Genomic DNA, 137,649 nt, shown 5'->3' on the forward strand with positions numbered 1-137,649 from the left:
TACGACTCTAGGTTTCTATTGATTAAGACTAATAAGGATTCATGCTTCATACTAGTGAAGGGAAATCTTCACAGTGGGCAGAAATTTGGGCAGTACATATGGTCATACAGTTTGTTTGGAAGGAGAAATGACCAAATGTGCAATTACCTACTGATTAATCAGCTGTAGCCAATGGTCAGGAACTTGGAAAGGTCATGATTGGAAAATTGGTGGGACAGACATCTGGTAAAGAAGTATGTGGATAGATCTCTGCAAATGGGCAAAAGGTATAAAGATACTTATATCCCGTGTAAATGTTCACCAAAACATGACTTCAGCTGAGGAGTTCAGTTATCAAGTAGATAAGATGACTCTGTGACTGTCAGTCTCTTTTCTCAGTCATTCATGTCATTGCCCAGTGGGCCCATGAACAAAGGGGCTGTGGTGGCAGAGATGGTGTCTATGCATGGGCTCAACAACGTGGACTTCTGCTCACCACAGCTGAACTGGATGCTGCTGCTGCTGCTGCTGCTGCTGAGTGCCAAGCCAGCCAACAACATGGAGCCACATACATGGCACCATTCCCTGGGGTGACCAGACATCAAACTTGTGGCAGGTTGACTATATTGGACTACATTGGACCAGTTCCTCCATGGAAAGGATATAAAACAGGTCAACCAAAAATTAGACCCCAAAAGGTGCAAATTAGAAGAGACCGATTGCTGACTCTTAATGACTTTCAAAGACTGCTAGGAGACATTTCCTACCTAAGGCCCACCATTGAAATAGAAAACAAATGAATGGAATAATTTGTTCAAAACCTTAAATGGTGACAAGGACTTATATAGTCTAAGAGAATTATCAGCTGAAGCTGAAAGAGAATAAGCTTTGGAAAAGAAATTAGAGAATGCACATGTGGATTGTGAAGATCTGAAGTTTGACTGCCTTCTGGTAATATTACCCTCTAAGCATTCCCCTACAGGAATTTTAATGCAGAGCGAGGATAGAATCTGAGACTGGATCTTTTTAACACATAAACAGAGCAAAAAAATTAAAAATTATGTGGAAATTGTCTGTGAGTTAATATAAAAGGAAAATTGAGACTTCATCAATTAGCAGAAATAGACAAAGTAAAAATTGTAGTATTTTTATAATCATGAAATTTACAAATTATGGGCAGAACGTGAACCCTGGCAAAGAGCTTGTAGCAACTTTTTGGGAGAGATTAACAACAAATATCCCAAAAACAAGAGAATTCAACTTACAAAGAGAACTAACTGCATCCTTCCTCACATTGTAAGGGACACACCACCTACATTCTATACTGATGCAAATAAATCAAGAAGATTACAAATCAGAAAATTAAAGTAGTATATCAAAGCCCTTATGATTTTGTCCAAAAGTCAGAATGTATGCCTTTCCCATGGTATTAATGGAATTTACAGAACCTCTCAACAACGTAACTAATTTTCAGTATGCAGGAGTTGTTTTTCATATTGAAACTGCTGGGTTTATACCATATGATACAGAATTGACTTTATCATTTATTCATTTACAAGAAATAATCAGGAATAGGAATCTTCCCATACACACAACACACATCTGATCCTATATGGGTCTGCCAGGTCCTCAAGCACAAGGTAATACAGAAATCGACCAATTATTGATTGGAAATGTGCTAATGTGCTGGAAGCCTCAGAATTCTTTTTTCGTTTATATAATTTTATTTGGAAAGGGTTACAACAGAACAGCGACACTAAACTGCAGACGACGATGTCATCGGTGCAGGCATCATCAGTTTATTATAAAAGGAGGCACGGAAATTATTTACATGATGAAGAGCTCAGAATGTCGGTGGCATGGGCAGCTTCACGTGACACCATTTCAACAGTGATCAGTCCACGTACTTTCCAAGAATGTCACCGTCTCTAAATAAGAAATAATCCTTGTCGTCTAGAACGACTTTGGTGCCTCCGTACTCTGGGAGAAGAACTTTGTCTCCAACTTTCACGCTGACTGGTTGAATCTCTCTGCCCTTTTCTTTCGCGCCTGATCCCACAGCCACTACCGTTGCTTGCAGTACTTTCCCTTGCACCTTTTCTGGAAGCATGATGCCACCTTTGGTCACCGTTTCGGCGGCACTCCTTTCAACCAATACTCTATCAAAGAGCGGGAGAAACTTTCGGAATGCCTGTCCAGCCATGACTCACGCCGCCGCCTCCGCTGCTCGGACTCTGCGCTCAGGCCCCCGCTGCAAGGAGAATCACAAGAATATAAAAACAAAAACAAAAACAAAAAAATATATATATCAATAGCAGCAGTTTAAAAAAAAAACAAAAACATGTCAATAGCAGCAGTTTAAAAAAAAAAAAGCTTTTCCATCATGTGGCAATAAGTCAAGGAAATTAGAAGGCAATGCCCTATTTGTTCTTTACACAACAAACACCACTACCTGCAGGAAGTAACCCAAAGGATACTCAAAGGAATGAAATCTGGCAGATGGGTGTGTTCCATTCTGTAGCATTTGGAAAACTGAAATATGTACCTATTCAGGTTTTCAATGGTCACCTGCTTTGAGTTTGGAAAAGGCTGATTTGGCAATCATACATTTGCTTGAAGTTATGGCCATCGTGGATATACCTATACAAATAAAGACAGACAATGCTCCAGCATATGTATCTAAAAGGAAGAGTTTTTTGCTTTTTATAATATAAAGCATATTACAGGTATACCACACAATTCTAAAGGGCAGGTAGTTATAGAAGGATCAAACTGAACTTTAAAGTTTATGCTAAATAAACAGAAAGGGGTAATAAGGACTCCCAGAAATAGATTGCATAATGCTTTATTAACTTTGAATTTTCTAAATGCTAATGAGAAAGGAACAACAACTGCAGAGAGACATGGATAATAGTAAAAACTACAGAATTAAGTCAGCTGGTATACTTTAAAGATGTATTGACCACATAATAAAAACCAGGATATGCATTAAGTTGGGGAAGGTGTTTTGCTTTTGTTTCCATGGGAGAAGAAAATCTGTGACTACCATCAAAGTTGATAAAGACTAGATTTGAACAAGAGACAGCCCTTCAGAGGAAGAGGTAATAGTTGATCAAACAGCATGGCCATTCGATGTAAACTGGAAAATGCTTTTCATTTGACCAAATATAACTTGCCATAAATTAGGCCCAAAATTAGGGCTGGGGAAGGGTTTTTATTTTTTGTTTTGTTTTGTTTGTCTTTCCAAGAATAAGAGTCTAATCCAAAAAACAAACAAACCATAACCCATAACTCCTAATCACTAACCACAACCCTAAACTTAACTCCTAACTCTAGACTTTAAAACCTAACCCTAACACTGCAACAGAACTCCTTTGGCCCTAACCTCCTAAACCTAACACTAAACCTAACACTATAACATTAAACCCTCCATCACCAAACCTTCTATTCCTATTCTGGACCCAAAAACCCTAACACTAGCCCCAAACCCCTTAATCCTAATGCTATCCCTAAACCCTAACCCTAAATCCTAACCTGAGTACCCTACACATAAGTACCCTAACCCAAAACCTGAGAACCTTAATCCTAAGCACAAGAACCCTAACCCTGACTCAAACCCAGAGTACCCTAACATTAAATGAGATTATGTTTCTCTAACCCTGAGTACTCTAACCCTAATACCCTTACCCAATAACCCTTTAATCTTTACCCTAACTCTCCAACCCTAACCCTATAACCCTAACACAAAAAAACCACTAATCCTAACCCCCACACTCTAACTATACCTCTAACCCTCTAACAATCTAAACTTATAACAATCTCACCCTCTAACCCTTACACCTAACCCCCTAAAACTAACTCTAACCATAACCCTAATGCCAGCATAACCCTAACACCTCCAACCCTAACAATAACCCTAACCCATCTGTTGGCCTGCTGATTTCCCAAAATTTAGTTAAGCTTGGGACAGCAGTATTTAAGAAAGTTGAGCCTTTGGTATCAGCCACTTCTCTTCCTCGCTTGTTCAATGTCAAAAAGCATAGACCCAGCCTTTCCAGGCTACTTTGTAATACTCTGTACTGCTTTGGTATCAGTCACTTTTCTTTTTTTCCTGTTCAATAGCACAAACCATAGACCCAGCCTTTCCAAGCTACTTTGTAATACTCTGCACTGTCGAGATGCTTGTTCCAGCCCCATCTCACCAGTAAATAGCACTTTTATTTTATTTTTTTTTTATATTTATTTATTTATTTGGTTTTTCGAGACAGGGTTTCTCTGTAGCTTTGGAGCCTGTCCTGGAACTCCCTTTGTAGACCAGGCTGGCCTTGAACTCACAGAGATCCGCCTGCCTCTGCCTCCCGAGTGCTGGGATTAAAGGCATGCGCCACCACCGCCCGGCTTGAATAGCACTTTTAGAAGACTACAAATGATGGAGAGAAAGACATAAAAACCTTTCAGGTACTTTAGCACACCAATTAAAATTAAAACCAGTCTTGGGTTGGAGAGATGGCTCAGTGATTAAGAGCACTGACTGTTGTTCCAGAGGTCCTGAGTTCAAGTCCCAGACTCACAACCACCTGTAATGAATCTGGTGCCCTCTGCTGGTCTGCAAGGACACATGCAGGCAGAACGCTGCATACTTAAAAAATAAATAAATCTTTAAAACCACAGTCTTAGGTCAGAGGCCCAATTCCAGAGCTTCTAACAGTCAGTTCTTGTCAGAACTAGCCACTCACCAATAAAACAAGAATAATATTGAAAACTTGGGAACAGATTTTAACCAACATAGCAATGCTGAAAGGTGTCTTAGGGTTTCTGTTTCTATGAAGGGATGCTATGACCATGGCAACTCTTGCAGAGGAAAAGCATTTAATTGGTGTGGCTTACATTTTCAGAGGAGTAGTCAGTTATCATCATGGTGTAACATGCTGGCAAGCTGGCAGACATGGTGCTGGAGAAGTAGCAGAGTCTTACATCTTGACTGGCAGGATGTGCTTTGACTCACTGGGCATGGCTTGAGCATATATGAGACTTCAAAACCCACCTCCACAGTGACACACTTCCTATTCCAACAAGGTCACACCTCCTGTTAGTGTCACTCCCTTTGAAGGTCATTTACTTTCAAATCTCCGTAAAAGGGTAAACATTTTAGCACATTTTCAAGAGGACAGGGGACAAAAGGTATGCATAATTAAGAATCTTTATTCATATATGATTTGGTTGGTCATTATGTCAGGTTCTGCTTTTGTAGAAGTCTAGAGGTCTTTATTTCATCGAGTGGTGATGGTGCACGTCTTTAGTCCCAGCACTCGGGAGGCAGAGGCAGGCGGATCTCTGTGAGTTTGAAGCCAGCCTGGTCTACAAGAGTTAGTTCCAGGACAGATTCCAAACCTACAGAGAGACCCTGTCTTGAAAAACAAAAAACAAAAAACAAACAAAAAAAATGGTCCTTATTTCTTTTTCTTTCTTTCTTTCTTTCTTTCTTTCTTTTTTCTTCTTTTTTGTTTTGTTTTGCTTTTAGGGTGTTTTTTGTGTTTGATGATGTTTTTGTTGTTTTGTTTTGTTTGGTTTTGCTTGGCTTTGCTTTTTCAGACAGGGTTTCTCTGTGTAGCCTGGGCTTTCCTGGAACTCATTCTGTAGACCATGATGACCTCAAACTCAGAAACCCACCTGCCCCTGCCCCCTGAGTACTGGAACTAAAGGTGTACCATCACCCAGCTAAAAGTCTTTTATTTCTTAAAAGAACAATAAAGTGAGAGGTGATTGTTCTTGTTTGGTAGTGTTCTTATCATGGGGTGATCTGTTATTTCTGGAAGTGAAGGTGACTCCATGTTTGAGACACGATTAAAATACTTTTCAGGTACCTTTTAGGAGTCATTGTAAAGGAGTGTATTGTGAAACCTGACAGGAAGATGTCTCAGTCTTATTTTTATGTCTACAGCCTTGAAAGGGAATGAGATTGATTACCACTGGTTTTTAGATAGACACTCCTGGAATGATTAACACGCCTCTGTACAGAGTCACATGGAAGTGGGATATAAATGAAAGGCAACAGACACAAGTCGAAGGCAAAGATGTTGGGTTTTTACCCTGCTCACCTTCACCTCATAGGCCACACGAAGGAGTCATGCTTTTCTGCAAAAGCAATGGCTTTTTTTGTAGGTATAGCTAGGGTGATTTAGAGTCTCATGTACTACAGACTAGCCTCAAATCAAATCAAAGATGGCCTCAATCTTTTTATCTTCCTACCTCTATCTCTGGACTTCTAGGATTACAAGCAAGCACCATGCCTGATTTTTATGCCATATTGGTGTTCAAACCCAGGACTTAGTTCATGTTAGGCAAACTTTCTACTAATACAAATGGGTATAATTAAAAAGGAAATTTTATTATGTTGATGAAAGTGTGGCGAAGTTGGAGCCTCATACTGGCACAAATGTAAAAATATTAAACACAGAATAATCGCCCAGCCCAGAAATACATACTGTGACTTTGGTTACTTTGCGTCACTCTGAACCATTAATAGGAAACCCCAGACAATTCAATCACACTGAAGGCTGTTTAGGGGAGCCTTTAAGGATCTTCATTCCCTACATCTAAAGCAAACTCTTAGCCCTAGAACATTCTTGTTTCTACACAGTGAGGCTAGGGATCAACTTTCCCAAACCCAGACTCTTTCTCTACTTTGGCTCCCTCACTTCTTGGTCAGGCCTCCAGGGCAGCAGTTATTAAGTGGATGGATCCTATGTCTTCTCTAGGAGTATATTCCATGAGCCTTCTGCATCAGTAGACCCCTCCTGAACAAAACACTCTTACTAGTTCTAGGAATGACCTGCAGCAGTATAGCCTGTCCCCAGTAATCTGACCTCTTTACAGACTTGGTATAAAGGTTGGATGATGACAGCAGTTGTTCTGCATAGTCTGTCCAGATTGAGTGCCAGTGAAGGTGTCAATCCCAAGGTCCAGAAGTTCTGGCAAAGACTTCAGGTACTGGCCTAGCTGTCCCAATAATATATCAGAGTATTGAGTGCTAACCTTCAGTTCCTGGCCTCAGAGCAAGTGCCTGGCCTTGACTGAGGGTTTGTCCTGATTTGGATTTAGGGCTATCTGCTCTACTTTTCAATTTGTGCTATCTCCTGTGGCAGAAGGCGGTTGTATTCAGCACAAATGTTTACTGTATTCAGAAGCCTATTTATCATCCTGTTCCTTTAGCTAAGAAAAACAGGGGTCCTTAGGTAACCAGATTCCTGCCCTTCAACTGAGATGGCCTCTGGGATTAGAGACAGTTGGGAACACACTGGAAATGTTACTAGCGCTCACCTTCATACCCCAACTCTCACCTAACTGCAATGCATGGAAGTGTGGAATGGTGTGCGGTTGTCTTACAGAGGGCAACAGTAAGACCACAAGAATCTATGCCCCAGTCTGCAGAAAATACCAGTGCCAAAATCTCTCACCAGTGTCAGACTGGAAACCATAGTCTGTCACACATGCTTCAGTCCCTGATACCTAGTCCCAAGTCTTGGAGAACCCTCACTGACACATCTTGTTTTCTCTATCCCTGGTGAAATCTACAACTTCAATACAGTATAATCTGTTTGTTTGTTTGCTTGCTTGTTTGAGACAGGGTTTCTCCATGTAGCCCTGGCTGTCGGAATACACTCTGTAAATCAGACTAGCCTTGAACTCAGTGATCTATCTGCCTGTCTCTGCCTCAGGAATGTTGGGATTAAAGATGCGTGCCACCACTGCCCAACTCATTATAATTTTTTTTTTGAGCTGTGTTTGGTGGTACATGACTTTAATCCCAGCACTTGAGACAAAGAGATTGGCAAATCTCTATAAGTTCAAAGCCAGCCTGCTCCATACAGAAGTTTCAAAATAAGCAAGAAATAATTCTAAGATGCAATTTAGGGCTGGAAAGATAGTTCAGTGGGTAGGGGTGCTTGCCACCAAGACTGTATACCTGAGTTTGATCTCTAAGACTCACATGATGGAAGGAGAGATAAGACTCCAAAAATTGTCCTCTGGCTTCTGTACTTATGCACACCCACCACACTCCCCTGAAACACACATAAATAAATGTAATAAATAAGTAGTATTTAGAATAACTTTTAAAAGTCTATAATTAGAATGCTGGTCTTGTTCTGGTGTGTTGGCACATGCCTTTGATCCCAGTACTCAGGAGGCAGAGGCAGGTGGATCTCTGTGTGTTTGAGGCCAGCCTGGTCTGCATAGGGAGTGCCAGGACAGTCAGGACTACATAGAGAGACCCTATCTCAAAAAATATTTAAAAATGGGGGATGCTGGGCCTGTGTAATAGTTGAGTCTGGCTTTGTAGTAGACAAGAGAAGTATAGCTTACTATGAGTCTCTCAAAGGTCAAGAAGAGGTGAGGGCTTTAGGACATTTCTCTGGAGTTTGTGTTTGGATTTGATTCTTCACCCATGGAATACATCATCTACATGCCCTCTTCTAGACCCTGGAAACCATGAGGTCAAGTTCCCCCACAGACCAAGTCACTTCCCAGTACAATTGGCTTGGGGGAAGAGGACATTTGGGGAAGGGGCATAAAACCTGTAGCAGGAGGCAAAATGTAACAAAAGCTATACCTAAGTCATGAGCTCTGAAGTTTCGGTATCCTGAGAGGGCAGTGGGCATTGGCTTCAGTATTTATGTGAGGACATCAGTGGGGTGTCCAGCTCATTAATAATTCAAGTGGAAACCAGGAGTTACCAGTTAATCACTGAATCCTTTTGTCACATAAGAAAGGGGAAGCTCTGGTTATAGGGGAGGAGTAGCAGTGTCCTTAGTGAAAAGGACCCATGTACCCACAGCTTCTTCAGGGGTCTCTAGCTGCAACTGTACATAGGGTATCTGCCTGATACCCACTCAAACAACCTCCCTGCAACCAGAGGTGAAGGGGTTAATCAGCCGTGGCAACGAGGGGGCCTCGGAGAGTAACCCACTGAGGCAGGCAAAGGGCAGCTGTAGGCAGGCAGTGGCCCAGACTTCCCAGATGCACCTGGCACCTCAGCTAAACCAGCAGCAGCCTCAGGGAAAGCTGCCCAGACGCCTAGGAACAGCTCTGCTCCTGCAACAGCATCCCCTTACACCACTGCCAGCCTTCTTTCTGAGGCTCATCAACCAAGATGACAGCACTGTTGGCTAACAGCTTCACCAGGCACTCACCAGACACACAAGACGCAGCAGAACTGCTCTTGCAGGACTGAATCTGTCTGACCCTGTGACTAGCCAAGGGATCAACGTCCTGGCTGTATGGAGCTGGCCTTAAGAAGCTTTACTTTGGTAGAAATGGGACTGGGGCTGGCGAACCACACCTGAGAAACTTTACTATGGGTAGACAAGATTGACTTAATCATCCAGACCCCAGGAAACTCACAGGCCAGAAACAGGTTAGAAGATTTCTCCTTTGTTACTATGTGACCTTGAGCCTGCTGAGTCCCTTGCTGTTCACTGTTGTTTGGGTCTTAGGGGAAGATGGACAAGCTAGCCCCCATGGCCATTGTCCATAGGCAGGTTCCCTAATCAGATAAATGGAAGAGGCTCCAGGAACCACACATATGCACATCCAAAGGTTAAACATATATGACTTTGGCTAGTATTGATGAGTTAGTGAAACAGACATTATCACACCAATTTGTGAAGAAGCTAAAGAAAAAGAGAAACACGTGAAAACGTCCTCATGTTTTTTCTATCTGGGCATAAAAGACACACCTGTCTGTCCCTCATCTTCTGCCTCTGGACCTCGGCCCTGGGCATATTTTTAAAATAGCCATGTCTGGTACCTAGTCAGAACCCTGACTCATGACATGCTCCTCTGGGATCCTATCAGGGAGGCCAGGTCTATGTCTTCTCTCTCCCCCACATCCAAAGCCTTGCCAACCACCATATTGAAACTCTTTCTCCTCATCCTCCCTCTCTTGTTTCATTGTCTTCCCTCTGTACAAGTCAGGAGGCCCCCTCTGAGCATCCCTCTTAAAGAGAGAGGTAGCCAGGCAATCATTGGCCCTGGCTCCCTCATCTATCACCCTGAAGTGTGTTTCATGATAAAATTACTCATACTCAGTCAGTGATAAATGAAATCAGTCTCAAGGCTACCACACAGTGTGAGTAGGAACTCCCCAATCAGGATCTCCAAGATAAGAGAGGGAAATCCAGGTGAACTGTTTTTGTGTTAATGCACAATCAGGGTCATATTAATGGATCTGTATATATGTGCTCTTTATGGTCTTCTGGGATGTGTGTATGTTTGTGAGGGCTGGGGGTTCAACCCTGGAAGAAAATCCATATAAGATGCTTGGGTATGGGGGCTGGAGAGATGGCTCAGCAGTTAAGAGCATTGACTGCTCTTCCAGAGGACACAGATTCAAATTCCCAGCACCCACATGGCAGTTCTGAAGTGTCTACAAATCCAGTTCCTGGGCAACCTGACACCTTCACACCATTGCACATAAAATAAGATTGAATAAATCATAAAGAGGGGCTGGAGAGGTGGCTCAGTGGTTAAGAGCACTGACTGCTCTTCCAGAGGTCCTGAGTTCAATTCCCAGCAACCACATGGTGGCTCACAGCCGTCTATAGTGAGACCTGACGCCCCCTTCTGGCTTGCGGGCACACATGGAAGGAATGCTGTACACATAATAAATAAATAAATATTAAAAAATAAATAAATAAATCATAAAGAAAGGCTTTTTAAAATCTTTTTAAATTAAGAAAAGATATATGGGTATGGTAGTCATGGAGGGGCTAGACAGGGTGAAAAGTGAAAAGGTTGAATGTGCAGAGAAGAGGCTGAGTCATCCAGAGAAGAGGGTCAAGCCACAAAGCAAGACTAGCCCTCTAAAAGCCCCAGCTGGTATCCAGGGAGAAAAGAAGGCCACTCTCAGACACCTAGATGGGTAGCAAAGACCCAAGTCTTTGGGTAAACAAGCAGACAGAGGAATCCTTAAAAGTTAAGAGGGCTCTGGCGTTCCATTTGGAGCCTGTGGACCTCGGAGTTCTGAGATCAGGAACCCTTGGTGCCCAATAAACCTTGTGTGTCACAGATCCCCTACTTATGCTTTCAGTCAAGGGGTCAGACGAAGTCCATTGGAGTGCCAACAAGCCTAGAACAAAACTAAGACTGTATTATGTCAGTGAGAAACAGCAGGGCCCGAGAAGGGCTGATCAATCAGTAAGTAGGGGAGATGGAACAGGAACTTTCTTTGATAAGCAGTGACATCTCAGAGGGGACTCCTGTATGCAGCACACTTCGAAGAGAATTACTGGAAGGCAAGGAACCCAAGGAGCCAACAAGGACTCCTGGTTACATTTAAGGATAGGACCCTGGTCCAGGGCCAACAGGAGTCTGCTGCTTTCATTATGAAGCAGTCTCAGCCCCAATCACGGTTAGTCTGCTTCAGCAAACATGCTCCTTCTGGTTCAGCAATAAACCCAAACCCTCATCAGGTCAGCCTGAATGTACCAAGATGAGGCACCACAAGTGCTGTCCCTGACAGCTGAGTCCGTCTGACCCACTCTTTGGGTGACACTTGGGTAAGATTTGCCTAACCAAGAGACAACTAGACAGCTGATGAGCTAGCGATCTGCTGCACTACACATTCTAGGAAGCATAGGAACTACCCACGTAGTACAAGCAGGTACATTCCAAGAAGCTCCTTTGTGTCAGGTTGTACTCTTGGTGTACAGTGACATTAGAAATAACAGTCAGGAAGAACAAGGAGCCCAAGAACGAATACTAATGTTGAGCCCTGACTCAAAAGTCTCTGGATTTGAGTACCAAAAGAAAGACCCAGAATAGTTTAGAAGGTCTCTCAAGGGGCAAGACACAGAACTGGGAGCCCCACTACCATCAACAAGTCAAGATTAGAGATGGCAACACAAAAGGCCCAGAGACAATCAAACATAAGAATAAAAAAGAGTCCTGTCAGGAACTACGCAGCTTCCACAGACAATCTGTAGAACTTTATCCCACAAAAAGGACAAAGCAGCCCCTTAACAAAGTGATGTGGGACTATCACTGTGAACTAGTGTTCATCCTAGATGAAATGCCCTTCTGATCTCCCAGCAAAACTTTAAAAGCAAAATGCAACAGGATCAAATGGTTTCCAAGTAACTTCTTAATCTCCAGAGCAAAGTAAAAATTTATTTTTTAAAAAATAGTACACACTAAACAAAATCCACAGTTCCTATTTCCCAATCAAAACTCACCAGTCAGATGAGGCAACAGGTAAACACAAATCAAAAGGAGAAGGAAAATCAGTCAATGGGAGATGAACCAGAAACAATAAAAATGGTAAGATTGTAGACACACAAGTTACAGGAGTCATTGGCACTGTATTCAAACAGCTAGGTACTTGGTGAGGGCTTGATAGAATGTGACAGGTAGGAACATTCTGAAGCTGAACTCACGTGGCCCAGAGGGTATTCCTGAGCTGTCTACACACCCCAGAATATCTGAGACCTGTACACCAAACACCAGGTTTGCCTCCTTTGATAGTCAGTCCCATTTTACAGATAGAACTCAGGGTTAGGCTTGAATGTCTTTCCAAAGCCACACAGAAAGTGTAAGACAAACAGCCCTGGGCATGTTAACTCCAGGCCTCTGTGCCATGCAACACTGGCCACCAGATATCACCATTCTTACCAATGCAAGGCAGTGCTTAGGTGACTCCCAGCACTGGTAATAAAAGGCTGAGACAGAGAGGGGTTTAGGTCTAACAACATTCCCCCATAGGAAGTTGAGGTTATCACCATCCTTCCTTCCTCCATAGCTACTTCTGGCTTTTCAACCTTGTTTCAGCCCCCTCCTTCCATAGTTTAAAGGTGGAAACAAAGATTAACTCCAAGCAAGCTGGGCTCCTGCCCACCACACTTTTGTCATGTCCTAAGGCTAGAGCTCTCTGATCTATAACATTTGAGTTCAACCTCACCCATCTCAGCCCCTGCAACTCAGAACACAAACAAAAAGCCTAGGAATAGAACTCTTGAAAGGTACCAGAACCACAAAAGGCTATTTGAACCTGCTCTTCATGGGTGACTAAGTCCCTCAAATAGGACCAGGAAGGCGGACAAACATTACCTGCATTAAGTACAGGTGCTCTGAGCCACCACCAAGTCGCCTGCCCCTCCCCTAGTGTGAAGTCACATAGCTGGACAACTTGGACAGAGGTGGTCTGTGAGCTTCTCTAATGAAAACATGGTGACAAAATCCTGTCTTTTGCAGAACAGGTGTGTACCTGGGTTTGGGGTTTTACAAATGAAAGGTTTGTTTTCACTTAGCAAAGGTTGGAGGTTTAGGGAACAAGCCCCACCCCATAGTAGCCACAGCCTCTAACTCTGGGGTCACAGCCTGGGGCACTAAGGTGTTGGCTGAAGCGACAAAGGACACTGTCCTGAGATTCCAGTACTAGCAGTTGCTCAGAGCAGATTCTGAGTAGGACCTCTCCCAACCCCCATCAGACCATGGCAGCATGAGCTATGGCAGCCCAAGCGATAAGAAACTAATAATTTATGTTTCCAGCTCCCACTGCTGGCGCCAAGGGACGGCTGAGCCACAGCCTCCCCCTCTCTGGAACAGCCTCAATCCTTTATTGCACAAATTATTAACGACCAGAAAATGAATGACTGTAATCAGATCAGGGCTGCCAGCACTCTTTATTTCATTTATTTGTATAAATCCTGCAGTCAGGGTCTGACAAAAGCTCAAAGCCCCAGCCTCCTAATGGCTAGGCACCCATGACAGGGCCATCTCTCCACAACCCTCACCTAGTGGCAGAGGGCATAAAAAGTCAAGGGAGCTAACCTGAACCCACAGCAATCTCATTTGAAAATGAATGCTGAGAATCTGAAAGATATTAAAGCCTGATCGCTAAGCTAGAGCTACCTGTAGGAGGGAGGTATGAGACCAAAAGGATGGGCTTCCCAGCCCAGAGTGATAGACCGCCTCAGCACCATTGTCATCTTCATCTTTAACATGAATGGTTTTCATTCTAAACATGGATGGTCTAGGTCAGCTCTCTTCCTTTTCATCCTTTTCTGTGCACACCTCTCCAACAGAACCTCACCTGTCCTCCCCAGTGTCTTCCAGCAGGGCCATAACTCCCTTTGAGCAGGAGTCAGGATCTGAAGATTTCTGTGCAGTATTACAGAGGAAGCCTTCAATGGTCCACTTTCAATCTCATTGACCTCTTGTTATACTATGGTGTGTAAATTTAGATTTGGAGATCTTATGTTCTATCATAAATTGGGCTGGCAGACTTCCGATCGACAAGATAAAGCTGTCTCCTTTGAGGTGAGTGTTTTATTAGTCTTAAACTCAGTGCTGCAGCAGGGGCTTAGGTGGGGAGTGGAATCTCTGCTCTGGAGTTCTCCTGCATTGTTAAGGGGCTAAATGGTGCTCAGAATAAAATGGGCATAGGTAGCTCCAGACTGGGCACTACTGTATTCGAGGTTAGGGTCACCCAAAAAACGTCACCTTGGCATCAGAGAAACTTTACTCCCAAAGAAAGTAGTCATGCCAGGCCTCAGGATGAGAACCCAAGGGAGCCCCATGGGAAATAGTCTTAATTTAAAACCCATGTACATGTAGACATCTGAGCATGTACTGTGAACATGTATGCCTTTCCACCCATAGTAAACTGGTGGAAACCAGACCACAGGCTTCTGTGTACATTTTGTGCAGGGTATTCATGCACTCATTTCTGGGGCTACTAACAAAAGTTACAGTGCATGACTCCAGAGTTACATAGCACAGACTTCCTTTCCATTCTTATCCAACAGTATCAAGGGATTGCCTATTGTGACCCCTTGGCACAACTCAGAAAAAGAGATGAAGCCCAGTGACTTGGTTCTGACACCCACATATTCCTCACAGAACACCAAGACATCAGTGCACTCCAAAAGCACCCATTGTCAGTGGGAGCCCACCAGTATCCCTAGATGCTCCCACCATCATTCCAGGTACAATATGTCATGCCATGTTACATATCCTGACTCCATTACTGTTCTGCAATACGTTTTTTCCACACACTGCTGATCTATATCATGTGACTAAATCTTGCCCCATGACATATGCCACACTGAGGCAAGGGCATGTGACACACAGGATGAACTTGGTTGTTCTGGAATCTGTCCCTGGGATATTGCACATTGATCATTATATCAGGCTCTCTGAGCTGGTATTGCCTTCCTGCAGGTAGCTATCAGTTTCTTCCTGCTCAGTGGACATTACTCAGCCAATGTTGTTACCAGGCAACTCTAGCTGGTTTTATGTCTTCAGGTTCCATTGCTTTCCCTTGTACCAAGGTCTGTTTCTGTTTTTTAGAGACCCAGAAAACAAAACTGCCACACAAACTTACGACACACAGGAAGCCTGAAGAGATGAAACTTTGTCAGCATCGAGAGACTTCAGTCAAGCACCTAGAACTTGAGATGCAGAATCTTAGGCCAACCCGATTTGTCCCTAGCCACATTCTTGCATGCCTAAGTACCATCTTGTCAAGACCCTCGATAAGAGCACCACACACCCCCGGACTACCAATCTAGGTAGTTTCTGATAATGGCAATAATGTTAACCCTGACTATGCTAGAATTTTCTCTCAGGTATATCTTTTTGATGAAAAGGGTACCTATAACCAAACTCTAATAATATTTTGGAGATAAGAAAATACCTAAAATCCCACCAGGACAAGTGGCAGAAGAAGGGAACAGGTAAGCAATGGAGCTACCACAACAATGGGAAAGCTGCCATAAGGCAGGGACCAACCCATCCCTGTGATGGCCAACTATCTCTGTGCTGCTCAAGGGCTTAGCATGCAGGCCAAATGGTAACAGAAAATCCCTGCCAATGATACCAGACCAGACTCTAGGAGTTGTGTTGGGATCACTGCCTGACAGTTTGGGACCTGCTAGAGTGCATCTAGTAAGGCAGTGCAGCACACACATCCATAGGAGTGGTACCAGTCTGAACTCAGGCTCATCTCCATTTCTTTAGTGAAAAGGGTTAGGATCAGTAGACAGCCCAGCCTCAGAAATGTCTTCCCTTTAATCCCAGCACTTGGGAGGCAGAGGCAGGTGGATCTCTGTGAGTTCGAGACCAGCCTGGTCTACAAGAGCTAATTCCAGGACAGGCTCCAAAACCACAGAGAAACCAAAAAAAAAAAAAAAAAAAAAAAAAAAAGAAATGTCTTTCTCCTGAGAGACTTAACATGGCCTATAGCCAGCTCATAGCAAGCCCCAAGCCAGGCATGTCCCAGCAGGGCAGCTCCTCTGTATCTGACCAGGACCAGAAACAGATACATTCCTGGAGGGTCTGACCCTTTGCAAAACTGTCTGAAGGAGCCCTAGATAATTTACCACTAACCTCTGACCCTGAAAGTTAACTCTACCGAGGAAGTCCAACAGCACTACCAACTAGACACTTGGACCAACTGTGCCGTCCTAGCGGAAGAACATGTGGAACAGTCTGTCTGGTACTAGTGACTGCAGGTCCAGTATTTTGTGTACAGGTTTTGGTCTATCTGTGGATTGTCTGCACTGTTTGTGGTGAAAGTGCCTGCTTTGTGTGGACACTTGAGGGCATTCCTATACGTTGTGCACCATCCTACATATTCAAGTTCAGGAACTTTAGAGTCAGTAATGTGGATGCAGATTGCAATCCACCTATGTCTACTTTGTGCTTTGAGCATGCATACATTTGCTGGTGTCCACTGAGGATTGCGCCTACAACTGTAAACCTATAGCTCTGTACTCTGGGAGGGAAGAGGATTCGTGGCATGCAGCCCATTACCATAAGCAGGCAGACAGCCTAAGGGATGGACTAAGACTTTGTTCAAAGTACCTCCTCTAATCACATCTGTGGTCTCACACATTTCTCTTCCAAGAGATTCTACCACATCTGGGCTTAGTAAACAGATTATTGATGGAGAAATGAATAAAGGGACTCTAAGAGGAGGCAATCTAAATTGACAGGCAAGCCTTCATGGGACAGAGGGGTCTGCGACCAGACCAAGCCCCTCCTATATATCTCAGGTCACAACCACTAGAGTTATTTATGACTCTCCTCCCCCTCCTGCAGTGGCACTCTAGTCTCAGCCTGAAGCAGAGGGCCCCCAAACAGGGGGCCCAGGAGCAGCGACCAGGCCATGCCAAAGCCAGAGGGTGGAGCCTCCTGGGTGGAGGAGGGGCTGAAGTATAGGTGTAGGCAGCCTGGATGATTCTAATGCAAAAACGATTTCCCTCTAGCCTTTGCTCCAGTCTAAGAAGTACAGAGAATGGTGTGGCCAAGGACTTTCAGCCTAGGATACAGGTATAGCAAGTATAATATCCCCAAAGAGGAACCCTGGTCTCTGGACAGTGATCTTCATCTCAGGAAAAGGAATAATTGTAATGAGACTTCCTTGCCAAGCCCTGGAATGGCACAATGGACAAAGGGAAGAGTCTTCCAGCCTTGGACCTAAACCAGGGTCTTTCTTTTCAGGAAGAGATCTTAGTACTTCAGGTATGACCAAACTGGCATGAAGTTAGGTTGGGTATTTTGGGCAGCCCTCTGCTCATCCTGATCTGAGGCCCTTGACTTCTTCTGAATGGTTTCTATGCATAAGTATGATAAGAGATGGTAAGCAGGGCTAGAAGCGACGCATGGGCAAATACACACACAGTAGTGGCCTTCTCAGATACAAGCCCGTGCTTCCCAATTCCACAGAAGGTCTTGAAGCCAAAGCTCTACACACAGATGCAGATTAACATAAGAAACCCTAGGTTGAGGGAACATCTTTGGAGACAAGATTGGGGCTATGCTCTGGCAGTAAACACATGAGGTCCAACCCTTGACCTTAATCAGAAGCCCCAGTGTTCTCTCCATGTGTGCCACAACTACTCACCAACATGATGGTCTCTTCAAGGTAAAGAATTACAGGCAGCACCTATATGCATTAGACATGGAGGCATCATACCTTAGACAAGACACAGGCCATAGAGAGAGAGAAAAGAAGAAGGACTATTGTCTATCAGGGACATACTAGTGTCCAGGATCTGGGTAAGGTAATGGAACCAATGTTGGTGAAGAAAGAAGTGGTCACCCACTTCCATATATCTCCTTGAGCACCAACAGACCATTATATGGAGAATAGTATTATTAAAGAGAGTGCAAAGGCTGGGTAGTGGTGGTGCATGCTTTCAATCACAGATCTCAGGAGGCAGAGGCAGGCAGATCTCTGTGAGTTTGAGGCCAGCCTGGTCTACAGAGCGAGTTCTAGGACAGCCAATGTTACACACAGAGAAACCCTGTCTTGAAAAAACAAAAGAAAAAGAAAGAAAAAACTAAAGAGTGCAAGGGCTGTCCAGACTCCTAGCACATTCCTCACGCAAGCAGAGCATGTGCAGAGCTCACTCTCCAAGTCAACCTGGGAAGGGATCATGGACGAAGCGGGCCATACCAGCTAGTGCTGGGTCACTAGGGGAGGTGGCAAGAGGCAGCTTCCTCACTCCTAGGCCCTACCTTGAAGAAGGAAGGTTATTTGTACAGAAAAACTTGTGACCCAGCTCAGCCCCCCCAGGACAAAGTCAGAGAATGCCAGGTGCATTTCAGAAGACTGGGGGACCGGGAACGGCCCACTTTCTAGTGTACCCAACATGTCACACAACAGATACGCCCCTCTCACAAGCTAATACCAAAGTCACAAGATATCTCAGTTTCTCTTCACTCTGATCTTGATTCCATACAAACATGAAGGAGGGGGTCGGAAACCAGACATGAAGCTAATCTGCTCCCTTCAAGGTATCAAGGTGAACAGAGATGTAACAGGTCCCTCTCTCCCAGACTTGCAGCTCTTGGGGATAGAAATGTGTTGGTGTGCACATTTGTTAAGCCAACTGTCACTGTCCCCTACTCCAACCCTGATTCTATGAATGCCTCCTTGTTCCATTCCGTGGCTCTGACTCTTCTTGCCCTGGGAGTAGGCATCATAGTAAAAACAGCTGTGTGTCATTCAAAAACTGCTTAACCTGTCTCAGGTTCTCATCTACAAAATGAGAATATGCAATAAGTGATCCAATGTACCAATTCGGTGAGAAATGGGTAGTGAGAGAAAACTGACAGAGAACTGCTATTCTTACTTACAAACAGAGCTCAAACACTCCACAATCCACAACCCAGCCCCTGCAGATACATAGAGGCCATCTGAGGGGAAGGAGAGCAGGCTCACACTCAAGGGGAAATGAGACCATACCAGCTCCATTTCAGCAGAAACCCACTCACCTATCCTGCAGATTACCCTACATTCCTTTAGACCACAGTTGGGGGTCTTGCACTCAGCACTCACACCCCAGGGTCTCCTTTCATTTTCCCCACTGTGAAGAAGCCAGGGGCTGTAGCCCTGTCCCGCGACCTCCGTGTCATCGGAGTCCAGTCGGCCTTCACGCACCCCCCGCCGGAGCCCGCGCCCGCCCGCCGCGCCAGGGCGGTTTAAATGGGCCAAGTTGTGGCGGCGGCTGCGGCGACGGCGGCGGCGACGGAGGCGGAGGCGGCGGCGGCGGCGGCGGCGGCGGCGGGTCTTCCAAGTCCTCCAGCGAACGCAGTGTGCGGCGGGGCAGCTGGGGGGCGGGGAAAGGCGGGGCTGAGGCTAAGAATCCCAGGCTGGACTACGAACAGGACAGGCGACTCTGCAACTTCTCACTGCCGGGATCAGTCCAGCTCTGGTTAGTGTTGAGGAAAGGACTGGCCTGGACACGAATGCAGTTAGACTTCTGCAGCTCTGCAGAGACCTAGGACCCAGGAGCTGCAGCCCAAGATCTTAGGCAGTTCCAGGAGCACCATGCCTCAGGCGATCGAGGCCCAGCTAACCATCCAGACAACTGTCCAGGGAGGCCCGGCGGTCAGCAAGAGGGCTGCATCTGCTGCGAACACTGAGGCACAGTAGCCCGCCGAGTGAGTGCGTAGTCAGGCTCTATTCAGGACTTCCCGGCCCAAGACCCAACTCCAACCAAAATAAATCGCGCAGGCAACAAAAAGCCTTCATCTGAGTGCCATGCCAGCAGTGAAAAAGGAGCTCCCGGGCCGCGAGGACCTGGCCCTGGCCCTGGCCACCTTCCACCCGACCCTGGCCACACTGCCGCTGCCACCACTGCCCGCCTACTTGGCGCCTCTGCCCGCTGCAGCAGCCCTGCCCCCGGCCGCCTCTCTGCCCGCCTCAGCTTCGGGCTACGAGGCGCTGCTGGCTCCTTCACTCCGCCCCCCGCGCGCTTACCTTAACCTGCACGAGGCCGCGCCTCATCTCTACTTGCCCCGAGATCCACTGGCCTTCGAGCGCTTCTCAGCTACTGCAGCCGCGGCACCGGATTTCCAGCCGCTGCTAGACAACGGCGAGCCGTGTATCGAGGTGGAGTGCGGCGCCAACCGCGCGCTGCTCTACGTACGCAAACTCTGCCAGGGCAGCAAGGGCCCGTCCATCCGACACCGGGGCGAGTGGCTCACACCCAACGAGTTCCAGTTCGTCAGCGGCCGCGAGACCGCCAAGGACTGGAAGCGCAGCATCCGCCACAAAGGTGCGGTCACGGTGGGGGCTCGAGCCGCCGCTTGTCCCTCTTCTTCTGTGCCCCAGGTTCCTCATTCTGCCACCTGGGACACCTAGCATTAGCCCAAAGGGGGCGCTGTGGCTCCAGGGCTGGTGCTGGGGATACCCTTCTCTTTCCACCACCACTCCTCTCCAGCCCCTCCTGTCCACCCACCCACGCACGAGCGACTTAGTGGACACAGCAAAGGTTTCTCAGCCTCCCTGATCTCTTCAGCCCAGGTCAAAGGGTTCTGGGTCTGCGAGCCGTGAAGGCAGGGGAAGTTTACCGGAACTCGGGAGAGGCCAATGGGAGGGGCGCCTCTTCCCCCACAGGCGCCCAGCCAGCGGTTCTTGACAGGAGTGGTGGTGTGCATGCACTTGCTGCAAGGGTAGGAGTGCGCGCTTAGTGGAGGCTGTGTCAGCAGGTGGGGGCAGCGGAACCTAACAACGTTGACGATACTGCCAGCCAAAGCCTGTTTGGATACGATATGGAGGCTCCTGAGCCGGGTTCAATAAGCGCTAGCGCTACGCCGGGAGTAAAAAAGTTAGAGACCTAAATGCGTTCGGTTTAGGGGGTCACGCCTCCCATTAGCTATCTCTTCCTGCGAGGAAGGGAATGCAGAAGCAGGCCTGATCCCCTTCTCACCTCTCACCTCATCAGCCTCTGTCATGAGTTCCCTTGGGACCAGTTTGGAGAGGGTGGAGCTCTAGAGAAGGGCAACTAGAATGGGGACGGGGCCGGGGGCAAGGGGGGGGGGAGTAATCCCTTGGTCAGGCGGGGGCACTCGCTCAAAATTTGAGTTTTAGAGACCCCGCATTTCCCAAGCAGCTGCCACAAAGGTGAGAGAGAATTTCAGATGAGAAGTTGGGCACGGTGGGCTTAAGAGATCATTGTGAATTTCGTGCACAATTTCATGAATTTTTGCGGGGAAGAGGAAAATCTGGCCTTGCAGCTATGCCCCTGAAAAGCATGCTAATGCTATATGCACCTGGCCTCTCCCTCACGTGTTCTGCTTGGTCTCCTGGCAGGGAAAAGCCTGAAGACGCTTATGTCCAAGGGGATCCTGCAAGTGCACCCCCCGATCTGCGATTGTCCAGGCTGTAGAATATCCTCGCCCGTGGTGAGATATGAGATAAGCTGGAGATTGTTGGGCAGAAGGTCTGGGTTTCAGCTTCGAAAGTGGTGGCTATGTTGTCTGGGAATGAACATCCTAACCTCAACCCTGCTGATGTGCTAGAGGAACCTGAGAAAAGTAAATAGGTCAGTAGGTTCCTTGGCACCCTCCCAGACTGTACCTGGGAAAGAAAAGGAATCCCGGGTTGGATACAGGGTGAGCTGTTGTTTAAGAATTATTTTTGTTGCTGGGCGGTGGTGGCGCACGCCTTTAATCCCAGCACTTGGGAGGCAGAGGCAGGTGGATCTCTGTGAGTTCAAGACCAGCCTGGTCTACAGAGCTAGTTCCAGGACAGGCTCCAAAACCACAGAGAAACCCTGTCTCGAAAAAACAAAAAACAAAAAAAAAAAAAAAAGAATTATTTTTGTTTTATGTGTGTGTCTGTTTCATGCATGCCTGGTGCCCATGAATCCAGAGAGACCCTGGAACTAGAATTGAGTATGGTATTAAGCCGCCATGTGAATACTTAGAACAAAACCCAGGTCCTTTGCAAGAGCAGCAATTGTTGTTGTGGTGTTGGTTTTGGTTCTGGTTTTGGTTTTTTGAGACAGGCTTTCTCTGTGTAACCATCTTGACTGTCCTGGAACTCACTCTATAGACCAGGCTGGCCTCAAACTCACAGCAAGTGAGTTACCTCTTTCCAATTCTTCCATCATTGGAACTGTTGCTACTCAAATCGTGGGAATGCATAGCCTTATTCCTGGATCATGTCATTCTTCTTGGCCTAGATCTGGAGGTCACCAAATCATCTGGCACACCTGGGAGTGATGCTGATTGTGGGATTGGGCTCATTCTGAGGCATGACAGTACTGACTTGCTTTGACTGTGATCTGGGATAGTCCCAGGCTTGAGGGTGAGCAACCTGTGTCTCTGGGGTGCTGAGTTGGAATCCTGCCCAGTATATGACTAAATGTCTGAGTGTCCTGATGGGATAGCCTAGTCAGAGCAGACTGTATAAGCATCTAGTGAGCTAAAGTTGGGGACTGGTTACAGAATCCCACCAAAGGTAGACAATGTATCGAGTACTTGAAGAACAAGAAAGATTAGGGATCAAGCATGCATCCCCTTATGCAAGAAGGGTTTGACGGATTCATTTGATAAAAGAGATTACCTCAGGAGAGGGAATAAGAGCACCTGGGGGAGAGCAATAAGGGTCTTATTGTTGAACTAGAGCTGTACCTGGCTTCACCCAGCATCCTGTCTGCCAGGGCAGAGTGAGGCAGAGAGATGCCACAATAGAACCCAATTGTCCACCTTAAATTTGTTTCATTTGGGCTCATGGTGGAGCATCCTTATTGGTTCCTTATGGGCCCTGAGGGGCATGCTGGGAAACCACAAACTCATGCATTTGGGGCAGATGAACGGAACCACATGCAGAGCCTGCCAGATCTAATGCAGGCCAACATACTAGGTTCACAAAACATGCAGGCGAATACAGGCATCATTCCACCACCTGCTGGAACCAGAGGTCAAAGTCTGCAGGTAGCTGGTGGGAGAGGGGTCCTCATTAGGTCTACAGAGTTCTATTTTCTGTTTGGATGGGAGGAGTCATGCTGCTTACAAACCAAAGCACGTTGAGCACCCCCACAAGCCTGGGGGACAAGTAGCCCCATGCCTCCCTCACTTCAAGTGGGAAATCTGCAGCTCAGAAAGGAATGGGCCTGCTGTTTATCTAGGCCTCCCAATTCCTACCATGGGTGGGAGACAACTCAGGGCTGAGGCCAACTTTCCTACTCCTGGTTCCTTTTTAGAAAGACTTCCCCACCTTTCGCACCGTACCCCACAATCAGGACCACAAGTATGAATCAGTGTCACAGATATTTCAGTACTTGAATGCAGTGTGCACATAAATCAGAGGCCCTGAGCGATGGCACCCCTCACACTGTATGAGCAGCCTAGCTCTTGGTTAGGTTTTCAGATGTTTTCAAATATGTTAAGCTGTAGGGCTGGCTGACATTTTCAGTACACAAAGGAAGCTATATTCTCAGTTCTTGGGTATTATCGGGACAGCCATCTGGGTCCTTTGTACCATTTCTCATGGGTCATCCCCCAGGTACCACCCAAGACCCAACTCCTGGTACTCTTAGGGTGTGGAAGGTGCAAGTAGGTCCCTGTGCCTGCTGTTTGTGTTGTGGGGTTGAGGCTGGCAATAGCCAACTGGCTCTGGCTCTTTCCAAGTGACAATCTCATGGTCCCTGTGTCCCTTTGTATGTAAGAAAGAAAAAAAAAACTTGTTTCTGTTATCGAGAGACAAGCAAGCGCTCATAGAAATGATTCCCCAAGCCTGTGGGATGACAGAGGCCTGGGACACAAGCCCTGTAGGTATAACATCTGTAGAATAAATCCCAAGTGTAAGAAAGGGCTTTACCCCTTCAGCCTAACCTTCACTCTACTGTCCCTAGAACAGTGAAGGACAAAAGTCAAGTAGATCTTAAAGGGGGCCATAGAAATAACCCTCTTGTCCTGGGGCCAGTCCTCAAACCATAGTGATTCACACCACTGACTTGGTACTACAGAGTCCTTATCACCTACTCTGGAAAGTAACCAAATGTAGGCCCCAAAAGACTCCTGATGGTTTATGCAGCAGAGACAGGGCTCCCAGAGCCCCGAGTGGACACTGTTCAGACTGCAGAGCACTTGCCTAGCATGCTTCAGTATCTCAGAAATGGGGGCTGGGGGTGGAGAGAAAGAAATTAAAAAAAAAAAAAAAAAGACAGTTCATTGATGTTTCTGTTTGACAATGGACAGCTAGAATGGGGCTAGAACTCTGCCCTGTTCCAGTCCATGAAATGAACTTGGGAGAGGCATTCTCTAGGATGTGGAAGGTGGGACTTACCATGTAAGATGAGCCATCACTGAGGCTGTGCCTACAGAGAAGAACTGGACTGGAGCCTGTGGGTCCCACACTATCATCCTTGTGCGCTGGTCTATAGCAATGGGGCTTCTGCACCTTGGTCTGGACTCTGGAGGCTGAAGGCCTGACCTAACCTAACCCTCCTCTTCCCACCTTCTCAGAACCGGGGACGTTTGGCCGACAAGAGAACAGTCACTCTGCCCCCTACACATGCCCTAAAGAAAGAAAGAACCCCCAGTTTCTCAGCGAGTGACGGTGACAGTGATGGAAGTGGCACAGCTTGTAGGCAGCAGCCAGGCCTGAAGCAGGAGGATGATCCACACATCCATATCATGAAGAGAAGGTACTGATTCCACAGCCATGCTAGGAGGCTACTGCGAGGGTGGGGGTAGGCCAGCACAGTCAAGGTCTGCAAACACTGTATCAGGCACAGGCAGGAACCTTTCTTTTTTTTTTTTTTTAAATATTTATTTATTAATTATGTATACAATATTCTGTCTGTGTGTATGCCTGCAGGCCAGAAGAGGGCACCAGACCTCATTACAGATGGTTGTGAGCCACCATGTGGTTGCTGGGAATTGAACTCAGGACCTTTGGAAGAGCAGGCAATGCTCTTAACCTCTGAGCCATCTCTCCAGCCCGGCAGGAACCTTTCTTGACATCTCATCCAGGCACTTTGATTCTCTGCAGGGGTCACTTTTAGGAAATGGGTTGGTAGCAGTGAGACCCAGAAGCCTATACCAACCTGGGCTCATGATCCAAGTCTCCTTCAAGTGGCTGCTATGAGGTTCTTCTTGTGTGATGTCACACTGGCTGAAACAGCCCTGGCAACTAGAAATTTGATTTCAGTAGAATAAGCACCATGTATAGGAAGCCTACGGACACTATGTTCTCTCACTGACTATGCAGCCATGCTACTTCAGGTGCCCAAAGAGAAGTGAGGTCAGGACTGTTGTAAAACCAGAAGCTGACTCTGACCTGGCGAGTGGGAGCTGAAGCACATTTAACTTGGCATGGGGCATTGCCTCTTAGCCACTGCCCTAACTACTGGTACAACAGGATGCCAGAATCAAATTCATGTATATCCTTCTGCCCAGGTATATTCCCGGAGCCATGCTGACCCTCTATTTTTCCCTTTTCAGAGTCCACACCCACTGGGATGTGAATATCTCCTTCAGAGAAACATCCTGCAGGTAAGAGTCCAAGTCTGTGAGACTACACACACATCACAGGCAGCAGGGAGTTTTATTGCTGTGCTTCCCCTTGGGCCCTGCTTATGCTATGCCGCCTGCCTCTTCTCCCTCTTCTGCCGATGGACCCGTCTTATTCATTTTCTGACCAATATAAACCAATGTGAGCTGAGTATCCATCAGGTTTTCTATGTCTTTTTGCACAACCCGGGTTATGGCAAACTGGGTGGCAGGATCCCACCTTAACCAAGCACATCCCACATGCCAAGTAGCACAGGCAGAGGTTCTGAGAAGAGAGGTTCTAGAGTCTGCGTATATGCTGTCCCTGATGGGACTGTCCATTTGTATCCATCTGCTCAGAGATGAGGCTGTAATATTCTTTGCTTAACCACCCAGAAATGGACCAGGAGATGAGAATGGTGATATATGAGTGATGTCTTGAAGGATGTATGAGAATTCACTGGGGTAAAGGGATTCTACAAAGTTATGTTAGAATGAGATACGAGAGGCCAGTTTGGCCAGGTGGAGGCTAAAGATCTGGGCCTTGAATGCTGGACCTATTGGGTTTTATCTTCAAGAAAGAAAGCACAGAAAGCTTTTCACCAAGTAAACATGTTTTGAAAGGATCCTTCTGGAGAAACCCTCGCCTATCAGGTCAGGGGTTTTCTTAGGAACACATAGATTCATAATATGGAAGCATAGTGGGGGCTGCAAATACAGATGTCACAAGAAGATGAAAATGAAGTCACTATATAAGGAAGCTGGAGTGTTGGGAAGATCCAGTCTCCCAGTTTCTGAGGAGCAAGGAATAGGTCTGTGAACATGCCCCACTGTAGCTTCTGGCTAGTGGGCTCCAGTCTTACCCCAGGACCTACAGGGTATACATCAGGAAAAGTCCAACAGTGGAATGTGGCCTCAGGAAGGGACTAGCCTTCTGTGGCCAGGCTCCAGGCCAGTCACATTTGAATGTCTGTCCTGGCTTCTTTCAGATGTGTTATTATTTGTGTGATTGACAAAGCCTGCATCCTGGGGTTGCATTGCAATAAAAAAATATCTTTAAACTTATTTCTACCTAATTTTGAAGTTGCCGGCTCCGTTGATCATTTGTTTGAACCATCAAGAACACTGATGACATTTCATGAGCTTTTTACTATACATGCTGCAGGATAGATTTATCAGCAAGACTGGTAGGGAAGCTGGTGCTTATGCCTCTCCTCCAGGAGCAGTTCTTACCTCCTCACATTCACAAGGCCTTAGTGAGCATGTGTCCATACAAGTTCGTCACAGTGTCAACAACTACAGCCTGGTGCCCCTCAAGAAGTTCCTTAGTTCCAAGAGTCAGGATTCTATCGGAAGGGGGAAGAAGGCCAGGAGTACTGACAGTCTTCAACTTACCTACTGGTAGATCCAGTGTCTAGACAGGAAGGGTCACAGGTGGCCAAGACCAGCTGCTTGTGCTACCCCCCACCTGGCCCTTTGTTTTGCCTTGTTGGCTTGCCTACTCGTTCTTCTGTCTCTAGTTTCCTGTCTATGAATCCATCTCTGTTGTCACTCTTCACTTGTCTGTTCACTTGTTTCCACTAATCCATCGTCCATCTGTCTTTGGTCCTCTGACAAACCATGTAGGGAACCACCTGTCTGCTTGGATCAAGCAAGAATCGTAACTCACCCAAATGCCTGTGAAGCCTTGAGCAGCATAGCCTCTGAACCCTCAGGGTCCCTAAACTGTCAGGGAGGAGAACAAGTCTGGATTTCATGATAAGACCAAAGGAACAGGATGGAGACCCCCAGAAGGTGTGCTAGGCCAATCTTTTTCTTTCTGGCCTCCTCATAATCCTCCCCCTGCAGCATTCTGGCTCTACCACGACCATCCATCTCTTCATCCATGCCTCAGCCTCCTGAGGTACTCTAGGGCTTGGTCCATAACATGTAGTAGAATGCATTGGGAAGCAGAGGGTGAGTTGTGGCTTCAAGAATCCCATACCATGCCTGGCAGTGGTGGCGCACACCTTTAATCCCAGCACTTGGGAGGCAGAGGCAGGCGGATCTCTGTGAGTTTGAGACCAGCCTGGTCTACAAGAGCTAGTTCCAGGACGGGCTCCAAAACCACAGAGAAACCCTGTCTCGAAAAAACCAAAAAAAAAAAAAAAAAAAAAAAAAAAAGAATCCCATACCATGACGCTAAGAGCATAATTAATGCATTTCGGCCATGTATGCATGGAATTTTTCAGATCTGTATAAAATCAGCATAATTTGTTCAGTGAATGACCAAGCTATAGGAACTGGTTTTCAGAACTGCATCATCTTTGAAGGCAGAATGGAAGGTGGATGCTAAATTCAAGTCCTGTTATGACCAGCTATCACTCCATGGAATCATGCTATCCAGTACCTAGTGACTCTAATATTGTCACCAGACTTTTCCAGATACAGGTCCAGGCAGGAGACCTCACTTTCTTTCTGTGGGCCAGGCTGTGTTCACAGAGAACAGACTTTCTGCCCACTCCCTGGAGCCCCTAGAAACTGGTTTACCTCCTAACTAGAAGGAAATCCCCTTGGGGACCAGTCTGTAGCTGTTCCAGCCTGTGCCTAGTCAGCCCGCAACACCCCCTCATGCTGAGATAGCAATTCTCTCTGACACCCCCACACTGATGAGGATGCAGGGGATGAGCCTCATGCCAATTAATCCTATAACGTACTTACACCCCCACCTGCCCTCTGGGCCTGCAGTGCTGAGATGGGAAGAACACATCTGGGCCTCTAGGCCGGGGCCCTCTTGGGTGTCTGCTGATGAAACTGATCTGCTTAGGTGCCAGCCCTGGATTAGCCCAGCTACAGTCACCATGGTCAGGGGCTGGGAGCTATTTAATGAGGTTCAGAGTTGATTCCTAGGTCACTTTGTAGAGGCACTGCCAGGATCTGAGGCTGCTCTGTCACAGGTGAGCCATGGAGGGCTGAGCACTGGGCACCACCGCTCCTGCCCTGACTTTGGCTTCCTGTGTCTTCCTTCTCTACTGATGCTTACAGAACTCCAGGGTAAGGAATTCCTACTTATATATCCTCTCCTCTATGGGGCTCTGTGGATGAGGACTCAGCTGACTCAGCAGGAAGGACAAACACAGTTAAATGATGTTATACTGAGTCAAAAGGTCCTGTGTAGAAGTTCCGGACCTACCCATGCCTGGTGGTGGCACTCTGCTAATGAGCATGAGTCTTGTCAACTATAGAGCTCTGGTCAGAACTTCAGTTTCCTTATTTAAAAGAACTGGGAACTAGGGAGTATGTTCCATGTTCTTGCTGCCAGAGCTGGCGGTATATATGGCAGCTTACTCTCTCTTCAAACTGCTCTCCAGGGCAAATCAGGACACACTTTTCTCTGCAAGAAGGAGAGCTGAAGGGGTATTCTTAGAACTGCAATTAGGTCTAAGTACCAGGTCCTGACTTCCCTTTGGTCTGCTTAGAGGGCATACACGTGTGCTGTCAGTGGTCTCACACAGAGGTGTGCAGCTGGCTTTGCATACTTAGTACATACTGTCCACAAATCATGTACCCTCATACCAACAATGCCAGATTTTCAACTAATGAAGCAGCTCATAGCTTGGTCTGTCTTGCTCTTCTGCAGCCAAGACAACGATCTCCCCACCCTTATATCCAGCGTACATCAAAGCCACCACCTTGTTATGCCCGAGCATCCAAGCCACTGTGACTTCCAGAGAGGCAACGTGGAGATTGGCCTTGGACCTGCAGGTGAGGAATCCAAGAGATCCCAATGGTAGAGTGGGGCTCTGGGGTCACAGCTATCCTGACTAGAGACTGTCCTCCCCAAGTCTCTAATCAGCAGCTCTAGGCCCTGAGCACTTTGGCTGGCAGCCAGAGTCCAGCAAGGGGGGTGGGTTGTGAGACTGGCTTTCCCCTGGGGCTACATGTGATGGTAATTGTGTTAATCCCAGACAGCCAGGCAGACATGGCTACAGCAAAGACTGCTCCATTATTGCTTTTGGTGGAGTGGGTTTCGAGTGGCCAAGACCCACCAACCCTTCCTCAAAGGGGCAGATACCATGTAAGCCTCTCCTAAGCTCAGAACTGCCCGCTGTAGAATGACTCGTGTGTCAGAAGAATGCTCACTTCTCCTACCCACAGAACTTGTACAACCCGAGTTCTGCCTTCCAGGGGTGCTGAACCTGAGCAAGGTGAGCAAAGAATGCTAGGGTTCCCAGAACCACCAAGAAAACTGACTACTGGAAGCCACAGGAGTTCAGAGAGGCAACTGGCAGAGATTGTGGCACTCCTCAGAAAAGCAGGCCATAAGGCTGCAGTGAGGGCACACCTGAGATTCAGGGGCTTTGAGGGACCTTCCTCTCCTGGGCTCCTAGGAAAGTGTCTGGTGTGACTGCAGTAATTGGAAAGACTGGGTGGGTGGGTGTGGTCCACCACAGTGGACATCTTTATCAAAGCCCCATGTGCTTGAATGGCTTTATGGACTGGTAGGGGGGTGCTTCTGGAACAGCTGGGGACCTGATGGAGGCCCAGCCGGGTGGAAACAGCTGAGCAAGCGCCTTATAAAATCTAATTGCCCCATTGATTGGGTAAAGTCAAAGAAGTCTATAATGATTGTGATGTTCTGAGCTCACAGGTCCTCCCCTGTTCCTGCACATGGAGAGAGACCTCCTTGGGTGTGTGTGGGTGTGTGTGTGCACATGCACACACTTCCTCCCAGCCAGGGCCATCATAATACTTGTTGTGGTGTCTGTGTATATATATATATATATATGATATTTACTCATCTGTCTGGCCACTCTTCCTTTTGCACTGCATGCAGGGATTCATAGTGGCACAACTATGTGAGAGTGTATGGCTTAACTTAGGCATTCTCTTAGGGTCTTGTCCCTATTTCCTAGGGGTTTTCTTTCAGTCTCTGTAGGGGTTCACTCTCCCACTGCCTCCTGGACAAGAGAGGACTATAGGGGTTGCAGGAAGTTATATGGCTTTGTGCATCTTCCCATAGTTATTCTGCCTGTGTTAGCAGCACCCTGGTGTGCTGGGAGTGGATGTGACTTCATTAAGTCTGCCACAGGACTGGGTCTTATTTGAGGTGCCTTTACTCCATGATCGTCTCCACCAGGTTATTTATTTATTTATTTATTTATTTATTTATTTATTTATTTTGGTTTTTTGAGACAGGGTTTCTCTGTGGTTTTGGAGCCTGTCCTGGAACTAGCTCTTGTAGACCAGGCTGGCCTCGAACTCACAGAGATCCGCCTGCCTCTGCCTCCCAAGTGCTGGGATTAAAGGCGTGCGCCACCACCGCCCGGTTTCCACCAGGTTATTATCCAAACTTCAGGAATAGAAAGACACACACACACACACACACACACACACACACTCCTCTCTCTCTGTCTCTCTGAGCTTTGCAGGTAGCCATTGTTAAAGTAGGGACAGACTGCTGTGAAAAGAGCCCTTGCCTGACCCTTAAGGGGATGTGTGGGTTGGGCATAAGAACAACATGTACAGAGTGAGTGAGACCAGGCCACACAGACCTAAGTGACCCTCCTCCCTGCCTAGATCAGCTGCTGCCCCTCCTGCCCACTGGTCTCTGATACATTATTGGTGGCCCCAAGTGCAGCCAAATACCCTTCATCTGCCTGCTGGATCCATCTGTCTTGAGAGATTATGGATGGAACTCTTGTCCAAACAATGGGTGCTGTCCCTCTCTTAGAGGAAGAGCCTGAGATGGCCAGCTAGACCAGTGGCAGTGAGGTAGTTGAGATCAATAAGTTATTAGCACCATTCTGTCAGCCATAATGTAATGATTGATTGGCCATTTTTGCTGCCACACTTCCCCAGTTTGATAAGAATGACAGACTTAGGAAATTTTTAAAAGTGGAATTCAGCTCTGGTGCTAATGGTTAGAGCTTTGGGGAAGGGTGGGCACACGTGGAAACAGCACTTGCTGGGCATCATGGAGATTTTTGGATTACCCAAGGAATTGTTCCTCCACACTCCTCTAGCTGGTGAGGATAAGGAGGGCAAAGACAGCAACATTTAATCTGGAACCAAGATGCCATGGGCTGTTCAGCAAATACCCTAGCCTTAGGGCAGGAACTCAGGAGGAACCTGGGCAGTAGTGTTTAGAATGGTCTGGAATTGGGTCAACTAATGCCTGAGGTTTGGCAAGTCGGGTATGTATGATCTCTGGATCCTACAGGGGATACTGGAAGCCAAGGCTGGGCCTAGCCTAGTGCAGACATAGCACATATAGGCTATGTACTATGGGGTGAGTTGTTCATGAGTCCCCTCAAGAGCCCAGAGCCTGGATGAGTAGGCGGGCACATACTGCCAAGGAGAGACAACGGCTTCCTTTCTGTGTCATAAGTGTAGTAGAGAGGTTACTAGAGGAAGAAACGAAGTTTCTGGTGGCAGGGCTGGGAAGACCCAGAATAAAGTAGGCTGAGATTTGAAGCATGACTTCTGTACTTGCCTCCCCCACACCTGCACAGTATCCAACCCTATCCAAGGCGGCAAAGGCAAGTCACTCAGTTCCCCCAAGGTGGGGCTGAGGAAGAACATGAACTTATAGGAGACTGCCTGGTGAAATATTGGTGTGAACTTCTCATTACTTCTATCTACATGCCCAGGGCAAGCATCAGAACTGCTTTGTGTCTTTGTTATGCTCCACATCCACCTGTCATGGTGTCCTCTGGCCTGCGATACCAGGTTGGGCAAGGTCTTAACTGCCAGGGAGAACGTGGTAGTGATTGGGGTTCCAAGCTGAGCTAAGGTACAGGTGGCTTTCCCTCCAAGTCATGAGGCACTGGGTGGGGCTCACTCCATCCTCTACAGGTGAACTGTTGGGCAAGAGACTGGGCTGCTCCTCCTACATTACTAGTGACTGTTCTTCAGAGAAGAAGGTGCGAAGCAAGTCCCCACAAGGTGAGTCTAACTCCGGAAAAGGAGGCAGGTCATAGAAAGGGGAGGGAGCAATGAGTTCTTGCGTCCTGAAGGGTTTGCCAGACCTTGGGTAGAAACCAAGAGAGGAGGCCTTGACTTGCACTCACCATGTGCTCCTTCCAATAGAGACTCTGCTGCTTCCAGAGCTGGAGTCTACAATGGCCCCTGAGGACCACTATCATCGGCTCATGTCAGCCCTGAGTGAGGCTGGCCCCTTTGAGGAAACTCAACGTCTCTACCACCTGGGTATCCCCAGCCATGGTATGTGCCACCACCACCCTCAGCATTCCCACCTCGACTATGCCAACCCTCCACTGTTCATCCCTAAGTGGGAGAGGAAGGCACAGGTGAGGGAGGGACATAGGAGAGATGTGGGTTCTGTGGCATATGCTAGGTTCTCCTCCACTCCAAGTAGTCAGTGCAATACCATGAATCTGTGGTCAAACTGTCTCAAGGTTGTTGTTGTTGTTGTGGGGCAGGCATGGCAGGAAGGAGGGAGTTGTCACAGGTAGGATATGGTCACTAGTGCTCAGGTTGCTTGAAAGAAGCCAAGCCTGAGGCACTACTCCTGCTACCTAGGAATAGTAAGACACCCTATTCAGCTGCAACACCGGAGAATCTTTTCTGGCAGAAGTGGCTGGGGGCTCAGGGAAGGGAGCAGAATTTCCGATTCTTACAGAAGGTACTGTCCCCCAGGGCAACTCAGGCACCAAGAACCTAAATAATTCACTAAATGTTAATAATTTAAAAATCCTTCTTTTTAATTGCTTTCCCAGCTCTGCTGCTGGCCTGTGCAGGAGAGGGTGTACAGGCAAGCTGGTTGTCAATCATCACTGTACAGAGGATGGCTGGGGCGTGGATGGGGGGGGTGGTTTATTGGGCTCTGAAGCTGGCTTCAGGCCCAGTAATTTATAAACAGGTAGCAGGGGAGCAGCAGAGAAGTAGAGCTTGAACTAGGGGGACTAAATGGGCTAGGAGTGCCCACACATTTAATAGTTGTCTACCATCATGGCCATGTGTACTATTATTGCTTAATGGGAGTGACAAGTTCTTCCTACCTATTCTTGCCTCCTGTCTATAAAGGAGTCACCTAGACAGCCTTCCGTTTGAGGTCCCCTCCCAACTTTTCTCCCACTGACCTGGAACAGCCTTGTGTCCTTAAACTCTGACCTTTGCACAGCCCATCTTTGCGATAGAGGCTAGAGCAAATACTCAAAACACCAAGCTATTTAGCTCGGAGCTCTTCTCCCCCAGCTCACTTTGATTACTGACCAATCAGACCCCTTTTCAAGTTCACTTGCCCAGCTGCACCATATAGGTCCTGGAGCAAACTGTGTCCCTGCTGATCCTCCTCCAGCCCCAGTGACACAAAACAGAGCTCAGGACATGTGGGAGTCTCCTCCTCCCATTCTGTTCTAGGCTTCACTGGGTCAATGCCCCATAACCAAAGGGAAATCCTGGGGGAGCTTAGCATCTGAGTTACTGCTGTTGCCTCCCTTCCCAGATCTGCTAAGGGTTCGGCAAGAAGTGGCAGCTGCAACTTTGAGGAGTCCTAGCAGCTTGGAAGTACACCTGCCCTCATCTGCAACAGGTCATCGTCGGAAGCAAGGCCTATTTCAGCACCGGGAGGGAACAGTTCCAGTTACTGCCCCGTCCTTCTCTGAAAGGTACTAAGTTGGTGTTTCAGCAAGGCCCCATAGTCTCTAGGCTTGTTAGTTGGGAAGGCCAAGGCCACATCCTGGCCCTTATCACATATGTGTGGGTACTGTGTTCAAGGTCCAGTGCAGGAGACTCCTAACACCAGCTGTTGTGAGCAAGCAAATATTTCTGGGGAAGAATATACAGAAAGGACCGTTCCAATTTCCTTGTTGAGCAATTGGGGACCAGCCTAGTAAAGGTGCCCTAAGATAGTGGTGGTGTGTTGAGGAAGGCAAAGAGTAAGCCATTTACTATCTGGAATTTGAAGAGCTAAGTGCAGAGGAGGCTGGGGTTACAACTCTAGAGACATCAGAGCTGTTCAAAGTACATACTGCCTCCACAGCGGACTACTGGAACCAAGGAGAGCTCTGGGCAGGAGCCCCAGGTTTCCTAAACACGCCCCATTCCACCCCACTGGCCACAGACCGCAGCATCTGCGGCTGCCTTCCGTCTCAGGACTGTAGCTAATTACCCCATCGTGTGCCCCTCCCCGCCTGCGCAGGACGGCTCAGGATGAGAGGTGCTCCCCCCACGCAGTAATTACCGCTGCAGCCGCCTCCGCCCACAGGGTCAGCGCCTCTGCGCCGCCGCGGAGATTAATTGGCGCCGCCAGCTTGGACTGGGGGGGGGGGGGCGGCAGTGCACGACCCGAAGCCAAAACCAGGGACTCAACGACCGCCCGTGGGGTCGGCAATTAGAGGCGGCGGCAGGGGATGCACTCGGAGGCGGTTACAGGAAAGGGGGAGGGGTGCACAGTCGGAACTGGGCCTGTGTTTACTATCCTGCTGTCCACAGGGAGCTGTCACAGCCACCCCCTTTGCTGTCACCCCAGAATGCCTCCCACATCGCCCTGGGCTCCCATTTCCGACCACCATTTTTTGGGGTGCCCACAGCTCTGTGTCAGACCCCAGGTGAGAAAAAGGCGGATATTAAGCCCTTTGTGTCGTTGTAGAGCCCTCTTTAGGTGCAGAGGGTCCAGCATGAATGGCCTGTTCTTTTTCCCCAGGTTACAGCTTCCTGCCCTCTGCCCAGACTGAGATTTTAGCTCGGCAGCAGGAGCTTCTACGGAAACAGAGCTTAGCTCGGTAAGAACCTTGAAGACCAGTGAGAGTCATTTTAAGCATGCTCATGCTGACTCCTGCTGTCTGCCCTTTTGGTCCAGGCTGGAGATGTCGGAGTTGCTTAGGCAGAAAGAACTGGGCAGCTCTCACCGCCCACAACTACTGGCGCCAGAGGTGGCCTTGCATATCCCAGAGGGTCCAGATGAGCTCCAGGGACGTGGCTCCATGCTGGTTTTGAAACACAGCTCAGCACCACTACTGGCCCTGCCACCCCAGGGACCCCCAGGCCCAGGCCCCCCTACCCCAACCAAGGACTCTGCCCAAAACCAGCCTCAAAAGGGGAGTCTTGGTGCTGCCTCAGCCCAGCCCAGTGAACCTAAGGAGAGGACAGGGGCTGGCCTCTGGGCTCAAGATGTCGCCGAGGAGCCATCCAAAGATTCAGATGGAGAGGACCTTGAGACAGCAGCTGCCAGAGGCGAGGCCTCTACTCCCAGACAGGTCCCAGCAGGAGGGACCAGAGCAGAAGGAAAGAGGCCTCTCTCAGGGTCAACGATGCCCCCTCCACTGCCCCTGGGATTCCCCTGTGGGGCAGTCAGCCCCTACTTCCACACAGGTGAGCAACCCTAGCCACCCACTAATAGGGGGTGCCACGGGGAGAAAAATCCTTTGTCACTAAACCAAGAGCTTTAAAAAATTAAGAGGTCAGCCCATGGGGGGATGCAAGGGAAAAGCCCAGGCCCTAGTAACAGCCTTTCCATCTCCAGGCACCATGGGGGGACTCTACAATGATGAAACCACAGCCCCTGAGGACGTCAACAAATGGACTGTAGATGATGTCTGCAACTTCGTGGGGGGCCTGTCTGGCTGTGGCGAGTATGCCAGGGTGAGGGGAGCGGCAGGTCCCTGGAACTAGGCCAGGAGGCCCTGTCCTGAGCAATGTCCCATAACCAACATGAAAGAACCAATCCTTTTGCTGAGTCGTTTTTCATGTAAGACACACTCTATTCTGAGGGCTTTTCTTGTCCCCAGGTATTCAGAGAACAAGGAATAGATGGAGAGACTTTGCCTCTACTGACAGAAGAACACCTTCTGAACACTATGGGACTGAAGCTAGGGCCTGCCCTTAAGATCAGAGCACAAGTAAGTGTTCTCATCAATCTAGAGAGGGCGTAAGGGTTCTTTCTGACTGAAGATGGTCTCCCAGTCCCCTTTATCTGGCAGGTATTGACCCAGCTTCATCTCTTTGTAGGTAGCCAAGCGCCTGGGCCGTGTCTTCTACATGGCCAGTTTCCCTGTGGCCCTTCCGTTGCAGTCAACAAGCCTGCAAGCCCCTGAACTCAGCCCAGGACAGCAACTCCTGTCCCCAGCAACCACCACATCTCCATATGAGGGGGCCCATCTGCCCACAGGCCGAGCCTCACCCAAGCAGGAGAATGGGTCAGGGACCATAGCTCTGCTCCCAGGGGCCCCAGATCCTTCTCAGCTTCTCTAATGATCTAGCAGGCAACCATTATACACACCCTGATAATTGCCCATCCTCCAGGGTACTTTTCCTTTTGGTTTTAGATGCAAAAAAACACCAAGAATATTTTAAAAGGAAAACATGTGGCTTAAGAAGAAAGTGATGAATTTACAAAGACCTTCTAGGAGTAACTGTAGAGGTCTGCACACAAACCAAAGACAGATAAAGTAGAGAGGCTATGGAGCCGCCCTCCCCCACTCTGAACTGGGACTACTCTGCAGGTCAGGGTCAGCCTCCTGCTGGGGCAACAGAAGGTTATGCAGAACCAATTCCCTTTCAGGGTCTAAATGGCTTAGCACACTTGTTCTGTTGTGCTGTAACAATAAAGCCCTGTCTACTGCCCTCTTGCTGCACAATTGTTGGCTGTTGGCCTCAAGCCTCCAAGACTTGTCAGGAGGCCCTCAGTCCTCTTCCGAGAGCTGAAGATCCTCCAGCTCATCCTGTGGTCCCTGAGCCAGCCGCCACAGTTCACTTGGGTCCACCCCTGTGTCCGGGTCTCCATCTACAGAGAAAGAAGAAGTATGTACATTCTGCTATATCATGAAGAAATCAGTCTTAGCGATTACTTATTCATTACTACTTAAATTAATTAATTAAATTTATCAGTGTGCTATAGCTTGCTGTCAGAGTCTTTTGAGTATAGAATAACTGGTACCCCAGGGAGAGACACACCTGGCTTAGGTCTTCTCAGGCTTCACTTCCAGACAGACTGTAGGGCCAGTCTGTTTCACAACAGAAACAACTTACCCTCTGAATTGCTGGCACCCACTTCGTCATCTTCCTCCTGGTCTTCCTCTTCCACTCCTTGGTGAGCTCCCAGGAGCCCGAGTATTCCTGTAGATAAAGAACCATGTGCGCACACACAACAGACACCCACTAGGGCCACAGGTCTCAGCAGCAGCAAGAGGACCACTAGCCCTTTCTGTCACCCATATGGAGGCCCCAGCACGGTGGCAATTACCAATAATGAATCCCCAGCTCAAACAGAAGGAAGGCACCAATGACTGGTATAAGAAACAGGTGCAGATAGGACAGTGGCGGTGCACGCCTTGAATCCCAGCACTTGGGAGGCAGAGACAGGCAGATCTCTGCGAGTTCAATGCCAGACTGGACTACAGCACAAGTTCCAGGATAGCCAAGACTACACAGAGAAACCCTGACTTATATATATATGGAAGAGATGGAAGAGAGAGAGAGAGAGAGAGAGAGAGAGAGAGAGAGAGAGAGAGAGAGAGAGAGAGAGGAAAAAGAAACAGGTATGAATGAAGGCTAGAGAGATAGCTCACTGGTTTAAAGACCTGGGTTTGACTCCCAGCACCCACATGGTGGCTCACAACTGTCTCTAACTCCAGTCCCAGAGGATCTAACACTGTCTTCTGACCTCCGTGGGCACCAGGCACACATGTTATACACAGACACACATGTAAGCAAAACACACATAGACATAAAAATTTAAAACAAAACAATATAACAAAAAACAGTGCGCCAGCCAGCCAGCCAGCCATGAAATACCTCCGCTGACACACAGCTCTTAAGGACTCCCACCTCAGGCCTTACCTCTCTGAGAGAAGTCTGTGCTGTCCTCTCCCTCAGAACTGTCCAACTCAAACAAGTCTTTTAATTCCTTCCTATCTTCATCCTTCCTGTTTTCCACTTTCCGCCTCTTGATCTCTGGGAAGTTCAGATCTTCTAGCTTCAAGGATCAGAAACAGAAAAACAGATTGGGGTAGGGAGAAGCCCAGAGAACTGAGCAGAGCTTAACTCACATCAGCGCCCCACCCTTGGGTGCCACCACAGCCAGGCTGCACTCAACTCACTGTCCCAAACTTTACTCCTTCAGCCCAGATCCCTTTACAAGTAACCTGCTTGGCCACTTTCTACTAGGCCACCTTCCCAGATCCCAGCCATACCCGTTCTTTGCCACTGATCTCCAGCTGGATCTCACGGTCCCTCAGCTTCCTCCAGTGGCTGTAGTACCTGGTGAGAGGGGTCCCCTCTTCGCGGGCCTGCTTCTCCCAAGCATCCTAAGGAGTGGGTAAATTCAAGGCCATGCTCGTCCTGGAAAATCCTCAAACATCTACCACACCCTAACTGGTGACCTCAGGCAGTCCAGATGCCAAGTCCCAACCCACCACTGCCAGCTGGTCAGAAACACTGAAGGTCACTCTCTGGCGAAGGCTTCGGATATGTTCTGAGTTCTCTTGCACCTTCTCCAGCAGTTGGCGCACCTGCCGGCAGTAGTTAGCTACTTTGCACTCCCGGAGAAAAGATTTCAGCTGCAGAAAGGAAGGGTGAAGTACAGCTTCAGTGACAGAACTACTCGCCACCCCACAGGGGGTCCAGACAGTGGAAAAGCCATATGGCAATCACAAGGAGACTTGAGGGCCTACTGCCAATCTTCTAACTAGGTCTCACAGGCATAAGGCCTTGCTCCTTTACTCATGTGCTCTTGCAGCAGCCTGAGAAGAGCTGTGAGAAGACAAAACCATAAACTGTTTTGCCATTTGGATCTTAACTGAAAAACATCTGCTGAACCCGACCATATACCTACAACCTTTAGCACAAAAGTAAAGGTATCCTGACTACCTGACATCCCCAGCCAAGACGACATGGGGGAGGCCACTGCCACATTATACAACCAACAGTAACCAAGCACATGTATACAGCTGTACATGTAACTTCTGCCTTCACACATGTACCCGTGTCTATATAAGCCTGAGCAGGTATAGCTCAGTATGAGCAGCACACCCACCCCAACAAGCCCATGAGTAATAGAACTAATCCCCTGCCAGCAACAGTTCCCTCCTATGAGAAATGCCTAAGATGGAAATAGCTGAGCAGAGAGCAAACAAGACTCTCATGAGGGGCACAGAAAGAACTGAAAAGAGGGAGAACTACATTTTACCCCCAGACCAACCCAGGCTTTAGACTTCCACAGGTAGCCCTGGACCACGATAGGCTCTCCAGGCAGTCTGGGGGAGGGCCTATAAATTCTTGAGATCCTGGTTAAGTTACCCAGGTCTGGCCCAACTTTGTCAGTGGCTGATAATCCTTCACAAACAAGTTAACTCCACAGTCCCCAGAGAGAACCTCTTCAAACTACCAAGTCAAATGACCATTTTCCCCTGTAATGACCCCGATGTATCTGGCTGCCAGGCAGTTGGAAAAGCATAATTTTGTTTCTGGTCTTGTAGAACTAGAACAAGGAAGCATCCCCTTTGTTCTTCTATACAATGAAGACAAAGCTACTAAGAGATTGTCCAATTTAGCCACAAAGAGGATGCCAAGGCCAGGGAAGGGGGAATCAGGTGTTAAGCACATACCTGTAGGACAGTGGGCAGCACCAACTCTGGGAAGGCAATGCAATGGGCCTGGCTGTGCAGATATTCCAGGATAAGGTCATACAGCTGTTCCAGAAGGCCATCCTGAGGGGGTGGCACAATCTCATCAGATGGTGGAACCCTGAAGTCCATGATCTTATATTTCACCCTGCTCAATCTCTAAGATGGGGGCTATAAAACGGTACTCAGAGCCTTCCCAAGACACACCCAGATTCACAGGGCCTAGGATTTCAGAACCATTGATCTATGACTACAGAAACCCCTCAATCCCCATTCTTGAGAGGTGGATCTCTCTGAGTCCAAGGCCAGCCTAATCTATATAGTAAGTTCCAGGAAGACCAGGACTACATAATAGATCCTGTCTCAAAAGAAATCACAAACGCTGCACAATGGTAACCCCTTCCTTGTACTTCAGTAGCTTCTAAAGTCCTTGTAAGCCAACTAAAAGAAAGCCTCAGGCCTTTCCCAGAAGTCCTTCAGCCAGCCTCACCCGGTATGCCTTCTCCTGCAGGTTGGTACTGGACAGTTTCAAGATCACAGAGAAGTTGATGGGCTTGGAGCTCATGCGGCCTGGACGCCTATTGAAGTCCACCTGCTGGAAAATCTACCACACGGTTTCAGTCCAACACAATGAAATCCCTCAAGACAAGGATGTACAACTAAAGACAGCCTCAAAGCCCACAGATGCCTCCAGACCCTGTCCACTTTCCAGAGCCCTGAGGCTCTTGACAGGCAGCCATAGGACTCCTATGTACACTGAACCACCTTTGGAGGTAGTGGGTATACAGGCCTGGGCCTGAAGTAGCTGCATGCCAGGCACTGTGAGTACAACTAGCAACAAAGAGATACAGAGAGAGACAGGTCTCAGGGGAGGGACTGTGTATCCCATACCTCACTAGTCTTTGTAGGCTATGGACTTTGACCTTCCCAACAAAGGAGGGTAGTGGGAACCTAGCATGGCCTCTTGAGCCAAAGATACCTCCCCAGTTACTAGGAGACCACACACGCAGAGCAGGTAAATCAACAAGGCATAAGGTACATGAAAAAGCATACAGAGAGAAAGTTCTAAAGCCCCTGACAAGAGAACTCGTACAGCAGAATGTTGCTGGCAGCTGAATCAGCTACGCATAATGACAACTGGGTGTGGGGAATGCCGGTTCTCTCTAATCTGAGCAAAAGGTGCTGACTAATATATAGGGCTGGTCTCGATACCCCCTTTTATCCTACCCACAAGTTAAAGAACGGACAGTGATACGCTGAGGGCAGAGAGTTTGATTTCAACCTTTGTGGTTCACTTTCTCAGGAAACCTGAGGTCAGAATGAGGGCTATCCAGGAAAACAAGAAAGGCGTCATGTAAGTCTGAGACTCTGATGGACTAAATGCAGGAGATCTGCAATGACTGCCAAGGCAAAGGGGCCACAGGGTTGCAGTCGAAATCTGTACTGGCACAACTGGCAGACACAGAAGAGAAATGGTTTCCAAGAAACATTTGTGAACCCAACCCAAGTTGGGCCTAGCGCAGTCACCTCGAGAATGAAGGGCAGAACAGGGATAAAGGTGCCGATGGCCTGGGACAACAGCGTCAGGGCACGCACACAATGCATGCGCAATGGATAGAAACGGGCAGTGGGCAACAACCTGAAACAACAAAGAGCAGGGTCCTAGTCACCAGCATCGGCTGCCCACTGCTTCTGATCGCTCCTTATTCACAAGCTCCAAATACAGGACGGTCACAGTCACCCCTCCAGGGTAAGTACTCAGGGTAGTATCCATGAGGAATAGTAATTTATAGTCACCAAACCCAGCAAAATGCTTGGACTTGGGTACTGCCCCACTGCTCAGCTAAGGGACTGAGAGACACCATCCAGCTTTAACTTAGTTTCATTCACTCCTGCCTCCGTTTCTTCTCCACCCTCTGCTTGAGTTTCTTTTCTTGTACCACCTTCCCCTTTCCCTTCCTAGCCTGGTCTTCAGTGTCATAAGAAAGCTCAAGAGGACACAGAGGCCCCCTCCTGGCCAGAGCAGTATACAGCATATTCACAGCATACCAAAAGCTCTAAGAAATCTGAATGCACAGGAGCCCAAGCAGGCCTGAGAATACATGGGTGTTGCATTGTGGGCAGCTAACCTACTTACCTAAGTGGAGGCTGACTGCCTAAAATCTACAACCAGTTCATCTTTTCAGACCCTTCCACAGAAATCACCAAAAAACCCGCCAGGCGGTGGTGGCACACGCCTTTAATCCCAGTACTCGGGAGGCGGAGGCAGAGGCTACAAGAGCTAGTTCCAGGACAGGCTCCAAAGCAACAGAGAAACCGTGTCTCAAAAAAAAAAAAAAAAAGAAGAAACCACCAAAACCCAGACACACCAGACACAAAGGCTCTAATACTTGAGGTCTGCCTGCCCCCCCAAAATTCTTTGTATAATGTGGCCCACTGAAGCTGACCGATTAGAAACCTCTACCCTATACCAAGAGCACTGAAGCTGACCGATTAGAAACCTCTACCCTATCTATACCAAGAGCACTGCCCCCAACCCACAGGACAATCTAACATAGACCTGCCCTTGAACTCACTTGATGCAGCCAATGATGATCTGTGAGAGCGGGTAGACTAGGGGCTGTAGAACCTCGCTGGAACCAAGGGTACTCAGGACTCGGCACCATAAGTAGAGGCAGTGCACATACTGCCAGTTGTACACAGACTGGTATGTCTCCTGGTGAAAATGGAGTCCAACTTTAAGGCCCATTCTTCCCTGCCAGAATCACCCAAAGCATCTCCCCAGATGAGATGAACTATTTACCCCATAGAAGGTGGCATCCAGCATACCCCAGGGGGCTACTAGTTTGGAAGGGCCTGACTATGCACCTTCTTGCCTGTGGTCATGGCATTACGCAAGTGGACTGCAAGCTGGCGAATGTAAAGAAAGGCGTGTTGATAGGAGACGCTGGGGTCCAGGGCAAGCAGTTCGGTCAGTGTCCGCTGCATGAAGCTTATGAGGGGCAGGGTACTGGGAGAGGTGAACTTGCAGTTTCTCACATACATGATGTACATTTGCTGACAAACAAACCAAAGACAAGATACACCTGAGCAAACCACTGCTCCAACTTTCCACCAGAACTGCTATCCCAAACAGCCTGACCACTTAGTTGCAGACTCCTTTCCTGTATGGGTCCCAGCCCTCCCAGACTCTGATGTTTCTCAGCCTACACACTTGCACCCACCAGCCTCAGGCATATAAACTAAGATATTCAGAAGAGAGGAAGGTGTGCAAGAGAGAAGTAAGCTGAGGAATAGGCAAGGACAGGACTAAAGACCTAGGAAATAGAGGATATGTTCTGCTTCTTGCTAAGTCTGTACACTGGGACTCCAGGGGATCTCCATATGCTGGATGGAGGGCCACCCTGGTCTTTGAGCTGGACAGCAGGGTCTGATTCTGGTCAGATCTAATCCTATTTTCTAGCTACAACTATCTCATCTCTGGGGGAAAAAAGTCCCCCTGCCTCTCCCAATGCTCCCAGTTAGTGCATCAGAGTCCAGGCGGAACCCAAAAGACCTTCAATTCCTGTTCCCATCACCACTCTATTTTCTTGGTAAGAAAGCTGTGATCAGCCCAGAGTTTGGTGTCAGGTTTAAGACTGTCTGCCAGGCACTCAGGCTTATTCCCAACACAGACCTTAATGAACAGATAGAAGACCCACACTACCTTCAGGATGGGACCAAGGAAGGATTCCTTCTTGTGCCGGCAAACTCTAATGAGTACCAGGAAGGCCAGGACCCGCAGAGATTCTTCACCCGTGCTCCACAGAACCACCATCCTCTGAAAAAGAGATGCACCATTGCCTTTCCTGGCCTAGGACCCTCCATGGCTAGCTGCCATGCCTCAGTGGAGCCTCGTCTCACATTACTAAGGTATGCTGCCCTGACCCTTGGTGGGGTATAAAGAAAACAGCAGGAACAAGTATAGGCATAAATGCTGTCCCTCCTCTAGCCAAAGTAGAATAAGAAAGGCAGCCTTATGCACCCCTTAGCTACAACAACACAGCAGGATGGGCTAACACACCTTGAGTAACATTCGGCACTGCTTAGGGAAAGTCAGGTAGTAAGGAACCAAGCTGCTGACATGTTGCAGGACAGCTGCAGACACCGTGGCTTCAGTCAAACAGGCTACCAGCTGAAAAAGCAGAAGAAAATGGTGAGGCCCAAACTCCTTCGAATTACCAGGCATGACCAAGCCTCGGAGGATTCTGTTCTTTTTCCCCTTGGTTTTTTGAGACAGAGTTTCTCTGTGTAGCATTGCTCTGTGACCAGGCTGGCCTCAAACTCACAAAGCTCCACCTGTCTCTGCCTCCCAAGTGCTGGGATTAAAAATGTGCACCACCACCACCCGGCTCCTCCTGGGATTCTTTACCCACCAGAACAGTACCTGTATAACTGCACTCAGGTATGTTTTGACATCCACACGGAGCTTCCCCCAGAGTGGGCTACTAGATGGCAGCAGCATCCTGCAGGAACCACACCCACCCCATTCCTGCAATCAGACACAAGTCTGCCCAGGTACAGGGCATATAACCTGGTCCCATACACAAAAGCTGAGACGCTCCTTACAGCTGGTAGATGCAGGGGCTTACCAGGACCTTTCTTGAGCACAGCCCAGACAGACACCTGCAAGCAACACCCGCCCCTAGAAAAGGCCGCCAGCTTGGCCAGAGTTCACCCCCTTACCTGCTGCTATCCTTTGGTGCCTTTCCAAACAGCAGCTTCTGAAGGCAACCAAAGAGGTCTCTAATGCAGAAAGTAACCAGAGCGTTGAACACTGAAAGGAACAAAAGTGTCATTCACCCATCTAACAAAGGTGCTACAATGGAGCCCAAGACAGTGCCCTCGCCCCAGCTCACCAGCACTATCTGTGACCTGGAACCTGCAAATCTCAGTAGCTTCCTGCTCTCCTTGGGTGGTGGCTACAGCTGCTCGGAATGCCTGCACAACTTCATGGAACAGCTTGGGAGTAAGGTGGTGCTGAAGGGGCAAGACATGGAGATCACTAGGAGAGCAGCACACAGTACCTGGCTCCAGGAACCTGTTCCAAGTTGAAAAGGTGTTCCTAACCGACAATCCCAGGCCAAGGACAATAGTGGGCTAAGACCACTGAACCACAAGCCAACAATAAAAAGGAATTGAAATATAACCCCCTTGAATAGGCAGCCTGTCTCCTGTATTACAGATCTGCTCAAGAAAGTATATAGGATTTCTCCCTTTCCACTCCCGTCCCTAGAGAAACCAACGTGAGAGCAAGCAAGCATGATAGCTCATATTTATACCAGCACTGGAAAAACAAAGGCACGAAGATTACTGCAAGTTTAAAGCCAAACTGCTCTACATAGAGTTCAAAGTCAGCCACCAGGGTTACAAAGAGGTATCATAGCCGGGCGGTGGTGGCGCGCCTTTAATCCCAGCACTCCGGAGGCAGAGGCAGGCGGGTCTCTGTGAGTTCAAGGCCAGCCTGGTCTATGGGAGCTAGTTCCAGGACAGGCTCTAGAACTACAGCGAAACCCTGTCTGGGGGGGGGGGGGACCACAAAGAGATATCTTGTTGCAAAAACCCTGAAAGCTGTAAATTAAATGTGAAATTATTGAAAGGACACAGCCTTCATTCACTATGTCCCAGTGAGCAAATAATGCTAAAAGTCCAGCCATGTCCCTAAAAGCTCATATAGTAGAAATTTAATATCCAAATTTATATGGTGGTATTTGGAAGTACATGAAATGATGAGCTTTAGGACTCTACAAAGGCATTAGTAGGCTTTTAAGACAAACATAGGAGACAAGTATGGTGGTGCACACCTTTAATCCCCATGCTCAGGAGACAGAGACAGATCTATATAGCTCCAGGTCAGCCAGAACTGCATGATGAGACCCTGTCTCAAAAACCAAAACCAAAACAACAAAAAAGGAGCTGGGAGTGGTGGTGGGTCTTTAATCCCAGTACTTGGGAGGCAAAGTCAGGTGAGTTCAAACTCTGTGAGTCTGAGGCCAGCCTGGTCTACAAAGTGAGTTCCAGGACAGTCAGGGCTGTTATAGAGAAACCCTGTCTCTAAAAATAAAAAAATAAAAAAGACACAGGGCTCACGATAGCACACTGGCCTAGAATGTACAAGTTCCTAAGCTTGATATCTAACAACCCAGAACACAGAGATCGGAATAAGTATCACAACATGAGGCCTTTACCAAAGACCATCACCATGTTCAGACCTGTGAACCTCCAGCAATGTGAGCCAATTAAGTTTTAACAACCCAGAACACAGAGATCGGAATAAGTATCACAACACGAGGCCTTTACCAAAGACCATCACCATGTTCAGACCTGTAAACCTCTAGCAATGTGAGCCAAATTACCCAGTCTGGGGCTGGAGAGATGGTTTGGCAGTTAAGAGTATTGACTATTCTTTCAGATGACTGAGGTTCAATTTCCAGCATCCACATGGTAGTTCACAACCATGTGTTATCTATGCATGTGGTACACCAACATATATGCAGGTGAAATACACATAAGTAAATAAAAATTACAACAACAAAAATTGCCCAGTATGTGGTATCCCATTACAACATCAGAAAATAAATGAAACAAACTCTATGCCAACCCCACAAGGCCAGGATTCTAACAGAGAGATTGAAAAGAAGAAAGGGGGCAGGACTATGTACTGTAACTAAGGAGCTGCAGCTGGAAGACCCTGGCCAGGGTCTTTACTGTATAGTTCCCAGAAACACACTCTTTTCACCTACACAATGATACCTCAAACGAGGCAAGCACAGAGACTCCTGCCTGTGGAAATCCAGCCACCCAGCTTATATTGCCTCTCACCATGGCCCCCTGTTTCCATCTCTCCACCATTGCAAGGGTCACCGGTATAGGCTCATTCTTCTTCCTTTGCAGTTCTCTGGGGGATGTGTCACCATCCTCTTCTCCATCCTCCTCAGTCTCACTTGCTTCCTGTACCAGATACAAGAAGACAGATTTGGAGCAGGGTATCGAAGTCACAGGTGCCCCACCGCCCAGGTCTGCCTGGTTTCACCTCCAGCATGTCTGGCAGGGAGTGGAATTGCTCCTCCTCCTCCTCAGAACTGTCTGAGTCATTGAAATCCAGTAGACTCCTGTCATTCTCCTGCAGGAACTTGTAGAACTCAGGGTCTCTGTCCTTCAGTCGAGAGAGCTGATCTTTGTGTTCAGAAGCACACCCTTTATGTGAGCTAAGAAAGTGAGTGTCAGTAAGGCCAGTGAAAAAACAAAACGGAAGGAGTTTTTTGTCCTTCCACATAGCCAGCTTGCTTGCTGCCTCGATGAGACCATATTAGTATGTTCCCTTCACAGTAGATACCAATGACCAAGGAGGAGAATTTTCCAAAGATAAATCATCAGGTTCATCTGTCTTCCATACTAACACACACAGCACCTCTGACAGTGTTTCGACACAATCATTTCAAATTCAGCATAGAATCAGGGCTCTCCCAGACTAGCCACAAACCCACCACGATCACCCCACTGTTGTAAACTGTCATTAGCTCTCCTACAGTAACACCTCCAAACCATGTGTACACTTCCGGGTAACCCACAACAACCTGAGATCCCCTTTTGTACTGTGACGAATTTCATTTCACTGCTCAACCCTGAGACAGCTTCCCATTTTACTAAGAGATCTTACAGAATCAGGTCCCCTCGCTGTCACTCTGAGCTCATCGCTGGCTACTTTCCTGGGTCTGCTGTTCTGCCACAGCCAAGCTCTAATTCCTCAAAGGCTGTCCATTTTAAGTCCTTTGCAGTTTAATATCAAGTTTCATCCCCAACTCCTGCAAACACGTCCTGCTACATCCGGTTTTCCCTTCCACCTATAGCACGTTTTCTACAACACATGATAACCACTGGCTTATCCAGTACCAAGTGTTTTTCTTGGTTTAAAAAAAAGAAAGAAAGGGGGCTGGAGAGATGGCTCAGAGGTTAAGAGCATTGCCTGCTCTTCCAAAGGTCCTGAGTTCAATTCTCAGCAACCACATGGTGGCTCACAACCATCTGTAATGGGGTCTGGTGCCCTCTTCTGACCTGCAGGCATACACACAGATTATTGTATACATAATAAATAAATAAATATTTTAAAAAAAAAAGAAAAAAAGAAAGAAAGCCTTCAACACTGTCGGTCAACGCACGTCGGCGTAGAGTCGGCAGACCCACGGTTCTGCTAACAGTGCGGAACCAAAGATCGCCGTGGCGAGACCGGGGTGGGGCAGGTTCTCACCTGGATGGGGTGCGCGTGTCCGGCTGCTCCCGGGTAGGGAGGGCTCTTCGCCTTTTCGTCTCCCGCGCCGCAACCTCCTTGACGTCCTCCGGCTCCGACTCGGACTCGGACTCAAAGCCAGAAGCCAAGAACTCGTCTACCGTCAGCTCCTCAAGTCGCCTGCGGGTTACATCAGGTCACCACCTCTGCCAGCTCTCCAGCTTCACTTAGAAACAGAACCTTAGGAGTGAGCGCCTGCCGGAGTCCAGCAGCCCAGTTACTCAACTCACCTCTTGGGAGCGCGCGACGTAGCCATGTTGTTCAAAGCAGCGTGCGTCTCACTTCCGGTCCCAGAATGCTGCGCGCCGCCACACTTCCTTTCGCGAGCCCCGCCCGCCTTACCATGCTGGTGGCTTTAGGGTTCTCGTGCTGTGCTGCTGGCATCTCCAGGCGGGAGGCTGCCTTCGTCTTCTAGGCGCAGCAGGTGTGCTAAACTTCTGCACAAATCCACGGAGTGCAGGCTGACCGGCACTCACAGCTCATTTCCTTCCATAAAACGCAGTAACATTGGTTCCCACTCGGGAAACATAAAGCTGGAAATTCGGACAGCCCTGCCTTCAGCTCATGTGTGCTGTGTGTGCAGTGCAGTGCCTCTGACAGCAGGGCTTACAAACGGTGCTTAGAAATCAATAACAAAAGCTGTTGGAGCTCACTGACTCCGGACCAACAGCTGGAGAACCTGCTTAGAACTGAAAATGTGGGTGACAGTCCTGCGCCTTGGGCAGTTTGTAGGGCCACTGGCAGTGGGACCAGTATTTATCCCTAGTACATGAACTGACTTTTTGGAGCCCGTTTCCTATGGAGGGATACTTTGTTCAGCCTAGATACAGGAGGGAGTGCCGTGGTCCTCGATGAAATGTGACCGACTTTGTTGACTGCCCACGGGAGGCCTCACCCTCTCTGAAGAGTGGATGGGGGGTGGGGGGAAGCAGGAGCAGGGGAGAGGGGAGGAAATGGGATTATTATGTAAAAAGTTTAAAAAATTATTTTAAAAAAAGAAGTGGCTCTAGTGAGATTAAAAACAAAGGCGGGCGTAAAAGGCAACACAGACACAGAAATCAGAAGAGGGGCTGGAGAGATAGCTCAGCAATTAAGAGCCATGGCTACTTTTGCAGAGGACCCAGGTTCGATTTCCAGCACCCACGTGGTGGCTCACAACTACCTACAACTCCAGTTTAAAGAAACCTGATGATGTCCTCTTCTGGCCTCCATGAATACTGAGGTCTCTCCCTCCCACCCACCCCGTCTACACACACACACACGAATAAATATTTGTTTTTTCTAGACAGGGTTTCTCTGTGTGGCCCAGCCCCCGCCTCCAATTTTTTTTTTTTTTTAATTTTAATCCAGGGGATGGCCGGGCAATGGTGGTGCGCGCCTTTAATCTCAGCACTCAGGAGGCAAAGGCAGGCGAATCTCTGAATTCGAGGCCAGCCTGGTCTATAGAGCGAGTTCTAGGACAGCCAGAGCTACACAAAGAGACTGTCTCGAATAAATAAACAAACAAATGAGGGGCTGGAGAGATGGCTCCGACTTAAGAGCACTAAACTGCTCTTTCAGAGGACCCAGGTTCAATTCCCAGCATCCACAGGGTGGTTCACAACCATCTGTGACTGAGTACAAGATCTGATGCTCTCTTCTTGTTTCCGGAGGCATTGCACGCACATAGTTTATATAATATACAAACAAGCAAAGCACCCATACACATAAAATAAATTATTATTTTTTTAAGTCAGAGGACACCTAATTTCTTGGCGAGCCTGGGTGTGACAAGAAAGAATGCTGTATCCATCTCGATGGATATAACACAACACCTAGCAGACTCTGGCAGACCCCATTCATCTAACGCTCAAACATGTATGTGTAGGAACGCTGAAACGTGAAAGAAGTTACCTTTCCGCACGCTTATGAAAGGGAAGCCTGACCTTAAGATTCGAGGGCTTGAATCCAGCGCGACCCCAGTGCGATGGAACTTTGTCAGTCACAGCAATATCGAGCAAGTGAGTGCTGGGATACCGGAACTTGAAGCTAACCCAGGCGCCAGACGCCGGTTGAGAGCTCCTCAGAGTGGAAGGAGGTTGGCTGCGCAACGCCGACATCTACAGGGGGGGTGTGGGGGGCAGGTCCTGCAACCTTGCTTGAAGCAGGGCGGGCGGCGCCGAGAAACAGGGGCTGCGGAGCCGGGCGGGCGCCAGAGTGGACGCTGCGGCCAAGGAGTCTTCCTGCGGTCAGAATCAGTCACACTGCGTTCAGTAGTCCGCCGCGGGTTTGGCTGCTGAAGTTATGCAGCCCCGTGGGGAGCGGCCTGCTGGCAGGACGCAGAGCCCAGAGCACAGCAGCCCGGGGCCCGGGCCTGAGGCGCCCCCGCCGCCCCAGCCGCCGGCGTGAGTGGGGTGGAGGGATGGAGGGAGGGATGGCGACCGGCAAGCAGATCTGCAGAATGGGGCAGAAGGGGCTGCTCCCAGGGCCGGGTGAGGTCAACCTGGTGAGTGGGACCCGGGGATTCACTTCCGAGGGACAGCGTTGGCCAACTACTCTTCCAGCGCCTACTGCGCTCACCATGAGTGCTGAGGACACGCTCCCTGGGAAATGCCTGCTTCTCTGGGGAACTAGAAGAGGAGCATGGAGCCCTAGGAGAGGTAGTGAGCAGAGGAAGAGGGGCAAGCGCCAGTTGGGAGCAGGCTTATGTTTAGAAAAGTATCTGTTCTGGCTCTAGGGAGGTTCCTTGACAGGAGAGAGAACTTGAGCCCTGGAAGGTGTCAGTGAGTGACAGGATGGTCCTTGATGGACTAATGGTCCCTGGTGACTGGACTGCTGGGGATAGACTGCAGCTACCTTGGCTGTGCCCCAAGTTCTCAAGGGTGGGTGAGTGGCTCCTCACAGTGTTTAAACACTGACCTAGCCCTGCGGCCTGCAGCCCTGAGGCAGAGCGAGCTCGGCCCAGGCAGGCCCGGCCTGCAGCCCCCATGGAAGGTGCGATGCAGCTCCTGAGCCGAGAGGGTCACAGTGTGGCACACAACTCGAAGCGGCACTACCATGACGCTTTTGTGGCTATGAGCCGCATGCGGCAGCGTGGCCTCTTGTGTGACATCGTCCTGCATGTGGCAGCCAAGGAGATCCGTGCTCATAAGGTGGTGTTGGCCTCCTGCAGCCCCTACTTCCACGCTATGTTCACAAGCAAGTACCACATACCTCAGTCTGGGCAGCCTTAGGGGGCTCTCTGCACATCTTCTAGGGCAGGCTGCCTGACCCACTGTCCTCACAGATGAAATGAGTGAGAGCCGCCAGACACATGTGACGCTGCATGACATTGACCCGCAGGCCTTAGACCAACTGGTGCAGTTTGCATACACAGCTGAGATCGTGGTGGGCGAGGGGAATGTACAGGTGAGGCGTGCCATTCCCACACCCATACACTTCTGGGGTTTCCGGCCCTAGATCTGTGTAGCCTGGCCTCCCCATGCCTCTCCTCAATCTCCAGTTACTCTGTGCTCCTCTGGCCCCTCCTGCCTGACCCATCTTCGTGCCCCAGACTCTGCTCCCAGCTGCCAGCCTTCTACAGTTGAATGGTGTTCGAGATGCCTGCTGCAAGTTCCTCCTGAGCCAGCTTGACCCCTCCAACTGCTTGGGCATCCGAGGATTTGCAGACACGCATTCATGCAGTGACCTGCTCAAGGCAGCGCACAGGTACGTGCTGCAGCACTTCGTGGATGTGGCCAAGACTGAGGAGTTCATGCTGTTGCCACTGAAGCAGGTAACCACTGACGCAGGTAACATGCCAGTTTGGGCCCAGCCCATACCCTGCATTGCCCCAGCCCAGAGCCTAGCAGCCAGTGTTCTGCAAGCCTCATTCTCAAGTTTCTGGTGGAAGTTTCGCCCTCTTCCACCAGATCCATTCCCTGCCCATCTCCCTGCAACCCTCTCACCATCTTCAGACTCCACCCAATTATTTGCCTTAGATTCCTGTTTTTACCGCACCCCAGGACCATGATTCCCCAGTCTCTGATTCTACGTACCTGAGTCTACTCAGGGCCTAGGACACCCCTCACCCCTCTACCCATCACCACCACTACTGGAACCAAAAATCTGCGAATCTTGATTCTGCTTGGTCCTCTGCTCTAAGAACATTAAGTGTGTGTTGTGGGCGCACGTGTGCATGCCCACTGTCTGATACTCTCGGACACCTTCATGGTTTTCTGGGCCCTCCCCTACCCAGATGTCAGGTCTGAGGACCTTTCACCCCTAGGTCCTGGAATTGGTCTCTAGTGATAGCCTGAACGTGCCCTCAGAGGAAGATGTCTATCGTGCAGTCCTGAGCTGGGTCAAACATGATGTAGACACTCGGAGGCAGCATGTACCAAGGGTGAGGCCAGGTCCTGAAGCTCCCATGGTGTCTAGGAGGGAATGCAGGTGGCTAAGGTGTAATCATATTTCCTTCCATCTTCCATTCAGGGGCTCCTTTGGGGTGATAATAGGCGCCTGTCTCATACTAATCATACAAGTGCTATAGGCACCTGAGTGGGTCTTAGCCCTGGGACAAGTATTCCCTAGGGTCTTGCCTTACCTGGCACCTCCTGCCCTAGCTGATGAAGTGTGTACGGCTGCCTCTGCTGAGCCGAGACTTCCTATTGGGCCACGTCGATGCTGAAAGCCTTGTGAGGCATCATCCTGACTGCAAGGATCTGCTCATTGAGGCTCTTAAGTTCCACCTGCTGCCTGAGCAGAGGGGTATTCTGGGTACTAGCCGCACAAGACCCCGTCGCTGTGAGGGTGCTGGTCCTGTGCTCTTTGCTGTTGGTATGCTGAACCCCTTCTCCTTCCCATTCTTGCCCTAGGTCATCTACCCCAACTCTGAACAAACAAAATCCATTACACTTATGACCTGTGTGTGTCAAAGACCCTATTGTATGGGGTGCACCAGTGTGACCCAGTCCCCCTCTCCTCCCACCCCTGGAGCCTTCATGGCTTTGCACTTGGGTTGCACTAGAGCCCCCTGCCCTGCCTTCCTGAGCCCCTTTTCTTACTCTGCCACCCACTTCCAGGTGGTGGGAGCCTGTTTGCCATCCATGGAGACTGCGAAGCGTATGACACTCGAACTGACCGCTGGCATGTGGTGGCCTCCATGTCCACACGGCGGGCCCGTGTAGGAGTCGCCGCTATTGGGAACCGACTATATGCTGTGGGCGGGTAAGCACAGAGGGTGGACATGGGTCAAGGGTTTGTCACATGCCTGCCAGGCCATCCTTGATCAGTAGCGGGTTCTTCTCCTAGCTATGATGGAACCTCAGACCTGGCGACAGTGGAGTCCTATGACCCTGTGACAAACACATGGCAGCCCGAGGTGTCCATGGGCACAAGGCGAAGCTGCCTGGGTGTAGCTGCCTTGCATGGGCTTCTGTATGCAGCTGGCGGCTATGATGGGGCTTCCTGCCTCAACAGGTAGTAGTTTGGGTTAGGGCCCCAGTGGCCTTGAAGGGTTGGCTCAGCAGCAGCAGATGAGGCTGACTTCACTGAAGTCGCATCTGACCAAGAGAATGAGGTCCTGCCTAATCTAGGCTACCTGGTCCCCAAGGCCTCTACACCTCAGACCACAGCATCAGTGGGGCCTTGGTACCATTCCGTTCCTTTGACTCTCTGTGTCCGTCCCTTCAAGTCCAAGCAGCCTGTGCCCACCCAGAACACCTTGCTATCTGTTCTTAGTCTGTGATGCCCAGCACAAGATTTCAACCACAGGCTGGGGGGTGGGGGGGATGGCAGGGGGACAGGTCCTGGGAAAGGGTCACTTTGCTGTGGTTGAACATAGCATCATTCTGGTGCCCACAGTGCTGAACGGTATGACCCACTGACAGGAACGTGGACATCCATTGCTGCCATGAGCACCCGGAGACGATATGTGCGTGTGGCCACACTTGGTGGGTGACAGGACCTGCTTCCTGTGATTCCCACTTTCCTGCCTACCCCTTCCCACTCACCCCCAAAGCCCCTACACCTGCAGGAGCTCCGTGGGTCTATTGCCTTCCCACAGATGGGAACCTGTACGCCGTGGGTGGTTATGACAGCTCATCACACCTGGCCACCGTGGAGAAGTATGAGCCCCAGGTGCATAACGCACCCCTATCCCAGTTTCCTCCTCTCAGATGCTGGGTGGCGAGGGGCATAATCCCATCTTCTGATCACCTGTGCCAGCCAAGGGTTCTACTTTCTATACCCTACCCCTGACCCTCAGATACCCATCCAAGGGTAGAGTCTGTGTTGTGGCGGGGGGGGGGTGCTTTGTTGGGTCTGCCTCCAGCCTGTCCCTTTGTCTCTACAGGTGAATTCATGGACACCTGTGGCCTCCATGCTGAGCCGACGCAGCTCTGCAGGAGTGGCGGTGCTGGAGGGTGCCCTATATGTGGCAGGGGGCAACGATGGCACAAGCTGCCTCAACTCAGTGGAGAGATATAGCACCAAGGCTGGTGCCTGGGAGAGTGTGGCACCCATGAACATCCGCAGGTGTATAAGGCCAGGGGTGGGTGGTGAGTGGTTCTGCCACTACGTCTGGTGTATTCCGGGAGCCTTGCTCCAGGGGTGGTCTACACAGCACCTCAGCAGTGTAGCAGGTCCATGGGTTCCTCCTGGGCACCCGGGACTCCTTTCCTAGCCCTGTCCCCGTGGTTCCTCCATTTGCACCCCACTCATTTGGCTTGTCTCTCGGCCTGCCCCTTGGGCTTACTCTTGCCTACCCAACCCCCAGGAGCACACATGACCTGGTGGCCATGGACGGATGGCTCTACGCTGTAGGGGGCAATGATGGCAGCTCCAGCCTCAACTCCATAGAGAAGTACAACCCAAGGACCAACAAATGGGTGGCGGCATCCTGCATGTTCACAAGGCGCAGCAGTGTGGGTGTGGCAGTGCTGGAGCTGCTCAACTTCCCACCGCCGTCCTCACCCACGCTGTCTGTGTCCTCCACCAGCCTCTGACACACGTCAGACTGCGCAGAGGTCCTGCAGTGTCCCACATGCCTTAAACCCTATGGGGTGGCCCTTCCACCTCTGTCTCCTCCACCAAGTGTTAGGGCAGATCACATACCCCACCAGGGATTTCCTGTTTCTCCTGTCTTGGTTTCTGTATTCACTCATCGTTGTTCATTTATTTGTGTGTGCTGTTTGTTTACTCACTAATTTATTGGTTCACTATTTATTGATGGATGAGAAGTGCCGCAGCTACCAGTTCACACATTTACTCTCAAGTGTCAGCTCTCCTGCATGTGGGGGACCAAGAAGCCCTTTGGAGCGTCCTCTTTCCTGGCTCCCTTCCTGGAGCAGCAGGGAACGCTGGGGGAGGACGAACAACACAGCTGGGCTGGACAAACAGTAGGGGGCAGAGCAGCTGTCCCAACAGGAGAAGAGGCCAGGGCTTTCTAAGAAGATGCAGCCCCTAGCCGACGCTTTGCACATAGCACTTATCTGTCTCTACCAGGCACTGTTCCTGAAGGGCACAAAGCAGACATCTTCTCCGTGTCTTGTGTATACAGTGTGATGTCTTTTCTGGATCTTCTGTGGAACTGGGCACACAACATGCACTTAGATCCCACACAGCAATATGAGCCAACTTGAACAATAAACATGTTTTTTTGGGCTCCATGGGCCTGAGACTGAATGTCCATCTCTGGCCCCTTTTGTATCCTCTGCTTGCGGGCCCGCAAACATACCTTTGGCTTTTGTCTGGACAGCAAGGCAAAGGTCTATAGGCAAGTGTGCGGCCAGACTCAGAAGCTACATTAATGTCTGGGGCTGCACAATGGCACTTTTTCATCCAAATGGAGCAGAGACGGGTGTCTCTGTCAGTAGAGACAATCTGTTTACCCTAGTTCTGAGGCTCCTATGCTCTTGGGCTATGGGGTGCATGAGAAAGATGGACCCCTTACTTTATCATATCTGTCTTGAGAACCTAGGAGGCATGTGGCCCCTTTCCTGCATTTGGTTAATCTTTAGGAACCCTGACTTGGGTCTGGGTGGGAGTTGGCCCAGGCAGGAGAGAAGCTGGGGATGGGTTCTGGCCTCCCTTTATATGGAGTAGCTGAAAGTGAGCACACTCCCCCTACAGTCACCAGTGACTCAGACCAGCTGGGACTCCTGTGGAAACAGGATGTATATGCCCTGGCAGGGGCGGGGCAACTGGGAGGAAGGATCCCTGTGCTCATAGAACTCCATCATCCAGGCACTTACAGTCGGAACACAGGTAGACGGCGTGTTTACAGACCAGGCCCTCCTAGCCAGGCCTACACAGACTGCTGAGGTTAGGGTCCTAGTCCAGTCAGGAAATGACTGCCCCACACCAATCTGCCTACCTAGGGCCTAGAAAGCCTGGGCCCTCACTGGAAGGTTTCCTTCAGAAAGGGCCCAACCCAGGCCCAGAAAGAAGACTCCTCCTGCCCCAGGGTAGGGGCAAGACGTCTTATGGTCACGCCCACTGGCGGGAGGTGTTAGCAGACAGGGACCGAGGACTCAGACCTGTTGACCTGCGCAGCCCAAGCTAGCAGCTGCCATCCATGGGGAACAGCCACTGCGTCCCTCAGACTCCCAGGAGGCTACGAGCCTCATTTTCCAGAAAGCCCTCGCTCAAGGGAAACAGGTGAGAGGTGTGGCCTGGCCTCAAGGGAACAGGGTCTCCCTGGACCTGCTACCTGCGCCAAGTCTTGAGCCTCCGGTTTCCCTTGTTCCCAGAGAGGACAGCTCCAGGAAGCTGGCCGGCCTGTTTGGCACCGAGGCTAGGCCTGATGGGGACACCGCGGCTAACAAGATCTTCCACTACATCCCCGGGACGGTGAGCGGAGGGGCGTGTCTGGCAGAAGCGGTATGGCACTGGGCCCGAAGTCTGAGTGCGACTTTGTGCTTCTCCCGTATGAGTGTGTGTGCCACTGTGTGAGTGATAATGTGGGAATCGCATCTTCCAGCAACTCAGGGTCCTCCCTGGCCAGTTTGAAGGGATTCAGATACAAAACAAGATGAGGAAGTTGACACTGCCCCTCCCTGGGAAGCTCACTCAAAAGTCTAGGCTGAGAGTGAAACCAAGACGGGCACTGAGTCAGTGGTGAGCAGGCAGAGCCTGCCGGGGCTGTTGTACATCCAGGGGCACAGGGACCACCCTCAACCTTCACTACCCCAACCTGGGTCTTGGTGGGCCCAACAACTGTGCGGGGGCTCCTGGTAAATATCATACTTAAGGCCTCAGTTCCCAAGGGTTACCCACCCCTAGCTGTTTCTGGTTATCTGCAGCCTACAGCTACCACGTTGCCATATAGGCAGGCACCCATCCCCATACAGCAGTGAACCAGCTACTGATAGACCTCTCTTCATGAGACGTCAGAGGGCTAACCATTCTGTGGGTTTGCTTAGAAAAGATACCTTTCCCCTCCCCTTTTCCTAACTCTCTGGCAATACTTGGGAGGAGCCTGGGCTGCAGGTCTGACAGGAACACCTCCTACTGTGCTGGTCTTGGAGAACCACACCCACCCCAGTGAGCCAGGCTCTATGTGCAGTCTCTACCAGAGCTGGAGCAAGTCTCCCATCCTGTATTCTCAGGTGCTGCAACTGATGTAAACTCCCAAAGCATACCTTTCTCACGGGCTCCCAGGAAGCTAGAAAAATTGTATCACAGCCCCTCCTGGTCCCTGAGGTCCCAGAGCTCTGTGCAAGCTGGTGTCACCTTTAGAAACTTTGCTGCCTCAAAGAGGTAGAGAGGAAGATGGAGCCTGAAGTGACCAAGGGTGGCATCCCTCCCTATGACCACATTGAAGACCCTGACTCCCTCTAGTCAGACCCTCTTGGACAGAATTCTGGGATGGGTAGTTGACCCTAGCCAGGACACAATAGCTGGAAAGGAGGTGGTAGAAGGGGAAGAAGTCCTGGCCAGACATGGAACTACTCCTTTTGTACACTGTACTTAGGCTATGGACTCTAGGTAGATTCTGCATCTGAGTTAGAGCTGGCCCTGTCACAGCACCAAGCTAAGCCCTCCTGGGGGCAGAGTTCCAAGGCACCAGGGCCAGCTTCATAGCCCTTCCTATTCATGGCCTATTTCTCAGTGGTTTCCACAGTGGGTGTAGGTGCAGGAGGCCCCACCCAGAGTCAGTGAAGATGGAAGCTGTTTGTGTCTGTTCACATTCCTAGGCCGGCACTGGAGGTAGTTCAGCTTGGCCAGTGTGAAGCAGCCCATGCAGGTGATCCTGGGCAGCTCCCAAAGGCAACATAAGCCCTCTCCTAAGCCTCTCTCCTGCCTCCCAGCACATCCCAGGGCATCTCCTAGGCTTTGTGGAATTAGCAGTAAACAAAATACAATGCTACTCCTGTCCTCACCTTTTTCCATTCCTATGTCAAAGTCAAACAAGAGAAGATAGAGTAAGCCAGACTAAGTCAGGTGGTGGTGGCGCGTGCCTTTAATCCAGCACTTGGGAGGCAGAGGCAGGCCATCTCTGTGAGTTCGAGGCCAGCCTGATTACAAAGTGAATTCCAGGACAGGATCCAAAGCTAGGCAGAGAAACCCTGTCTCGAAAAACAAACCAAAAAAGAAAGAAAGAGAGAGGGAGGGAGGAGGGAGGGAGGAAGGGAAAAAGAAAGGAAGGAAGGAAGGAAGGAAGGAAGGAAGGAAGGAAGGAAGGGAAGGAAAAAACAATAAGCCAGACTAAATCAGTATTAAATGAAAAACCCAAGGCTAAAATTTTAGGGCATTGAGAAAGAAGGTAAAACCTGAGCAAAGCCCTGCTAAAGGGGGTGGAATGAGGATTTAAGGTTGAGTAGTCACAGCAGAGAATTACACATGCAAAGGTGAGACACACATGTGCCTTGTGTAATGGAAAAATGAAGGAAAGGACTGGTCCCCAAATTCAGTCCTCAGACCATTGTCAATGCTTTGCCCTCTGCTGTGAGATAGGTACTGTGTACATAGTAAGCTGGGGCATCAGCAAAGACTCACAAAAGCTGGCTAGTATCTCTTCCAGTTCCAAGTTTACAGACATCATGTTGACAACTCAATTTGGGCAGTAACTGGGAATATTTACAGCAAAGAAACTAGCAAATGTTATAAGCTAGAACTCTTGTTTGTTTGTTTGTTTGTTTGTTTTCATAGAACCAGGTAAAATAAAACATTGCCAGTTGTCACTGGACATTTGAGAAGGCTTTAAGCATTATCTCATCCTCATAATATACCTCAAACTCTTTGACAAATCTGGGGGTGTTGAATGACCAAAGTCAAGTTGCATAGCATAGGAGGTAACAAAGATAAGGATTGAACCCACTATGTACCAACCTCAGTCTGTACCACAGAGCAGATATCTCTGACTGTGGGGAGTCATATGTATACATATGGTGTGTACACATTCATGTGAAGAGGCTTAGGTGTGTATGGGGTATGCATGTATGTTTTTTTTTGTTGTTGTTGTTTTTTGGTTTTTCGAGATAGGGTTTCTCTGTAGCTTTGGTGCCTGTCCTGGAACTAGCTCTTGTAGACCAGGCTGGCCTCGAACTCACAGAGATCCGCCTGCCTCTGCCTCCCGAGTGCTGGGATTAAAGGCGTGCGCCACCATCGCCCGGCGGTATGCATGTATGTTAATGTTCTTGATGAATGTATTCTGTGACCATGCATGGACAGATCAGAACTGTATGCAGCAGCTGTGTGTATATTGCCTGGGGATCTGGCCCCATCTGGTCCCTCTCCTAAGCCCTGCTCCTTTAGGACATCCCGGGCCTGGAAAATCAGCCAGAAAATCTGGAACAGCCATTCCTGAGTGTTTTCAAAAAGGGGTGGCGGAGGACACCCGTGAGGAACCTAGGCAAAGTTGTGCACTATTCCAAGGTTCAGCTGCGGTTCCAGCACAGCCAGGTAGGAGCCACAGCAGGTTGGAGAATGCTTGGGGAGCAACTTCCATACTACCCCAGGGCTATCCCCCCACTCTCTGAGACGAGTGGCCCCCACTCTCCCCTAGGACATCAGCAACTGCTATCTAGAGCTGTTCCCCTCCCACCTGTACTTCCAAGCCCATGGTTCTGAAGGACTTACATTCCAGGTGAGTGGTATAGACAGAGGGAGGTGCTGGCTCTGTTCTTAGGAGTCCCTGCAGTCCCTCCTATACTGTCCTCTGGCAGGGGCTGCTCCCACTGACAGAACTGAGCATCTGCAGGATTGATGGGTCCAGAGAGCATGCCTTCCAGATTACAGGTGTGTGGAGAGTGCTGGCCTGGCCACCACTGGACCGGGACCCCTGGACCTGGGAGGAGACTTTCCTGGGAGCTCTAAGCTTTGCCCCTAGCCCATTTGTCTCTTCTGCCCCCAGGCCCACTGCCTGCCCCGCTCCTTGTCCTCTGCCACAGTGAAGCTGAGCTCAGCCACTGGCTTTACCATCTGGAGAAGCAAATGGCTCTCTTGGGGGGTCTGCAACGCTGTCACTCAAGCCCCCCACAGGTCAGTAGCAGGAAACTGTAAGCCCTTCCCCAGTTCAGACCCTCTGGTCTGCCTGTGACTTACTCCTTCCTCCTCCCCAGAGTTCCCTAGGGGATGAACTCCCCTGGACACGGCTATGGAGAGTATCCGGGTGCGAATCCATGGGCAGTGCAATCTGTTCCTCAAGGGTCAAGCTGCAGCATCTACCCTCTCAGGTGGGTGGGAAAAGACATGAGGTGCAATGAGAGGAAAGGGTACAGGAACAGAGAAGGCTGGACTCTAGGTGCCCAACCCCACTCTATCCTTTGACCCTTTACAGGAGCAGTGGGACCGGATTCTGGTACTATACCCAGCATCCCTGGCCATCTTCTCTGAGGACCCAGATGGACTTACCTTTAAGGTTGGCCCTCTCCATACATATATACCTGTCCCGAAAGGTGCCCTTTGTGGGGTGGGAGCAAAGACTCAGAAACCTGTATTTCAGGGCTTGTTGGGACAGAGCACAGTGCTCCACCCATCTGGCCCCACTGCCCTGGTCAATCTGGTCTCTACTCTGGCACAGAAGAGGAGTCTCCACCCTCTACAGCCCTTCTCATCCTGGAGAGATATCACTAACCCTGGAGTGGGTGGAATGGAACTTGCTACTTCTTGGAATCCCTGGTGCATGCTTCCCCTTGTCTCTGAGCACCTTCCGTGCATTGTGCGGTGTGTGTGTGTGTGTGTCTGTGTGCGCGCGCACACGCGCGCACACAGAGGGGGACCAAATCATGACTGGTGTGTATTCACAGTCACTTAAAAACACACCAAGGGGCCGGGCGGTGGTGGCGCACGCCTTTAATCCCAGCACTTGGGAGGCAGAGGCAGGCGGATCTCTGTGAGTTCGAGACCAGCCTGGTCTACAAGAGCTAGTTCCAGGATAGGCTCCAAAACCACAGAGAAACCCTGTCTCGAAAAACCAAAAAAAAAAAAAAAAAAAAAAACACACCAAGGGGACTTCCCTGACAGGGACTCACAGCTGACACAGGCTGGTGAACCAACAAGAAATAAAGTGGAGATGTCCCAGAACAAACAAAGCTTCCTAGTCTTTCTCAGAGTGGCATCCTCAGTGTTAGGTGGCCTGAGTTTCCAGCCCAGCTCTGGACGGCAGGATGGAAGGATAGGGCCAGGAAGAGGCTGAGATGACACAGATAAATACCTAGTCCTCACGCTACAGGGGGAGCTTCCACTAAGTGCCATTCATATCAACCTAGAAGAGAAGGAAAAGGAGATCCGCTCCTTTCTCATCGAAGGTAGGGGCCTACCCAGAATCTTACCCACTGCCCGACTGGGCTTCTAGTAGGGGTGAGTATGGTAGATGCCTCAACTCTTTGCTGGGGTCTCTGTTGGGTAAGGTCCTGCCATACCTTAGCTCACATGTCTGTGTGCTAGGCCGCCTCATCAACACCATCCGTGTGGTGTGTGCCAGTTACGAGGATTACAGTCAGTGGCTGCTGTGCCTCCGAACTGTCTCGCACAGGGATGGGGCCCACCTGCTGCCTGGCCCAGAGAATTTCCCAGGACTACATGGACCCACAAAGGTGAGGGGTCAGTGAGAGGGAGGAGAAGGGTAGGTCCAAGATAAGGAGATAGATCCAGCCACTCATCTTACCTCTGCTGCTTAGGCCGTGAGTAGAGGCCGAGGTTCACTCTCTTCCAATGGACGAACCAGTTGGAAATTAGAGTGTCCAGTGCTCCCCACCAGCCAATCCCTCCCTGAATCCTCAGTGCCAACCACTATAGGCTTTCCTGCCCAGCCTGTACCTGTAAGTACCTAAAGGAATGACATGGGATGGGGTTAAGAAAACACAGGTCCCACTGTCCCTCAGTGACCCTGGACCATAGTTCAGCAGGGAGGGCACTTGAACTGGAGGGACTTTCATACAGCTCATAGAAGAGTGTGTGGGAAAGAAGTCCTGGAGATCTTTCTGGATGGTTCTTGGTATCCACAGAACCAGACCAACTCTAACTGTGTCAGCACTGGCCGAAAGAAGACAGAGCTGAGGCACAGTGGCAGTAGCCAGTCTCCCAGAGGCAAAGTTCGAAGGGAAGTATCTGGCTCAGCTGTCCCACTGCCCCTGCACCTAGACCTAACCAAGGTGAGCCCACCACGTACCCTGAACCCAGGCCACCATCCCTTCTGCTTCTACTTCCTTGCTTGTCTAGATGGAACACACAGAGACCTCATGTTCTGAAGACAGAGGTTCTTGCTGCGTCTAACTGAGGGGACCCATGTATCTCCTTCTTGTAGGTGGGTGAGCTGGACTTAGACAGCAGCTCAGAGGCTCAGGACCACTCTTCAGATATTCCACACTCCCCGCTCTATGCTGATCCCTACACACCACCAGCTACATCTCACCGCAAGATTACGAACCTCCAAGGCCTAGATGAGGTCAGTGCCGTACTAGGTGGATATGCTACAGTGAGATGTCAGAAGCTTGAAGTCTATGAATGGGGAGTGTTTCTGGGCAAGGGATCCCTAGGCTTCACAGTGGTCCCAGACCAGGGCTTCAGGAAACCCACGTTTTCCCAGCAGTTCTTCTGTGCGATGCAGACATCACCTGGACCTGAGCTATCAAGCCCGTTCCCCTCAGTCTCCGTGTCTGTGCCTGTCTCTGACTCCAGCTCTGGAATCTCCAGCTCTCCTAGGCCTCTGGGCTCCCATTTGCTCTCCAAGAAAGGTGCCCTGCAATCCAGAGCTTCCCAGAAACACCGGGGTTCCATCAAGAACAGAGGGCCACGGCCTTCAGACCTCCCTCAGCTTGTAAGTCACATCCTCCACTCTGGTGTGAGGGCCTCAGGATCAGGGTTGTTGGATAGAGGGTTCTAGGACTCCAAGGAGAAAAGCAAAATATGGGACAGGGAGAAACCAGGGACAGAGACGGTGAGGTAGGACAGGAAGCTAGAAAGTAAGAGAAGAAAGTGGCAAAAGTCTGGCCAAAGAGGATGATCTGTGCTGGCTGACTTGTATTTTGGGGCTCCCAGGTCACCCCTGCCAGAGAAAGTACACCCAGTTCCCTGCCACATCCCCCAGGTGAGTGAGGGTCTTCTCTCCTTCAGGGAAGGGGTGCTACTTCCTAAAGGCAGATCCCTGACTTGTCTCTGACATCCCTACTAGATGAAGAGGCTCCCATCTGGAACAAGACTTCCTCTCCCTCCCCCCAGAAGTGGCCACAACTCAGGAAGACTCCAGTGGAGATGGGACTCATTCAGTGGATCTAATGAGCCCCAGGTGGGCTGCTTCTCGGAAACATAACCAGCCAACGCCAACCTGGACAAGGGTATGCAGCCATACCAGTCCTGTGACCTACATTAGATCCACCAGGGCCTCACCCCAGCAGGTTAAGAGAGTCTCTAGAACGCTGAGGATAGAAGCACCTCTCACCAGGCTCTAACTCATCAGCTTTAGAAGCTAGAGCAACTAAGAGAACAAACCGGTGAGGGACATCAGTGAGATCCTGGATATCCCAGGGCTTCTATCTTTAGGGAAGAAAGAATGAAAGTACTGGAGCAGGTCTTAGAACTGGGGAACTGCATGAGTGTGAAACACAGAGCTCCAGAAATGTCAGGTTGTCAAACTCAGCATGTGACGTCCGAGGACACGAGGGTCAGAGGTCAGGAAGGTGAGAGCCATCATAAGGAGCAGAGGAGTATCAGAAGACCTAGTACTGCTGGGTGCGTAGGGTAAGGCTGGTCAGAAAGATTAACACCATAAACAAGAAAAAGACTTTATTGGTTCTGTGTCCCTGCGTTTCCCTCCGAGCAGCCAGAGTACCCCACCATCCTAAAGACCTTCGTGTGCTGTCTTCACAGTGCCACCTCAGTTCCTTCACCTACATCCCCACTCTACAACTTCTCTCAGCCTTGGCATCATTCAAGCTCCCTGTAGTATCAGAAGACAATCCTTCCATAGGATATTATCAGATTCTGTGTATATCCTATCCAGGGCTCTTGGAGAAGATCCAGCCCTGCCCCACAGATCCCATATTTCAAGGGTCTCAGAAACCATCCCCAGAGGTATCCCCTAGAACAGTGGTTCTCCACCTGTGAGTTGCAACCCCCTTGGGAACCCTCTAGCTCCAAAAATATTTACATTATGATTCATAACAGTAGCAAAATTACAGGCATGAAGTCACAACAAAAATAATTTTATGGTTGGGGGTCACCACAGCGTGAGGAGCTGTATTAAAGGGTCACAGTATTGGGAAAGTTAAGAACCACTGTCCTAGAACCTATTCAATGACTCAGGCCAGGCCTAGGCAAGCTGTGGCTGCGGTGCCTCAGGGATCAGGGCCTTGGAGGACATTGCCAGCCAAGCCTGCCTTCAATAGGGCAGAGTTCTTGGACTGCTTCCCTCTAGCTTTGAAAGCACTTAGTAGCCTCTTGGCCCAGACCCAGAGGGCCTTTCTGATTTTACACTTATGGTAGAGTCCCCTTCTGCTGCCCATCCCTTATTTATGACTAGACAAAAGATAGGGTGCCCAATTAAGTTGGATTTCAGATAACAACAAATAATTTCTTCATACAAGTACACCTCAAGAACTTCATGTAAATTCAAATATAGCTATGTGCCCTGTGGTTTTTACTTGCATATCTGGTGCCCTATTACCCAGATCCTGGCTCAGCCCACAATTCTGAACCTCTACCCTCTCAGATTTGGAAAATGGCCTTGGCCTTAGCCACTGGCTGGACCCTCGGGTTGAGTCCAAGTCAGTCAGCACCAAGGACACTGGCTCCTTCCTAGATGCCAAAGAAGACAGAGTTCAAAGGTGGGGAGAAGAGCAACATCTTGTCCTTGTCACCTGGGTTCATCCCAGTGCCGCACACCTCACCAGGCCAGCCTGGCTCCTAGCAGCTTGGGCTTGAGTTGGAACTGGGTCTTGGTCTGCCATTACGCCCTCTCCCAACCTGGCGGCGGAAGTAGCGGATAGCAGAGATGGTGCCAATGTTGGCAAGCAAGACTGTAAGAGAGACACAAGATATCCTGAGTGCCAGCTCTGGCTTCTTGCTACCTTCTGCCTACATAACCTAGCCTTCAAAGGACAGTATGTTGGAAGTAGGTTAGCAATGACAAAAGCAAGGTCAAAGAGAGCCTGAACCTCCCAAGTACCCTTATCCCTGCTGGCCCAGCAGATGTGGTAAACAACTATAGCCCCTAGGTCTTCTAGACATCACACCCCCTGCCCCGGGAACCTCCAAACCTGTTTTCCAAGCATCTGGAGCGTGTAGATCAGAGGTTCTCACAGCCCAAGTGGCAAAGGCAACAAACACTAGGCACATATCATTCTGGCTGAATGTAAAGGAAGTAAGGGGATTCCGTAGCTCCCCTAGGAAAAAAAAGGACATTAGATGCTCCTCTCTGAGATATGTGTGACATAAAATACAATCTGTCCTAGAGAAATGCATTGAGTCAGATCTTCCACATGACTTCTCTTCTTTAAGGCACTGGATACTATGTATCATAGTTGAGTCAGAACAATTTGGGTGCTTTGCCTTTAGGGTCTTCTGTTTTCTGGTTTGTGAAATAGTTTCCAGAGGGGAGAGGAGATATTTTTCCACAATGCCTAATACAGCCTGGCCTGAGTGGGAATGTGCCCCTATTACCTGCACCCGTAGGAGCTGGAGGAAGGTTCCTGACGGCACCTAGGACAGTGTCAAAGCCAAGCTGTCCCATCTGGACTGTGTCCCGGGGTAGCTTAGGAACTTAACCTCACTCATGCAGATCCCAGAGCATGCAAGAGCATACATACAAACATATCCACACAGACAGGTGATCAGGACCATTCCTGCTTCTCTTCCATAGCCTATTGGCCTAATTCCCTGGACAGTATGTTTCCAGGACCTGGATCGACACCTACCTGCCTCTCTGATTGCCAAGCTAAGATGTTCTTCTGTAGCTGGAACAGGCATGGAATATGCCCCAGGCCCTACTTCCCTGAAGAGCTCTGAGGTCTGCACTTGGACACGGGTGGCCGGTGGCTGACTGTTCCCAAGTTCTTCCTCTGTAAAAAAGTGTTCATAGACCTCAGGGATGGAGATAGGCACTAAATCTCCAGGGGGAGCAGGTGCCACAGCCTCTGCCCTTGGGGGTGGGACTGGGGAGCGTCCCCTCTGACGACTTGACCTTTGGGTTCTGCTGTCCTGAAAAAAGAACTCGCATGAGTCAGGCCACTGGACGTCATCCAGGGCTTGGCTGGCTGCTGCCCCATCCTCTACATCTTCATCTTCCTCTTCAATGGTATCACAGAAGAAGAACTCATAGGCCTCAGGGAGAGTCACTGCATAGCAGCTTCCGGGCTCAGGTTCTGCTGAGACAGAGGATGGAGGAGGAGGCAGGTGCTTGAGGATCCGAGGTTGGGGGAGTCGGGGCCCGACAGCCACAGCATCCCAGGCTGCAGACCCCCCACGACTCCCTGCTGCTGTCCTAGGAGCTGAGGGCCAGTCTGGGGTCAAGAAGGGTGGGCCTGTAGGCTCGACTGATCCTGATTCTTCGTGGGTAGGTGCAGCCATGGAGAATCGTACTTTCTTCTTCTTGGGGGCTTGGGCAGGACCTAGACGAGGCTCCCCTGGGGAATATTCTGAGGACCCTGCTGAGAGCTGCCCTACTGGCTTCTCAATGTATCCTCCAGGAGGCACAGTCACATCTGTATCCACCATGGCAGCTTCAGCCTGGGAAACAGAGGATAAGGAAGGCATAGCAGGTATAGACACACTCTCTTCAGACTCAGTCTTTGAAACAGAATGAGGCAGATCTGTACAGACCACTGGGGCAGGCACAGAGGGATAAACTTCTGCCTTGATCTCTGAGCCTTCTGTGGATAGGTCCTCACGCAGTCCAGGTATGCAAGCAGGGGCAGACTCAGTTTTGTCCGGTTGAAAGATGGAGATAGGGGTACACAAAGCTGTGTCAGGAGCAGAGGCAGGTGTAGACCGTTTTGTATTGGGTTGACATTTGGAGGCAAGTGTGGACAAAGTCACGTCAGGTGTGGAGACAGGTGTAGACAAAACTATGTCAGATTGAGACTTGGAGGCAGGTTTAGACAAAGCCGTGCAGGGTTGAGGGTTACAGGCATGTGTAGAGAGAGATGCATTTGGCGTGGCGATGGAGACATCTGGCTGAGGTTTGGATGTCATGTGTAGCTCAGCGCTGGGTGTCTTTCTGGTCTGGTCTGTATCTTGTTCAGTTATTAGAACAGGTGTAGATGGATCCAAGCCTGACTCTTGTCTGGCCATCTGTTCAGGGATGCTAGAGCCAAGTTCAGAAGCACCTGCAGGGTCTGACTGTGGCTTATCCTGTTGGTCTTTTGCCATTAATGATCCAGACACAAGAACCTCCTTGGGCCTGGTCTCCGTAAGTTGTGGGGAGCTCATCTGAGCAGCAGAAGAGCCCAGAGATCCAGAGCACTTGACCCCCTTGGCACCCACAGCACGCCTCTTCTTACGACCAGGGTTCCGCAATGGAGCTTCAAGGTTGTCTGTGGGACTCTGAGGGATGGCACTGTGGCCAGGGGACTCAGAACTATGAGAGGGCTCACCAGGAGATCTGGGAGCAGGGCCCTGCAAAAGCCTCTGCATCTTGTCCCTGGAAATTGTTGACCCAGGGAAGGACGAGGCCTGGCCAGGACAGACGCTGTCTGAGCTGAGGAACAGTAGAGCTTCTGACTGTGTGGACGTGCTGGCTACCTGATGACTGGCTTCTAGAGCCAGGACAGGCTCACACTGAGACCTGCTGACCAGCTGCTGAGTAGCCACGTCCTCCAATTCACAGCCCTGCTGTCCCCTCCCCTGGGGAGCAAGCTGCCCAATGAAGAGGGGTGGGGGCCCAGGGGGGCTGCTTCCGCTGCTGTCCCCTTGGTCAATGTCACTGGACAAGAGCTCGTCACCAGAGGCCAGGCCAGCCTGCAAGAGGCCACACTCATCAGCAGTGGCAGAAAACTCAGCCCACTCTCGATCACTGAGCTGGACACTATACTGGAAGTTGTCCATTGCACATCAGCAGAGGAGCTGGAGTGACAGCAAGACTGTGGGCCAGGCAGGGTCTTCACAAATCCAGGCTCCATGCACTAAGTAGTACACACTGCTACCACCTTGCCTGACCTCGTAGGACCTGCCCCTGCCCTGGTAGTCCATTTCCGTCTGGAGGAACCACAAGACAGACTCCGCTTCTTCCAGATTCTTCTAATTCATTCTTTGAGTTAGAAATCTACTTCAGTTTCCCTATTTTCAATTCAACTCCAAATAGCTTTGCCATGACACATTGTCACAGTCCTAAAATGAAATGTTATTTTATTATATATTATTATATTATATATTTAAGATATATTAGTGAAATAAACTAAAGACCAATGTTAGTCATGTTTGAATAGTGTTCCCCCACATCTTTCAATGGGATTGACTTCCCTTCTCAACTCTGTCACAGTGGTCTGCATCAAAGACCATCCATCAGAGATCAATTCCCTCTGAGGGTCATTTCTAGCCTCCCCAGCCACCGCTACTGGCAGCTAACCATAGAAGAAGGATCTATAGTATCTGTAAGTAACTAGCCTTCTGGATGATGACCTTCCACCAGCCTTGGCTGGAACAGGTTTTCTGAGCCTACCAAGGTCATGTTGGTACTGGTCAGAACCTGCTCAAAAGTTTGTAAGAGGAGCCTAGGCCAGAGGTCACACAACTTATGTGAGCCCCCCCTGAGCCCCAGCAATCTGCTCTGGCAGTTCTCAGGGTCTGTACTCCCATCTAGTCATGCCTGACTATCCAAAGCCCCATTTTGCCATATCTCAGTTAACCAAGATAACCAGAGCCAGCCAAGGCCTCCAGCCTCTGTCCCATAAAGGGGCTACTCTTTGGGCCTTGGTCAGCGATATCTAGAATGAGGAGGGTGGGATAATTCCTGGACTATGACTGGAACAATCCTAAGTGAGAAAAAACACTGGGGACTTCCTAACTACCAGCCCTTCTCCCCTCTTGAGTCCCCGGAGAGGCCATGGCAAAGCTTTCCTGCCACTAGGACCCCTAGACAGAACCAAGGCGCTAAGTGTATCCTACCTGATTCTCGGCAGCCAGCTGGGGCAGTGGAAGTATGCATCTAGAGGCCTGTCCCCAAGCAGCATGGTGCTAGGCTTCTTAATGCAAGCTCCGCCCCTTCTGCTAAAAATAACCTGTCCCTGGGATCACTTATGACTCGTGCCAGTCTCAGAGTCAAGCCACAAATAGATGGCATTTGAGGGGCCTCCAGCAATATGAAGGACATTTTCCTGGTGTAGGGCCTGCACTGGCGGCTGGCATCAGCTAAGATCACATCAGATTCCAATTAGAGACAACTGCCTTACGACCAGCACAGCACAGGTCTCCCTTCCCAAGAAGATCTGTGCCTCCACCCCACCTACAACCCAGTGTCTCTGACACAACCTTGCAGACAATATTGCCGACCTAGATCTGACATCCAAGGTTCCTAAGTGTTGCTAAGCCTGTCAGTGAAACTAGAGGAAAATGGTGCATTCATTGCTCTTGTGAAGGGTTCCCCAGATTGGCATGGCTCCTTGGCCTCAAAAAAAGATTGATCAGGGTCAAGGGAACAAAGTTTAGTCGGTGGAAAGAAAAAAGGATATTTGGCCTGGCAGTGGGGGTGCACGCCTTTAATCCCAGCACTCGGGAGGCAGAGGTAGGCAGATCTCTGTGAGTTCGAGGCCAGCCTGGTCTACAAGAGCTAGTTCAGGACAGGCTCCAAAAGCTACAGAGAAACGCTATCTGGAGGGATAAAAAAAAGAAGGATATTTGGTGGGTAGTGCTAAGACAGAATGGCCATTCTACCTCAAGAAGATATGGGCAAGCCAGCAGTGGTGGCGCATGCCTTTAATCACAGCATTTGGGAGGCAGAGGCCAGTGGATCTTTGTGAGAGTTCAAGGCCAGCCAGGTCTACAGAGTGAGTTCCAGGACAGCCAAGGCTACACAGAGAAACCTGTCTAAAAAAAAAAAAAAAAAAAAAAAAAAAAAAAAGAACAGGTGGAGCAACCAGCCTCTCCTTGCTAGGCCCCTGATCACCTTCTGTAAGCCTGTCCATCCCAAAACAGGCACTAGAAGACCCTTCTTTCTGAAGGGCATGAGACACAGAGAAGGTAACTTCTACATAGATAGCTAACACATAACAGCAAAGCTAGCGCCGGGCGGTGGTGGCGCACGCCTTTAATCCCAGCACTCGTGAGGCAGAGGCGGGCGGATCTCTGGGAGTTCGAGGCCAGCCTGGTCTACAAGAGCTAGTGCCAAGACAGGCTCCAAAGCTACAGAGAAACCCTGTCTCGAAAAACTTAAAAAAAACAAAAACAAACAAACAAAAAAAAAAAAAGCAAAGCTAGCATCAAATTTGCAATTTGTTTTTTTGAGACAGGGTTCCTTTGTATAGCCTTGGCTCTCCTACAGCTAGCTCTGTAGACCAGGCTGGCCTCAAACTCACAGAAATTTGTCTGCCTCGGCCTCCCGAGTGCTGGGATTAAAGGCTTAAATTTGCAGTTCTTTTATGTCAGCTTCCAAATCTCTAGGGTTACAAGCATGTGCTACTATTCCTGGATACCTCTTATCCTCTTTTTTTTTTTTTTTTTTTTTTTTTGCTTTTTCGAGACAGGGTTTCTCTGTGGTTTTGGAGCCTGTCCTGGAACTAGCTCTTGTAGACCAGGCTGGTCTCGAACTCACAGAGATCTGCCTGCCTCTGCCTCCCAAGTGCTGGGATTAAAGGCGTGCGCCACCACCGCCCGGCACCTCTTATCCTCTTAAAAAAATATATTGTTCGGGGGCTAGAGAGATGGCTCAGCAGTTAAAAGCACTGCCTACTCTTCCAGAAGTCATGAGTTCAATTCCCAGCAACCACATAGTAGCTCACAACCATCTGTAATGAGGTCTGGTGTCCTCTTCTGGCCTACACACATACATACAGACAGAACACTGTATATATAACAAATAAATCTAAAAAAAATTATTGTTCTAAACTGGGCATGGTGGCGCACACCTTTAATTCCAGCACTCCGGAGGCAGAAGCAAGCAGATCTCTGTGAGTTCAAGCTAGCCTGGTCTACAAAGTAAGTTCCAGGACAGCCCGAGCTGTCACACAGAGAAACTCTGTCTTAAAAATAAAATAATAATAATTATTATTATTAAAATAAAATATTGCCCTAGATGAGGTTGTGCATACCAGCAATCCCACTAAGCAGATAGAAACAGAAAGATCAGGAGTTCAAGGGCAGCCTCAATTACATACCAACTTCTAGGTCTACTTGGGCTACATAGGATCCTGTCTACAAAAAAGGGAAAGACTTCTTTGCCTGATTCAAAACTCATGGAAATATGTTTGCCTTGCTTTCCCTAGACACTTGGTATTGGTGGGTCACAGTGCATGTTTTGTTCCTACCTGGGACTAGGACACCCAGCATCGTGTCCTACAAAGATAGCAGTGTTACCTCATACTAGTTCAGGAGATGGACAAATCTGGGTCTGTGCCCAGAGAAATAGCAGTCAAGCATGACATGGACTTCCTGAGATAAGACAACTCTGGAGTACAAGGTCACTAAAAGGTAAATGTGGATAATAGGACTAGGATAGAAAAGGGTCTTAGTGTGGGGCCAAGAAAACAGGGTTTGGGTAACAAACTTCACTTGACTGGCTCAGCCTTCAGAAAAAGCCCATTCCCAACCTGGCCTACAAGAGCTAGTTCCAGGACAGGCTCCAAAGCTACAGCAAAATCCTGTCTCAGAAAACCAAACAAATAAACAAAAAAAGAAAGAAAGAAGCCGGGCGGTGGTGGCGCACGCCTTTAATCCCAGCACTTGGGAGGCAGAGGCAGGCAGATCTCTGTGAGTTCGAGACCAGCCTGGTCTACAGAGCTAGTTCCAGGACAGGCTCCAAAGCCACAGAGAAACCCTGTCTCAAAAAAAAAAAAACAAAAAAAAAAAACAAAAAAAAAAAGAAAGAAGGAAACGAAGGAAGGAAGGAAGGAAAAAAGAAAGAAAGAAAGAAAGAAAGAAAGAAAGAAAGAAAGAAAGAAAGAAAGAAAGAAAGAGGGCTGGAGAGATGGCTCAGTGGTTAAGAGCATTGCCTGCTCTTCCAGAGGTCCTGAGTTCAATTCCCAGCAACCACATGGTGGCTCACAACCATCTGTAATGAGGTCTGGTGCCCTCTTCTGGCCTGCAGACATATACACAGACAGAATATTGTATGCATAATAAATAAATATTTAAAAAAAAAAGAAAAAGAAAGAAAGAAAGAGAAATTAAGAAAAAAAAGAAAAAGCCCATTCTTCCACTCACGCCTAACTGCAAACCTTCTTGGTGAGAGGGTGGGAACAGGTATTTGTCGAAGGGAAAGGCTCTGTAACTCATCTCATGCTAGGCAGGAAGATAACATGTTCACTACATAGCTATCCTGTAGATGCTGTAGATATGTATAGTGACAGAAGCCCACTCAGTAGGCACAAGAGGTTAGTTGGCAAAAGGAAGGAGGGCCTTCAGGGTCTCTGTCCAGGAAAAAAAAAGCTTCCTGCAGAAGACCAAACAGAAAAGGACAAAGCTTTGCCTGAAATGCCCCTGTGGGCCACAAGAGGGCACCAAAATTCTGCTCTAAACAAGACAGAAGGTTCCGGCGGGCCTCATAGTCTGGGGTTCCTAGTATGTTTCCCACTCTTCCGAGACAGAATGGAGTAGGATAGGGGTTTCTCAGGAGTTTTCTAAAAGGCTTTTGATGAAGTTATGCAGCTTCTTTCAAGACATTGACTAGAAGACAGGTTTCCAAAGTAAGGGCTGGGCCTGCAAGATGACTCAAGAGGTATTTGTTGCCAAGTTTTACAACCTGAGTTTGATTTGTTGCCAAGTTTTACAACCTGAGTTTGATTCCTGGGACACACGTGCACAAAGGGAAGAATCAACTCCTTCCTTCAAGTTGTTGTCTTCTTGCCTACACACACACAAACACACACATGTGCATGCACAAATAAAGAGATAAGCAAATAAATAAATGTGGTTTTGATTTTTTTTTTTTAAGATTTATTTTTGTGTGCATGTTCCCACAGAGGCCAGAAGAGGTCACTGGCTCCTTAGAGCTGGAGTCACGGGCCTGCCCAAGTGGGTTCTGCTCAGGTCCTCTGTAAAACCACTGAGTCATTTCTCCAGTCTCTGCTTTTGTTGATGTTTTGGTTTCTCTTGATTTTTTGTTTTGTTTGTTTGTTTGCTTTCAGACAGGGTCTCTCTATGCAATCCAACCTGTCCTTGCCATTTAGACCAGGTTGGCCTTGAAACCAGAGATCCACTCATGTCTGCCCACAAAGTGCTAAAACTAAAAGTACCAGATTTATGTCAAGACCCTGTATAGGCAAGGACATCTTCCTTTCTTTTTAAAATAGGTTTATGTAAATGTGTTTAATCCCAGCACTCAGGAGTCAGAGACAGGTGGATTTCTTTTTTTTTTTTTTTTTTTTTTGGTTTTTCGAGACAGGGTTTCTCTATGGCTTTGGAGCCTGTCCTGGAACTAGCTCTGTAGACCAGGCTGGTCTCAAACTCAGATAGGTGGATTTCTATGATTTCGAGGTCAGTTTGGTCTACACAGCCAGTTTCAGGACAGCCAAGGCTATACATAATGAGATCCTGTATCAAAAATTTTTTTAATTAAGTTTTTAAAAATTATATTACATAATAAATTAAATAAAATAGTCTTACTAAGCTTAACACAGCATAAACTGCAAATGTTTAAAGTATACGCTACTAGATTTTTACACAGGTATTCAGCTAAGATGTCAATCTCCCAGAGAGCCAATAGCCTATCACCCAGAGCTGATTTCTGCCCTAATGATTCTTCCCTCTCCTTCCCTCCCCTTAAGGCACCGTTGCCAATTTTCTGTCACTATGAAGTGGATCACCTTGTCCAGAATTTTATGTAAATGGAATCATATGTTGAGGTCATCTTTCTGGAATAAGCACTCTGTCGTCAATGAAAGGAGAAGAAAGATGTATCCACCAGTGGACTGAAGCCATGCTAGCTCCTGGAAAGTCTCCTATCAGTTTGCATTCACTCTTTTTTTTATAGTTTTTTATGTTTTTTTATATTTATTTATTTATTATGTATACAATAGTCTATCTGTGTGTATGTCTGCCGACCAGAAGAGGGCAGCAGACCTCGTTACAGAGGTTGTGAGTCACCGTGTGGTTGCCGGGAATTGAACTCATGACCTCTGGAAGAGCAGGCAATGCTCTTAACCACTGAGCCATCTCTCCAGCCCCTTGCATTCACTCTTATTTTATAGTCTAAACCTGCAGCACAGGGCAAACAAGTAGGCAAAATTTCATTTTGTTTCGTTTTTTGTTTGTTGTTGTTGTTTTGAGACAGGGTTATGTAGCTTTGGAGCCTGTCCTAGAACTTCCTCTGTAAATCAAGCTGGCCTCAGACTCACAGAGATTCACCTGCCTCTGCCTCCTAAGTACTGGAATTAAAGGCATGTGCCACTAATTGCCTGGCCAGCCACAAGCGAGATTTTACAGAAGCGTACTGAGGGCAGGTTGTTAAAGGCACAGCAATCTGTTGCTTCGGCTATTTTTTCAAGTCATTCTGTTCCAAGTGTCAAGTGAAGTCATCCTTGGCAAAGAGGCAGTACAAGCAGTGCTTTAAGTAAATCACTAGATAAATCAGCAAGCTGGTAACGGATAGCAGGTCTTTTATACCTTATTCTACTTCACATACAGTATATATGTGTTTGTACTATGTGAAAGAGTAGGTTTTGCTTGTTTTTAGGTTCGTCCACACTATTGCATTTATCAAAGTTGTTTTTGAGACAGGGTCTCACATTGTGGGCAGCAATAGCCTCAAACTCAAGGGAATCTTGCTGCCTCAGACACTTGAGTTCTGAGATCACAAATGTGAATCCCTACAGTTGGTTTACATTTATCATGTTTAAAAATTGGGAACTAGGTATAATGGCCCAGTACTCAGAAGGCAGAGACAGGCAGATCTCTGTGATTTTTGAGGTCTGACTTGATCTGCCTAACAAGTTCCAGGCCAGTCAGGGCTGTACAGTGTCCCATGTCTTAAAAAAAAAAAGTAAATAAAATTCTATAGTTCCTTTTTTATTATTATTTTATGTTCATTGGTGTTTTGCCTGCATTTGGTTCTGTGTGAGAGTGTCAGAAGCCTTGAAACTGGAGTTACAGACAGATATGAGCTGCCATGTGGGTACTGAAGCTAGATTCTCTGGAAGAGCAGCAGAGCTCTTAACCACTGAGCCATCTCTCTAGCCCCAAATTCTATAGTTTCTAAAGAGAGGGTCTCAGGCTGGCAAATTCACAGAGATCTGCCTGCCTCTGCCTTCTAAATGCTGAGATTAAATGTGGGTGTGCTAACATTATTCTGGCTGGTCTTATGTCAGCTTGACATACAAACTAGAGTTATCTAAAAGGATGAAAACTGGATTGAGAAAATGCCTTCATAAGATGCAACTGTAAGGCTTTTCCTAATTAGTCACTGATAAGGGAGGGCCCAGCCCATATGGGTGGTTCCGTCCTTGGCTGGTAGTCCTGGGTTCTACAGGAAAGAAGGTTGTGCGCTTTCTCTGGCAGCACATATGCAAAAAAGAAAAAGAAAAAAGAAAGAAGAAAAGAAAGGAAGGAAAAGGAAAAGAAAGAAAAAAGCCAGCAAGCTTGAGTAAATATAAGAGGTGCGCCCCTGGCCTCTGCATCAGCTCCTGCCTCCAGGATCCTGCTCTATTTGAGCTCCTGCCCTGGCTTCCTTCAATGATGAAGTGCTGTGGAAGTGTAAGCTGAATAAACCTTTCCCCCACAGCTTGCGTTTGGCCATGGTGTTTTGTCACAGCAATAGAAACCCTGACTAAGCCGGGCGGTGGTGGCGCACGGCTTTAATCCCAGCACTTGGGAGGAAGAGGCAGGCGGATCTCTGTGAGTTCGAGACCAGCCTGGTCTACATGAGCTAGTTCCAGGACAGGCTCCAAAACCACAAAGAAACCCTGTCTCGAAAAACCAAAAAAAAAAAAAAAAAAAAAAAAAAAAAAAAAAAGAAACCCTGACTAAGACAACCATGCCCACAGTTTTTATGCTTATTTATTTTGTATGTATGTGTGGGCATGTACGTGCCAGTGCATGCATGTGAATGGAGGTCAGAGGGCAACTCATGGGAATTGGTTCCCTCCGGCCATCTGGATGCCAGGGATGAAACTCAGGTCATCAGGCTTGGGGGCAATCATCCTTACCCACTGAGTTAACAAACTGGCTGTTGTGTGACAAAACTTTTCCTGGGGAGACACAACACACTTCTCCTCACCCCAGATACTCACCCGTGACAGACCAAAGTGCAGATACCACCAAAGTCCACCTTGGTGAATCAGTGAGTTTTACTGAGATCACTTACAGGAATATGGGTGAGGGGTTACTTACAGGAGCAGAAATGACTCAAAGACAGCTGCATCAGCAAAGCCCACCCCCAGCATGAATGACAGCTCACAAAGCTAAGCACCTGGAGTATACTGCACACCCGGCAGACAGCTCAACAATTTGGAGAGTGTTCTATCCAGGTGCCTCAGATGGCCTAAACCTCTTCCTAACAGCATGGCTGACTTCTGCTTCTTCTCAGTAACTCGTTTGGTCTGAGAGATTTCTTTTGCAGCTCAGCTTGCTGAGCATCTTCTTTGCAGCTTGGCTCTGCTACCTCTGAGGGGGACTCAACTTTTTTTTTTTTTTTTTTTTTTTTTTTTTTTTTTTTTTTGGATTTTTCGAGACAGGGTTTCTCTGTGGTTTTTGGAGCCTGTCCTGGAACTAGCTCTTGTAGACCAGGCTGGTCTCGAACTCACAGAGATCCGCCTGCCTCTTCCTCCCAAGTGCTGGGATTAAAGGCGGGGACTCAACTTTGATTGCTTACTCTGGTCTAGTAAATCTGGTCAGTTTCAGGGACTTCCTAAAGCTATTTTGTGTAGACTGAGACTACGCTTTTGTCTCCTGGCCACCCAGACCTGAATAATCTCACAGAAACTATATTAATTGCAACATTATTTGGCCAATGGCTCAGGCATATTCCTGGCTAGCTCTTACATCTTAAATTAAATTAACACATTTCTATTAATCTATATATTGCCATGAGGCTGTGGCTTACTGGTAATGTTCTGGCACCTTTCTCCTTCGGCAGCTACATGGCATCTTTTTGACTCTACCTGTTCTCTCTATATATGTCTTTTTGGATTTTCTGCCTGACTTTACTCTGCTAAGCCACTGGCCAAACAGCTTTATTCATCAACCAATAAAAGAAACACAGATACAGGACATCCCACATCAATTTTGAGTTGTTTGCCTTCCTGTTTAAAAAGCTTACCTGAACAACCAAGAATGTTTCAATCTAGAAGGAAACATTTCACAATAGTGGCCCACTCTTAAATGTTTCACTACCTTTCGGTAATTTCATAGTCAGAGGGATAAAGCCAACACAGGTAAAAGAGACTACAGAACCCATTTCATACCTAAACTATAGCATTATATGTGTTTTGCAATTTTTTTCCTAGTCTGTAGTTTATCTTTTCATTGTTTAAATTATCTTTTGGAAAGCAACTTTATTTATTTACTGATTTATTTGAGTCAAGATCCGCAATGTAGTCAAAGCCTCAGAACTGAGTGCCTCCTGCATCAGCCTCCTAAGAACTAGGATTACAAGTGTGTGCCATGAAATACAAGTGTTGTGGTGCACACCTCTCTTAGAGCTTGGGCGGTAGAGGCAGGAAGTAAAGGGGACTCCTACACATCAGGGACTCCCTTCCAGACCCCAGATAAGGCACAAACCACACCAAAACACCTGTTTTCACAGAGATCCTTTATTAAGCAGGAAAGAAAAGTTAAAGTGCCTGCTTTCTGACTCAGGCAGAAAATCAGCAGCAAATGACATTGCAGGTAGAATTTTTAAGAGAAGAAGAAGAAGGGGAGATCTGTGTGAGAATGGGCTAGGATGTGGTGGTAAAGGAGATAGCGGACAAGGGAGAAGGAAATACGGATAAGGGAAAGGGGAAAAGGGTATTTGTCACAGAGGGACAAAGTACTGCCTCTGGATAGAGGGGAGACAGACGTGGCGCATGGGCAAATGGCAGTTTATAAAGGTAAAGGGGGAACCCCAAGCTAGGATGAGGTGTTTAATTTTAACTGGGCATATTAATTAGGTAAGCCAAAGGGGGCTTCTGATGGCTAGACTTTAGTAGTCAGCCTCAGGAGGAAGAGGTGGCCAAATAAGGAAGTAGAGCATTTGGCTAGCGTTAGGGATACTAATCTAACAGCTTTTAAGAGGTAATGGAGGATATAGCCTGCCTGAGTCACATGCTCTAGTAGGCTAGTGTCCAGAAAAGTCAGAGCTACATAGTGAGACTCTGTCTCAAAAAGAAGGGCAATATAAACAAAAAATATGTGCCCCCACCCATAGCTGTAGCTCTTCTTTCTTTCTTTCTTTCTTTCTTTCTTTCTTTCTTTCTTTCTTTCTGTTTGGTTTGGTTTTGGTTTTGGTTTTGGTTTTGGTTTTGGTTTTAGAGACACAGTTTCACTATATAGCTCAGGCTAGCCTGGAACTCAATAAGTAGACTAGGTTTACAGAGCTCCATCTGCCTCCACCTGCCAAGTGCTAGAATTAAAGGCATGTCCCAACATCCAGCTAAAATTCCTTTGGGGGAGGGGGTGAACAGGGCATCTCTACGTAGTCCTGGCTGTCCTGAAGCTCACTATGTAGACCAGGCTGGCCTCAAACCCACAGATATCTTCCTGCCTCTGCCCCCCCCCCCATAGCTGGAATCAAAGGAGTACACCACCATACCTGGTTAAAACTCCTTTTTTGTTTGTTTGTTTGTTTGTTTTGGTATGGTTTTTTGTTTGGAGGGTTTTTTTTGTTTGGTTGGTTGTTATTGTTGTTGTTGTATTTTGGTTGTTTTTTTTTTTTTTTTTTTTGAGTCAGTGTTTCTCTGTGTAACCATCATGGCTGCCCTGGATCTCCCTACATAGATCAGACCAGGCTGGCCTTGAACTCAGAGATCCACCTGCCTCTGCCTCCTGAGTGCTGGGATTAAATAATAAAGGAGTATACCAAAACTGCCCAGCCTGAAACTCCTTCTTCTTCTTCTTTTTTGTTTTGTTTTTGTTGTTGCTGTTGTTTATTTGTTTGTTTGATTGATTTTTTTTGTTGTTTTGTTTTTCGAGACAGGGTTTCTCTGTAGCTTTGGAGCCTGTCCTGGAACTAGATCTTGTAGACCAGGCTGGCCTGGAACTCACAAAGATCTGCCTGCCTCTGCCTCCCGTGTGCCACCTGAAACTCCTTCTTTTAATGAAACCAGTACATCCACTCTCCTATTCTACAAGTGGTGGATGGTAAGTTTCCTGTTGACTCAGGTGTGTACTTCATCTTGTGAGTGCTTAGCAAGACGTGATGAGGATGAAACATAGGACTTCAAGCTGTCACCCTCTCACCTGATGCTCAAACATCAGGCCCTCTGCTAACAGCAACCCAGAAGTGCATCTGAACCTCTAACTGGGTGTTAAAGTCAGTCTGGATGCCACAGGCATCTCTGTGGTAGCTATAGGTGCAGAAAGTGTTCGTCCTCCTATCATTAGTGGTCCCTTCATCTGTATTCTCCAATTATCTCAGATCCAGCCACTCTGACTTCTTTCACACCCCATGACCTCTGGGTGATCTTAGGCCTGTAATCCAGCCTCAAGGACTATATTGGTGTGTACAACTTCTGCTCTTTACATTTTCTGAATGAATTATATTGAAATTATTTTCATTGCTACATAACAAAAACTAAGTCACTGAAAATGAAAAACACTTAGGATCTCACAGTTCCTGATTGGACTTATCAAGGAGCGGCACAGCTGGCAGTTTTGTTGTTTGTTTTTGGAAACAGTCTTTCTCTTTAACTGTCCTGGCTGTCCTGAAACTCACTTTGTAGACCAGGCTGGCCTGGAACTCACAGAGATCCACCTGCCTCTGCTTCCCAAGTGCTGGGATTAAAGGCCCAGCCTGGCTCAGTTCTTACTCAGAGTCTTTCAGGACAGGAAGACTTGGTATGGTTTCAGCTTATATTCATTGTCATTGATATTGATAGGAGGCCTCTAGTCTGTTATGCTCTCTGTAAAAAGATTCTGGAATCAAAGGAGTAGGTCACCCCTTTGTTGCTGTGAGGTGTCTACCAGAGAGAACTACTAAAACACATGTTCAAGGCAATAGAAAGTCCTTATTAGCTGGCCGGCAACTACACTGGGTATTCAGGACGCTAGTGCACACCCAACTTCCTTCCTTCCTTCTTTCCTTCCTTTCTTCTCTCTCTCTTTCTCTCTCTCTCTCTCTCTCTCTCTCTCTCTCTCTCTCTCTCTCTCTCTCAATCTCACTCTGTAGACCAGACTGACCTTGAACTCACAAAGATTTGTCTGCTTCTGCCTTCTGAGTGCTGGGACTGAAAGCACACCTGGCCCCAAATCTTTCTCAGATTGAGCTTTTAAGCACAAAAATCACATCGTGGGTTAACATACCTCAGTCAGAAGCCAAAGTAGGAAAGCCAAAAGCCAAGTTTAGTAGATTTAGGGACTTTAGCAGTTTCCCAAAAGCTATCGTCTTTGATGGGTGAGGTCTTTGTTTTCATCTGTGACAGGTAGTAATGCCTACATGCTGGGTTTCATGGCCTGAATGGTCCTTTCATCATGGCATCAGTTGTGCTAAGATCTGGAGACCTATTACTACCATGCCCAGCATCAGCGATCCCTCTGGTGAGGGTATCCTGAAAAAACTACAGAGGACAAGAAGTAGGGCAGGAAGGCCAGGGTCTGGTTAGAATTACTGCTCTTTCCAGAATTCTCTTCTTCTGGAAGGGGGCTAATAAGACCAATATGACCTCCTAGGGCCCTCTCAGGTGATACTTCTCCCTCTAGCCACACAGAAAGTACTCCCCAGCCGGGCGGTGGTGGCGCACGCCTTTAATCCCAGCACTCGGGAGGCAGAGGCAGGCGGATCTCTGGGAGTTCGAGGCCAGCCTGGTCTACAGAGCTAGTTCCAGGACAGGCTCCAAAGCCACAGAGAAACCCTGTCTCGAAAAAACCAAAAAAAAAAAAAAAAGAAAGTACTCCCCATAAGGACTGATCTCAGCAGGCCCTCACTTCCCCTTCCCTGTATACTTTTCCAAACTGAGCAGTTCCCCACTCCTCATGCAGACATTTCTTTTCTCCCATTACAGGGTTTCTCTGTGTAGCCCTGGCTGCCCTGGAACTCGCTCTATCGATCAGGTTGGTCTCAAATCAGAGGTCTGTCTACTTCTACCTCCCGGGTGCTGGGGTTAAAGACATGCACCATTATTGCCCGACTCACACAAATTTTTCTTCCAAGAATATCTTCCATTTAGTTCCTTAGTACCATTGTCCCCTTCGCTCAAGTCTAAAGGGTACAACACCTGTTCTACATGGTACCTGCTGTTCAGGATCACGGGTTCCAGCCCCTGGAAATTCAAGAAGATGGAAAGCAGTGGGGCAAACAGGGGTGACAAGACAAAGACTTACAGATTTCTCCCAGGTGTACAGTTCAGCACAAAAAGATCCAGAGACAGCCTTGGAGGAGCTGACAGATCAACCTGTTGTAGAGTTCCTTGCCTTACTTCATGGTAGCCTAGATGCAGCTTCCATATGGCTCACAAGATACTCTGCGGGCTGAATTTGTAATGGGACCATCCCCTTACACAAGGAAGTCACAGCACTCAGCAGCAACTCTGCAGGTGGAAGAGACACAGGCAGTAGAATGCTGAATTTGCGGAGTGAGGTGAGTTGCCAGTGAATTCTCTAGACTTGGTGCCTGGTCTCAGCAGCATCCAGAAGCCAGTGATCAAGATAATGCTCAGAGGAACCCAGTCCTCTTCCACTGAGTGTGCAGTACATTCTTGACACCTCAAGAGTATCTCCTGAGTCTAGGAATGAGGCTACCTTAACAGTGTGTCAAGCCGGGGATCCCTACTTGTGTTGCAGGAAGGGGAACTTAAGCTGGGGGAGGGGAACTCAACCTGGCTAGAAGCTGGTATCTTTGTGCTTAACCATGAGAATAAAATGGAATCCAAATGGCCAAAATTGTGGTTTCAAGGCAGATGAGGTCATCCCTCTCCCAAGGGCAGCACAACTTAACACAGATCACCTTCCAGGGTCTAGAGAAAAGTGAGAAAATTCTTCTTCTTCTTCTTCTTCTTCTTCTTCTTCTTCTTCTTCTTCTTTTAATTAATTTATTTATTATGTATACAATATTCTATCTGCATGTATGCCTGAAGGCCAGAAGAGAGCACCAGACCTCATTGCAGATGGTTGTGAGTCACCATGTGATTGCTGGGAATTGAACTCAGGACCTTTGGAAGAGCAGGCAATGCTCTTAACCACTGAGCCATCTCTCCAGCCCCTCACCTTTCATATTCTTAAAGATGCTTTTTATTATGCAAAAAATATGTCACAGTCATTCTTCTTTTTTTTAAAGACAGGTCTCACTGTGTATCCCTGGCTGGCCTGGAACTCACTGACCTGAAACTCATTATGTAGACCAGGCTAACCTCAAAAATCACAGTGATCCACCTGCCTCTACCTCCCAAGTGTGGATTAAAGGCTTGTGCCACCATGTCCAGTAGCACCAGGATGAAGGAGATGGTCCAATGAGTAACAGTACTTGTTCTACAAGCAAGGAAAACAGAGTTCAAACCCCTAACACCCATATAAAAAGCCATACTTTACTGCACTGCCTAGAACCCTAGCCCAGGGATGGGGGACAGAGATTAACATTCTGAGAGTTTGCAGGCCAGCCAGCCTAGCAAAGATGACTATCTTTCAGTTCAATAAGAGATCCTGTCTTAAGGCAATAATCTAGAGAACCATAGAAGACATCCAATGTCATTCTCTGTCTTCTGCATGTGTGTCCATGGATACACACTAGCATACTCACATGCGTAACACACACACACTTTTTTTGTTTGTTTGCTTTCAAGACAGGGTTTCTCTGTGTATCTTTGACTGTCCTGGAACTCATTCTGTAGCTCAGGCTGGCCTCGAACTCATAGAGATCCTCCTGCCTGCCTCTGCCTCTTGAGTGCTGGGAATAAAGGCGTGCGTCACCACGACTGGCTCACACACACTTTTCTTTCTTTCTTTTTTTTTTTTTTTTTTTGGTTTTTCGAGACAGGGTTTCTCTGTGGCTTTGGAGCCTGTCCTGGAACTAGCTCTGTAGACCAGGCTGGTCTCGAACTCACAGAGATCCGCCTGCCTCTGCCTCCCAAGTGCTGGGATTAAAGGCGTGCGCCACCATCGCCCGGCCACACTTTTCTTTAATTAGCAAAAAATCCTCTCCCCGGTCACCTTCCCTCACTGAGACACATTCTGCAAAGCTTGGTGACTGTCATCTTCCTGGCTGCCCCTCTTGGGGCACCTATTATAGCTGAGGGGGTTGCATACTCTACCATCAAACAAGGCAAAGCCAACCCTGGAATACCTGGGTAAATCCATATATGCCCAAACTGGATGAAGGGCAGTCTTGCAGTTAGTGGGCTTGAGAAATGAACTGGGTCAGGGCTGCTGGAGCTAGGAAGTGGTACGACTGAACCACATGGATCACAAGATGAAACAAAACAAAACCACAACATGACTCTGTAAATATTCTTTGGTACAGTGTAAGCATCAAGCCTGAAGTCCCTGTCACACCATGATCAATCCTGGCCCCGAGGATCTGTTCTGCAAGCAACAGGAGGTTACTGGAGTCAGCTCTAGTCAAAGTTTCCACAAGTACACCAAAGTAAGCAACACCATGAGGGCCCACCAAGTGACAGGAGCAGTGGGCCACGTGGCTCAACCCGGCTGCACCTGAGTTCCAGCTGGTGCCGGCAGGCCACCAGGTGGCCAAGTAAGTGGGACACCCTCACAGCCGGTGAGGAAACAATTCATCTTGGAGAAGCACTCTTTGAAAACAGCCCAGTACTTGCCCAGGATCTCAGGGTGGGCGGAGCGCAGCTGCTACAGGGTCGAAAGCAGGAATAGGTTCCTGCAGTGGCGATCCTACACACCCCTCACTCACACACCTCTCACCTCCCACCTGTCACCGGGCCATGTGGGTTCTGCTGATGTCTCTGTCAGCCGTCTCTAGTTTTGTGTGCTGGGAGCTCTGGAGCAGGAACACAGGATGGGTGGCGAGCCAGAGGTATTCTGCACTCTAGATCTTAGGATCTGAGGGCCACAATAAGCCTAGAGAACTGGTGCTTCATCCCAGCGCGGCTCACGTCTTTCCCATGCGCGTTCAGGATGATGGTCTGGAGCAGAACCAGGCTCGCGTTGATGCGCGCTAGTCGCCACTTCTCCACGACCAGCTTGGAGGTCTATTAGGTGGAACAGCGGCTAAGTGTGGTGTTTAGTTGTCCCTCGCTCAACCTTGCGTTTTTTAGGATGAACTCTCCGACTCGTCTTGGATCCAGCTAGGGCTGGTCAGAGCTCCTGCGAGGGGTGAAGCAAGCGTTCGGCTTCCCTGGAATGTCCACCAGCATAATGCACCAGGTGGTCTAGCGAGCGCAGAGCTGGTGCACTCCTACAAACTTGAACCTGGAGCCTGTGCATTGAGGGCTTTAAAAAGGCAGTGGAGCGGCGGGGCCTGTGAATTCTACTTGGTTTCAGTTCCCACACTCCTCTCAGCCAATAGGAGGGCCAGTCTCTGGCCCGGCCTGTGGCCGGCCTCTCTGGCTGTTACGTGCAGCAGCCAACCCCTCAACCACCTCCTCCCCCTCCCCCCCTCGCCTGACCAGTGACAAAGGTGAACCGGACGCCAAAGTCCACTACTGCAAGGGAAGAGCACCAAAAGGAGCCCTCTGGTTAGAGGGCGCAGTAAGTGTGAGCCGGGTGGAGGCTCCTGGCTTACTTCCCTTCAGAGAGGAAGCACCAGGTGGATAAGGGATGCTATTCATGATCGCCTCATAGGAAATCTAGAAGGAAATTTCTCCAAAGGCTAGAAGACAAATTCTCAGGACTGTGAAGCCTGAACCCATTGTACCTCCTCGCGGTCCCACCCAAGGCTCCAGCAGTTTCAAGCCGGCCCCTTGTCTGCTCAGCTGCAACACTCATGTGCAAAGCAGTTTCCAAAAAGGATTCTGAAACACAGACACTTAAGAACAAATGTGGGTAGATGGACCGACACCAGCCACTGAGACTAGAGGGAGGTCAGCTGGTCCCTGTCAACTACCTGATAGGTGACATCAGCTTATATGGCAGGGCAAGGGGAAGGACAAATTCATGTAACATAAAGATAAAGGTATCAGTGGTGACACAGACCAGGATGATGTTATGGAGCTAATGATATATTCTAGACTAGCCCACTACTAACTAAATCCAGCAAAGAACTAAAAAAGGAATAAATAAAAAATGAGGGCAAGCTGGACATAGTTGCTCATGCCTTTAATCCTAGCCACTCACACTCAGGAGACAGAGGCAAGCAGATCTCTGTAAATCCGAGGCCAGCCTGGCCAATAAGTGGGAGTTCTGGGACAGCCAGAGCTACATTGTGAGACCCTGTCTCAAAACACACACCCGAAAAAAAAAATGACAGCAAATTTAAAATCTTTGTTTTTTATTTCTCAAAGGAGAATGAGAAAACAGGGCCATTATTATCTTCATGGTTGCTATTATTTTCATTCTGAATTACACTGCAGGACATACAGACATCACACACCTCAGGTTCCGAATCGCAGCATAGCCTGGCAGCTTCCTACATGTATTCATTCAATGGAGGTGGCCTGAGACCATAGTGGATGCCAGACACCCTTCTTCCGTCTCAAATCTGTCTTAGTAAATCAGAAAAAATAAGCAACTGATTTGTTGGGTTAGAGAAAACGCCCTCTATTGGGTGGTTCCAAAGCCTTCACAATTGGTTCTTCAGAGGGAAGGAAGTTTTCAACAGGCCAGGAAGAGGGAATGGCACCCCCAGAGCATTCTAGAAAGGGAACACAGTGAAGAAGGGAAAGGGTATTCTAGGGATTGCAGGACAGGGGCTTCTGGGCCCAGGATGGATCTGGGGAACCTTGAGGAGCTTTTCTGGATAATAGAGTAAGCCAACGGTGCTGAAAAAAGTATTCATTCACCTAGTGTGTGGGGTTGATGGCTGGAAGGTGGCCTCTAACCAATGACTGTTTCAGAATCCCTGAAAAGGACCATACTAGGTACCTTTCCAGAAGCTGCCTTTTTCTCTGAGGCCAATCCTAGTCTGGTCAATTCTGCTTCTCAGTATGGAAGACCTTATATGACCCCAGAGCTGAACCATACCTCGAAAGTCACTCCTTCCATGACTGGAGATGCGTGGAGAACAGATGTCCAACACGCCACACACACCACCACCCCCACACACACCCATGCCTTGGGGTTGACAGCAAGGCTGGGCTGTCACGTTCTCAGCTGTGGGTTTATGCTGAGCCTTAGGAAGGGGTCTATGTGGAATCCCCCTGATCTCTGCCTCGCAGAGACTAGACAAGCAGGGAACAAAGAGGGAACCCCATCCTCTCTCTGGTTGCCCTACTGATGGTTAAGTTTAGCTTGTGAAATGGGTTGTCTTTGTTCGTATAGTCACTGGAAAGAAAAATAAGATCCAACTCCTTTAAAAATGTTTGATATTGGGCTGGGGAGATGGCTATGTGGGAAGTGACTGAAGAAGACACAACATTAATCTCTGATCTCCAGGTGTACAAGCACATGTATTCATACATCCATGTAAAATAAATACATAAACAAAATTTATATATCCGATTCTTTCTTCTAGACTCCAAGGGCACCTGCACTCACATATACACAAACATATACAAACCCCCATCCCATAGCCAAGTAGTTAAAAATAAACCTTAAAAAATAATCTGAGGACTAAGTATATAATTCAGTTGTTAGAGTACTTACTTAGCACGCACGAAGCTTTGGGTTCTATCCCCAAAAACTGGCACAGAAAATGCACAACTGTAATCTCAGAATTTGGGCAGGAAAGACAGGAGGATCTTAAGACCAGTTTCATAGTATCAATGCCTCTTTATGTACATAACAATGCCTTAATAAACTCTTCTAGAATAGAAATGTTTCCTACTAGCTGGGTGGTGGTGGCTGTGGTGCACGCCTTTAATCCCAGCATTCAGGAGGCGGATCTCTGTGAGTTCGAGACCAGCCTGGTCTACAGAGTGAGTTCCAGGACAGCCAGGGCAACACAAAGAAACCCTGTCCTGAAAATAACAACATCAAGAACAATAAAATGCTTCCTATGAACAACCCCTGCCCCCGCCTGACACACTCTGATAAATATTGTCCTAAACTAATAACCAATAGTTATTGTCTTTGGGTAGTTCTGATTGCCACTACTTTGTGCAGTTTCTGAATTAATTATCGTGACATTTTTCAAGATGCTGATAAATGGAAAATAAGTTTTCTCTCATTAGTTCCTGTCACAACTTCTACGTGCCTTGTAAAGGACCTGAAATGCTGGATATTTAGGGAGTTTCAAAATGCACAGGTTTCCTTATGCCTGGACCCTTGAGAGCCAGTCCCTTTCATTCCCAGCCAGAGTTTTCATTCAGTTTTGTTTTTTCCACTCATTTAAGGTATGCCTTGAGAAACGGAAACTGAAACAGAAAGCCGCTCTGACTTCTGGAGACTCCGCCTCTTGACACCCACAGCTCACACACTTAAAAGAGCTGACCCAGCCTCTGGCTGTGCCAGGGAGCAGCCAGAAGCTGAGACAAGCATCAGTTCCTGCAAGGGGGCCTAGTGCTAAAGCCTACAGCCATGGTGAGTCCGATTTGGGACAGAGGTAGATGGGCTCGATTTTTGTTGACTTTCCTTCCTTCCTTGATAGGATCTTCCAGAGGCAAAATAGTCACAATTTGAGCCATATTTGATCAAAGATCACTACTTGGGAGGGACTAGGTCCCTTAGGGCTTGACCCAGAAGGATATCTTGGTGGGTGAACCAAACGTGATGGCTCTGGGAGGCTGGCCCTTTAGATGGGGGTGGGCTATGGGAACTGGTCCTGTGACCAGTGCTTTGAGTGTAGTAACTCCCGGTACTGGTGCCAGATGAGACTCTAAACCAGTGCTTCTCAACCTGTGGGTTGAGACCCCATTGGGGTCAAATGACCCTTTCAGAGGGATTGCATATAAGATATCCTGCATATCAGATATTTCCATTATGATTCATAACAGTAGCAAAATTGGTTATGAAGTAGCAATGAAAATAATTTTATGGTTGAGGATTATCACAACATGACGAACTATATTAAAGGGTAGCAACACCAGGAAGGTTGGGAACCACTGCTAAAACTGTGTGATTCCTGCAGACCTGGAACCTGAAGGTGAAGACGCTGAGTGATGAGTTCCTGGTGTCCCTGACTGACTCCGCGACAGTGTCAGAACTGAAGAGGCAAATTACCCAGAAGACTGGCGTGGCAGCTTTCCAGCAGCGCCTGGCCAACCAAAGTGGCGAGGTGCTGCAAGACAGCGGTACTCTCATCAGCCAGGGCCTGGTCCCTGGCAGCACAGTCATGATGTTGGTACAGAATTGCAACAACCCTCTGAGCATCCTGGTGAGGAATGACAGGGGCCGCAGCACCATTTATGAGGTCTGGCTGACACAGACAGTAGCAGAGCTTAAGAGGCAGGTGTCCCAGAAGGAGCAAGTACAGGAAGACCAATTCTGGCTGAGCTTTGAGGGAAGACCCATGGAGGACAGAGAGGCCCTGGGGGAGTACGGCCTAAAGCCCCAGTGCACAGTGCTCATGAATTTGCGCCTGCGGGGAGGGGAATGCTATGCCTGAGGCCTCTATCCAGAGCCAATGTTGGTAATTAAAAGTGATCCAATGTAAAGTTATGCCTCCTGTTTGCTTGTCCTCCTTCAGAAATGCCCATCTGTGGCTGCCCTTCTACAACCCTGCTGAGGTCAAGTAAAAGAATCCAGGTCCGTCCATTGTGACAAGGCTTTGGATTGCCAAGTTAAGGGACAAGGATTTTACAGTTAAAGCCTCCTAAGAAAATTCCCCTTCCAAACCCTTTGGGTAATTTACGTCTAGAGAACGACACTTTTTCTGGGACCCAGTTCTGAGGCTCAGCCCCTCAACAACTGGTCCCCATCTCTGTATCTGGCTCAGGGACAGGTCTGGGTAGGTCCTACCAGTAACCTAATGGGACTAGTTGCTCCCCAGATACCTTGGAAATAGTGAGGGAATGTTCTTGGACCTGCCTGGGTGGGCAGCAAAGGAGGAGGGTGAATTCTTCTGTGGGGGCTCCTAGTCCCCCCTGAACTAGTCCACAGAAGGGCAGGACAGGGCTTCACTCTCACTCCGTCAGTCACTTGCTGTTTAGGGCAGCAACTGCTGGTTAGTAAATACTCCTCTTCTGGGCTACAAAGAGGCCATTACTGGGAGGTACCTGGAACTGAGGGCTCACATGCCCACAAAGGAAATCATATCTCAGATAGGAGACACACAATTTGGAAACGTTTCATCCCCTTCCTGCCTGATATTTCTATCTCTTGTCTTTCCCTACTCTATCTACTTACTCAGGCTTTGAGGCAGCCTAAGGCACAGCAAGTCAGGACAAGTATCTCTATGGCCCTGGGGGCCTAACACTTTGAAACTTCAGACCTTTACAGAGAATTTAAGTAGAGACTCAGAAGCCCCCACTTCTGGTTGGAGTGTTTGTGAATATCTGGGTCAGGTGACCCCAGATCTAGCAATGCTGTTGTCCACTGTGTAGATGTGACCTCAAATCTTAACTGACCACCATCTTCCTTGAAGGCTGCCAGGGTCCTGGTGGTAGAGTCTTTCTCAGAAGGAAGAGCTTCTGCCACCCACGCTTCACTCTGGCTTCTGGTTCAAAGGCTTGTGGCCCAGGCAAAGTAATCCCAGTGTTGTGAAGACAAAGCAGTCTTCTCTTTTTCCTTCAACCTTCTGTAGATCCGGAGCTAGCTTGGCTCCTCTGGGCCTCAGTTTATACGGTGTACCTTCCAAGCCAGGCCAAGTTGGAGAAGCGCTGGTACCCGGGGGATGGGGGGGGGGGCGTGGTGGTGAGGGAGGCGGGGCCGCGGTAGGCTCCGCAGCAAGACAAGAGTAGGTAGCCACTGGTCGACAAGGGGCCACTGCCCTACCCAGCCAAGGCAGGTAGGCGGGTCTGAGCGCAATTCAGACCAGTCACCGCCGACCGGCCACCGGCAGGGGGCGTAGCCCTACTGGGCCACCTTAAAGCCTATAGAAGGCCCCAGACTGCTGCGGGAGCTGTGAGCAATCCTGCTGTTTGACCGACCCAAGGGGAACCGGAGGTCCAGTTCCGGTAGCCTTTCCTATCCAGAGAGTCCTGCCGCTCCCGGCGCGCCCCTTGGAAGTCCCGGCACGTCGCTCCTAGATTATACATTAACCTGATTTCAGCTGCATTTCCTGGTGGAAGGGCAGTTTGGGCGGATGGGGGGAGGGGCGCCCGGCGCCCCACCTTCCCCTCCCCCCAGGGCGGCCCACCACCCACCCAGTCGGGGCCCCCGCCTCAGCTCGGCGCCGCAGTCTCCGGGCTTTGTTCGCTGCCCGCGCGGGTCGTAGGGAGCAGAGGCGGGCTGAGCTCCCAGGGGGAGGGGCGGTGCTGCTCAATTCCCGCCCCTGGCCCGCCCCCACGCCGTCCGCCCTCCCACCTCCTCCGCCTAGCTGCGGTCCAGTTCTGTCCTGCCCCCTGAACGGTCCAGCCCGCGCGCTCTCCCGGCCGCCTTCCGCCGTTCTAGGCTGCGCCATGGCCAGCCTGCGGCTGTGTTGCCCGGCCCCGCTGCTCCCACTGCTGTTGCTCATGGTGGTGGCCGAGCGCACCCTGCCCGGCGCCAGCGGGACGTGCCCGGAGCGCGCCTTGGAGCGGCGCGAGGAGGAGGCGAATGTGGTGCTCACCGGCACTGTGGAGGAGATCCTCAACGTGGACCCGGTGCAGCACACGTACTCGTGCAAGGTGGGCCCCGGCAAGACCCCCACGAGACCCCAGCCCTCTGGAATCGCAGCCGTGGGCCCTTTACCCCGTGGTTCCCAGCCCCGAGGCCCGCCCTTCGCGTGCCGGCCGCCCTGCTGGGACCCCGGCCCCAAGCCGTGGAAACGAGACCGGAACGCTCCTGTAGCCCCAGCTCGAGCTCTCTTGGCTACAGCCAAGTCTGCGGGTGGGGCATCAGGTCCCGGAAAACTCTGCAGCTCAGGGCGAAAGTTACTGCGGGGCCGTTTTGGTTCTTCTCAAGGTGCCCAGGCCCCACTTGCAGTAGTGGCTGCCCCCCCCCCCCCTTGTCCAAAGCCCCTCTTGTTGGAAACAAGTGTACACCCTCGCTAAAGGAAAGATATAGGGTTTGGGGAGGTGTGAGTTGGGGACAGACTGTGATGAGGCCTCCACGAGGGAGAGAAGGGGTGGTCCGCGGAAAGGAAGGGGTGCGTCGTCTAATCCACAAGTCCGAGGAGTCTGCATAAGGTGCTGCAGTGACTGGGTTTCGGTGGAGCAAGAGCAGAGATGGGTTACGACTGAGTCTCCCATGCACAAGGAGCAGGGGTAGGTGCTCCGTTCTCTCGGAAGACCTGGGTTTCCCTACCATACAGTAGAAGAGTCAGCTCTTGATTCCACTAAAGCTGGATTTGAGAGCACCTTGGAATAGGTATGATGGGTACCCTCAGAACACCCGTTGCTGGTTCTCCTAGCTCCTCAAATCACTTCACTAGAAATAGGATCGTTCTTGCTCTTTGGGGATGGGAAGGACGGTGACTTCTTTCAGAGTAGCGTGTGTTCATGGGCTCCCCCGGCTGGGCCCCCTCCTCTCACTGCCAAGGCACTTTGCCAAGTCCCTGCAGGATTTTCCCGACTTCCTCCCCGCTGCTCCTGGGTGTGGCTGGGGTGGGGGAGGTGTGAAAACTGAGCTCCCCCCCCCATTTGAATTATCTCCCTCAATAGTTTACTGCGGGGGCTTGGGGGGGGCGGTGGCAGGTAAATAAGGTTCTTCAAGTCCTGTAGGTGCTGCGGTTCTAATGCTAGGCAGGTGGACAGGGTGTCCATTGTCTTTTTGCTCCCTCCATTCCAGGAGCCTAAACCCCCACAGAACCTGAAGAAGGGACCCCTTCCTAGAATTCCTTTCCAAAAAGTGTCTGGGCTCCTAAACTTGTCTTATGTGTGCTGCCGGCTACATACATCCTCCAGCCACGTCTGTCAGAGGGGGTGCCCTCAGGGCCCCAAAGAAGAAGGTGGAGGGTGGGGCCGACTTGCATTGCCCAAACTTGACTTTGTGGTTCAGAGCTGCCTTGGCTGTACAGACTTAGGCAGACTGTGGAGCAAAGAAGTGGGCCTTTACTTCCTGGGGGAGGTGTCAGCCCACACACAGGGTTGTGAAGATCCCAGCTAGGATCTTACTGTTAAGTAAGTTCCTCCATCTGAAGTGTCTAGTCCTGAGTGGTAGTGAGCTAGCAGGTCTAGAATGTTGGTACTGCGTGCCAGACAAGCCCTGACTGAGATGGACCCTTGTAGTTGGACTTGGGCCGGTTAGATCTGGGGTGGGAATATAGGTTAGGTGGTATACCTTCTTATGTGTCCCGTATCCAGTAGGTGTGTACTTCCCTGCAGCCTTGGCTGAGGGGCTGACTCACAGAACTTTGAACATCTCTGCCCAAGGCTGGAGTCCACTGTGGACAATGGTTTGAGAAAGTGAGACCAGAAGAAGGGAAAGGGCTCAGGTGTCTAGTATGGCACCCTGTCCCTATAGGACCAATACCTTTACCTCCCATGTCCATTCAGGTTCGAGTGTGGCGGTACTTGAAAGGCAAAGATGTGGTGGCCCAGGAGAGTCTGCTAGATGGTGGCAACAAGGTGGTGATTGGTGGCTTCGGAGACCCCCTTATCTGTGACAACCAGGTATCCACTGGGGACACTAGAATCTTTTTTGTGAACCCAGCACCACCCTACCTGTGGCCAGCCCACAAGAATGAACTGATGCTCAACTCCAGCCTTATGCGGATCACTTTGAGGAACCTGGAAGAGGTGGAGTTCTGTGTAGAAGGTGCGTGCAGGTGAGGGTGTACCTTTAAGAGCCAGTGGCTTGCTGATCGTGACAGAAATTTTATGGGATATTGAGGGGGCACACACTACAGAGGACAGCTTGCCATGGGCAGGAGAGTAACCATTCTGCTGCCTAGCTTTGATGATGTAATATTATTGCTCCTGGCTACATCTCTAGCTACGCAGATTAGACACCCTAACTTCTGATATTAGCTGTCTTTGTTTGGTCTTGGAACCGTAAGCAAGTCGCTGCCTTGCAAAGAGACAGGTATTTCTGTCAACACTCCACATTCCCCGTGAAAGGCCCTTTGCTATGAAACAAGCTGGGACCCACCTGTCTTATCCTTACAGGAGTCCAAACTTCTATCTTTTTTAAAAAAAATATTTATTTATTATTTATTATGTATACAATAGTCTATCTGTGTGTATGCCGAAGGCCAGAAGAGGGCACCAGACCTCATTACAGATGGTTGTGAGCCACCATGTGGTTGCTGGGAATTGAACTCAGGACCTTTGGAAGAGCAGGCAATGCTCTTAACCACTGAGCCATCTCTCCAGCCCCCCAAACTTCTATCTTGATCCGTACATTTGAGTAAACCCCTGTGTGGGGATTTGGAAGGTGAGGGGCCGGCCTGTGTGTTCCAGAGACCCACAGTTTGTGGAAGAACAACTCTGTGGGGTTAGGCTGCCATCTTCTAGAAGGTGACTAGAATCACACGACCATCCAGGTCTCCCCTCTCTCCTTCTCAGGACAGCCCCAGTTGATGACTGAGACCCTTGAGGGGAAATGTGGTAAAGAATACTTTTGTCTCTCATTGCTACCACATCCTGTCTGTTCCCTCATGGCTGCCTGGAAAGGGATGTAGGGTTGGGGACAGAAACTTCCTTCTCTCAGAGCCGTGGCAAGGGTCATGACTTCTGGTCCTCTGATGTGATGTGATTTGCCAGCCCTGAAGACTTATCGTCTGTCTTTCTGCTTTGATACTGTTTGGGCTCTTGAGAGGTGTCTCTAGAATCCTGTCTCCTTGCTGGCCTTGGGTGTAATAGGGGCAGGGCCAGAATTGAAAACCCTGTAGCCTCAGCCAGGTATGGCCAGCTCCTGGGCTCTTGCTGTGGGGACCCTATCTAGATAAGAACCAGAGATTCAAGCATTACTGTGGAAGTTTGTGCTTTGGGAAAATGGGGGACAGGAAAGGCAGGGGGAGGATTTATATGTGAGGCCAAACATAGATATGTCAACTTTGGGTTGAGTAGGGGGCTGAATCAAGATCAAGAGGGTGAATTATTAATAGCTGGGTGGATCTAGTAGTCAGTAACTGAAGACTTCCCTGAGTTCAGAGGTAGGGAGAGACAGAACAAGGTTTAGCGTCTCACCAATGCCCATGCTGCACTCTGGTTTGTTGCTGGCAGAGCCTAGTGTAGAGCAGGTCAGCTAGGAAGAAGAATCGTGGACAGAAGGCCTCCCTTCCTGTGCACTTGTATGTGGCTCACACTTAGGGATGCTTAGTGTGTGTGTGTGTGTGTGTGTGTGTGTGTGTGAAGGTGTGTGGAAGGTAGGGTGGGGCAGAGCAAGGAGCTTAGACACCTCTGAAAGAAGCTTGAAATGGTGTCTTAAATCTGTCTTGGAAGCAGACCAGAGTGCAATGGGATAAGTTGGGTGCTAAGACAATGTCAGAACTCCCAAAGAGCCATCAGGGCTTAGGGTCTAGGATGGAAATGAGACAGCTTCTTACACACTCCTCCAAAACTGGGTCCATTTTCTGATCTGTAGGTGATGAGGCTTCTGAGCCTCATCCGAGGTTCTCATACTTGGAAAAAAGCCTGTCCCTCCAATCTGACTTCCCAGTCTGCCTGCAGGTCCCCTACACCTGCACCATCCCACGCGGGGAACTGGGTGAAATCTGGGCCACTTCTGACTTCCTGTTCACTCTTGGAACACTCCCCCCCAGCCAGCCAGCACCTCCCCCACCCCCCAGAAAGGCTCCTCTGGTCCTCTGCCTGGGAAGCCACATTCCTGGCATAACTGGGGCAGGTATGTGCCCCTCCCTTTGCATCACCTTTGGGCAAGAGTGGCTGCTGCTCCTTCTGGAAAGGGATCTCTCACTCTGACAAAGCTAAGGGCACTGAGCATAGGCATACTACTGTCCTCACCCTGTCTCTCGAGAAGGTTGTTTGGCACCTCCCAGAGGCCTCCAGGAGAGACAAAAGCCTGGCTGGGGACCTACACTTCCCTATTAAAAGCCAGGAGCAGAGAAAGACAGTATTGTCTGTTCTAGCCAAAACCTGGCACAAGTACAGGGCAGGGGGCCCTGGTTGAGTGAGCCTGGCATCTGACCAGCCTGGTCCCTCTCAATTCTGAAACTGGGGTCTTGGTGACTCCCTTGTCCTGGGCCGGCCAGATTGGTTCTGCCCCCTTTGTCTCTGCTATCCAGGGTTTTCAGGAAGATACAGTAGAGGAGCTCCAGGTCCCAAGATAGTGGATAGGAGCAGCCTAACCAACCAAGGCTGGTTGTTGGTCCTGGGGTTGCCTAGGATATTGCGAAGGTCCCTAGACTGTTGGGAGGACTGCCCTCCAGGCCAGGCTTAGACTCCCATTGCCACTTTTTTCCCCTCACCTCCCCCACATTCCTTTTGCTGAGGGGGGAGGTGGCCCTCCCTTTGGACTCCAGGTTCTCTACCACTCCACAGCCCCACCCACAGTCCTTTGAGGGCCCCTCCCCCAGGCATGTCCAGGCTGGAGGCTGCTAGAGCTGGAGGCTGCTAGAGCTGGAGGCTACTTGCTACCCCAACTGCTTTTTGCCCAGAGAGAAGGGCCTGCCCAGGTAGTTCCGGAAGGGCCTCCTCTCTTCCATGTCAGGGAGGTCTAGTAAGAAGTTGGCGGCAGGAATGGACTTGTCTCATCTTTGGGCTCACTGAGGCAGCCTTGTGGGGGGTGGACTTTGCTTGCTGGAATCAGTGGGTGACAGTCAGGACACTATTGGTTCTGTGGAGATGGCCTCCCTTTGGGCAGGCAATAGGCAAGATGAAGCTGATGGAATTTACTCTTGGCTTTTTCCAGACTCATCCCTACCCAGAGAAAATGCCCACCCCCATCTCCCTTGTCAATTAGAAATGGGGAAGGGTGTTTTGAAACCATGTCTGTTACATGGATCTTTCTGGACAAAGCAAATTCTGTTCCTACCTGCTTGAGCCCCTTATAGCAATCCTGTGGGCATGGGACCCCCATTGCAGACCAGAGGAGTTGAGAGACTGGACACTGACCCAGGTCTGAGGCTACCCCCACCCCAGTTCAGGTCTGTGGTTACTCATTGGTTTCCTACAAGGTAACGTAGGAGTGAATAGGATGGAGGTATTCAAAGAGGAGGTGGATGAGATTCAAGAGGGTCCTGGATCACTGATTGATAAGGACTCTTTTGTTTCCTGTGCCTGGTTGCTATGCCCAAGAGGCTGAAGTCACAAAATGGTAGAAAACAGCTTTTTTTCTCCTCCTGTGAGACTCAGGTTAGCTCTTTACCGTAGGGTGGACATAGAACCCTAACCCGTTGAAGCCCTGGTAGACTGGACTAGGGGCTACCACAACAGCTCATAGTAATCCTGCCCATCTGGGACAGTTACCAGCTAGAAGAGGGGTTCAGGAGGAGGCCACTGGAAGCTGAGACAGCTGGTGGGGGATCTGGGAATCAAGGGATCTCACTCCTCCCATCCTCTGCACAGGTCCTGAGAATTTCCTCTGAGGAAGACCCCCTGCAGGGGCGATTTACTAAGGAATAGAGGCCTGGAGGCAAGGAAGACAGGGATGCTCTGTCCTCACCGGATAGGCTGTTTCCAACTGTGCGAACTTTATATACATATGTATGCCTAGGCCAACAGCTGGGGGGGGGGGTGGTTTCACTATCTTGGTTTTTCTGGGTTTAGTCGAAGTGGTCAGGTCCCTATTGCTGTCCTAAAGTGTGTGTGAATCTCAACCTCTGCTTGCTATGGGTTCTGTTGGGTCCAGCTCTGCAGGAGGGCCAGGGTCACCTCTAGGAGTGGCTGATGTGCATTGTAAACAGTTAAACTGAGGGATGGGGGCTGGGCGGTGGTTGCAAACGCCTTTAATCCCAGCACTTGGGAGGCAAAGGAAGGCTGATCTGGTCTGCAAATTGAGTTCCAGGACAGCTAGGACTATTACACAGAGAAACCAACCTTGTCTTGTAAAGGTCAAAGACAAAGTTCCCTGATCTACTGTCCTCACAGCAGCTCACCAAACACATCCCTCATTTTTTTTTTTTAATTTTTCAAGTCTGTCAGACCCTGAGGCTGACACAGCCAGCCCCTCTGACCTCTATCTGTTGCTAGCCTGAGATAAGTTTGAGTGCCCTTGACCACCACGCCCTAAGTCCTAGAAAATATAGGCTAGCATCTGCCTGTGCAGGTGCCTGTACCCACAACTGAGGTTCCAGCATATATGGAGAAACAGAGCACAGACACGATATTGGTAGAAGGGTTAGATATCTGTCCCCTACTCCGAAAAGGAAGCCGTCAGGTATAAGGATGCTTTTCATCATTAATTCCATCGGTTCCTTCTTGTACATGTCCAGTCACCATTTTACAACCATTCCCTATAGGGTTCGTGGGGCATCTGCTTGGTGGCTTCCCAAGAATGAAAGGTGGTTGCTGCCACCTGGGAAAGAGCCGATAAGTTGCTATGAGTGTGAGGAAAGGAGAGTACCCACTACTCAGCCTGTCCCCTGGCTGAGAGAGCAAGCTAATCCCATTCCTTGCTGGCCTTCCTAACTATCTGCTGATCCCAAGTTCCTTATTGCTTGTCCCAGCCTCCTTCCTCTCTGGATCTGTCTCTGCTCCTTCCTTCCTCCACTTCTAGTCCTCTATCCTCCCCCTCCTTACTGCCTTTCCTTCTCATTCTCATTGGCTGCCCACCGCCTCCATGAAGCCATCTAGAACTAAACCTGTACCCCTGGGCCGTAGGACCCCTGCTGTGTTGATCCCCTCTCCTGTCCTTCACTAATCCAACTCAGCACAGCTGGAGTATTGAGCAGGGGCAAAGTCTCCTGACTCACCAAGCACTGATCATATGTGGGTGTCACCTAGCTCCTTCCTTTTTCCTCCTGGAGATAGGTAGGGCCTGGCAAAGCTGGGCTTGGGTACAGCTAAGGAAGAGGAGGGACAGCATGACCGTTCCTACCCTCACTGACTTTCCACCAGTGCCTGCTCAGCTGCCTGCTCTTGGTCATTCTGGAAAATTCCCAGGTCCATGGTGGAATTTCTCAAATCTGAAAGGTTGAGGATCAGCGTTAAGGACTCTGACCCAGTGACTGTGGCTCCACTCATTACCTTGTCAATGTGTAGGTTTCACTTCACCCATCTGACTTCATTTGAAACTGCCATGATGTCTTCCAGAAGCCAGACAGACACACCTAGCTTTCTCAGAGAGATAGAGATGAGTTGATTAGTTTGTCTGAACGGCCCTAGGTTGAGGAGCCTAGCCAGTCAAGGAGTAGAGAAGGGGCAATCTGGCAGCATCTTGGCTACCCTAAAAGACAGCCCTATTTGTTAGGTTGGGAGCATATTCCTAACACTATTGTATTCCAAATTTTAATTTAATCCAAATACCCTGCAGAGCAGGATAACTGTCCAGGTGGGTGGGTGGGTGAGTACAGACAGATCTGACCTAGGCCTGAAGCTGGCAAGAGGAACTCTGGAGGACCAAGGCTGAGTGCCTCTGTCCTGCTGTAAAGTGCTTATTTGTCTAAGGCTGAGGGGAGGAGAGAAGAGAGAAAAGACCAAACACCAGAGATCTAGGGCGGTACTGCCCTGCCTCACTGGGCAGCCAGAACTAATTCCATCAAGTACCTCTATTAACCTGAGCAATACATGCCTAGAACTCCTCACCACCAAAGAGAGTGTGAGCCTCACCCCAGCTGACCAGAGGTCAGAGGGTGGGGCATGTCTACTGGCTGGGTGAGACCTGTGTGTTGGGGAATGAATGTGTGCTGAATGTCCGGATAGGCAGCTTTTTCCGTGGGCTCCTCTCTGCCAGCCAACTTCTAGCTCTTTTTTTCTAACATTTTCTAAGGGAGTTGAAGGCTATCTAGGAAGGGCAAAGGGGTTATCTGCATGAGAATGGGACCAGTGAGCTAACCTTGGCTGGACTCTGTGCCCTCTCCAGGCCCCATCCCCCAACCTCCTCTGGTCCTGAGAAGTACCAGAGCATAGTGCCACACCCATTATGCCTGGGAATGAGGGACAAGCTTTGTGCTACACAAAGAATGTCTAGTGTGTATGTTGACAGGTGGGGGATGCCATTCCTGCATACATGTTTGAGTGACTGCTGGAAGGCAGGAGTACTTAGTGTCTTGGCTCATATATGTGGTTTCATGTAGGTAGGGTGTTAGCCCAGAGGGGTAAGCCTGGATCAGCATCCTGTTCATTCCTGGGCATGAGACTGCTGGTTCAGTTTAGGCTGAATGATTTTGTCTAAAGATCCCAAAATAACTCCAGTAGCCTGTGCTCCCCTCCCCCCACTGGCCTAGAGCCTCAAAGGCTCTTTGTTTTTTGAAGGCATCCTGCCCCTGCAGGGGGCTCAGACACTGACTGGCGTTTGGTGGGGCCAGGCGGCCTGCCTAGTTCCCTTTCCCATGGCTAGGCCCAATAAACCTCAAGCCCCATTCCCATGTTGCCCAAGACTGACTAGAGCCACAGATGAGCACTGAAAAAAATTATTGAGACCTCTTTAGTGGCAGATCTCAGGGTTTCTGCTTGGTGAAAGGGGTCAGGCAAAGACTGCAGCAAATTTCCCAAGGTCACTTGAGGCTTCTTTTGCCAGCTCTTGCCTGGAGTTCCTACTACTAGTGGGACCCAGCCCTCCAAGACCCTGGTTCCTGTGGTTGCTGTAAAGAGCACACTTGGGACATCCCAGGGCTGAAACATACCCAGCAGTGTCGTGTGGTCTGTTGGGCATTGATTGCCTAGGGTGCTTGTTCTCTGGCACTTTCTATGGGATGGGGAAGCAAACCGAAGATGTATATGGGCTGCACTGGGCTCTCCAATTCGAAGTTCCCCTGGCTTTCTAGGCCAAACCGGTACCCTGGGAGCTAGCATCACAGAGGCTACCTCTGTGTTACAGGCCAAGGTCCAGTAGGAGCAGAGCTCCCCTGTGGAGAGGGTGAGGCCGTCTGGGAGTGGAGTTTCCCAGTAGTTAGATCTCATGCTGTCATAGACTTTATTTTGGAGTTTCCTTCAAGAGTTCATTAGAAGATTGAATTGGGGGCCACAAAGGATGGAAAACCTCTTATCATGGGTGACAAATGAATGACCCAGTGGAGGATCGCATTTTGTGTCTGGCCAGAGGCTGGAAAGATACAGTTATCAACTGGGATAGAGAAACCTGTCTGGCAGATCAAAAGGGTGTGGGCACAGTGGGAGTGCCAAGTGTCTGGTCAGGGGGGTCTTGGGAGAGATTTCAGCTGTAGGTAATATAGAAGTAGGGCCTTTTCCAGTCAACATGTGAATGAATATAGGGTCTTAGTGTCCCAAGAAAGGCTGGTTGGCCGAAAAATGGGACTTGCTGACAGCAGATACAGGAGTCTGACCAGAGTTGTGAATACTGTGTACCAGTTAGTGTAACCCAAGTGTTTGGTATGGGGGCTGTTGGTGTGATTTCAGCTGAGATGAAGACTTAGCAGGAGGGGGCTATGTCAAGTGGGGGTAGTGCAGAACCTGCGTACTCCCCAAGCTTATGGACAGCTGGGGATCTTTTCCCACACAGGTCAGGAAAGGAGCTCCCTCGTAGAACCTATCCCAAACCCTTTGCCCCACATGACCCTGCTGGAGTCTGCACAGTAGCTTGGGGATAGCAGGAATTCCACACCCAATTGCATGGACTTATTTGCATGTTTTCTCATTGCTGGGAAGCTGAGTGAATGTGTGGCTTAAGATGTTACCTTCAATTACAAGGGGAAAGGTAGGTGGGATGATTTCTGAACCCATCACCTCACTCTCCAGCTTGTAACCCACCTGAGCGCCTTACATGTCACTTGGGGGACCCCCGCCTCCATGCCAGGACAGAGCCTGCAGGATCAGAAACAACAGGCTTTAGCACAATGCATGCATAAACACAAGCAGACCTCTCAACCCAGCCAGGCATAAAGAGTGATAAGGGAGGACTGTCTCTGCCAGCACAGCAGCCTCAGCTGACCCTCCCACTTGGCTACCTCCTGCCCACCTTCCTCTGTAACCTTCATGGGATGGGGGCCGAGCAACTGCCTCCTCTCCAGGCCCAGCCTCTGCTCCCCTATGAAAACACTTAGCGCTTTCCTACTTCTCCCTTGTTCTCCGATTTCCAGACCCATTGCCCTCCCATCACTTGCCCCTCCCTTGGTCTCTGCCCTCTTACCACCACCACCACCAACAACAGCAACAACCCTCCCCAAGCTTCTACCTCTATCCCAAGCTGCTCTGTCCCGTTTGTACAGAGCATCCTGGTCTTAATCCACCCCAGCCATTTTGCTCCCAACTGCGACTCCCTGTGGACGCTAAAGTCCCCAGAGACATCTTCCTTTGTCTCTGCTCACCGCGCCCGCCCCCTCGGCTTCCCTCGCCCCTCATTCACTGCCCCAACCCAGCGAGGACAAGAGCTGCTGCTGCTGCTGCTGCTGCTGCTGCCGCTGCCGCCGCTGCTGCCGCCGCCGCCGCCGCCACCACCACAACCACCACCGCCACTGCTACTGGAGGTGGGCAGGCGCCTCCGCGATTCTTTATTCTCGCTTCAAAGCCAAGCGGTTGCTCCTCCCGCTGCTGCCATCGTGTTCCCGCCTCTGCTAGGCAGGAGCAGACAGGCCCTGCACCGGCACCCGTGGTCTCTGGGGCCTTCCCTGCATTTCAGACTCCAGAGGCTACAGAGGACAGCACTGGCTAGTGGGCGGAAGAATTGTAGCCAACAGGGGTTGCCTTGGCTCTCCATCTTCGTTTGCCTGTTTCTGAGCTCACATTTGGGATTTCTACTTGGAGAGAATTCTGCTTATCTCCCACCATGATCCTGGAGGACTGGGGAGGGCCTGGTGCTCCCCCAGCCATAACTGGCTAAACTTTGAGATCACAGCTGCCATCTGCTGCTCCAGGGCACCCAGCATGGGGGGAGTAGCTCCGAAGAGGCCTAAGGGCACTCCATAAGGACCCCCACACCCAGGAAGTGGGCTAGAGCTGTATCATGCCTCCTCTACCACTGGAACACAGACCCAGGCAGCAGCCTGGTGCTTCCCTGCTGGTTCGGTACTTCATGATCCCCTGCAACATCTGCTTGATCCTGTTGGCTACTTCCACGCTGGGCTTTGCAGTGCTACTTTTCCTCAGCAACTGTACGTGGCTGCTGGATGTACCCCTGTTCTGCTTACTGAGCCCCTCATCTCAGTTACCAAGGGTTTCAGGGCAGGCAGGGTCATATCAATCCAGGGGTTGTTGCAAATGGGGTACCTTTTAACTTCTGGATACTGGATAGGTCACACTAAATTCCAGGGCCTTTTATAACCTAGTCTTAGACTTCTGATGGTGCAGACCTTCGACCTGAGCTGAAGAAAACTGTGGGAGTAGGCAAGGATGCAACCGTGCTGGGATTGGGAGTAGGGGCAAGAACTAGATTTACCGAAAAAGCAGGAGATTGTGAAGTTCAAGGGGCAGAGAAAAGTCCAGGGCCTTTCTGTCTGTTCTGCATTGGTCAGTGACCTTCTGAGCGTTGGTGATTATAACTAGAACCTTGAGGAGTGAGTGGGCAGTGTACCTGCTCAAAGAAGCCTAACTTTTTTTTCCCTTTCTAGACAAACCTGGAAACCACTTCACAGCAGCGCCTCCTATGCCTCCTGATGGTGAGTGGCGGTGGTGGGGCAGGTGGTTGGCATACTGATAATGGGGGTGAAAATGGACAGGGTTACCGGGATTAGGGCTGTCTTGTAGTGTGTACACCAGGTGTAACTGGAGCGGGAAGCTGGACAAGGGAACCTGGATCCCTTCCAGGGACTCCACGGGGACCTTTAGGTGATGGCCAATACTCCTGAGCAGGGCCAGTCTTAGAACCTATAAGTGGAGGGATGATGTCAGAGGATTTGTGTGAGGTCTGCTGAAGTCAGTCTGTTTGTGGAGGGATTCCTTTCCTTTGTCTTTTTTCCTATTCAGGAAAGGGTGGGGCTGGAAACAGAGAGAAGCACAGAAGGGAAAGTGGGTTGGGTAGTGGGGGGGAGGCCTCAGTAAAGCCAGTGACAGCTGTTCGAGTGCTAAAGGGCCTAGGTTTGCCCCTGGGGGGGGGGGGGGAAGCGAATGGTGGAAGGGGCAGGCTGACCTTTCTTATGGTGTTGTGGGCTGGGGCCAGCCCTCCCAGAGGGGCTGCTGGTATGTGGGCTTCTGTAACTAAGCTAATGATAAAGAGAAGAGGAACTGACCGTGTTACAAAGAAAGCAGAGACTGGTAGGGATAGACTGTATCTCAAGCTGGCCCAGCCTGGCTCCTTACTGCAAGTGGGGTACAGTTCCCAGCTCTGTCCTTGTTGCCTGCCACCCCATCAACTGTGCTGCCTGGGCACCCCACTAGGTTTTATTGAAATCACATGTCTGGTGTTATCTCATGTATGACAAAGCCGTGGTTTCTGGAGTTTTTGGTTTGGGGTCAGGGGCTAAGACAGAATCTCTAAACAGCCTTGGCTGTCCTGGAACTCACTTTCTAGACCAGGCTAGCCTTATTATATTCATGGAGGTCTACCTGCCTATGCCTCTCAAGTCCTGGGATTAAAGGCACATGCTACCATGCCCAGCCATGGTTTCTCTTTTGACCAGAATATGGATTATGGGAACATCAAGGAATCCAAGGATTGGGGTGTGGGTGTCATTCTGAGAATAGACCTGTTGTTCTCTTTCTAGAAAGCAGCCCTGGGTTACATACATAGTCAGGGTCACTTCCTGGGTCTTGAGAGTAGTGGAGGTATCCTGGCGCTGGCAAGGCCTCCCTCCTTCTGTCCTATACTGGGAAGTCAGGGCTCTCTGGGGGCCTCAACCACATGTAAAACCAGGTAGGCAGCTTCCCTGGGAATGGGGAGCCCAGGCATCCAAAAGTTGGAACTTGATACAGATGCAGGATATCAGAGGGTCTCTCCTCCCTTTTGATGGCCAAATGGGGAAAGGCCATCTATAACCAACTACCCTTTATTCCTTGAGTCTATAGTGTTGGCAGACAATAGGCTTTGGGCCTAGTTGGGCAATGTTGGGGTATAATAGAAATGGAGTCTTATAGTGAGTGATGGGTGCTTCTGACCTAATCCTGGTCTCTTCTTGTGGGCCCAAGTCTTAGTCCCTGACACCAGTGTCTTTCCTTGGGCTGCTCTCCCAAGATCTGGAAGCCCAGACTGGGTTGTGGTGTGGTGAGGCTGTGCCCCCAGGTGGGAAGTTATTATCAAGGCAGTAGGACCCACTGTGCACTCTGTGACCTTCACTATTATTAGAGTTGCAGAGACTATTGGCTGGGTTGGTGGGTGAGTAAGCAGGCTGTCTGTTGGACTGGCAAGCAGAAGGAAGTGACTCTCACTTCTCCACATTTTTAAAAGCAGACCACATCACTCCCAGTGGGGTGGGCTGCATGTAGGTAGAATGTATCCTTCAGTATGGTGCCTGAGGTTAGGTCTGAGTGTTATCGACTAGGGGCAAGAAGCCTAGCTCTGTCTACATTCAAGGGTAGGCTCAAGAGGGATGAGATCTTCCTTCTTGGTAATTTCAGCTTCTTCTAAAAGCCCCCAAACTGCCAGATGTCTTCTTTCCCTTACATAAACTACATTCCCCACAATGGTACACGCAGGCCCCTTATTGATATCCAGCATTTACTTTGTACACTTTAGACACAGGCCATGGCTCATGGGCATCCATCTGTTCCATCTCCAACCTACCAAAGACTAGGAACGAAGTTAAATTTACTCTCTACCACTGTGATAGATATAAAAAGTACAGGACGCCTCCAGCACCACATGGAAAGATGCCTGGATGGAAATCTAGGAGGCCATGGAGAAGTTCCACAGGTGCTAAGGAGGACACTTATTAGAGACTGCTGAATCATAGGTGTCCAGGTATCCACCTGTATTTATGAGAGACCATGTGGGAAAGGGACCAGGAGCATAGATGAGGACTGAGTTAAACTCTGGTGTTTATTAGGGATATGACTTTGTCGGAAAATCTCACTGAGCCTCTGCTTCCTTTCCTGATACGTGTGTGGAATTGCACGATGACACTTGTGGTACCTGAGGTCCAGAGCTATTAAAACAGCACTGCCTGCTGTAGTAATATGCATGTGTGTAAATCACTTCATCCGTACCTGTCTGCAGGTGGTCTCAGATTGGGCCTGTTCTAACATTTAATTAAGAAACTTGTTTTGAGGGTTGGGCGATGGTGCTTTAATCCCAGCACTCTGGAGGCAAAGACAGGTAAATCTCTTGAGTTCAAGGCCAGCCTGGTCTACAGAGCAAAATCCAGGACTGCCAAGGCTTCACAAGGAAATACTGTCTCAAAAACAAAAAACAACAACAAAAAGAAAAAACTTGTCTTGGCCATATGTGGTGGTGTGCACTATTGTTTTTTTTTCCCTCCAAGACTGAATTTTTCTGTGTAACAGCCCTGACTGTCCAGGAACTTGCTCTGTAGACTAGGCTGGCCTCCAACTCACAGAGGTTCTCCTGCCTCTCTGCCTCCAAGTACTAGGATTAATGTGCATTTTTAATCCAAACATTCAAGAGGCAAAGGCAGGTGGATCACTGAGTGTGAGACCAGCCTGGCCTACAGAACAAGGTCCAGAATAGCCAGGGCTATAAAGAGAAACCTGTGTCAAAAAAAAACAAAAGAAAAAAATTTTGTGTGTGTGAACTCTTAATCCTGTGGGGAAGAAATGCACATAAATTTCAATAAAACAGGAATCGCCTTGGCTTAAGGGATCATTCTTTCCTATTGTTGTTTTGTTGAGGCAGAATCTTATACTTGTAGAGTTAACTGTGGGTCTTGTGAATGAAGGAATGAATAGCTGCCGTTGGCTGTGGGTTTGAGACCTGGGGGAGATTAACTAGGCCAGATAACCTGATAGAGAGGTCCAAGAAGTATAGAAACTATCAGTCAGCCAAGGAACTGGGTGCAGGCACAGACCCAGAGACTGAACCTAGGGGGCACCTTGGTCAACAGTCAGAGAGTGCAGCCAGAAAGCTCTGCCCCAGAAAGTGCTTGTTGAATTTTGTATGAGACCTCCAGAAGGCTTGAGTTAGAGAAAGCCCAATGTGAGGATGGTAATAGGGAGAGAAGTATTGGCCAGCCATGAAAAGAGACCGCTGATGGACATAATATATGTTCATTTTGAGCCAAGACGGGGAAGGCTGTTTGTACTAACAACTCTGTTACTGTGTGCTCTTCCCTGTACTTGTTCGGGGCCCCCTCTCATAAGTTTTGCAGATATTGGCAAATCTCTAGCTCTGGGAGTAAATACTTATTGTCCCCATTTACAGGAAGAAAAGGGGACACAGTGTGGGAACACCTGGCTCTAAGAGCTAAGGAGGGTAAACCAAACACAAAGCAGGTCCTAGGGAAGGCAGGTAGAGGTTCCTGTAAGTTCACCTTTCTTCCCTGGTAGAGGCAAAGCTACTCAAACAATCAAGAGAGGCTGGGTAAGCCGTTACTATGATAGTGGCTGGCTCTAGCCCCCAGTGTACCCTGCCGTCCTAGAAGATATCCAAAACTGCTTTTGGTTCATTTCTGAGCATGATGTGAGGTCATGATAATTATACAAAATTAAACACTTAGTAGATATAGGTAGGTAGTTGTAGCCCTTAACAGGTCTTCTCAGAGGGTTTCAGCCCCAATGCTGTCCTTAGGAAGGCTTCTCCAGTGGGTATCTGAACTTTGAATACACCAGTATCCACTTTTCTTGTGGGCTTAGTGAACAACACCTGGCCCTTCCCCTAAGCCAGCTTCATAGGCTGCTTGCTGTAGAGGTTCAGCAACAATATGTGATCTGGACATTTGCAACCCTGAGACTACAATGTTAGGAAACTCCTGTGTGAATGGGTGTGTGGGGCTGAATATAGGGGGTGGTTGCATTGGGACAAGACTCAGGACTTGAATGAGGACTTTTTTTTTTTTTTTTTTTTGAAGTAAGGGCCCAGAAGGACAGAAGGTGTGCTTCCGGAGAGACCTATGCCACTCCAACTTGAGTCTGGGTGGGAAGTTTTATAGGATTATTATAAATGGGAGAAGCTGACTATGGGGGCCTTGGAAGGTGAGGGGAATAAGCAGAGAAAAGAGTTTGAGGGAGAAAAGATAGAAACAGAGTACAGGTTGGAGCAGGCAGGAAGGACACTACTTCTGGAGGCAAGAGAGACCTACTAGAGAGGTGGTCGGGGAGGGAGCAATGAAAGGAGGAAAGGGTCTATGTGGAGCAAGGTTCCAGACTCCAAGTGCCCTTGAGTCCTGGAGGAAAGTGAAAGAGGCTGGGAGTCCTCAGAAGATTGTGAAGGTGGTCCTTGCTGGGAGGTGTCAGGTGGATACAGAAGCAACCCCTCAGAAAGAAACATAAGATGAGGTTAGTCGAGTTTTGTGAGTACAAACAGACAGATGTAACACCCGCAGCCAGCTTCCTTTATTCACGCCTCTCAGTCTCCTCGAGTTACCAGTGTCAGGGCTCTTTGATACTTTGTAGACACCTCAGTATATGTCCTCACACAGATCCTTCAAGACCCTTCCAGCTCAACCTCAGGAACCCGCCTCTGTTGGAGCTGAGCGCTGTGGGTGGAGTTAAGGCATACACAGCTGGGGCCCTTCTACTGTGTGTCAAGTGTGCTGGAAGGGAATGCTTTGTCCTAGCGTCAGGATGTGAACTCTTCAGTGGTAGAGTGTGGGGTGAGGGAAACTGTTCTCCCATAAAGGAAAGTCCTAGGAGCCTTCCAGGTTGAGCGTGTGCATTGGCTTCTGTCAATTGTAGGATGTAGGTGCTTATGTGTTTGGGGTGAGATTAGCCATGTGAATAATTAAATATGGATCTTCCCATGAGATTTGGGCACAAACAGACTGTGATTCGAGGACTTGTGGGTGTGTGGACCCAGCAGTGACTTCTGGCCAGCCTGCCTCTGAATATCCTTCCTCTGGTCTAAACTCAGTATGCAGGGGAATGTTATGTGGCTTTGGTGCTGTATGTGAGCCCAGTGTCGAGGACCCAGGCCAGGCCTCCTGCGTGTGCAAGAAGAATGTCTGCCCCGCTACTGTGGCTCCTGTGTGTGGCTCGGATGCCTCCACCTATAGCAATGAGTGTGAGCTACAGCGCGCACAGTGCAACCAGCAACGGCGCATTCGCCTGCTTCGCCAAGGACCATGCGGTAAGTGAGTGTGGGCGTGGGGGAGGGCAGTTGAAAATCAACATGACATCACCTGTAAACCCACAGGGTCCCGGAACCCCTGTGCCAATGTGACCTGCAGTTTCGGTAGCACCTGTGTACCCTCAGCCGATGGACAGACTGCCTCATGCCTGTGTCCCACTTCCTGCTTTGGGGCCCCTGATGGGACTGTGTGTGGCAGTGATGGTATTGACTACCCTAGTGAGTGCCAGCTGCTACGCCATGCTTGTGCCCGCCAGGAGCACATCTTCAAGAAGTTTGATGGCCCTTGTGGTAAGCAAAGCACTATGCATTGCTTCTCCCATACATGACTCTTCTATATGCGCTGGTGACAGCCCCCCCATTTCTACCCTTGGACCCTAGACCCCTGCCAGGGCATCTTGTCAGACCCGAACCACATCTGCCGTGTGAACCCACGTACACGGCTCCCAGAGATGCTTCTGCGGCCAGAGAGATGCCCTGCCAAGCACACACCTATCTGTGGAGATGATGGAGTTACCTATGAAAATGACTGTGTCATGGGCCGTATTGGTGCAACCCGTGGCCTGCTCCTCCAGAAAGTACGCTCTGGCCAGTGCCAGACTCGAGGTTCGTGCTCCCAGGGGACTGATCCAGCCCTGCCACTGTGCCTCATTAGGGCTCACTCCTGCATACTCCATGTCCCTACTCACCGTGTCAGGTGCCTGTGAGGACTCCGTACGTGGTAGATACTTGGCGTGATACTCTGGCCGATGTGATCTCCTTTCCTGTTCCCAGACCAGTGCCCAGAGACCTGCCAGTTCAACTCTGTGTGCCTGTCCCGCCGTGGCCGTCCTCACTGCTCCTGTGATCGTGTCATCTGTGATGGGGCTTACAGGCCCGTGTGTGCTCAGGATGGCCACACATATGACAATGACTGCTGGCGCCAACAGGCTGAGTGTCGGCAACAGCATGCCATTCCCCCCAAGCACCAGGGCCCATGTGGTGAGCAACTTGGGATCCAGCTGGGAGTAGCTGGTCTTGCATCATTCCTTGTCCTGATCATACACCATGTCCATTCCTTGTCATGTACCTCCTGGAGTCCTGGGCTGGGGTCACTTGGGGAGGGTTGCTGGCATGTGGAGGCTGTGAGGAGGGGAACCGGGGAACCTAAGAGATGGGACAAAGGCAGTGTGCACTTGGCCTTGCTACACCAGCAGGTCCTCTGGTCCATTATCAATCAGTCTTGGGTGGGCAGGAGTGGATGTGGTGCTGGAGATTCCTTGTTCTGGGAACACAGTGCAGTCCCAAGCCTCGTAGATATTGATTGTAATTTGGGATTTGAGGGACCAGTGGAGAGGGTAGAGGAAATTGGGCAGTGGCCCGCAGGTCCCATTGGGGCTGTGGGCCTCTATGGCCCTGCCTGCCTCTGCTGTCTGTCTTGGTCAGTCCTCTGTCCATCTTTCTTTCTGCATCTGTCTCTTCTTGGTCCTTCCTTCCCTCTCGGCTCCGACTCTTGTGTCTTCCAGCCTGATCTGCTGGCAGGATGATGTGACGCGCCTGCCCGCCAGGAGCCCACAGCCTGAGGTCTGCCCCCGGCGCGGCTGGGGGGAGTGACTTGCTACTGCCTGGCCTTCTGGTCCTCAGAGCAAGTTGACAGACACCCTCTTCCCTGTGTAGTCTGTGATTGTGGGGTACAGGGTTTTCCTATCCATGGGGGAAAAGTTACAACCCCCATGTGCATGATATCCCAGGGCTGCTGGTGGTCCAGGGTCAGTGACCTGCTATGGACAGTCAGAAACTCATATGTCCCCATCCATCTCTGTTGTGTGTCTGTCCCTTTCTCTGCTGTGTCCTGTGCATCTAGGTCTTCCTCCACCATTCCCACCCTGAAGAGGGGCTATTGCATGGGAGTGGGCTTTGTCCACATCTGGAGAAGAATGTGGACTGAGTACCACCTCCTCCCCAGACCAGACTCCATCCCCATGCCATGGAGTGCAGTGTGCGTTTGGGGCAGTATGCACAGTGAAGAACGGGGAAGCGGTGTGCGAGTGCCAGCAGGTGTGCTCCGGTATCTACGATCCCGTGTGTGGCAGCGACAATGTCACTTACGGCAGTGTGTGCGAGCTGGAATCCATGGCCTGTGCCCTCAGGAGGGAAATCCGGGTGGCCCGCAGAGGACCTTGTGGTCAGTGGTGGGCAAGCGGGTTGGGTCGGGAAGAGGCTTTTGGTCAACGTGGTGATAGAGCTTCCTCCCCAGACCGATGCGGGCAGTGCCGTTTTGGATCCCTGTGCGAGATGGAGACTGGACGCTGTGTGTGCCCCTCTGAGTGTGTGGCCTCAGCCCAGCCCGTATGTGGTTCCGATGGACACACCTATGCTAGTGAATGTGAGCTGCATGTCCACGCCTGTACACACCAGATCAGCTTACATGTGGCCTCAGCCGGACACTGCCGTGAGTGGGGCCAGAAGGGATAAGCTCCCATGATTCCATCCATCAGGGACTCACGCTTACCCCTGTTTTTACCATCTCCTGTAGAGACCTGTGGAGACACAGTTTGTGCCTTTGGGGCTGTGTGCTCAGCTGGACAGTGTGTGTGTCCCCGTTGTGAGCACCCCCCACCCGGCCCTGTGTGTGGCAGTGATGGCGTCACCTACCCCAGTGCCTGTGAGCTACGAGAAGCTGCCTGTCAGCAGCAGGTACAAATTGAAGAGGCCCGTGCAGGGCCATGTGAGCAGGGTAAGCTCAGGTGACTAGTGAGAACCCCTAGACCTCAGTCTCTGATGGAGGCCTCATAGGTGACTACTTCCTACAGCTGAGTGTGGTTCAGGGGGCTCCGGTTCTGGGGAAGACAGTGAGTGTGAGCAGGAGCTATGCCGGCAGCGTGGTGGTATCTGGGATGAGGACTCGGAAGATGGGCCATGTGTCTGTGACTTCAACTGCCAGAGTGTTCTTAGAAGCCCAGTGAGTAACACAGCTTTCCATGGCTCCAGGGTGGATGCACTGAGGAGGGGGTCAGGGCTGCCCTCATTGACTCCATTCCTCCAGGTGTGTGGCTCAGATGGGATCACCTATAACACTGAGTGTGACCTGAAGAAGGCCAGGTGTGAATCACAGCAAGAACTGTATGTTACTGCTCAGGGAGCCTGCCGTGGTGAGTAGCTGTGCCAAACACATCCGGCATGTAATGGCATGTTCTATGCATTTGTGCTTCTGTTTCACTGTGTGTACATGTTCTATGGTGCATGACAGAGACTTAAGGCTATGGGCATGCTCACGTTCTGTGGTGACTTGTATTATTCTTCTTGATGATGATGGTAGCTTTGTCTTTTGTTTTTTAATTATTTATTTATTTTGGTTTTCTTTTTGCTGTTGTTATTTATTTATCTATTTATTTTGAGGCAGAGTTTCTCTACATAGATAGCCTTAGCTGTTCTGGAACTAGTTATGTAGACCAGGCTGGCCTTGAATTCATAGATCTGCCTGCTTCCTGCTCCTTGGATACTAGGATTAAAGGTGTGCACCAAACACTCACTTTTTGTGAGCCAGATTAGAATTCTAAATGGAGGCCACAGGAAATTAGAGGGTTACCACTAGGCACTTTCGCTCTTATAGAAAAGAAATTGAAGACAGGATGGGAAGGGTGGTGCTTGCCTTTGAGATTTCTGAATTCCAGGCTAGCCTACAGAGTGAGTTCCAGGACAGCCAGGGCTACACAGAGAACTCCTGTGTTGAAATGGAGGGAGAGAGGAAGGGAGGAAGGAAGAAGACTGTGCTGATTTATGTTTGTGCATATACACATGTGTATATTCACAGGAATAAATAATGTTTTGAGGAATATAGTGAATGCGTATAAATGTGTCCTTTTTTTTTTTTTTGGTTTTTCGAGACAGGGTTTCTCTGTGGCTTTGGAGCCTGTCCTGGAACTAGCTCTGTAGACCAGGCTGGTCTCGAACTCACAGAGATCCGCCTGCCTCTGCCTCCCGAGTGCTGGGATTAAAGTAAATGTGTCTTCATTTATGTGTACTCTTATATCTGTATTATGTGTTTGAGACTCCAGTAATGTATGTGTACATGGGGGTATGTATGTGGCTTCTTACGTTTTGTGGGTTTTGGGCTCTACGTTTACTTTGTCTTTATATGTGATTTGCTGATTTCACCTATGACAGCCCCAGATTTTGGGTTCCCAGTGGGAATTGATGTCAAGAAACATGACTCGTGTGGCAGGAATCATTGAGGCAAAATAATTGAGTTTAGGATAAAGATCTAGCACTACATCAAATCTGAATTCTGTAAACCTCTCCTCAGGTCCTACCTTGGCTCCACTGCTGCCTGTGGCCCTCCCCCACTGTGCCCAAACCCCCTATGGCTGCTGCCAAGACAATGTCACTGCTGCCCAGGGTGTAGGCTTCGCTGGCTGTCCCAGTGAGTACCTCAGCCTGGTCTGACCGTGGTCTGACAGAGCTGTACATCTTCCCTGACCGGTGCTTTCTCCTCTTGTAGGCACCTGCCATTGCAACCCACATGGCTCCTACAGTGGCACCTGTGACCCAGCCACAGGCCAGTGCTCCTGCCGACCAGGTGTGGGAGGCCTCAGGTGTGATCGCTGTGAGCCTGGCTTCTGGAACTTCCGTGGCATTGTTACTGATGGTCACAGTGGTTGCACTCGTGAGTAACAGCCCCAAGTGCTCCTGCCTGTCCACCCCATTGCTGCTCATATCTTGGCCTGACCAGTACCTGGTAGGGCTCTGGGGCGGCAGGTGTGAGGGGGGGCTACTAAACTGTAGATTCTTCCCTCTCACTCCCCCAGCCTGCAGCTGTGACCCTCGGGGTGCTGTGAGAGATGACTGTGAGCAGATGACTGGACTGTGTTCCTGTAGGCCTGGTGTGGCTGGTCCCAAGTGTGGGCAATGTCCAGATGGTCAAGCCCTGGGCCAGATTGGCTGTGAAGCAGGTGAGGACCAGAACTGGTGCTGACCCTAGGACTTCCTATGCTGAGGGTGGGAGTTCCTGAGTTGGAAGGGATCTTTTCTGCCTACCGCAGATTCCACGACACCTGTGACTTGTGTGGAGATGCGCTGTGAGTTTGGTGCCTCCTGCGTAGAGGAGGCTGGGTTTGCCCACTGTGTCTGCCCAACTCTCACGTGCCCAGAGGCTAACTCTACCAAGGTAAGGACTGAAATATATGGAGAGCGGTGGGGGTGAGAAGACCTTTCCCGAGCATCCTTTCCCTGCACCCCAGGTCTGTGGATCAGATGGTGTCACATACGGCAATGAGTGCCAGTTGAAAACTATTGCCTGTCGTCAGGGTCTGGACATCTTCACTCAGAGTCTTGGCCCGTGCCAGGGTAAGGACCTGGAGCAACTACCTAAAACAAACCAGTACTTGACTGTCCTGACTCCAGCCCCTAACATCCCTCTGTTTACAGAGATCGTTGCTCCTGAAACTCCCCCAGCGTCTGCAACTATGACTACCCCGAGGCATGTCCCGAGCCAGGCACTGCCATCCCCCAACAGCGGCCATCCTCTGGCTCCCAGTAGTACCACCCGTGATTGGCCCACCCCACTACCCACATCACGACCCCAGACCACAGTCAGCATCCCCAGGAGCACTGCATGGCCTGTGCTGACTGTGCCTCCATTAGCATCCACCGATGTAACCAGTCTCACCACATCAATCTTCAGTGAATCTGGCAGCGCCAATGGGAGTGGTGATGAGGAGCTGAGCGGAGATGAGGAGGCCAGTGGGGGCGGGTCTGGGGGTGAGCAGGGCCTCAGGGGCATGTGGGCAGGTCTGAGGGTGATGTGGGGGTAGAGCCCACAAGTGGCTCCTACCCAGGGCCATGCTTAGACTACATTTCCCCAGGACTCGAGCCCCCCGTGGGCAACATTGTGGTGACCCATGGGCCACCCATTGAGAGGGCTTCCTGCTACAATTCACCTTTGGGCTGCTGTTCAGATGGCAAGACACCCTCACTGGACTCAGAAGGCTCCAACTGTCCTGGTAAGTGGAGAACGGGGAAGGGGGTGAGCTTGGGATGGTGCAGACATACCAGGAGTACTGTCTTCATCTTGTGACAACAGGTTATAATATTCTGGCTTCAGCACTTGAGTGTAGGGGGTATTGGAGATTTGGCACACATGTGCGTTCTGGTCTCAACCACTGACTATGAGATTATGCCAAGGACCCTATACCTAACCCATCTTTCTCCTTGCAAGCCAGCTTGGGGCGCCTGCTCCTAGGAATTGCCTGGTAACTGACACCAGCCCTACCCTGGGGTCCCCACTCACTAACCCCATGATCATCTGACTAACAACCCTGCTCTGCACCCCACATGGCTTGCTGTGGAGCTTGCTTCTGTGGCTGCCTAGGAGGCTAGATGGTATTGGCAGGGCCTCACTGCCCCTCCCCCACAGCTACCAAGGCATTCCAGGGAGTGCTGGAACTTGAGGGGGTCGAGGGACAGGAGCTGTTCTACACACCTGAGATGGCTGACCCCAAGTCAGAGTTGTTTGGGGAGACCGCAAGGAGCATTGAAAGCACGGTATGAGGGTTTGTGGGGTGTCCATTTAGGACAGACCCGGATGATTGACTGAACTGAATCGATCGTAATTGGGTTTAGACAGTACCTACTGCCCTCACCCATTACCTGTCCACAGCTGGACCACCTGTTCCGGAATTCAGATGTCAAGAAGGACTTCTGGAGTGTCCACCTACGGGACCTGGGGCCTGGCAAATTAGTCCGTGCCATTGTGGACGTTCACTTTGACCCTAGTAAGCCCCTGTTGACCTCATGGGAGGTGTTGGGTATGGGCTACGTGGAGCCAGGCCATGCTTAGGGCCCTGTTGTTCTTAGCCACAGCCTTCCAGGCACCAGATGTGGGCCAGGCCCTGCTCCGACAGATCCAAGTATCCAGACCATGGGCCCTGGCAGTGAGGAGGCCTCTGCAGGATCATGTGCGATTCTTAGACTTTGGTGAGTACCAGGTTAGACCTTCTTATCTGGCCTGTCCTGCCTTCTCTAGCCTCCGTACCTCAGTGTGCTCTTCACGCCTACCTAACGTTTATCCTTCCCTGCAGACTGGTTTCCCACCTTCTTTACGGGAGCTGCCACGGCCAGAGCCACCACCGTGAGCCGACTGTTTGCCTCCGTCACCCCACGAGTCTACCCCAGTCACACCAGCTGGCCTGTTGGCAGAACCACGGCACCACCAACCACACGCCGACCTCCTACAGTTGCCCCCAGCACTCACCGACCTCGGACCCCAGGCCCTCAACAGCCCCCACACAAGCCCTGTGATTCCCAACCTTGCCTCCACGGAGGCACCTGCCAGGACCAGGATTCTGGCAAGGGCTTCACTTGCAGCTGCACTGCAGGCAGGGGTGGCACTGTCTGTGAGGAGGGTAAGGCTTCTCAACGCTGGAGGGCTGGGGATTTGGCTGGAGGGTGAAGCAGAGTGTCTGTCAGGCACTCCTCTAGCTCAGCTCTATCTGTTCCCTGCAGTACAATTCCCCTCTGTTCCTGCTTTCGAGGGCCACTCCTTCTTGGCCTTCCCCACCCTCCGGGCCTACCACACACTGCGCCTGGCACTGGAATTCCGGGCGCTGGAGACTGAGGGACTGCTCCTCTACAATGGCAATGCACACGGCAAGGACTTCCTGGCTCTGGCTCTGCTGGATGGGCATGTGCAGTTCAGGTGGGCATGGCTTCTGTAGGTGGCCGAGAGCAATTCAGACCTGAATCTACAGGGTGTGAAGTCTTGGGTGAAGTGACGTAGGCCTGGACCAACATCCTAAGCACCTGTTCCCATGCCCAGGTTTGACACAGGCTCAGGGCCAGGAATATTAACCAGCTCAGTGCCAGTGGAACCAGGACGATGGCACCGCCTAGAATTGTCACGGCATTGGCGGCAGGGCACACTTTCTGTGGATGGCGAGACTCCTGTTGTGGGCGAAAGTCCCAGTGGCACTGATGGCCTCAACTTGGACACGTACCTCTATGTGGGTGGTGTCCCGGAAGAACAGGATACCATGTGAGCAGAAATAGGCTGGGTAACAGGAATGGGGTGGATGGTAGCTCTAACTTTGACCTCAACCCAGCCTCTGACCCTCCACCGGTTCCTGCTGTGCTATCTGTGGTAGCAAGCCTTTGACGGAACCTCTGAAGATGGCTACTCCTGACCCTTGACCCTCACCCCTACCTCCTGATTCTGTCTTGTTTATGGAACTGACCACCCTGTGAACACAGAGTAGGCGTAGGGGCACCCCCAATCCCTAGCCCTAGTTTAGGAGCGTGTTAGTATTACAGCTGATGATGAAAGGCTGCCTCTGACTCTGACCCCTCCTGGTGTCAGGGTGCTTGACCGAACCTCTGTGGGCATCGGCCTGAAAGGATGCATCCGAGTACTGGACATCAACAATCAGCAGCTAGAGCTTAGCAACTGGCAGGAAGCCGTGGTCTTAAGCTCGGGTGTGGGAGAATGTGGAGACCATCCCTGCTTGCCTAACCCCTGCCATGGCGGGGCTGTGTGCCAGGCACTGGAGGCTGGCATGTTCCTCTGCCAGTGCCCACCTGACCGCTTTGGTGAGAACTAGCCTGGTACCTGGGCAGGTATCTAGGTGTTGTGGGCGGAGTCTCATGTTTCCCTGGAACCCCTACCCAATCTCCCCTCAGGCCCGACTTGTGCAGATGAAAAGAACCCCTGCCAGCCAAACCCGTGCCACGGGGCAGCTCCCTGTCGTGTGCTTTCCAGGGGCGGGGCCAAGTGTGAGTGCCCCCTGGGACGCAGAGGTGCCTTCTGCCAGACGGGTAAGGTCGAGGAGATGCTGGGGAAAGATGAGGGGTCACAGTCAATTCCTGGGTTGATTTGGGGTCTGGTGTACCATCCAGTTAGTAGGGAAACCAGAGCCTGCAATCTTGTCTGACATCTGTTTGGCCCTTCATAGTCCTGGAGACTGGTGCTGACTCCCGGCCCTTCCTGGCTGACTTTAGTGGCTTCTCCTACCTGGAACTAAAAGGCTTGCACACCTTCGAGAGAGACCTGGGGTTAGTAGGGTGGGAGGGTTAAGGAAAGGGAGCCAGCCTGATGAGGAGACAGTGATACCCTCTCACAACCCCACATGACCCCAGAGAGAAGATGGCGCTGGAGGTGGTGTTCTTGGCTCGTGGGACCAGTGGCTTGCTCCTCTACAATGGGCAAAAGACAGATGGCAAGGGGGACTTTGTGTCCCTGGCCCTGCATAACCAGCACCTGGAGTTCCGCTATGACCTCGGCAAGGGGGCTGCAGTCATCAGGTGGGCATATATATACGGTAACTAGACTGGGCATTAGCCAAGGTTGTCTCTGAACCATCTGCATATATCGCAGGGAGGATCTAAAAGACTATCCTGAGGTTGGGATGTCAGTGTGTATATTAGGGATGTGAGCAGAGCCCAGAACCTATCCATACCTCTTTGCAGGAGCAAGGAGCCAATAGCCCTGGGCACCTGGATCAGGGTATCCCTGGAACGAAATGGCCGCAAGGGTGCCCTTAGAGTGGGTGATGGGCCCCGTGTGCTAGGGGAGTCTCCGGTGAGTATCCAGTGCATGAGGAAGGCCCAGACCTCCCACACCCTATTGCCACCACCTCCCTTCCTCCTCCCTCAGGGCTCATAGCCCCCGATAGCCACGTCTCACATAACTGTTTTCTCTGTCTGCCCTGTGCTTCAATCTGTCTCCTTTCTGCCCCCACTGCTCTCTGGCTCTTGCTCTGCAACCCCCCACCTGCTCTCCGGATGTCAGAAATCCCGCAAGGTACTGTTGGCCTCTTACCCAACTCACCGTCTCTTGTACCTATTCCTAGAGTAGCACTTTCCCACTAAGGTTCACATCTGCCATTTCTGTGTGATTAATGTTGCCTCCTAGATAGTGAGGGGGTGGATGTGGGGCATCAAGCAAATGGGCATATTGACCTGGGGCTTGGCCTACTCTGGCCTAGTGGGTGGATCGATCATTCGTGACCTTTTACCCCATGCCTCCTATAGGTGCCTCATACCATGCTCAACCTCAAGGAGCCCCTCTATGTCGGAGGGGCTCCTGACTTTAGCAAGCTGGCCCGGGGAGCTGCAGTGTCTTCTGGCTTCGATGGAGCCATCCAGCTGGTATGGGGGCGAGTACCAGCCAGGGTTCTCCATGGTGCAACAGAGGAGGGCCACTCTATATGTGGATTCTGTCCTGGGTGAGGGCTCTCATCAGAGAAAGGAGCAGATGTGATAACGGCACTCCCTCTCCTCCTCAGGTGTCTCTAAGTGGCCACCAGCTGCTGACTCGGGAACATGTATTGCAGGCCGTGGACGTCTCCCCTTTTACAGACCACCCTTGTACCCAGGCCTCGGGCAACCCCTGCCTTAATGGGGGTTCATGTATCCCGAGGGAAGCCACTTACGAATGCCTGTGTTCTGGGGGCTTCTCTGGGCTGCACTGCGAGAAGGGTGAGCACTAGCAGCCCAGGGCTGAGACTTGACATGGCCTGGAGATCTCATCTGAGGCCCATTTCATCCCATCTGTCCCCCAGGGCTAGTTGAGAAATCAGTGGGGGACCTAGAAACGCTGGCCTTTGACGGGCGGACCTACATCGAATACCTCAATGCCGTGACTGAGAGGTAACATGCAGTCAGGAGCCAGGCACTCTCTCCGCCCTCGGCTGTCTTGTCTGGTCCTGTTTGTGCATGCCATTCCGGGTAGAGGTGTTAGATTTTCCATACCCCTCTCAGCTCTGGCCAGGAGGGAAGGCCCAGAATCTACCCTACCCCCTTCATTCTCACTATCTCTGTCTCTTTGTTTGCAAGCGAGCTGACCAATGAGATTCCACCGTAAGTAGGCCCTTGGCTCCACTCATACCTTGGCACTCATTCATATCCATGCTTTGCTCCCAGCATTACAATCTTGAGCCCCAGTAAAGGTGGAATTTCTACCGTGGATGGAAGATGGGGTTGGGCCGGGTGGTGGTGGCGCACGCCTTTAATCCCAGCACTTGGGAGGCAGAGGCAGGCAGATCTCTGTGAGTTCGAGACCAGCCTGGTCTACAAGAGCTAGTTCCAGGACAGGCTCCAAAACCACAGAGAAACCCTGTCTCAGGAGAAAAAAAAAAAAGATGGGGTGGGGCCTGTTTATATACCGTCAGGCCCAGCTTCCTACCTTGGAAATGGTCAGTCCTCTTCCTAGGATATACCTGCCAAGGGCCATCACCCACAACGGAGGCTCCAGTGCAAGTGTGATTTTGTGCTTGTATATATATATGTGTGTGTACACGTTTCTATGTGTAGTTATATACTTGGGTGTGTATCTAATTTGTGGGTATATATGTTTGTATTGTATCTATATATGCCTGTATGTGCGTGCAACATGCAAATGTGAATGTGAGTTTGTGTAGATATGTGTACATGTATGCCAATGTGGGTGGGGTGTGTGTGTGTGTGTGTGTGTGTGTGTGTGTGTGTACAGACACGGCCATATATGTGCTAGGGCATCTCCACGACTGCTGCCATCAGAAGACCCTTCATTTCCTTTCCATATCACCAGTGCCTCTCTCCCTGAACTAGGGCATGTGCCCAACATATGTGTTACATAAGGGTCACTGCCAAAACCCTTTGTGGGAAGGGCCATTGATCCCCTGGAGTCATGCTTGCTCTTCCTGTCACCTGCACATGTTGACAAAGGGAATTTTGGCCTGCATTCAGCCTATCTTGTCTCCTGCTTACTGCTTCCCTCTCTTCCTGCTTCTAAGCCCTGAAACTCTGGATTCCGGGGCCCTTTTCAGGTAAGCACATGGCAGTACCTGCGAGACCCAGCACATTACCTTGCCATGTGCCTGCCTCTTGTCTGCCACCTCTCCGATCAACACCCACACCTACCCCACCTCCATTACCTACCAGCCACCCTCCTGGAAGCCTCTGACCCGCCCTTTCACTTTTCAGTGAGAAGGCGCTACAGAGCAACCACTTTGAACTGAGCCTGCGCACCGAGGCCACACAGGGGCTGGTACTGTGGAGTGGCAAAGCCACAGAACGTGCCGACTATGTGGCTCTGGCCATTGTGGACGGATACCTGCAGCTAAGCTATGACTTAGGTTCCCAGCCAGTTGTGCTGCGTTCCACTGTGAAGGTCAACACCAACCGATGGCTTCGAGTCAGGGCTCACAGGTCAGTGGAGCCCACTCAGAATAACAGCGGGTAGTGACTGAACTAGTTTAGCTTGGTGATACCCAGTCACTCATGGTCACTAGTAGCCTGACTAGTGAGAAGGGAGGAGGGAGCAACAAACAGACACAGGAGAAGCAATCAACCACTGTCCCTCGGGAGCCTGGAGACATACATGTCATTTCCAGAGTGTGGTATCTATCTACAAGGCATGTGATAGAGAAAATGTGGGGCCTGGGTCCTAGAGGAAGGAGGGAGAGAGGAAGGGAGGGAGAGAGGGAGGGAGGGAGGGATGGGGCTCTTAACAGCTTTGCCCCACCCATCCCCTAGGGAACAGAGGGAAGGTTCTCTTCAGGTGGGCAACGAGGCCCCTGTGACTGGCTCTTCCCCATTGGGTGCCACACAACTGGACACAGATGGAGCCCTGTGGCTTGGTGAGTGTTTGGAGGTGGCCAGGGGAGGAGATACCCAAGGGTCTCCAACTATATGAGGGATAGACTACCTAGAGCTGACACCCATATCAACCCCATCTGGATAACAGATGGGCTAGCCAGGGCAGTGCAGCACCCTTTTTTGCATTAACCCTGCAGATCTTAGGCCACAGGGATCTGTGTTCATGTGTGGCACCCCCACTTGTATTCAGGTGCTGGGGGGCCCCATATGTTGGCATCACTGCCTGCTGATCTACTGTCTGTCCTGTAGGAGGCCTCCAGAAGCTGCCTGTGGGGCAGGCTCTCCCCAAGGCCTATGGCACAGGTTTTGTAGGCTGTCTGCGGGACGTGGTGGTAGGCCATCGCCAGCTACACCTACTGGAAGACGCTGTCACCAAACCAGAGCTAAGGCCCTGCCCCACTCCCTGAGCTACCACCAGAGCTCCCACTCTCCGTACTGTAATTATTTTTTTATTTTTGTAAACTTGTTGCTTTTTTTTTATATGATTTTCTTGCCTGCACGTTGGCCAGAAGGATTGCTGGCCTGGCTTCTTTTTCCGTCCAGGCAGCTGTGCTGCGGAAGCAAAAGTGGTGCTGAGGGACTCATACGTAGACCATGGCAACTTAGAGCCCAGGGCTTTGGAGGCAGCCTTAGGACACACTCCTCTGCCTAAGGTACCATGTCTCGGCCCCTTGCACTGTACATACCTACCTGTCCGTTTGTATTGGTCTTTTGGGTCTCCTAGCCCATTGGCAAACCCTACTCCTGTGTTATTAATGCTTTATTGAATGAGACTGTGTCCCTGAGCAGGAGGGGCTGTTGGAGCTGAAGAGGCCCTTTATTAGAGCAAGTACCACTGGACCTTTTGTCGGTTTCCACTTATGTTGCTCCCCCGCATGTGCCCAGGGCCAGCCTCATCTCAGGCTAGCCTGGACCCCTAGTGCTCCCTGTACCAATGCTGTGGTTTAGAAAAATTGTAATATCGGGGCATCGTTTTACGTCCACAAAAACGTCTGCCTGTCCCAGGGTGCTGGAAACAAGCCAAGCTCCATCTAAGTTGTCTTGACTGGCTTTCGGCATGCCCTACCCACCTACCCAGCCGCGCTTGGACGTAGCCATCCTTTTCCCAAATACCAGGCCACTTAGGAGCCCCTAGGCGGGAATGAGTCATTGTGGGATGTTGACCTCCATGCTTCCCTGCCTGAGCAGCCAGCTGCACCTGTCTCTCGAAGGACATCTAAGCCAGACTTCTAACCATATTCTTCAAGCCTTGATTTTACTTGGTTTCTGATGTGGAAGTATTGTCATTCCTGTTTTAACTCACACCAACCATTAATTGGTCCAATGTGAGGACAACCCTCATCTGAGTGACTTTTCTGCCCGGTGTCCAGCCAAGGGCATGTACGGGGGTAGCAGAGGTGGCTATAGAGCCAAAATTGCCTTAAACTGCAGCAACCATCTGTTTCTCCACTCCCTGTCCTTAATGTCCAGCACAATCATGTTGGGAGAAAGACCAGACAGATCTGGGATGGGGCAGCCCAACCTTTTTCCTCCTGTGGTGGTCCAAGGCTGGAGGGAGCTGCATGGTATCTTGTTACTAACTCCAGTATGTGTCTGTGTCAAATACCATAAAATAAAGTGTGAAAACTTTAAAATAGGGGCCATGTTTGTACTTACTAGCCTGATGGAGAAAGTAGAACCTGAGCTGGGAATCCATGGTTCCTTTTGGCTGAGGTGTCTTACATGGTGAACACGCATACTTCTGGAAGCAGGAGGGGAATATGAAAGCTAACTAAAAAGCCACTGTCCTTGGGCAACAAGGCTACAGTGTGTCTCTCTGTGTGTGCATGTACCAATCTGATTATAAAGAAGGGAGCTAGTGGTTGCACTGAGGACAAAACCAGGCGGGATGAGAATACCTTGGTGGAAATATATGAGCTAGGCAGGCAGCCCCTTTATCTGGTTCAGATGTGTGTATGGTGGAAGACACTAACTAGGAAGTCCTGAGAAGGGAATTATAAACGATCACTGGCACCCCAAAAAAAGACACAAGTAGGAGCTCTTCAAAGTGTTGAGGCTTCCCCTGAGAGCAAGAAGAAAAATGGTTGTACAGCTGGCCTGGCGGTTCATTGAACTTGTGACTTTAAAACTATGCTATTCTGGTTTTGTGTTACTGGAACGCCCCTGTCTTAGTCCTTGTTCTGTTGTTGTGAAAAGACATCATGACCACGGCAACCCTTGTTCACCTGTCTCTTCACTCCGTAGACCAGGCTGGCCTCAAACTCAAAGTTTTGCCTTGTCCTGGGAATAAAGGCATGAACCACCATTGCCCAGTGTCTGTACCTCTTAGAGAAAGCAGAGGGGACTGGCTTGCAGTTTCAGAGGTTTAGTCCATTATCACCACAGCAGGGAGCATGGTGGCATGCAGGTGGACATGGTGCTGGAGAAGTGTCTGGATCCACAGGCAGCAGGAAGAGAGCCCTTGGTTTGGGCCACACCAGTCCTCAGTGCCGCCCCTAATGACTGAGCACTCAACTGTATGAACCTGTGGGGCCGTTCTTATTCAAACCACCACTTCGTGAGGTGGGGTCCTCCATGACAAGATGAGGCATGAGCAGGTTGAAAGGGGCATTTGAATGGGGACTCTGATGGTCTAAAGGGGGCTGGATGGGAGAACTTGAGACCCTGCAGAGAGCGGAAGAGTATATACCTATCCATAGTGTGTGGGAAGTAAAGGAGACTAAAACTGAAAGCCAGCCTGGAAGACCAGGAGATGGGGGGTTGTCCAAGAAGTAATTTCTGTGGCTGGAAAACAAGGTTTCTCTATGGAACAGCCTGGCTGTCCTTCAACCTCTACTTCTCAAGTGCTGGAATTAAAGGTGTGTGCCACCACACCTGCCCCCCTCTGGATGTTGGGAATAGAACCCAGGTTCTCTGAAGCAGCCACCACTTTTTTGTTGTTGTTGTTGTTCAATTCCCAGCAACCACATGGTGGCTCACAACCATCTGTAATGAGGTCTGGTGCCCTCTTCTGACCTGAAGGCATACATACAGAATATTCAAAATATTGTATACATAATAAATAAATATTTTTTAGAAAGAGAGAACAGCGTTTCTTTGTGTATCCCGGACTGTCCTGGAACTGGAACTCACTCTGTAGACTGGGCTGCTTCCAACTCAGATATCCACCTGCCTCTGCTTCCAGCTCCAGAGTACTGGGACTAAAGGCATGTGCACGCAGCACTCTTAACTGCTGAGTCATCTCTCCAGTCCTTGTCCCCACCCCTGAGTGATTTCTAAGAGAGAAAGATAAAATAACAGTGAACTTACTCTCCGTAGCTGTGTGTGGATGTGGGATCAGAGGGTGGAAACAGAACAGTAGGGTGTTAATTACAGAAGGAGGAGCCTCAAGCATGAGGGGCAGGGGAAATCTATATTCATCAAGCTTATTGTGTGAGGAGGGTGCCCAGCAGGTTAAGGGCCATGCCAGATGTAGAGTCAAGCTGCTTCATCTTTCTTTTTTTTTTTTTTTTAAATATTTATTTATTATGTATACAATATTCTGTCTGCATATATCCCTGCAGGCCAGAAGAGGGCACCAGATCCAATTACAGATGGTTGTGAGCCACCATGTGGTTGCTGGGAATTGAACTCAGGACCTTCGGAAGAGCAGGCAATACTCTTAACCGCTGAGCCATCTCACCAGCCCCTGCTTCATGTTTCTTAAGCCTGGAAGCCTATATACATCCTTTATTCAAAAGTGGGGGCCACATGCCTTTAGTCCCAACTCTCCCGGAGGCAGAAGTAGACAGATCTCAGTTGGTTCAAGGCCAGCCTGGTCTATAACATCAAATTCCAGGCTAGCCAGGACTACATATTATAATGTCCTTGTCCCCAAAAAAAGAGGGGGGAGGGTGCTGGGGGTTGGGAGGAAGTTGGAGAGATGGTTCAACAGTTAAGAGCATTTGCTGCACTTGCACAGGACCAGGGCTCGGTTCCTAGTACCCACATGGTGGCTCCAGTTCCTGGGGATCACACACCCTCTTCTGACATTGATGGCATCAGGTATGCTTATAGTGTACATGTGTACTTGCAGGCAAACATTCAAACACATAAATCAAAAAGTAGGGCATAGTGATACATGCCTTTAATTTCAGCACTTTGGAGGCATAGGTAGAGCTTTGTGAGTTCAAAGCTAGCCTGGTTTATGTAGTGAGTTCCAGTACAGTTAGAACTACATAATGAAACCCTATTTAAAAACAAAAATAGGGGCTAGGTGGAAAGATCGATCAGTGATTAAGAGCACTTGCTGGTCTTCCAGAGGACTGGAGCCTGGACCCATGTCAGAAGGCTCATAGCTGCCTGTAACTACAGTTCCAGAGGACATTTGTAGTAGTACCTACACATACGATATAAAACGTTTAAACCTATAAAAGTTCCATCTCCAAATACCCAAAGTCTCTAAAACTCCAAAAACTCCCTATAAAACTTAAAAAAAAAAAAAAAAAAAAAAACCTCCCTTTAATGCCAGCACTCAGGAGGCCATGGACATCCAAACATAGGTTTGACTCCTCCAAGAGGAATGGTGGTGCCTTTAGGATCATACAAGTATGGAGATGTGGTGAGAGTCCTACTGAATACTTTAGGTGACCCTGGAATGCATGGAATGAACATGGGTCCAGATGGTAAACCTTGGCCAAACCCAAAAGATGCCAATTTAATACCATATTCTTTAGTGTCTCCTGGGAATTAAATAGGTCTTCTAGGATGCAGTACCTTCTGGGCCTAACAGACCTAATTTTCCAATAGGCCCTGGGTGAGATGGGCCCATGGTGGATTAGGAGGAATAGAGTCCAATCTCATGAATGACTCTTTAGGCTCAGGAGATATGGTCGGTATTTCCAAGAACTATCCCAATAATATGAGTTTTAGTAACCAGCTGGGCACTCCAAGGCATGAAGCAAAATGAGGTGAGGAAATTTCTTTTTTTTTTTTCTTTTTTTTCTTTTTGGTTTTTCGAGACAGGGTTTCTCTGTGGCTTTGGAGCCTGTCCTGGAACTAGCTCTGTAGACCAGGCTGGTCTCGAACTCACAGAGATCTCTGCCTCCCGAGTGCTGGGATTAAAGGCGTGCGCCACTATCGCCTGGCGAGGAAATTTCTTAAATCATTTTCAGAGTAAGAGTTACTCCGCCAGCATGACATGAATGTGTAAGTTATTACCACATTTCAAGAAAACCACCATAGTCAGCCCTTCACAGAACTACTACAGAAAGCTACTCGTCAGTGTGGAGTTAAAAAGGGAATCTCAGTCACACCAAACCAACTTTTGTGAAGAAAGCAGGTCCGAATGTGATTCAGTGGCGTAGCACATTAGAATTGTCCTACTCAGCGGCTGTTGGCTGAAGGAGCTCTCGCAGCACCTCCCCCTTTTGTTTAGGTAAGAGAGTTCTAAGCCTACTACGAAATTATATACAATAAGTACAAAAATCCTATTCTAACTAGCTTAAGTCTTGTATAATAAATAACTTGGCCAAGTCATGAGTGGAAAGTAACTACATTTACATAGTCTTCAACTCCATCGAAGATCTAAGAAGGGAAATAATGTTACCCGAGTAATTAGGAAGTGCAATCAAACAACTTCCAAAACATGCAACAAATCACAGAGACAACTGGCTACCTGGGCAATCACCCAAGGTCACGTTTGCAGCGTTGAAGCAACCAACTTTGCCTAAGGCCTAACGTAACTGACATACCATTTTCAAAGGCAAGAAACTTTTCAAAACTATCTTACCCTGTCTTGGCAGGATATTACAGTCCTGTTTTATCCATTTACGGATACTTTGTATCTCTGTCAGTGAGATATGGGTATTTCTTTGCCCAAAGGCCAGTTCTGCCAAGAAGAAAGGCTCCAGGTGGAGTGTTTGGTTCTCAACATTCTCTCGGGAATAGATGGTGTTGCCAGGAGCGATTGTGTCTCTCTACCACAGAACTCTAAGTTAGATTAAAGGCCATTTTCTACAGCTCTTTGAAGAGGTTGAACATTATGTATACTGAATATAATCTCTATGTATCTAAAGAACCTGATTAGTCTAATTATAAATGACAAACATAGATGACTATTGATCTATATAATTCTCAATACCTATCTAACTTAAAGACTAAGACAATAAACAACTGTGCAATAAATGAGGACAATGACCTCCAAATGTAAACAATGTTCAAATATACATTGCAATATGGTAAATATATATCAATACAAAAACAATATATAAGTATCTTAATCAGAGGTAGAAATATACACTGCAATATAGTAAATATACATATATCAATACAATGTATATATCAATACATAAAAAATGTTTAAAACAGAGGTAGAAGCATGCATGCATACAATAGTCAATATAATTTAACTTTGTATCAATATACAAGAATCGATGCCAATATAATTGTCTAAAAACTCACAAGTACCAATCTATCTACTATCCTATCATCCAATATAATTGTCTAAAAACAATAACTCACAAGTACCAATCTATTATCCCATCATCCAACTATCCCTCTTTTTTTTCCCAAAAAGATCCCTGAGCTTGTAAAATTCCTTCCCCAACCCTCAACCATATACGAATTATAATCAACCCCTAAATGATGTCCATAAACTCAAGGACAAACTTTAGTGAGAGAGGGGGCGTCGTCCTCTAGAATTACTTCCAGCTGTCATGGGGGTGACGTTCTTTCTGGGGGATCCTATGAAAGTAAAATGGTGGTTAAATTTCAAGATTAATGTCTGGTAAGATAGCAAATAGTCTCTGAGTGTTTTGTGGAGGTCTGGCCAGAATGTTGTAAAAGACGTGCACCATTTCAGCTAACCAAGTTGGAACCGTCTTGTGCAGCTGATACTCAAAACCGGTCTTGCAGTAGCGCTATCAGTATCATGACGTCATATCAACCAGGTGGAATTGTTAAATTAGGGCTGGAGAGATGGCTCAGAGGTTAAGAGCACTGGCTGCTCTTCCAGAGATCCTGAATTCAGTTCTCAGCAACCACATAGTGGCTCACAACCATCTGTAGTGGGATCGATCTGATGCCCTCTGCTGGCATAAAGGCATACATGAAGATAGAGGATTCTTACATAAAATAAATAAATCTAAAAAAAAAAAAAAAAAAAGCATGTCTTAAACTGAACTGCAAATAATTTCTGTGTAATATGTATGGGAAAGAAAATGTATCACATATGTAGACCTATATGCACCTATACACATGTATGCATCAACCTATAGGGCATTGTAAGATGCTACATGACATGTTTGTTTTTTTTCAAGACAGGATCTCACTATGTAGCCTTGGCTGTCCTGGGACTCACTATGTAGACCAAATTGGCCTGCCTCTGCCTCCCAAGTGCTGGGATTAAAGGCACGCACCACTATGTTTGGTGCCTGACTACATAATGTCTTAAGCAGAAGTAAGTTGGGAAATTCGCTCCATCCTTTTTTTTCACTTTTCCATTTTGATTATTAAAGGTTGCTTCTGCAACTGGCTGAACTATTTTGTATTTTGTGCTGTGTATATCACTGCTTTATTTATTTATTTATTTTTTTATTTTCGAGACAGGGTTTCTCCGTAGCTTTTGGTTCCTGTCCTGGAACTAGCTCTTGTAGACCAGGCTGTCCTCGAACTCAGAGAGATCCGCCTGCCTCTGCCTCCCGAGTGCTGGGATTAAAGGCGTGTGCCACCACCGCCCAGCTTGTTTTGTTTTTTTAAGGCAGAGTTTTTTTGTATAGGTCTGGTTGTCCTGGAACTCATTCTATAGACAAGGATGGTTTCGAACTCAGAGACCCACTTGACTCTGCCTCCCAATTGCTGGGATTAAAGGCATACGCTACCACACGCAATTTATATGTTTTGTTTTTAGAATGGGGAGGGGGAGGGGAAAGTGGGAGGGAAGTGGGAAGAGGGGAGGAAGTGGAAATTTTGATTCCTATTATTTATAAAGTAATAAAAAATTATCAGAGGAAAAAAATTATTTATTATACAGTGTTCTGCCTGCTTGCCAGAAGAGGGCACCAGATCTCATTAAAGATGGTTGTGAGCCACCATGTGATTGCTAGGAATTGAATTCAGGACCTCTGAAAGAGCAACCAGTACTCTTAACCTCTGAGCCATCTCTCCAGCCCCAGCCATTCCTCCAGCCCCTTACAGATTATTATTATTATTATTATTATTATTTGCTTTTTCGAGACAGGGTCTCTCTGTAGTTTTGGAGCCTGTCCTGGAACTAGCTCTTGTAGACCAGGCTGGCCTCGAACTCACAGAGATCCGCCTGCCTCTGCCTCCCAAGTGCTGGGATTAAAGGCATGCGCCACCACCGCCCGGCCTTACAGATTATTTTTTAAGGTGAAGTCATGTTATGGTTCTGTAAATGTCTGTGATAATGGACAGGAATAAAGTCACTTACTTGAGAGCTTAAAAAAAATGAACAATTCCTATTATTCTCACTGCTTTTTATATATTGTTTAGCTGGCAACAATTGGTGGGAACCCCTCATCCTGGTTGGCTCTCGCCTGACAATCACCTGGGGGAATTCCCCACAAGTGAGGCTTTTTGTGTCTCAGACTCCATGTCCCAACAATCCGCCCACCCAACCCTTCATTTCTTAGGTCTAAGTGTCCTTCAGGCTCAGCCCTTCAGCCTCCGTGCCTTCTTGTCTTTTGGACTCACGTCCTTCCCCTCAGCACCCCAGTGAAGCACAATTAACAAAAACTCAGAGACAGATACTGGAGTTCAGTCTTAAGGTCAGAAAAGTAAACCGGGCCGGGCGGTGGTGGCGCACGCCTTTAAGCCCAGCACTCGGGAGGCAGAGGCAGGCAGATCTCTGTGAGGCCAGCCTGGTCTATAAGAGCTAGTTCCAGGACAGGAACCAAAAGCTACGGAGAAACCCTGTCTCAAAAAATTCAAAAAAAAAAAAAAAAAAGAAAAGAAAAGAAAAGAAAAGCAAAACGGCCAACCACTGGCTCTTACCTCTACCTCAGTCAGAAATGGCAATCCTGTCTCCAAGAATCTGAGAATGAGACTGTGTCTGAGAGCTGTCTCCTCCTGTTTTATAATCCTCTCTAATTCTGGGGTTAAAGGCAAACACCTCTGGGATTAAAGGCATGCACTGCTCAAATTCTATGGTAACTAGTATGGCTACTGGGATTAAAGGTGTGTGTTACCACTGCTTGGTCTGTGAGGCTGACCAGTAAGACTGTTTTACTCTCTGAACTTCAGGCAAGCTTTATTTATTAAAATACAAATGAAATGCCACTACACCCTAGCCCTCATTTTTTTGGCTGACAAGCCGTAAAATGACTTGTGCCATCATTATTGAAATCTTTCTGTCTAACTCATGGGAAACAATTTTAAAGGTATCTTGACTTCAAAATTTGAGTTTAAGGATATGCTACTTTGGAGAAGTGGTTCCGCTTTTGCTTCCGCAGAAGAGGAAAACCCGCTGATTACTTCTAGACTAGTATGGTTTGATGGAACAAGACCCCTGAAAGATCTCCATGAACCCTAAAACTACTTCACCCAACAAACAGCAGGAAGAAGTTTGGAGAGAACTATGCCCCAATTCCCAAAATGATTGTTTATAAATGTTTAAAGGGGATTGATAAAAAAAAAAAAGGGGGTGTATGATATGATATAGGAATGAACATTTTACCTTGGTATGGACTTTGGTTTATTGACACAAATTTAAGATCAATTTTGTATATGTATATTTCTACTCTTATTTAAGGTATTATGTTTATACAGCTCATTTAAAAATATAATGTATAAGCCGGGCGGTGGTGGCGCACGCCTTTAATCCCAGCACTCGGGAGGCAGAGGCAGGCGGATCTTTGTGAGTTCGAGACCAGCCTGGTCTACAAGAGCTAGTTCCAGGACAGGCTCCAAAACTACAGAGAAACCCTGTCTCAGCCGGGCGATGGTGGCGCACGCCTTTAATCCCAGCACTCGGGAGGCAGAAGCAGGCGGATCTCTGTGAGTTCGAGACCAGCCTGGTCTACAAGAGCTAGTTCCAGGACAGGCTCCAAAGCCACAGAGAAACCCTGTCTCAAAAAACCAAAAAAAAAAAAAAAGAAACCCTGTCTCGAAAAACCAAAAAAAAAATATATATATATATATAAAATATATATATATAAAATGTATAATTAAAAATACATATAATTAAAAATAGATAATTATCTATAATAGTCAAACTTGTAGTCATATTAGATAGGTTTTCTAGATATACAGAGATATATTTCAGATGGATAGGTATTCTTCAAATCTTTCAAAGCCCTACAGAATATGGCATTTAAAAGGTTTTAAGAACTTAGACTTTTCTTGACAGTGAGACATGTCTGCTTCTGGCAGCACCAGTTACTTCAGAGAGGTTGATGGGGATTGAAAAAGCTCATTATGGAATTTGCCTTCAATATGACAAGGCTAGCTATTTTGCAAGAAACTGCTTGATGGTATGCTGTATGAACTGGACATGCAGGACACACAAAAAAGTGACTGCTGAACTTTCCAAAAGATGGTCCTTCAGGATTCCTGCTTCACACAAAGCAAAACAAAACAAAACAAAAAAACAAAAACACCCTGTTAGACATTCTACAGAAAACAGAAGGAAGAAGAAAGAGAAAGAAAGAAGAAAGAAAGAAAGAAGAAAGAAAGAAAGAAAGAAAGAAAGAAAGAGACGAACTTTACCAGTACAAGGCAAAACAGGTCTTCAAATTTCCTGCTTCACTGAAAAGTCTGCCAGATATTATGGGCCTGTAGGCTGAAGATGGATGATCCAATGTTACAGAAGAATTTTGGGTGACTGTCCAGGCAGCAAGAAGTCTCTGCCAATTGTAGAACTTTGGAAGTTGTTTACAATGCACTTCCTGTTTACTTAGATAATAGTATATCCTTCTAGGATCTTTGATGGAGTTAAAGATAGTTATAGTTGGCCGAGTGGTGGTGGCGCATGCCCTTAATCCCAGCACTTGGGAGGCAGAGGCAGGCAGATCTCTGGGAGTTCGAGGCCAGCCTGGTCTACAAGAGCTAGTTCCAGGACAGGCACCAAAGCTAAAGGAGAAATCTTGCCTCGAAAAACAAAAAAAAAAAAAAAAAAAAAAAAAAAGTTATAGTTAGTGTTCCTTAGTTATGATGAAAGATAAATTAAACATAAAGCTTTAGACTCACAAAGATAGGATAAATAGCAGAGTATTTTCCTTCACTTACCAAATATAAATAGACTAAATATTGTAACTATAATTCTTGCTTGATAACTGTTTTGTTATATGTAATTTTACTATGTTAAAGTTAAAACCTTTCTTTTTATTTAGACAGAAAAAAGGAGATTAATAGAAATAGGTCAAATTAAGATGTAAGAGCTAGATAGAAATATGTACAAGCCATTGGCCAAACAATGTTGTAACTAATATAGTTTCTGTGTAATTATTCGGGTCTGGGCAGTTGGGAAATGAAGGCGCAGTCTCTGCCTACACATAGGAAACAAGATAGTAAGCGGGATTCCTCTGTGATCTGCTGTTCCTGCCACCAGGTTCCTGCCTTGAGCTCCTGCCCTGACTTCCCTTCATAATGCACCATAATCTGTAAACTGAAATAAACCCTTTTCTCCCCAAGTTGCTTTTTGTCGTGGTATTTGATCACAGAAAGGGAAGCCAAAATAAGTTCTCAACTCCAGACCTAGCTCTCCCCTCCTCCCATGTCCTTCCTGACCCAAATCAGCTTTGGTATCCTTTTTGTATTAAGTAGTACAGATTCTCTCTGCCTGCATTGTGGGTGGAAGCTGTGGAAAGTGTAGTTCCTCAGAAGTCCCTAAGAGTGACTTTTCCCAAATAGAACTCAGTGTTACCCATCTTGCCCTTTCTTTCCTTCCCTGGGAACCTAAAACACTTGGGGTCTCTGTCCCACTCCTAGAATTTCCTAGGTTTCCTATTTGATTGTGGTCTTGAATCATCAGTCCCTCCAAGTGATCATTTCTGGCTTAGCTCTATGTCCACCCACGAGGGTCCCAGCAATTCGTGTTTCTCTTCCATGAACTCCACAACCGAGCAGGCGGCTCCAGCATTGGTAGTCGTACCTCAGCGGGCTCCACTTTGGCTGGAGAAGTCCTGCGGGAGCCCGCTGACGTCCTGAAGATTCCTGGAGATGAGCCTGGTCCATAGCGGCGAGACAAAGTCAGAAGTAATGTGTAGTGTATCTCTGATGTGACGGGGATGGGCCACCGGGATCCATACAGGTCCAACAAGCCGCCAGTGGCCCTCATAGGGCCAACAGCAGTTTCTAATGTTCCTGTTGACTGCGGACGCAGACACTTGAGCTGCGCAGCACAATCCCCACTCCCACCCTACGAATCCACCTCCAGACTCACCTTTGCCAGTTGGCCACTTCCCCAAAGAGCCACCTTCCTCTCTGGGTCCTGCCTCCTCCCCGACCCCACCCCTGCACTCCTCCTCTCCTTGCCTCCCTTTGGGACCCGCTGATCCGCGCCTCACCATTTAGGCCACACCCAGGCTTGGACTGAGACATTGCCTTATGGAATAACGATACACAGTTGGTGGCGAGCAACGACCACCACCGCGGGCGCTGGCCACCGGTTCAAATTGAGGCTGCCTTAGGAAGGCTTGCATCTTGACGCAGCAGCGGCAACCGAAGACCAGAAGCTGAGACCGCCCGAAAGGGTGGGGAGGGGAGGCGCCAGCGTGCAAAGAGTGAGCACTGGGAGGAGCCAGAGTATCTGAATGGCGGCTTGAGGTCAGCCACAGCCCCCGACCTGAGTGGTACCTGCTGCCCGCAGCATCTTGGGTGCCTGGGGATCTCGACGGGGATCAGGACCGGGTACCAGAATAACCTGGGCTCTACAGGTGGCTAGGGAAACCCGGGGTACCATTTACTGACTGACCATGACTGAAGCTGTGAAAAACATCCCAGGAGCTGCTCCTCAATCCAGACAAGCCTGGGTGCCAGCCGTGGGAGGAGCATTTGGTGATCCCAGGGTCCTGGCCCGGTTCCAGGATTGTGACAAGTGACTATATGTGAACCTGTGTGTGCCACAATTCCCGACATTGTGTAGTTCTGTTTGTGACTTTAGCGACAACGATAGCGATAGTCTGAGCCTGACTTGACCTGTCCTTTAACCTGGTCCGTGTGATGATTCAGCATTGTTTTGGTCACAGGGTATAAGGCTTGTGGAATGACAGCACATGTGAGATGTGTGATGCTCATGTCACCATATGGAAATTCTCACATACCTGACCCTCCCAGTGACATGAGTGTGACTCCACATGTGTGCATCACTATGGATGACAGGATGCAATGTCACTAGCCCATGGGACATGGAAGAACCTTTCCCCGTCACGGGTGGTCTGTGGCTTTCTGGCATCTTCAGTAAAGTTCTCAGTTCTGTATCTACTGGCATTGGGGCCAGGGGTGTGTTAGGATTCCCCTGCTCCCCACAGCTGGATCCAGATTCTCTAGGACCTCTGTAAATCTCCTCTCTGCCCTAACCAAAAGCACAGCTGATTTGACCTTAGGTGAGGAGGCTGAGACTTGCCCAAGCTGGAACTGGCCTGGGCTCTCCTGGTCATACTCAACCTTGTAGTACAGAATTTCTAGGGCTAATGGCAGAACCTGGGTGGCTGTGACCCTCATGACATTAAACTTTGCTGTTTCAGTATCCAGGCTTGCCCAAAGAAGGCTGGGGTCTGCTGGAAGGGTCCTATGGTCTATAGGTTTTCGGATCACTACAGGTTATCAGCTTCACGATGTTGGGTACCAGCCAAGTCAAGAGTTGTCCTTGCCCTTCTGAAGCCAGTAAGGATGAATGCTGGTTCTTGCCCCCTCCCCAGCTTTGGTCCTACTGTGATCCAGTCAGGTCACCTGGGTGGAGGTTGGATTGTGGGAATATGGAGTGGGAGACTAACAGGACAAACCTGAATGGCGGGGGATGAAGAAGAGGTACACAGAGAAACAGTATTTATACAAAATAATTTATTTTGAAATGTACCATTCATAATGGCCAGAGGCAGAAGACACATCTCTGCTGTGAATGGGCAGAGGTGCCCTACCTTTCCACTGTCACTCTTATTAAGAGAACTAGCTGTTCAGTGTCTCCACTGAGTGGAAGGGTCCAGCCCTTCCCAAAGAAAGGAACTAGGAAAGACCCTGGTAAAATGTCTTGAGAAAGAAGGGAGCGGGGGAGGAAACTTCAGTCAGGGTATAAAATAAATAAATTTAATTAAAAAAAAAAAAAGGATGGCAAACTTCTGCCTTTTGGGGACTTCGGTGTGTCCAGGAAGGTCCTGGGTTCCTTTCCCCATCTGTATGACAGGGTCAGAGGGCAGTTTCTGGAGCCCTTAGACGCCTGTATTTCTTAGAGGCTTTGAAGACCTTTTTCTTCCTATTGGCACCTAGCCCTAGAGAGTGAGGGACACATACGTGTCTTTGGTTCTGGGAAACCAACTCCCAAAGCTGCTGTGTCCTTGACCTTGTTAGGTCAGGATCCATCCATGGAGCAAGCGGGACAGTTGGCCTGAATGAAGTGTTGACCCTATTTGTTGGCTAGGAGCCCAAAAAAGAGCGTGTCAGTAGTCGAAGTGACAGTGGCAGTGACTACAGATGGCCGGTTAATGCAGCGCAGATTTCCAGTTTTGAATGCACAGTGCACAGGCCAGAGGACCACACAAAATAACAACAGCAACAGCACAGAAATCAGTGCTACCTGACGCCAGTCTCCAAACCGTGTCCAGCAGCGGGCCAGCCAGCCTCGCCTGGGTTCAGGGGGGTCCTGGACAGGTGCAGGCAGTGTGGGTTCCGCTGGTTTGCTCAGGCCTACATCCACACACACAAAGTCACTGGCCCCTTGGCCAGAAGTAGTGGACAAGGGGCGGCAACACAGTTTGGTGCCCTCAAGCCACACGGGCTCCTCTCTCTGCAAGTGCACTGGCATCTTGGCCTGCAGCTGACGGCTGGTACGCAGCGCAGGAGCCCCAGCAGCAGGTACAGTGGTGGGCTGCCGGCAGAATGGGCAGGGTACAGCTTCTCTGCCAGGATGGCCTGCAGGCTGGGCAGCTGCCAGCCTAGCCAAACACTCAAGGCAGAAGACATGAGTACAGGAGAGCTCCTTGGGTGTCTTGAAGATGTTGTCATAGCCTGAGAAGCAGATGGAACACTCTAGTGGGGAGGCCACCTTCTCTGAGCCAGGAGTACTGGGGGACCTGGGGCTCCCAACTGAGCCAGGGGACCTGGGGCTCCCAACTGGGCCGGGCGACCTGGGGCTCCCAACTGGGCCGGGCGACCTGGGCACCGTGGCTGTGGAGCTGCTCTGGCGGTGAGCTGTATACCACACCCGCGGGCCTGATGACATGATTCTGAGCTGTGAAACAGAGACAGGCCGTCACGAGCTGCCCTTTTCCTGGAAAGTCAGTCTGTCACACCAACCTCTTCTCTTCCCCTGCATCAGACCCAAAGATT

At 49.3% G+C, this 137,649-nt stretch overlaps 9 protein-coding genes and 1 pseudogene across 25 annotated transcripts in view; 6 read left to right on the forward strand and 4 right to left on the reverse strand.

Moving 5' to 3' along the window:
• Positions 1–1,731: 1,731 nt before the first annotated feature.
• On the reverse strand, positions 1,732–20,367 carry LOC130883446 (10 kDa heat shock protein, mitochondrial-like). 3 transcript variants are annotated; one of them, XM_057783862.1, is made up of 2 exons: positions 20,249–20,367; positions 1,732–2,230 (listed from the first exon to the last, which is right to left on the reverse strand). In XM_057783862.1, exon 2 carries the CDS (start codon positions 2,180–2,182, stop codon positions 1,874–1,876), a length of 309 nt encoding a protein of 102 aa, XP_057639845.1. In that variant the 5' UTR covers positions 2,183–2,230; positions 20,249–20,367; the 3' UTR covers positions 1,732–1,873. The 3 variants fall into 3 exon arrangements, with proteins under 3 accessions (XP_057639845.1, XP_057639847.1, XP_057639846.1); XM_057783864.1 differs by lacking the exon at positions 20,249–20,367 and adding an exon at positions 19,261–19,335; XM_057783863.1 differs by lacking the exon at positions 20,249–20,367 and adding an exon at positions 2,525–2,623.
• Positions 19,676–36,969, forward strand: Samd11 (sterile alpha motif domain containing 11). Its single transcript, XM_057783858.1, has 14 exons — positions 19,676–20,546; positions 21,584–21,675; positions 24,745–24,926; positions 25,726–25,776; positions 29,393–29,517; positions 32,611–32,700; positions 32,845–32,979; positions 34,223–34,385; positions 35,212–35,327; positions 35,423–35,501; positions 35,579–36,090; positions 36,242–36,360; positions 36,507–36,617; positions 36,727–36,969. The coding sequence occupies exons 1-14, from the start codon at positions 20,030–20,032 to the stop codon at positions 36,967–36,969; spliced, it is 2,535 nt and encodes an 844-aa protein (XP_057639841.1). The 5' UTR covers positions 19,676–20,029.
• Positions 36,970–37,063: 94 nt separating this feature from the next.
• Noc2l (NOC2 like nucleolar associated transcriptional repressor) lies at positions 37,064–50,744 on the reverse strand. Of its 3 annotated transcripts, none has more exons than XM_057783859.1 (20): positions 50,560–50,744; positions 48,897–49,152; positions 48,628–48,786; positions 47,413–47,587; positions 47,202–47,330; positions 45,239–45,359; positions 45,066–45,156; positions 44,767–44,845; positions 44,404–44,514; positions 44,047–44,160; positions 43,209–43,397; positions 42,917–43,056; positions 41,868–41,979; positions 40,831–40,944; positions 40,323–40,424; positions 39,132–39,275; positions 38,910–39,023; positions 38,557–38,692; positions 37,747–37,833; positions 37,064–37,501 (listed from the first exon to the last, which is right to left on the reverse strand). In XM_057783859.1, the coding sequence occupies exons 2-20, from the start codon at positions 48,920–48,922 to the stop codon at positions 37,401–37,403; spliced, it is 2,244 nt and encodes a 747-aa protein (XP_057639842.1). In that variant the 5' UTR covers positions 48,923–49,152; positions 50,560–50,744; the 3' UTR covers positions 37,064–37,400. The 3 variants fall into 3 exon arrangements, with proteins under 3 accessions (XP_057639842.1, XP_057639843.1, XP_057639844.1); XM_057783860.1 differs by having other exon boundaries at positions 48,897–49,566; XM_057783861.1 differs by having other exon boundaries at positions 50,592–50,736.
• Positions 50,745–50,825: 81 nt separating this feature from the next.
• Klhl17 (kelch like family member 17) lies at positions 50,826–56,316 on the forward strand. Of its 2 annotated transcripts, XM_057783771.1 has the most exons (12): positions 50,826–51,050; positions 51,584–51,843; positions 51,932–52,053; positions 52,199–52,420; positions 52,913–53,029; positions 53,250–53,463; positions 53,709–53,853; positions 53,938–54,105; positions 54,490–54,578; positions 54,692–54,765; positions 54,980–55,161; positions 55,403–56,316. In XM_057783771.1, exons 1-12 carry the CDS (start codon positions 50,950–50,952, stop codon positions 55,629–55,631), a joined length of 1,923 nt encoding a protein of 640 aa, XP_057639754.1. In that variant the 5' UTR covers positions 50,826–50,949; the 3' UTR covers positions 55,632–56,316. The 2 variants fall into 2 exon arrangements, with proteins under 2 accessions (XP_057639754.1, XP_057639756.1); XM_057783773.1 differs by lacking the exon at positions 51,584–51,843 and having other exon boundaries at positions 50,950–51,050; positions 51,902–52,053; positions 55,403–56,314.
• Positions 56,317–56,479: 163 nt separating this feature from the next.
• On the forward strand, positions 56,480–64,999 carry Plekhn1 (pleckstrin homology domain containing N1). Its single transcript, XM_057783774.1, has 16 exons — positions 56,480–57,285; positions 57,378–57,477; positions 60,385–60,531; positions 60,635–60,715; positions 60,795–60,867; positions 60,983–61,110; positions 61,191–61,304; positions 61,409–61,489; positions 62,303–62,378; positions 62,518–62,666; positions 62,751–62,891; positions 63,078–63,224; positions 63,377–63,517; positions 63,662–63,889; positions 64,111–64,159; positions 64,244–64,999. The coding sequence occupies exons 1-16, from the start codon at positions 57,203–57,205 to the stop codon at positions 64,345–64,347; spliced, it is 1,842 nt and encodes a 613-aa protein (XP_057639757.1). The 5' UTR covers positions 56,480–57,202; the 3' UTR covers positions 64,348–64,999.
• Positions 64,846–70,224, reverse strand: Perm1 (PPARGC1 and ESRR induced regulator, muscle 1). Its single transcript, XM_057783770.1, has 4 exons — positions 70,171–70,224; positions 66,984–69,393; positions 66,327–66,452; positions 64,846–66,086 (listed from the first exon to the last, which is right to left on the reverse strand). The coding sequence occupies exons 2-4, from the start codon at positions 69,109–69,111 to the stop codon at positions 65,974–65,976; spliced, it is 2,367 nt and encodes a 788-aa protein (XP_057639753.1). The 5' UTR covers positions 69,112–69,393; positions 70,171–70,224; the 3' UTR covers positions 64,846–65,973.
• An 18,600-nt stretch (positions 70,225–88,824) lies between these two features.
• On the forward strand, positions 88,825–89,986 carry Isg15 (ISG15 ubiquitin like modifier). The gene is made up of 2 exons (XM_057785241.1): positions 88,825–88,926; positions 89,474–89,986. The coding sequence occupies exons 1-2, from the start codon at positions 88,924–88,926 to the stop codon at positions 89,948–89,950; spliced, it is 480 nt and encodes a 159-aa protein (XP_057641224.1). The 5' UTR covers positions 88,825–88,923; the 3' UTR covers positions 89,951–89,986.
• A 1,865-nt stretch (positions 89,987–91,851) lies between these two features.
• Positions 91,852–125,071, forward strand: Agrn (agrin). 11 transcript variants are annotated; one of them, XM_057783664.1, is made up of 39 exons: positions 91,852–92,111; positions 93,921–94,182; positions 103,994–104,041; positions 109,342–109,557; positions 109,624–109,848; positions 109,939–110,163; positions 110,332–110,538; positions 111,503–111,721; positions 111,794–111,988; positions 112,073–112,273; positions 112,350–112,498; positions 112,583–112,688; positions 113,843–113,959; positions 114,038–114,202; positions 114,345–114,488; positions 114,579–114,703; positions 114,777–114,882; positions 114,964–115,296; positions 115,401–115,538; positions 115,952–116,079; positions 116,195–116,309; positions 116,392–116,511; positions 116,616–116,939; positions 117,040–117,232; positions 117,353–117,568; positions 117,890–118,119; positions 118,210–118,344; positions 118,482–118,581; positions 118,666–118,830; positions 118,996–119,107; positions 119,318–119,329; positions 119,560–119,676; positions 119,814–120,006; positions 120,090–120,177; positions 120,364–120,387; positions 121,302–121,334; positions 121,492–121,716; positions 122,044–122,147; positions 122,416–125,070. In XM_057783664.1, the coding sequence occupies exons 1-39, from the start codon at positions 91,905–91,907 to the stop codon at positions 122,571–122,573; spliced, it is 6,180 nt and encodes a 2,059-aa protein (XP_057639647.1). In that variant the 5' UTR covers positions 91,852–91,904; the 3' UTR covers positions 122,574–125,070. The 11 variants fall into 11 exon arrangements, with proteins under 11 accessions (XP_057639647.1, XP_057639648.1, XP_057639650.1 ...); XM_057783665.1 differs by lacking the exon at positions 119,318–119,329 and having other exon boundaries at positions 122,416–125,071; XM_057783667.1 differs by lacking the exon at positions 121,302–121,334.
• Positions 125,072–126,200: 1,129 nt separating this feature from the next.
• On the forward strand, positions 126,201–127,349 carry LOC130883549 (single-stranded DNA-binding protein 2-like; annotated as a pseudogene).
• An 8,932-nt stretch (positions 127,350–136,281) lies between these two features.
• The window catches only part of Rnf223 (ring finger protein 223), a 5,775-nt gene continuing 4,407 nt past the window's right edge, over positions 136,282–137,649 (reverse strand). For both annotated transcript variants that reach the window (XM_057784676.1, XM_057784675.1), the window contains exon 3: positions 136,282–137,551. In XM_057784676.1, coding sequence (XP_057640659.1) covers positions 136,727–137,542 — 816 coding nt within the window. In that variant the 5' untranslated portion in view covers positions 137,543–137,551 and the 3' untranslated portion in view covers positions 136,282–136,726. The remainder of the gene's footprint in view (positions 137,552–137,649) is intronic.

This window comes from Chionomys nivalis, chromosome 11 (genome assembly GCF_950005125.1).
Source record: "Chionomys nivalis chromosome 11, mChiNiv1.1, whole genome shotgun sequence".
NCBI lineage: Eukaryota > Metazoa > Chordata > Mammalia > Rodentia > Cricetidae > Chionomys > Chionomys nivalis.

Coding starts and splice junctions, on each gene's coding strand:
- Noc2l (XM_057783859.1), bottom strand. CDS start 48,922: ATGGCTACGTCGCGCGCTCCCAAGAG. Junction 43,057..43,208: donor CCATGACCACAGGCAAGAAG/GTGCATAGTCAG, acceptor CATTTTCACCAG/GAGACATACCAGTCTGTGTA. Junction 40,945..41,867: donor TTCTGCCCTTCATTCTCGAG/GTGACTGCGCTA, acceptor ACCGTGTGGTAG/ATTTTCCAGCAGGTGGACTT.
- Plekhn1 (XM_057783774.1), top strand. CDS start 57,203: ATGGGGAACAGCCACTGCGTCCCTCAGACTCCCAGGAGGCTACGAGCC. Junction 63,518..63,661: donor ACCTCCAAGGCCTAGATGAG/GTCAGTGCCGTA, acceptor TTTTCCCAGCAG/TTCTTCTGTGCGATGCAGAC. Junction 63,890..64,110: donor CTTCAGACCTCCCTCAGCTT/GTAAGTCACATC, acceptor TGGGGCTCCCAG/GTCACCCCTGCCAGAGAAAG.
- Klhl17 (XM_057783771.1), top strand. CDS start 50,950: ATGCAGCCCCGTGGGGAGCGGCCTGCTGGCAGGACGCAGAGCCCAGAG. Junction 54,106..54,489: donor GGGGCTTCCTGCCTCAACAG/GTAGTAGTTTGG, acceptor TGGTGCCCACAG/TGCTGAACGGTATGACCCAC. Junction 55,162..55,402: donor GCACCCATGAACATCCGCAG/GTGTATAAGGCC, acceptor CCCAACCCCCAG/GAGCACACATGACCTGGTGG.
- Perm1 (XM_057783770.1), bottom strand. CDS start 69,111: ATGGACAACTTCCAGTATAGTGTCCAGCTCAGTGATCGAGAGTGGGCT. Junction 66,453..66,983: donor CTTGGCAATCAGAGAGGCAG/GTAGGTGTCGAT, acceptor TTTTTTTCCTAG/GGGAGCTACGGAATCCCCTT. Junction 66,087..66,326: donor TCCAGATGCTTGGAAAACAG/GTTTGGAGGTTC, acceptor TCTCTCTTACAG/TCTTGCTTGCCAACATTGGC.
- LOC130883446 (XM_057783862.1), bottom strand. CDS start 2,182: ATGGCTGGACAGGCATTCCGAAAGTTTCTCCCGCTCTTTGATAGAGTA.
- Samd11 (XM_057783858.1), top strand. CDS start 20,030: ATGCCAGCAGTGAAAAAGGAGCTCCCGGGCCGCGAGGACCTGGCCCTG. Junction 24,927..25,725: donor ATCCATATCATGAAGAGAAG/GTACTGATTCCA, acceptor TTCCCTTTTCAG/AGTCCACACCCACTGGGATG. Junction 25,777..29,392: donor TTCAGAGAAACATCCTGCAG/GTAAGAGTCCAA, acceptor GCTCTTCTGCAG/CCAAGACAACGATCTCCCCA.
- Agrn (XM_057783664.1), top strand. CDS start 91,905: ATGGCCAGCCTGCGGCTGTGTTGCCCGGCCCCGCTGCTCCCACTGCTG. Junction 110,539..111,502: donor CAAGCACCAGGGCCCATGTG/GTGAGCAACTTG, acceptor CCTCCTCCCCAG/ACCAGACTCCATCCCCATGC. Junction 113,960..114,037: donor AGGCTTCGCTGGCTGTCCCA/GTGAGTACCTCA, acceptor CTCCTCTTGTAG/GCACCTGCCATTGCAACCCA.